The following is a 143,369-nucleotide window of genomic DNA, read 5'->3' on the forward strand; positions in this document are numbered from 1 at the left end:
ATGTTACAATATGTTTAATTTTTATTTTGCATTCTATTTATAAATAGAATTACAGTAGTTTTTTTGCTAAGGACTATTTTACTAATTCATAATTTTTATTCTGTAAATTTTTTTCTTTGGAGAATTATTGTTTAAAAAATGAAGACAAAATCTGCCCAAAAGGGATCATCAGATCACCATTTATTTCAGTGTTTCTCAACCTCTAACGAATCGTCGCCCCCTTCACTTCAAAATTCCGATGCCCAGGGCAACTAACGCCAAATTCGTACTGCATTGAATAGACTAGTGACTAGTATAATGTTATTTGTTTAATTATTGTACGATATAATGAATAAAACATCTAATTATTTTTAATATAATGTTTTACTATATCACCCAGAAAGTTGTTTTTTGTCCCCCAAAATATAAATTGTTACTAATAGCCCCCTCAACATGGAAAAATGCCCACATGGGGGCAATATCGCCCCCATTGAGAAACACTGATTTATTTTCTCTGTGTTCCAAGACTACACTCTTAATAATTTTTAGCTTTAATTTTCACATCTTATTCATAACAAAAACATTCTGCCATCAGAAGTTAAGGCTACTTTCCAATTTACGAGAAAATGTGAAGTGAAGCAATATATTTCTATTAATTCTCTCTTCTCTATAAGTTTTTAAAAATTTATGTCCTACTGTATGATATAATAAATTATAAACACAGTCTAACCTTAATTTAGTGCCAGTATTTCTTTACCTCTGAAGTTAGTTGTAAACTATATAGCAGTAAGCTGAAGTATTACAAATAATGAGAACTGTGTATAGTAGTCTCTCTCTACATACAAGTTTGAGAGCTGAAAAGTTGTGATTTGATGATAATGCTGTTTGCAAAACAAAACCATATGTTTTGTACTTCAAATTTACTGAAAGGTTCTCTATTTAACATTTATGAGATTGGTCCATAAGTATTTGTAGGCAGATTTTGAAGATGGAACTATTTTGGACACAATTCAGGTTTGACTATATTATAAATTATTTAGTTGTTTTAAAACTCCTAGCAAAATTATCAGTATATTATATTCATTGCCTTCTTTATAGCAGAAAACTGCAAACGGAATTTCATTGTATTGTGTTCTTGTACATCCATTTACAAAAATTCAAAGAAAACTGATGACAAAAAGTCAAATTTCTTAAATCATTTGGTAAATACCAACATTATTCCTAATTAGAATTTATTTAAATCAAAGACAAATATTTCAAAATCTTTTCAAAAAATAAGTTTGAATTATCATTTCATTCTCTTCTCAATAGGCTTGGCCATTTTTATTATATTAAGTAGGTTCAGATTGCCAGGAAGTAAATTTCGTAACATTCATTGAAGCCTGTACCCTAATTGGTCAAAATAAAATAAAATTGCAGAACAAAACCTGTAATATTTTTCTACTAAGTTTTTGTTCATGTTCTGGCAAACAAAAAATATTTTCACACTGTTTTCCTGTTTCCCCATCTCAAAATATTTTTTGTTAATGTAAAAATTATCCTTTATATCCTTTTATTAAAAGTCAAATATCAATTTTATAATGCTTCTTAACATTTCTAATAAGTAAAATAAATCTCAAAATAGGATTACAGAATCATAATTATTTTACTTCATATTGATGGATAATTTCAGAAATGCCAATATTTGACTAATTATTTAAAAAATGCCATGTATCATATATCCAAACAAGAAATTACTTTGAGGAAGTTAACTTTGTTCAAATTAATCTGATCAGAGTTACACCCAGAATTTGAAAATATCCTTCAGATGAAACTTTATCTATCACTCAAAGAAATTAAAAGAAAAAATAAAAAACATTCAATGTAATAAGTTTCATATTATTTAAGTAATAGAAATGAATTATACAATTAAAATTTTTTGTCTGAATTGGAAAAAGGAACTGCTTCAAAACTTTTAGTATGAAAAAATAATTAAAACAACGCAGCTGCTTTCTTAAGGAGATAGAGTGTATATTAGTTTAGTGTAACTATATATATATATTAGAATATATTAGTATTAGTAAAAAACTGGAGCTTACTGTTTTTGTTCTGCTTCCATTAGACTCAACATCACTAGAAAATCGGGTGCAACATAATGATCTTCTTCCAACAATAAAACGGGTCCCGAATGATTTCTTGTTATAAATAAAACATCCATTACATGATTCATCTGAAGTTATTAAAAGAAATTTGTTATTAGTATTAAAGATACTAAACTCAAACATAATATTAACTGTATATATAATCAATATCAAGAAATACTGATTGCATACACAATGTTGGTTGTCCATGCTGTGTAAAGACGTTTACAGGAATTATTTAGAGGATGGTTTATAAGATACAGTAGAGCGTCAATTATCTGAAAGTCAATTATCCGAAAGAATTCCAGTCGCAAATTTAAATTTTTGCCAATGCTGTGGCACTGCAATCTTTGGCTATGTCTTGGGCTACTCAAATATTTTACGTTTTTGATACTAAATTAACTTCTGAAGTATAATTTTTTATTGTTTTTATATTTTTCAATATATTTATTTTGTTTGTACAAAATAAAAAAATAATTTTTAACGATACAATAGTCTTTGTTAGGCTTAACATCAACGAAAATTCAACGCGAAGCGACATGCAATGGAGAAAAATTTCAACATGGGATAGGTTAATATATTTTTTTGTACATAATCGGTTATCTGAAATATCAATTTTCCGAACAACCCCAGTCCCCAATTGATTTGGATAATCAACGCTCTACTGTACTTACCAACTTAAAATGCAATTTAAATACTTTAGTGTGTCAGAAAATTATGTGTCAGAAAATTATAAAAGTGTGCTTATTATGGAGAAAATTGCATTGAAAATTGATAAGTAGCTTTTGAATACACTAACTCAGAAAATTCCAATAAATAAGTGTTACTAGTAAGCATACCAGAAATTATACGAATAAAATAGAAATTATAGAATTTTAGTAATTAAACTAGTCAGTGACAAATTCATTGCATGCAGACATTTTAATGTTGTTAAGGATTGCCATCATAATATATCCAAAATCTAGGCCAGAAAAGTCCTACCATATATGGATTTTTTTGATATTGAACTACTAATGTTTATATGATATCATTTTGTGAGAAGAAAAAAAATGTCACAAAGAATGAATGATATCTGCATAACAAAAAAGGGTTAAAGTGAAAGTCATATTATGCTAGTCTCTCTTTTGTTTCTGGCCATTTATTTATTTATTGGTTTATTGGAATATATCATATATCAAATTAAACCAAAATTAGTGAATTGTGAATTATATAGACATTGTATCATTTACTTTCAACATTTTGTGTTTATTTTATTTAGTCTGTGCTAAATTTTAAGGTTTGGATTAAAAATACTATATATGTATAAACAATAAATCCACTAATTCAATATTTAAATAATGCCGCCGAACAATAGCCTAATAATCTGGCAGATTGTTTGGCATCAAAAATAATATGTTCAAAGTATTAATGCATTTCTAATAAAATTCACAAATTCTGCATCCAATTGTATAATATGATCATAGAAATTTTGCGAACATTCAATACGTGATATAGCAATAAGTATATTTGATTTTCAAATTTGGTGCACCAACTTTAGTGCAACCTAGTAAATTGATTAACATAAAGTTAATCAATTTACTAGGTTGAGGCAATGATCCCAAGATTTCAATTCACAGACTAGTGCTGTTATTAAATAAAGGAACAGAAGGTAAAAACATATTATAGAAAATAAATTCATAACTTTATTACATAAAAGTAATTACAGTATATGTTTAGTATAATATTAAATGCAAACTATTAAAATTATAATCTATAATCTTTTTGACTAAATATATTCAAATTAATGAAAAAGAAAATTGGTTTTTAATTATAATAATTAAATTTTCTAACTAAAAAAACAATACATACCTTCCACCACCAATGATGCTTAGTTTGAGTGAATTTTGCTTCTCTGTAATGTCCATACAGATCAGGATATTTGGCATTGTTACAGTTTTTTTTTAAAGCTCTAAAAGTTTGTAAAAAAAACAAAGTTTGAAAATTTTATTAAATGATGATCATATATATCATATAATAGTAACATTTCAAATAATTTTACTGAATTAATATAGGCCTATACTATTGAATCACATTGAAAATACAGTACTTGTTTAGTTTTGCAGTCTTTGTAACATTTGTTCTATGATGATTTTTAATCAGAATAAAATGAATAAATGCTTGCAACAATGCATGACTATAAAGTTTAATTTTTCAAATGTTCCAAAACAATGCTTCCGGAGGGCAGAAATAGGAGAGTCTGGATGTCTATTTAACAAAGTCTTGGTATCTTATTGATTCTTAAAGGAAATTCTTAACTTGAAATGAATGGATCTTGATGATCTTGTATAGAAACTTTCAAAATTAACTGATGCATTATAATTCAAAGAATTAATATATCACACAGCATTACAAAGTAAATTTCTACAATTATATTATTATTTTTAAAAATAATTTAATCTATATGCCACTACATTATATTTTTAAGATTTATATTGAGGTATATCTGGTAATCAGATAATTGATTCATTCCAATGTCAGTTATTCAATTCCAACTATTTATTCTAATGAATACTTATTATGTTTCTTACATGTAAACAGAAGTGTGTAGAATTAGTTTATTAGTAAATCTTGTTTTATTTTATTAGGTAATTATTACTCAAAATTACAGCACTGACATATCATCCATTAAAGAAAAATTCTACACTTCAAACTTTCTTTTATACAAGTAATTTCTTCAGAAGCTTCATTTAAGTAGAATTTTTCTTTTTTAATGTCTTCAGCACTAAATCTTTAGTCATTCTACTTTTTCATTTAAGTTTTTTAAGTACTTTTTGGATACTGAAGTTATGTTACTTACTAATTTGTCAATACAGTATGATCTTGACAATCCAGCCATTCACTAGTTTAACACATCCAGTAATCTAACACTAGTTGACTTTGTTAAGTTAATGGCCAAGTCTTACAACCTTCCCATTAGTTCAAACTCCTTACTAAATTTGAATGCTTTCCCACTAAATGCCGTATGATATCAAGCCCAAGCTTAAATGCTCGAGCTTCGGCACAATATTAAAGATTGTTAGGCTTGCCATCTTAGAATGCTTGAAAGAGGTACAGTTTCCCAAAATTTTCCACCAAAAATACTGTACTGTACAGTACATCTCACTAAATTTGGTAGAAATCCACCCAACTTGGAAAAATTGATTACTTGTGCTTGATTATTTTGATCAGTAGTCTAACTTGTGTTTTGCTGCATCGTTAACATTTTACTCTAGGCTGGCAACTCCTTTACGTTTCATTGAAATCGCCTTACTTCCAATAGTCCAGCAATCTCTTTAAGCTGACATGGTCAAGTCCCATATATACTGGATTACTAAGATCATACTGTGGTTTAACTGACACAAAATGTTTTTTCTTAGTTATTTCATATAAATACAGCTGTGTGGTGTAAATACACCATGTATATGTAAAATATTGAAATATAATTTAATCAAATATCAATCTGTTTTAGAATTTTAGTGGTCCCAATCAAGTTTCCGTAGGCATAAAAACAAATAAATAGACAGTTTTTTAGTTATTGAGCATCCAAGATGCAAAAAGAAAACATAATTCACACATGTCGTGAAATCCTAAATATTTTTTATTTCAAAATAAAGTGGTATGTGTGAGAGTCGAATGTGATGAAGGGCCCTTTTGTTTGACGTTTGTTCTAGGAAAATTTTAGAGAGACAAAATGAAAAAAATTTATCAATCTATCAAAAAAAAAAAACAAGTCTGTGGGAAACAGTTTTAATTGTCAAAGACAATTAAAACTGTTTCCCACAGACTTGTTTCCTTGTAGGAGGTAACACATTCAATTTGTCACCCAGAACCCACGAGCGAAATTTTGACTATTGGTCTCGATGTACTAAAAATTCTAGCAAAGTCATGGGAAAAACCCAAGAAAAGCCCCCTAATAAAAAGAAAGAGGGGAGGACAAGCGAAGCAGTTGTCATCAACTCGATTTCTAAGGTGTGTGGGTTCTGAACCATTGTAAAAAGTTGTCACCAGTTTCTCTAGTGAGTTATCCAGCATCTCCCTGAGCTTCAATCATCAGATACCAGTGGATTATACAGATTCATCATTCTTTTACATTATCAATTCATCCTTATGGATTTTGTTCTACAGATGGCTGAAAATCTATTGTGCACTTGGAGTAAGAACTGCCCTCAAGAACCTTCTCCCATTTGACCCAGTTGGCTTGCACCATGTCAAGATTCTCGACAAGGTATTTATCGAGGTGCGTATCTCACGTAAACTCTCTCTCTCACAACCACTAGATTAATAGGCTAAATATACATATATATATCAGGATAGATATATGTATATCAGGACATATCAGGATATATATATATCCTGATATGTCTATTGTAGTGTATCATGTACTCCTTTCTGTTGAAATTAAATTGTTATTGATTGTTAATCTGGTATCTGAGTGATTCACTTCTGATACACTGTCTCTCAATCCTCCTCCATCTTGAATCCGATCGCCTGCACATGTGACCGCTCGCATGAATTCCGAATTTGAGGTCGTTAAGGTTTCTGTGTCTTTCTGTGTCTATACTAGAAGACACAGTAGTGTCAGTCCTGACGAGGCACTAAAGAAGTGCCGACCCTCTGGTCACGTTTTCAAGCATTATTGATGTTCTGCAATAGATGACTGCAAGTTATGAATATTCTAACCAGATATATTACAAGAGTGATCTTAAAAATCCTTCACATATTTGAACAGTGATAAGTTTGTCAGAATTTTCATCTCCATTTATTCAAGCCATTTTCTGTGAAAAAAATTCATTGCAAACAGTTTCTGAAAGCTGTATCAATCTATTTTAGAATTATGGAAGTTAATAACAAAGAATTATCAATTATTTTCTCATTTGTTCTACCTCAATATAAATTCCTTTTATATTAAGATATTAGACAATACAAAAGCAAAGAAAAAACAATAATATGGGGATTTACCAACAAAGAACAAAAAAAAAAAAAAACAAATACCTATTTATTCAATAATTTATCATCCCAAAATGTTCTAACAGACTTTTCAACCATTATTAAGTCTTGGTTAGTGAAGTGAATCTCTTGCCAGAAGAGCTCCCATGCATTGTACAGTGCAGCATTGTACAAAAACAAATGGTGTAAGAATCAAACTCATGTGGAAAGATAAAGTGGTGGACATCAATAACATTTGAAAACATATTGCCTTATATTTGGAAATGATAAGGATTTAAGGATTCACAACATATGCACAGATTACCATATATTTCCGCAGATAAGACAAGGTATAAATTTTTGTCAAAGTTTTATAGTTTTAACATATATCTGTCCTATAAGACGACCCCAAACTATCAATGGCCTATGAATTTAGTTTAGATCAGCAATCATCTGGACAATAATACTGTATAGCATATATAGAATTATGTCCTATTTGTAATTTTTCGAGTGAACAAATTTTATTTTCTTGCATCTGGCAGTACTGCCTTGCTATTGTTGCAAACATTCACACTGATTCAGGCATTTGGGTAATAACCTTGACTATTCACAAAAAGTCATATGGGCTATTCTATTTTGTGGACATACTCTACTCTCTACCAGTAAATAATTGCAGTTTGTCGGTTTTTTATAATGGTTTTAAATTTATATAAATTTCAATCTATTTTTTTTTGTATCTGCCCTATAAGATGACCCCGGATTTTGGGGACCATTTTTTATGATTCAACTATCATGTTATCTGCGGGAAAAATATACGGTATGCCATTTTTGCATCTCAGATGCTCAATAATTCAAAACCTTTCATTTTTTAACTTCATGTCTATTGAGATTTTTGATCATGCCACTAGAACTACAAAATATCAAAAAGATTAGTCCAAATCCACTGGCACCCTTAAGGTTTGTGTAGGGTTCTTTCCTTGAAAGAACAAATTATTTAAAAATTAGAGAATTAACTCTAATGATAAAAATAGGTAATTGACTAACAATTAAAATGCCATGATTTCTGATTTTTTAAAATTTTCTGCCTCATGTCTCTTCTTTTTTCAATTATAAGTTATTCAGTATTTATTTATTGAATGCAAAAAAAAAAAAAAAAAAAGTTTCATCAAAAATCAGTTTGTAATGGAGTTACTAATCCAAAAACCCAATATTTTACCTTTATAGTAACTTTTCATCTAAATCATTAAATGTCTGTGTAGTAAACCACATCACAAATAAAACAAATGCACTTATTTTCCTATTTTGTTGTTAATCCATATTTATATTCATGATATTAACATACTGTTGTAAATTTAGTATTATTACTGTATTTTCACAGAATGACTGGCATACCGATCTATCCAGAGAAAACATGAAATCAGATATATCTGTATGATAAAAACTGGCATACTGGTTTATCCCAGGGAAATACCAGCATGCCAGTTTAAGTGAGATTATACATTCCTCTCTAGAGGGCCTATTAAAAAAAAAAACAAGTTACGTCACATAAAAACAAACAAGTTTTTATTCTAAAACTGTAAAACTGTCAGCATTACGTCAAAAACTACGATTATACATTTAATTTCATTTTGTCTTCTTTCTAATTATGTAAAATACTCTTGGAATTCAGAAAGTGCTTTTTTTTATGTATATTTTATTGTTATTTGATTCGAAAATGCAAAAATACACATATTAAATTTAAGAAACTCACTGTAAATTATCTTAGCTTACACTTTTTAACATCAGTTTTTTGTGAAATTTGAGAGGAAGGTATTATTTTTAAGGTAGATAGTCAGTATAGCCTACACTAACTATTACTACTACTTTTAATGTCAATAAGTCATTAATTGTTTTATTGTCTTGTGAACAAAAACTCTTCCTGATTTTTAAGTCAGTCAAATTACAATGTTATTATTTTATTGTACTACGAAGAATGTTTATTTAATGTTTAATTAACAACTAGTTTTGTTAGATATGATTAATTTTATATTTTAGTCACAGTTTAACCGGAATGGTCTCCCCCTTTTATGTGGCATAGTCTATTATAAGAATCTTGTGTGTCAAACCATAATTTTTTATCTCAAATTAATGTGTATTTCATGAAAAATATAAGGGTTCAAATATATTTTAAATGTTTACATTTATAAAAACATTTACATTTTGTTACATGACTATTATCACATGCTTCACTTTAACATTATTATTTGTAAGAAAAACATTAAAAATATTGCATTTTTTACATGTTTTATTTTATTTATTAAAATTTATTTTATGTTCAATAAAGTTTAGCTATTGAATAAAGCATTAGAGATATGAAGTGTCTACCAGCAAACATGGTCTACATTGTTGTGGCAATGTGGCCATCCATATGGTTTAGTGCTTTATGAAATATGTATTTTAAATTTAAAGTTAGCAAGTTATTACTTCTTTGCTGAACATAATTGTTGGAAGTAAATCCAACAATTACGTTCAGCAGACATCCAAAAAATGTTGTTGCTGCTATTATCTTTCTTCTACATTAAGTTGCCATACTTTGAACAAGTCATTAACAAAACTATTCAATACAGTGTCTTTAAGTTAAATCAAGTATAACCAGTAATGATTTTCATGAAAGTAAAAATGATACATCTACCAAAAAAACCCCTGAATTTTTTGCATTTCTTAATGTTTCAAGCTGCCTCGAGTCTAAAACTGTAAAAATATGGGGTCATTTTTTGATCAATCATCATACTTTCCCTCTGTTACAAATAACAAGCCAGGAAAGTAATACTGGGTCTTCCAAAATGAATACTACTATTTTAAATTATTTTAATTATGTTAATTATTATCTGAGAAGTATATGACACATACCATTTGGTAAAGTAACCATATCATTTTCTTCTGAACATTGATACTATGCAGATCATTCAATCTAACAGAACTAAATGTGTTGTGTTTTTAGGTCTGCAACTTTTATTATGAAACAATTTTTGATAAAAATATTTTCAATTTTTCTGACATAACTTTCTAATGTAGTCACAACCAAGAACCAAATTAGATTTTAATCAATTATTATTCACTTTACTTTTAATATGTCAATGCTTATTGATTAACTTATGGCTCTAACTTTTGATCCTTGGTTTTGAAAACAGACACTAAACTATTATTCTTATTCCACTTTGTGCTAGGTATTTACAGAATTATCATGATATATCACTGCTAAATATGTAAATCTTTTTGGAAAGCAATTTTAAAAATAAAATTGAACAAATGAAAAACTCCAAAAAACATTCCACTTTTTTTTTACTGGATTTAAGGTTTTCTTTAGTATTAATCTTAAATTAAATAACTGCCAAATAAACTGGCCCAAAGCAAGCACCATTATTGTAATTTTGAATGTAAATTATATATATATATATATATATTAAATTTATACAGTGATACATTGTACTTCAAATGTTCCAGAGTTTAAATGCTAAATTTGAGAAAAATTCAACAGAGTTCAAATGATGTTTTCTATGTTTGAATTACAAATGCAATGAAAAAATGCACTCACAGTGTAAATGCTGTCTGTTGTGCACCCAGTCATCTTTTGTTGTGGAAGCAACAAAGTCTAAGAGAAAGATTGCAGTACTGATGATTAGGTATAAAGGAACTTATCACAAAGCATGAAAGCAATACACATGCGGCAGATCTGGCAGTCATGTTTAAGATGCCACATGTCAACAGTGTGCAACATTATTAAAAACAAGGAAGCAATAAAAGCAGCAAATGTGGCTAAAGGTATGATGATGTTGACCTCTGGGAGATTGCATGTTATCAAGGAGACAGAAAAACTCCTCCAAATAATCCTTTAGGATATAATATCAGAAGCAATTGGCTTTTGATATTATCTCCTAAAGGATTATTTGTGAAAAAGCCAAGCAGCTGCATTGTGACCTTAAGAAATGGGACATCACCACTCCTAACTAAGTTTGTACAGTAAATGCAATTTTCACTTTATTATACAGTATAGTAGAGCATCGATTATTTGAATATCGATCAACTGAAACGTCAATTAACCAAAAGCTTTCCAGTTGGCAAATTTAAATTTCCGCTGGTGCTGTGGCACTGCAATCTTTGGTAATGTCTTGGGCTACCCCAATATTATTTTTGTTGGTGTCTGTGTTTTAGTTGGCAGCACTGGCGTGACCATGAGAGGGTACTTAAGGATGTGCCAGGATTTGAACAAATTTCAACATGGGATAGGTTAATATAATTTTTCATACATAATCAGTTATCCGAAAAATAGATTTTCCGAACAACCCCAGTCCCCAATTGATTTGGATAATTGATGCTCTACTGTATTTATATATTTTTATTTATTGTTTTCATGCTTCAATTTATTATTTGAGGCATTTAATTGTGTTACTTTACCTTAAATTCTGTGTATTTGTTGTTTATTGGAATGAGTATTGTTTAGGGTCTGGAGAACATTAATTCACTTTACATTATTTGTAATGGGGAAAACTGATTTGGACTTCAGACAATTCATAGTTTGAATAGTCTCCTGTAACAAATTAAATTTGAAGTACAAGGCACCACTATATATTTAAAATGATATATAATTATTATATTAGATAAAAAAAAAACAAAGTAATTAATTTACAATATTGATTTATTTTTAGTGAAAAATTAATATATCTGAAACTTTAAGGATAGCTGGCCTCACTTGATCACCAATAAAAAAAATGTTCAAGCAGAAACTAACTTGTTATAGGAAACAACAGTATTGTCAAAAGAGGATGACATATGCATTACCAAAAATAGGCAAAATTTCAAAATAATATAGAAGTTTAAGCAAACAAACATCAAAGTTTAGTCTAAACACCAATCGTATGCTGAAAATCTATCGGGCTAGTTTAAGGCTAATTACTAAATCAATTACGTAACCAATTTGGCTCTAGAGGTAAGCGTTAGGCGCCATCTCTTATTAACATTAATAATTATAAAGAAATAAATTAATTTTAATAATTTAGAACCGCTGAGAGAAAAAAAAAGTGCTGTGTGGGACGTGGGCACTGAATGTGTCCCCAGCTGGCGTTGTAACAACCGTCAATGGTTATATAGTTAGCTTATATACGCTGGAAGAGGAGATTGGACTGGAGGTCCGGATAGCGTAACTGGCAACGCATCTGCACGGTAAGCAGGAGTTGTGGGTTCGAGTCCTGCTCCGGGCCGATTTTTTCTCCCAGCGATTCTAAATTATTTAAATTAATTAATTTATTTATAATTATTAATGTTAATAAGAGATGGCGCCTAACGCTTACCTCTAGAGCCAAATTGGTTACGTAATTGATTTAGTAATTAGCCTTAAACTAGCCCGATAGATTTTCGACATACGGTTGATGTTTAGTTATGTTATATATCAGGTTTAGCAATGTTTGTACAATGTCATGAATGTGCTAAGCATCATAAAATAATGTATTCTATTTAACTATTATTCATTTCATATAAGTAGAAATGCAATCTTTATTAAGAGAATAAATGCTAGTTTTATCAATTTTATTGTCATTATTTTGCCAACTGTAAAGACAGTAAATGTGCAGAACAGAATAAAACTCATTAAAACAGCCTCACAATTATAATTATTAAAATACGTGGGGGCTTCAAAAAGTTTGTGGAAAAAGTCCATAACTAACAATTGTTTGGAAGGATTTTGATTTCAATGCACCTGAATATTCTTGTACCAACGTGTTATAACATGTTCAAACAGGAACCCTTAAATGCAGGTGAGAACACAGCATCATCAGTTGAAAGTCAGGCACCATTCAAGCAACATAGAATCCACCAAAATCAAAACCAGAACAAACATAAAGTTTATGGTGAAACTTGGTTGGGAGAATAGGCAAATCATTGATGCTCTAGAACAAGTTTATGGTGATAATGCTCCAAAGAAGTCAACAACCTATGTAAAGTACTATATTATTTTTCCGACTTTCCAACGATTATCGACACTAATGTGTGCCGGAAATAGCCGTTCCCTAACGGGTACTTTACGCGGATTCGCGTTAGTGTGCCAGGCCTGGACTTTAAGCGTGCACTGAATTAAATAATGACAAAGTTTGTCAATAACAAAATCAAATATTTAATTAAACTTCTAGTAATAAACTATATACAGTATTTAGTAAAAATCAAACAATAATTTATTCAATGAAATTCAACAAGAATCAATCCAACAAACTCAAATCAATCTATTTCTAACTTAATTCTATTCCCCTTTGGATTTGACAAAATCAAAGAATTAACTTATAAACAATAATTCTTATAATTTAAAGATCCTAATCGTCACCTCAATATACTAGGAACCTATTTCCTCAAACTCTCAAGACTTTCTATAATCGNAATATTTGATTTTGTTATTGACAAACTTTGTCATTATTTAATTCGGTGCACGCTTAAAGTCCAGGCCTGGCACACTAACGCGAATCCGCGTAAAGTACCCGTTAGGGAACGGCTATTTCCGGCACACAGTAGTGTCGATAATCGTTGGAAAGTCGGAAAAATAATATAGTACTTTACAATACTACTATTTTAAATTATTTTAATTATGTTAATTATTATCTGATAAGTATATGACACATACCATTTGGTAAAGTAACCATATCATTTTCTTCTGAACATTGATACTATGCAGATCATTCAATCTAACAGAACTAAATGTGTTGTGTTTTTAGGTCTGCAACTTTTATTATGAAACAATTTTTGATAAAAATATTTTCAATTTTTCTGACATAACTTTCTAATGTAGTCACAACCAAGAACCAAATTAGATTTTAATCAATTATTATTCACTTTACTTTTAATATGTCAATGCTTATTGATTAACTTATGGCTCTAACTTTTGATCCTTGGTTTTGAAAACAGACACTAAACTATTATTCTTATTCCACTTTGTGCTAGGTATTTACAGAATTATCATGATATATCACTGCTAAATATGTAAATCTTTTTGGAAAGCAATTTTAAAAATAAAATTGAACAAATGAAAAACTCCAAAAAACATTCCACTTTTTTTTTACTGGATTTAAGGTTTTCTTTAGTATTAATCTTAAATTAAATAACTGCCAAATAAACTGGCCCAAAGCAAGCACCATTATTGTAATTTTGAATGTAAATTATATATATATATATATATATATATATTGTATACATATATTAATTCATCACCATATGATCTACATAGTTGTAAAGAACCAGCTATATAGAGTTCATACAACTGATCTTTATGTCAAGTTAATCATTAATATATCTCACGACCTACTCTATAAGAGGATAAACTCTATGAACTCTGAAAACAATTGCATTATATAGAGTTCACCTTATAGCAATTGTAATCTACTTCACCTCCTATAGAAGTTTCTCTCACTGTGTCAAAAGCTAAATGGTTATAAGTAATCAAAAATATATTCTTGAAAAATGTATCAAATGATAGATCAAAATAACTTTAAAACTCCTAAACAATATAAGAACACATTGAGAAATAATTTTAAATACAAAATTCAACAAAAACAAAATCAATTTTAGTATAGAAAAAATTACTTTTTATTATTAAAAATATAAACTAATTTAGCCTTTAAAAAGGACATCATAAAATGTTTTTAATAGGATAAAAATTTTTAAAACTATAAATTGCTTCGTCATCAAAAACTTTCAATTATCGTACTTTAATAGATTAGAATGCTAGATGTTAAGAGTTTACAATGCTTTAATTATGAAATAAAAAAATAACTTAAAATTAAATTGAAAGAAATATTTTTAAATTGAATTAAAAACTGATTTTTTTTCCCCTCAAATTAAAACTTCTGGATTTTTATATTTTTCAAAAGCACTAAACAGGAAAATTTCTTATTTCCAAATTCATGAACAACTCTTAGCATTAAAAATAGTGACTTAACTTTTTAAATTAAATATGACATTAATTTTTCTATAATGTAATTTTACTTCTCGTTTATTTCTATGTTTTCATGCCAAAATGAAAAAATCCCTAATGTTCTAACCTACTCTGCACTTATGTACCATCAATTCACAATGGTTATCACATATTTAAAAAAAAATTTGCATTTTTAGAATTTATTTTAGTTGTTAAAACTTTAATTGGAATATATATTTAAGTCATCATCAAATTTACTTATTATCATTAGTAATTTTATATTATATAGAAATTTGTATATAATACTTACCTTACAAAAATCGATCTGTTGAATTAAAGCATTGATCTCGGGATCGAATAAATCGTGACTAAATATTAATAAAGTCTGTCCGATTCCTTCGGCCTGTCGTAACGATTCGATAAGAGCATACAGATACTGTCCTCTATTATGAACTTGAACAACGATAACAACATCTTTATACAGCAAAGGTCCAAATTTCTGTATATTTAAAACTTTTTGTTCTTTATTTATTTCTTGTATTATTTTTTTTAATTCATATAATGAGGATGGCATAGTATGATTAACAGAGTTTATGATTGCACTAAAATTCGCAAAGAAAGCACTATCCAATTCTCCGTATTTTGCATTGCGGTACAAGAAATCTGGTTTGTAACTAACTATTCGTAGCTGCAGCCATAAGAAAGAGACTATAAATAAAAGAAGCGCAGTCTTCACAACCTGAGTTAGATGTCGGCGCAATAATGCAGTACACAACCGCGCCGTGGCCATTCTTTCATCTCATCTGCAAAAAAGAAAACGATTATTGGGTAAGATAAAATAATTACTTAGAAAGAAAAAGTTACTTCAATATAACTTTAATTATCATTTTATGAAAGTAGTCTTCCTTAATTTAGATTGGAGAACAAGCACTACTCATATAATAAATAACAGCTGTTTATATAATTATCTTAACTATTGAATCTATTAACGTTGATAAATAAAGTACATGTTTAAAAAGATTAAACAGCTGCAGCTTTTCTTGATTAAATTACATACCAAATGCTTTAAAATATTCTATAAATATTCCATGTTAATTGAATTTATTATGTATAAAATGAACAAAAGTATTACTTTAAAATTACATTACATTAATTTAATCAATATTTATGATAAATTATTAATAACTAACTTAAATAAATTTACAGCAAATTACAATTTTCCATAAATTTATTCAAGTTAATTATTAAACATACTTAACACAGAATAAGTGCCAACCGTACCATATTATTTAATAAAATATTAATTTCAATTATCGGAAAACTATGTTTAATGAATACAAAACAATAGGCTATATAGTTGGACCGCATATAGTAATTACGTATTTAAACAATTAATAAATACATATATAAAACTATTTTTATAATATAAATGATATTAGAACACCATTAAAATCATCAATCTAGTTAATATAATAATTTAGAAAATAATAAATCATCATAAAAATTACATTATTACATCTAATTTTTATGATAACACAATCTTAAATATTAATAAAGATATAAAAGTTTATATATTCACGGCCTGCTCATCCATCCGTTCATCTGGAAGATTTCTGAGAAACTACAAGAATTAGACCCAAGATTTTTAGGAATTAAAGAATTGTATTAGATGTAATCTCCTTGTAGAACTTTGTATTGAATTACACACCCATTTACACAACCTCTAGTATTATGTTACAACAATTTCTAACTGCATTGCATCACGCATGTTTAGTATCACCGGTATACCCTACATTCTCAAAAGTAAAAGTCATAGTGTATTGAGTCAGAATTTTCTATTTTACATAAATATTCATAAAATAACTTTATACATGTATAAAGCTGCATTTATACTGTATGTAAAATGTAAAAAGATATCATTACAGCTAATATTTTTTAAAAATTATATCAAACTTTTACATAATGCTACATACAATTTTTAACTACCGTTAGTCAGATTTGATAGGCTCTTTGCAGCAATTTATTCACTTTTATTATACAGTTACATTAAAAGTTTGGTTTAAATCTTCTGCTTTAAGTTACATTAAATAAAGCAATTCACATAAGATGGATCGAAAACTAAGAAAAAAAAAAAAATGTATTTAGAACATAAATCCTAATTCATAAATAATGTGTCTGTTTAGAGCCATAGAAAACGTTTCCTTTTAATATGATTTTGTCATTTCACCTGAGATTTTGGATGAAATTTTTAATAAAAGCTGGATTCAAATAGTTTGTATTTAACTTTTAACAGTTAATCGAAAAAATATAATATAAATATAATAAATTTACTTCTTAAAATGATTAATCTTAGTCCTTGTAAGTTGAAACTTAGTAAATATCCATTTTACATAGTTTATACCTTGGATGCTGTTTGCTTCTTCACTTGCTGATGTATTTGAATAAAAGGAAATTCAAACTGCTTGTCAACAAAGCCAAAAATAAGAATGAATATACTATTATTTAAATATGGTGCCAAGTTTTTTCTTTTTTCTGTTTTCAAGTGACGTATCAGCTTTTAACTACTTAGTTCACAAAACATATAAACTCTACGATAGAAATACAAACTTATCCATTATTTTGGTTAAAAATAGACTCCAAAGTAAAAAGTTTCTCATATGATGGCAAAATAACTGTTTACTGATTACAAAATGATTGAAGCATATTGACAGAATTCTTAGAATTTGGTTAAGTTGTCGCTTGAGATCAATATCTGGTCTCGATTTCTTTTGTCGAATGGATTACACTTAGATTCAATGTTATTTCCTTATTAAAAATAAATCAGCCACTTAATTATCCTTATTTTGTGAAGAGATTAAATAATTCATTTACGATAATATGAGTTACGTTTCTATCTCCCTAAGTGTCTTTGACAAAAATAAAGAAATTGACTTCTCAATAATGTAACCCTCCAAGTAATAAGTTTTTAAAAATTTACATATCAGATAAAAATAATTTATGATTTAAAAATTATTATTTCAATTTGATTTTGGAAAGATTTCACCTCCTGTTTTCATAATTTTGCTTAACTGTTTACAATCACTTAATTAAATAGAGTGAGAAGCAATCAAAATTGAAGGAGTTTATTCCTAAAATAATTTTTTCCATATGTCTTCATTATAAAATAAAAAGTATCTATTCTGTTTTTGTCTTAAAACTCTGGATTATAAAAATAGAAAATCGAAAAATTGAAATTACTTTCATTTCAATCCATAAGAATGACAAAAATAAAACTTCTATTTTTCCTCCTTAGCAATCGATCAAACATATCTTCGGAAGAATAAACTTTGTTTGGAAACAAATTAAACTTTCCTAGCCAATTCATTTTAAACTATATTTAAAATTTAGCTATAAATTTGAAATTTCAAACAGAACAGTCTAAATTTAACCTGACCTTATTTGTCATTTGCTAGTAACATATACATATATTTCATTTTGTTAAAAATAGCAGACACTGTAAGAAATTACAAAGAACTTTTAAAATTGAAAATAAAACTATAAACTTTTTGTCATTTCTTTTTAATCATAATTATCTACTTCACTTGTCAAACTTGGCATTAAACCAAAGTGACCTTACATTGTAATTTACGTAATATTCTATCAATTTCAATAAAATTACACGTAAATATATAATTATAATCATTGAACTTGAGAAACCCGATTTTGCTCGCCTCAAACTTGTTCATTTTTAAATTAATACTCGCCCTATTAGTGTATTAAATGAATTAAAATATAGATCGGAGAAGCAATGAGATGCCAATAATTAAATTAATCTTAGTGGTAATAATTAAAGTAATGGAAAATGAACTCCAGTCTCAGATAAATGTGATTTAACATATACTTACTTAAATAGTAAATTTATACTAAATAAATATGTAAAGTGTGATTTCTAACTGGTAGTTAACTAGTTTAATAACTATAAATAAATAATATCTTTAGGTTTTAATATAAACTAATATCTTTGTCTAGTTAGGCAGCCATCTTTAGGTTTTGGAATATAATATTTAAATGTGAACAGTAATATAAGTTACATATTAAATAAAAATAAATCTTCACAAGTATATAAATATTTTACAAATCAATTAATATTCAGTTAACACTATACACTTACACGCAGGCAACTTGTATATATTTGATAGTTAGAATGCAAATTCGTATTTAATTTTTACAAAGAAATTTCGATTCATCACAAAAAAATATAAAATAGCTATTCAAAAGCAAACGTAAGAAGAGTTATAAAAATAATCAGCAGGGGATACATTCAATTTATTTACTAATAGTCCACGATTCTTAAACAATATAATTGCTTATTCATCCCTCGATTTTGTTGAAAAGAACTCTTTCTACGCAGGATATTTAAATCTCGTGCAGTCGGAAGACCACTTTGATACGAGAAATCCTCTACCAATCTATCGACATCAAGAACTCGCACCAATTCTCATAAATGCATATCGTAACACGTTCCTTCGGCATTATGAACTTCAGACACAATGCATTTTTATAATGTTTTTTTATATTCTCGTTCGACTAGTTTATCTTCTCGTCTCCGAAAGTTCATAACACTGCAAGACGACTTACAATACACATTAGTAATTCCTCAACTACCAAAATATACATTTTTAGATCTTAAACGAGTTAACAATTTAAATCTGCAACATCAGCTTAAACACTATGTAACTGATATTAAGCAATGCTAAATCTAATACAAACCTAGGTTAACATATAAATGACGCCCACTTTCGGTTAATAAAATAAAATAACATTAAACATCTAACGTAGACCTCAAAATTGTAATATTCCGCCCATACCACACTGCCCCAGAAGGGGTCTAAACTTTAAAATATCTGGTCATAAATTATTCGACTGACATTCTTAGAATAAAATAATATTTTCATTGTGCAATCATTTATTTGTCATTGCCTGTAGATAATGATTAATCGAAAGAGGAGCTATTTTAGTTCGGAAATCGATAAAATAATGGACTTTAAAGTGGTTTAAACTGTATTTTTTGCCGATCAACATCGACTAAACTACACATAAACGAAAAAAATCAAGTTATGTAATTGAATACGTAAGTACGAAAGGTCAAAGAACGTTCGTTTCCAGTTACGAGCCTGTATTAGAATTTTTATATATGTATTTAATTATTTATAACTTTAGCTGGAAGCGAATAACTAGTAGCCTAAAACGGAAACTATTTAAAAAAAAAACAATCATTAAAGTTCGATAAATAAAAACACGAATAAAAAAAACAGAACGTATATGTACCGGTTCCAGTCGCCATGTTGTGTAATCAAAAGTAACAGTAGACGTCATTCTCGCGGTAGTTCCGCGCAAGCTTTTTTCGCGGGTAATAATAATAATATTTTTTCAAAAATTTAGATCAGTGACACGTTCTACAACGAACAACAAACCGAATCCTCACGTTTTAATATATAATGCGCATTTTTCTAAGTTTTACAGTAATGGGCAACGAAGCGCGGCAACGTACAATACGATTACAACGTAATGCACGCACTTAACAACGTTTCGCGTGCGTTTGGCTTAGGAAAAAACACATAAAATATGTTTTTAATGGAAATAAGATAACGAATCATTCATAATTCAGGATACACGCGACAAAGCAGTAAAAGTAATATTTATATTATGCAATCGATATATAAACATGAAGCGACGAGCGAAGCGACGTCGCCTCTATCGGTCGCGACTCTACACGAAATTTAGCAGGTTTATTAATCGTAATTTAATTTGTCGACTGTTCGGAATAAACAAATGTTTTATTTCTGTTATAATTTCGTAATTAGATTTTGAAGTTCGGGTAAATTAACAAGGGAAACGGAGAGGGACGTCTCGAAAACAAGATGGCTGCGGCCCACGGTGCAATTTGTTTACTTTTGCCGTTTCGTTATTTTAAATGGATAAACTTTCGTAACATCTTATCGTAGTGACTTTATTATAACGATTCGGTCGAAATTAGCGATCGCATATTTAAAATCGTTTATAAACTCGTATAACGAGAAGAAATTTCGATATAAAGACTATTTTCTCGAATCTAATACATTCTAAATGAGAAAATCGAAAGTTAAAACTTACTAGAGAATGAATAAACGATAAAAAGTCCATTTTCTTCTTGTAAACGTCTTTAAGAACAGCTGTTTAAAGTCAATAGTGACCTTTTTTTTTTATTATTATTTAGCCGTGGCCTAACCGGACGACGAAAGCAACATCCTCTCCACCGCTTCCATTTCCCTAAAACCGCGCCCTCTTACATCCATTGATGAAATCGAGATGGCAACTTCTCCCTCTTTCGACATTCGCTCGAGTTCCGTCAAGCGTTCATAAGATAGAAATTTGCCTTTATTAATAACTTTCGACCGTTTTAAATAATTTTAAAACACTCGACTGGAAAAAATAGTTACGTAACTAGGCGAAATTTATTTTATATCGTAGCGTGGGAATGCCTTATCTGTGGTTAACTCGTTCGGTGTATTTTAATATGGAAACGTCATCTATTAAATTGCTATTTATTCCGTAAACTTGTTTCTGACTTTAAATTTTTTAAAAATGCAAACCGTAGAAGATGAAAAATTCGTGGATGTTTTAAACATTTCTTTTTGTGTGTGTGTGTGTGTGTAAATTATATAAAAATAATGTCTGAAGAATCGAATGTTTTGATTCTCCATGCATTCGATGAGGCGAAAAATGTGAAATTTTACCACATTGCAATAATTAAAATTTTCTTTTAATGTATACTAAATAATGATAAATGTGATTATTTAAACTTTAATTACATTTAGAACTGTATAAATTTACATCACCGATTTGTAGACAATTACATTCGACCCCCTATAACCGTTTTATATGAATTCCATGTTATACGAGTCACTTAGATTTTACAAATACGTGTGCCGGGCTGTGAACGGCTCACGTATTTGTAAAATCTAAGTGACTCGTACAATATGGAATTCATATAAAACGGAATAATCAACAGTGTTATGGGAGGTCGACTGTATAAAGATGCGGTCCCGGCCGTCTCATTGTGGGTTTGTGTCCTCTTAGTGTTCACAATACAAAAAGGATTTTTTAAAAAAATCCATCTTAATGCCCATAGGAAAAAGGCTTTTAAAAAGTTATAAAGATGTAGCATGCTTTCTTTAATGGGAGAGATCGTTCATTTCTGAACGAAGATCTCTCCCACTAGTCTGAAAATGGCCGAACTTGTTTGTATGCTTTGTTCAATAAACTGCATAAGTAAGTATAAAAATTTTAGTAGCTTTCACGTCTGAAACCGGAATTGACCACATATATTATAGTTTTTACAACTAGTAAGAAATTTCGTGAAATTTGTTGTCGTATGACCTAGAAAATCAATAGCTTGAGAACTATAGATTGTACATTCTTGTATATGCCTCGCTGAATTGAAGCTTAATATTAAGGCATGTTCTAAAATTCAAAACTGTTTACCAATGATTGAGAAGATCTAAATTGTCTTCAAATTCAGTAATGAGTGATTCGGGTAATTCTTTCTGAGAACTGATCGGAACAATTATATTTTTGATTTGGATTGCGAAATGATAGAGTCAGCATCTTCAGAAGCAAATATTCTATCCATATAAAAGAATTATTATATATATATTACAATTTTGGATTGTTTCACGGTCGAAGAGTTAGAAATCATTATATAAAATAACAAATAAGAATATACATCGGCAGTAATGAATAGGTAAATATGAATTATTTTAAATTGTATACTGAGAAATGGTAGATTTGTGCATTAAATACACCTACGAATCTATCGTTTGTTCTTAACTAAATAAATAAAATAAAAACCTAATGAATTTTTTCTCGAAGGTGAGAGATTGTGTTTTAAAAATTTATGGCGGGTTAACAGCTTAGATTATAAACGTCAAGAAAGCTCACTTGAGAAATAGAAAATAATTTTTCAGACATTCACATTTAGCGATTCCATTGGCGGCTAACTAATGTTGTAATAAGCACGTGGTGAGGGTTGATTTTACACAAAAAGACAGGTATATAAAATAAATAAGACGTGCTTTATTTTTGTGAACTTATACAGGAAAGGTTCTTGTTGATTCCGACCTCCTGATTCCTTACTTCAAACAAAAGAACAAACAACACCTATTTCGATTCACAGTCGAGCAAGAACTTTCGCGATACAAAGAGATACTTAATTTCTAACTTAAACCTACTTATATCTAAAAAAGAAAAGGAAAAAGAAAAAGAAAGTTTAGATTAGAAGAGAAAAACAGATATATATTTTTAGGAAGGAGCGGGTACCCGAGTTGGTGATTGAGGTGGCGGCTGCTGGATGACTTCGTCTTGGGATTTTTCCTTTTGGGGACGGATCGCATGCGAGAATCGATAAAAATGTCTTTTATATTTGGCTTACCAATGTCCTTATCAAAGCTACTTCTTTCTTACGTGCTCTTCGTGACTCTTTCAGTCGAAGCAACACCGACCTGGAGACCTCTCTCTGACGGTCTTCCCTCTTCTAGGTCCAAAGTACTCACTTAGTCTCTCACTTGCCCTCTGGGCTATTTCTAATCCTTTGTCTCCTAATTAGGTCACCGACCACCCACACTTGGACCAAAGTTCCAGAAAGTATAGACAAAGGAACACAGAACAAAGAAAGAAGGAAAGATAGAAAATCATATATATACATATATATATAAATATATATATATATATATTTTCTCCCACACTGGATAGGAATTAGGTTGGACATTTACAATTGTGACTCGCATACAAAATGCCACTAACNATTTTTTGATCAATCATCATACTTTCCCTCTGTTATGTATTAACAGCTGGGAAAGCAAAGATACAAATGATATTTTTTTATTATTACGAAATGATTTACATTTTTTAAATTCTTTTGAATATCATCTTTCCGTGTCAAAAAAGCAGATTTCTTTTGTTGTTAACCTTTAAGTTAATGACACAGTGACCTTGACTTACACGGCTATGCTTGTTTATATACTGAAAAGAAGGTAAACAATAGAAATTCATAATTATCTTAGGAATTTTTTTTTAAATTTAGTTTAATTTTCTTTGAAAATTCTCTCTAAAAGATTATGGATAATAAAATTTTGCTTTTTATAAAAATAAAATCATCATCCAGAAATTCAACTAAATTAATTTGTTTTAATTGCTGTAAACTAAATATATTAAAAAGATTAAGTAAAGATTCATAGTTGAGCTGTTATAAGTAGGGTCTATCATATAATTCTCCATTAAAAAATCAAACTGAGCTTTAATATATTTTGTAATTAATAAATTCAGGAAAAATAAATATTAGAGACAATTTTGTAAAATACATATATATATATATATATATACTGTATACATATATTAATTCATCACCATATGATCTACATAGTTGTAAAGAACCAGCTATATAGAGTTCATACAACTGATCTTTATGTCAAGTTAATCATTAATATATCTCACGACCTACTCTATAAGAGGATAAACTCTATGAACTCTGAAAACAATTGCATTATATAGAGTTCACCTTATAGCAATTGTAATCTACTTCACCTCCTATAGAAGTTTCTCTCACTGTGTCAAAAGCTAAATGGTTATAAGTAATCAAAAATATATTCTTGAAAAATGTATCAAATGATAGATCAAAATAACTTTAAAACTCCTAAACAATATAAGAACACATTGAGAAATAATTTTAAATACAAAATTCAACAAAAACAAAATCAATTTTAGTATAGAAAAAATTACTTTTTATTATTAAAAATATAAACTAATTTAGCCTTTAAAAAGGACATCATAAAATGTTTTTAATAGGATAAAAATTTTTAAAACTATAAATTGCTTCGTCATCAAAAACTTTCAATTATCGTACTTTAATAGATTAGAATGCTAGATGTTAAGAGTTTACAATGCTTTAATTATGAAATAAAAAAATAACTTAAAATTAAATTGAAAGAAATATTTTTAAATTGAATTAAAAACTGATTTTTTTTCCCCTCAAATTAAAACTTCTGGATTTTTATATTTTTCAAAAGCACTAAACAGGAAAATTTCTTATTTCCAAATTCATGAACAACTCTTAGCATTAAAAATAGTGACTTAACTTTTTAAATTAAATATGACATTAATTTTTCTATAATGTAATTTTACTTCTCGTTTATTTCTATGTTTTCATGCCAAAATGAAAAAATCCCTAATGTTCTAACCTACTCTGCACTTACGTACCATCAATTCACAATGGTTATCACATATTTAAAAAAAAATTTGCATTTTTAGAATTTATTTTAGTTGTTAAAACTTTAATTGGAATATATATTTAAGTCATCATCAAATTTACTTATTATCATTAGTAATTTTATATTATATAGAAATTTGTATATAATACTTACCTTACAAAAATCGATCTGTTGAATTAAAGCATTGATCTCGGGATCGAATAAATCGTGACTAAATATTAATAAAGTCTGTCCGATTCCTTCGGCCTGTCGTAACGATTCGATAAGAGCATACAGATACTGTCCTCTATTATGAACTTGAACAACGATAACAACATCTTTATACAGCAAAGGTCCAAATTTCTGTATATTTAAAACTTTTTGTTCTTTATTTATTTCTTGTATTATTTTTTTTAATTCATATAATGAGGATGGCATAGTATGATTAACAGAGTTTATGATTGCACTAAAATTCGCAAAGAAAGCACTATCCAATTCTCCGTATTTTGCATTGCGGTACAAGAAATCTGGTTTGTAACTAACTATTCGTAGCTGCAGCCATAAGAAAGAGACTATAAATAAAAGAAGCGCAGTCTTCACAACCTGAGTTAGATGTCGGCGCAATAATGCAGTACACAACCGCGCCGTGGCCATTCTTTCATCTCATCTGCAAAAAAGAAAACGATTATTGGGTAAGATAAAATAATTACTTAGAAAGAAAAAGTTACTTCAATATAACTTTAATTATCATTTTATGAAAGTAGTCTTCCTTAATTTAGATTGGAGAACAAGCACTACTCATATAATAAATAACAGCTGTTTATATAATTATCTTAACTATTGAATCTATTAACGTTGATAAATAAAGTACATGTTTAAAAAGATTAAACAGCTGCAGCTTTTCTTGATTAAATTACATACCAAATGCTTTAAAATATTCTATAAATATTCCATGTTAATTGAATTTATTATGTATAAAATGAACAAAAGTATTACTTTAAAATTACATTACATTAATTTAATCAATATTTATGATAAATTATTAATAACTAACTTAAATAAATTTACAGCAAATTACAATTTTCCATAAATTTATTCAAGTTAATTATTAAACATACTTAACACAGAATAAGTGCCAACCGTACCATATTATTTAATAAAATATTAATTTCAATTATCGGAAAACTATGTTTAATGAATACAAAACAATAGGCTATATAGTTGGACCGCATATAGTAATTACGTATTTAAACAATTAATAAATACATATATAAAACTATTTTTATAATATAAATGATATTAGAACACCATTAAAATCATCAATCTAGTTAATATAATAATTTAGAAAATAATAAATCATCATAAAAATTACATTATTACATCTAATTTTTATGATAACACAATCTTAAATATTAATAAAGATATAAAAGTTTATATATTCACGGCCTGCTCATCCATCCGTTCATCTGGAAGATTTCTGAGAAACTACAAGAATTAGACCCAAGATTTTTAGGAATTAAAGAATTGTATTAGATGTAATCTCCTTGTAGAACTTTGTATTGAATTACACACCCATTTACACAACCTCTAGTATTATGTTACAACAATTTCTAACTGCATTGCATCACGCATGTTTAGTATCACCGGTATACCCTACATTCTCAAAAGTAAAAGTCATAGTGTATTGAGTCAGAATTTTCTATTTTACATAAATATTCATAAAATAACTTTATACATGTATAAAGCTGCATTTATACTGTATGTAAAATGTAAAAAGATATCATTACAGCTAATATTTTTTAAAAATTATATCAAACTTTTACATAATGCTACATACAATTTTTAACTACCGTTAGTCAGATTTGATAGGCTCTTTGCAGCAATTTATTCACTTTTATTATACAGTTACATTAAAAGTTTGGTTTAAATCTTCTGCTTTAAGTTACATTAAATAAAGCAATTCACATAAGATGGATCGAAAACTAAGAAAAAAAAAAAAAATGTATTTAGAACATAAATCCTAATTCATAAATAATGTGTCTGTTTAGAGCCATAGAAAACGTTTCCTTTTAATATGATTTTGTCATTTCACCTGAGATTTTGGATGAAATTTTTAATAAAAGCTGGATTCAAATAGTTTGTATTTAACTTTTAACAGTTAATCGAAAAAATATAATATAAATATAATAAATTTACTTCTTAAAATGATTAATCTTAGTCCTTGTAAGTTGAAACTTAGTAAATATCCATTTTACATAGTTTATACCTTGGATGCTGTTTGCTTCTTCACTTGCTGATGTATTTGAATAAAAGGAAATTCAAACTGCTTGTCAACAAAGCCAAAAATAAGAATGAATATACTATTATTTAAATATGGTGCCAAGTTTTTTCTTTTTTCTGTTTTCAAGTGACGTATCAGCTTTTAACTACTTAGTTCACAAAACATATAAACTCTACGATAGAAATACAAACTTATCCATTATTTTGGTTAAAAATAGACTCCAAAGTAAAAAGTTTCTCATATGATGGCAAAATAACTGTTTACTGATTACAAAATGATTGAAGCATATTGACAGAATTCTTAGAATTTGGTTAAGTTGTCGCTTGAGATCAATATCTGGTCTCGATTTCTTTTGTCGAATGGATTACACTTAGATTCAATGTTATTTCCTTATTAAAAATAAATCAGCCACTTAATTATCCTTATTTTGTGAAGAGATTAAATAATTCATTTACGATAATATGAGTTACGTTTCTATCTCCCTAAGTGTCTTTGACAAAAATAAAGAAATTGACTTCTCAATAATGTAACCCTCCAAGTAATAAGTTTTTAAAAATTTACATATCAGATAAAAATAATTTATGATTTAAAAATTATTATTTCAATTTGATTTTGGAAAGATTTCACCTCCTGTTTTCATAATTTTGCTTAACTGTTTACAATCACTTAATTAAATAGAGTGAGAAGCAATCAAAATTGAAGGAGTTTATTCCTAAAATAATTTTTTCCATATGTCTTCATTATAAAATAAAAAGTATCTATTCTGTTTTTGTCTTAAAACTCTGGATTATAAAAATAGAAAATCGAAAAATTGAAATTACTTTCATTTCAATCCATAAGAATGACAAAAATAAAACTTCTATTTTTCCTCCTTAGCAATCGATCAAACATATCTTCGGAAGAATAAACTTTGTTTGGAAACAAATTAAACTTTCCTAGCCAATTCATTTTAAACTATATTTAAAATTTAGCTATAAATTTGAAATTTCAAACAGAACAGTCTAAATTTAACCTGACCTTATTTGTCATTTGCTAGTAACATATACATATATTTCATTTTGTTAAAAATAGCAGACACTGTAAGAAATTACAAAGAACTTTTAAAATTGAAAATAAAACTATAAACTTTTTGTCATTTCTTTTTAATCATAATTATCTACTTCACTTGTCAAACTTGGCATTAAACCAAAGTGACCTTACATTGTAATTTACGTAATATTCTATCAATTTCAATAAAATTACACGTAAATATATAATTATAATCATTGAACTTGAGAAACCCGATTTTGCTCGCCTCAAACTTGTTCATTTTTAAATTAATACTCGCCCTATTAGTGTATTAAATGAATTAAAATATAGATCGGAGAAGCAATGAGATGCCAATAATTAAATTAATCTTAGTGGTAATAATTAAAGTAATGGAAAATGAACTCCAGTCTCAGATAAATGTGATTTAACATATACTTACTTAAATAGTAAATTTATACTAAATAAATATGTAAAGTGTGATTTCTAACTGGTAGTTAACTAGTTTAATAACTATAAATAAATAATATCTTTAGGTTTTAATATAAACTAATATCTTTGTCTAGTTAGGCAGCCATCTTTAGGTTTTGGAATATAATATTTAAATGTGAACAGTAATATAAGTTACATATTAAATAAAAATAAATCTTCACAAGTATATAAATATTTTACAAATCAATTAATATTCAGTTAACACTATACACTTACACGCAGGCAACTTGTATATATTTGATAGTTAGAATGCAAATTCGTATTTAATTTTTACAAAGAAATTTCGATTCATCACAAAAAAATATAAAATAGCTATTCAAAAGCAAACGTAAGAAGAGTTATAAAAATAATCAGCAGGGGATACATTCAATTTATTTACTAATAGTCCACGATTCTTAAACAATATAATTGCTTATTCATCCCTCGATTTTGTTGAAAAGAACTCTTTCTACGCAGGATATTTAAATCTCGTGCAGTCGGAAGACCACTTTGATACGAGAAATCCTCTACCAATCTATCGACATCAAGAACTCGCACCAATTCTCATAAATGCATATCGTAACACGTTCCTTCGGCATTATGAACTTCAGACACAATGCATTTTTATAATGTTTTTTTATATTCTCGTTCGACTAGTTTATCTTCTCGTCTCCGAAAGTTCATAACACTGCAAGACGACTTACAATACACATTAGTAATTCCTCAACTACCAAAATATACATTTTTAGATCTTAAACGAGTTAACAATTTAAATCTGCAACATCAGCTTAAACACTATGTAACTGATATTAAGCAATGCTAAATCTAATACAAACCTAGGTTAACATATAAATGACGCCCACTTTCGGTTAATAAAATAAAATAACATTAAACATCTAACGTAGACCTCAAAATTGTAATATTCCGCCCATACCACACTGCCCCAGAAGGGGTCTAAACTTTAAAATATCTGGTCATAAATTATTCGACTGACATTCTTAGAATAAAATAATATTTTCATTGTGCAATCATTTATTTGTCATTGCCTGTAGATAATGATTAATCGAAAGAGGAGCTATTTTAGTTCGGAAATCGATAAAATAATGGACTTTAAAGTGGTTTAAACTGTATTTTTTGCCGATCAACATCGACTAAACTACACATAAACGAAAAAAATCAAGTTATGTAATTGAATACGTAAGTACGAAAGGTCAAAGAACGTTCGTTTCCAGTTACGAGCCTGTATTAGAATTTTTATATATGTATTTAATTATTTATAACTTTAGCTGGAAGCGAATAACTAGTAGCCTAAAACGGAAACTATTTAAAAAAAAAACAATCATTAAAGTTCGATAAATAAAAACACGAATAAAAAAAACAGAACGTATATGTACCGGTTCCAGTCGCCATGTTGTGTAATCAAAAGTAACAGTAGACGTCATTCTCGCGGTAGTTCCGCGCAAGCTTTTTTCGCGGGTAATAATAATAATATTTTTTCAAAAATTTAGATCAGTGACACGTTCTACAACGAACAACAAACCGAATCCTCACGTTTTAATATATAATGCGCATTTTTCTAAGTTTTACAGTAATGGGCAACGAAGCGCGGCAACGTACAATACGATTACAACGTAATGCACGCACTTAACAACGTTTCGCGTGCGTTTGGCTTAGGAAAAAACACATAAAATATGTTTTTAATGGAAATAAGATAACGAATCATTCATAATTCAGGATACACGCGACAAAGCAGTAAAAGTAATATTTATATTATGCAATCGATATATAAACATGAAGCGACGAGCGAAGCGACGTCGCCTCTATCGGTCGCGACTCTACACGAAATTTAGCAGGTTTATTAATCGTAATTTAATTTGTCGACTGTTCGGAATAAACAAATGTTTTATTTCTGTTATAATTTCGTAATTAGATTTTGAAGTTCGGGTAAATTAACAAGGGAAACGGAGAGGGACGTCTCGAAAACAAGATGGCTGCGGCCCACGGTGCAATTTGTTTACTTTTGCCGTTTCGTTANCATATCGGGGCACTTCAAGTGCCCCGATATGTGGGCGCCCAAAGACCTAAACAACAGAAAATTCGTAACTTCTAGCATATTCTGCAAATATGAAAGAAACTAATGAACGATATTTGTCCAATGATCCGTGCAATTTCGTCGTATGTTGACCAAAACCCCATTCCTTGACGGCCGGATGGTTGAGCGGTTAAGGTGGCAGCCTACCGCTCTGGGGAATCCGGGTTCGAATCCGGACGGGTCGAAAAAATCCCCAGGAATTTTTCGGGGGTGGTCCGTCCGGATATATCGGGCTCCGTAACCTCACCGCTAGGCCACTCCATTGTGGGCCTGGCCGAACTCAAAATGGGTTTACTAGAAAGATGCCCACAGGGCGGAAAAAGTTTAAAAACAAACCTAAACGTAATTGCCAAAATTGAAGCCAACCATAGAATACTTACGCACTGTGCTACATAAATTAATATTATCGAAAAATAATTAATACTCATTAATTTTTATTACTCTCTTATAAAAATTCATTATTTAATTTAAAAATAATTACTACTATTTTTAAATATTTAATTTAGGATTTTGGGCTATTTTTTGGAAATTCCTTTATGGCAATTCTTCGATGTAAATTTTGAAAGATGGCGCACGAAGCTCAAACTCGTGTTCAAACGGCGTTAAACAATCTTCTTCAGGATTTAGATAAGTCTCATCTTAGAAAAATGCAAGTAAGTAAACTTTTCGTAAAGTTTATATACTTAGGAATTAATTTAAATTTGTCTATTTTTATTTAAAATATAAATACTCTGATAAAAGTTGTAAAGTACGAACCACGTGTACAGATAATATACAATAAATATATAAGATACTGATAATTTAATACTGATTCGTGTAAATAAATGAAACTTGTTCCGATCTACAGGCATTCTGTTATTTTAATTTTAAAATATAGTAATATTCGAAAACGATAGATGGCGCAAGTGGTACTTTCGTATCTTTTGAACGTTAACACTGGAAACAGGTGATTGCACGTGTTTCACTGTTTATCACCTTCTTATTTTTTAAATGGGTAAGATTGCAGATGTGAATCTTCGCTGCTGGGATCTTAATAGGTAAGATTCAAGCTCCTAATGAGGGGTTTTTGAACCTCTCGAATGCAGACCCTCTTGTATAGTAGAAAAGTCAAAGGAATCATACCTGTAGTCTTCACGAGATATTTGCCTTCAAAGGTTAGTTGTTAACACGTATCAGTATACTGCCTATTTTCCATGCTCCGCATCGTCAAGGCTTGCTATCGCTCGCCTTGACTGAGGCTCCTCATGTAGTTGTGCACTTTGGTCTTCACTATTGCTGTACTTCGGCACTTGGGTGGGGCGAGTCCCACACCTCCTAAACCTATATAACGTCGAGTACTCCACAAACAGTCACGTGGGCTACTCGATGTTGGCTAAATAGTTAAATGACACAGTCTTAACAGAGCGATGTGACCCAATTTTGGGGGCTGTATCTTATGAAGGATTGCTTTGACATTTTTGATCCTATAGGTCTAATGTCTACAACCATGATAAGATCCCAAATGTTTCATTCAGAGCTCAAATTGAGCCCCTTAACAGAGCTGTAGAGCATGCCCATAGGAGCAAAAAAGTCAAACCGTCAGACTCATCTGCTAGTTTTAATATATTTTTCTTGATAGTTATTGGTTAAATATAGAGCCCTACTGCATGTAGCATTATGTTGTATAGAGTGGTGCTACTCAAACTGTGTCTGCAGACCAGTGCTGGTCGGCAAAAAGTTTACCCGGCCATGATTTGATTTTACTTAAAATTTTATAATTTTATGTATTATGTTGATAAACTATTTAAGAACATATTTTATGACTTTTATTTTTCTTTATTATTTAAACACAATATATTTAGCAATAAAAATTACCCAGAAATTACTTAAAATGGCCCACAAACCCATTTTGAAAAAATTATTAGGACTAAACTTTTGTTACTATATTTTTTCTTTTAACTAATTTATCCTAAAAATCAAAATGGAAAAAAAAAATGCATATGTACTATTCTGTCTATTTTATAATTATTTTTATTTAATTTTACAAAAATACTGGTCTGCAAGGAATTGGAATAAAAAAAAGCTGATCCATGAACATAAAGTTTGTGAAGCACTGATATAGAGAACAAGGCTGTATAAACCATCCCTACAATTATGCAGCATGGAAGAGCCACATTGTGTGGCGTGGCTTTTACGTGAATACATGTCCAGAAGCTATGCAAGAATGTTTCTTGATAATAGGGGAATGGTATGAGACGGTGTTCCGCAATCTTTTTAGACAGAAATTTGATACGATCCAAATTATATTTTAGTTCTAATTACCAATTAGTTGGTTTGTTTCCTTTTTTTTCTGTTTTTATATCACATTTTATTATTTTTGAAATTTTTTATGTGGTTGACAAAATGCTCCTTGCAACACTGTTGGGGTCACGATCTACAGTTTGTATATCACTGATATAGAATTTTATATAATTTTGAGGGAAAGCAAAGGGGATTAGTAGGAAATTTTCAAGCATGTTTGTATATATTAAACTGTTGTAAACTAATATGTCACTGTGATGCTTTCATGATGATTTTTGAACATATTATTTTTAAAATATTTATATTCATCTAGAGTTTTGAGGATTGAGTTTCAAATATTCTTAATTTATATTTGTCAAAAATTATTATTTTTTTAATAATATAATAAAAACACATTTTTATAGTATAATTTTAATTTGTTCACACAGTTCTTCATTTCAGATAATTTATTTTTATGTAATATCTTAAGATAGAAATTTTCAATAAAAATTTACATTGATTGATTAACTTTATTTTTATAGGGTGACATGCATAGATGTGCTGCAAAGTGTTGCGATTTAAATACGGCAAGTATGGAGGAAGTTCATCAATGCATCCAAAACTGTTCTAAAAATGTATCGGTTGCACAAAGTTACGTTGAAAACGAGTTAACAAATTATCAGGTAATTATGTTATTCGCCAGTAAAACTCACACAATCAATCAAAATAATGCTATTTTCAAAAGAATATATATTTAGTAAATGCTCCTATTTATTAAACTTTATGATTCCGTTAATTATTTACATATGCTACAAATGAACTCTTACAGCTAAAAGTACTACCGAATAATATTTATAGTGTGGTTAGAAAGTTGCTTATCAAATAGGGACTCACTTGCACTTTATTCAAACACCTGTGTGAAAATCTTCATTTGTTACTGACTAGTGCATCCAGGATACTGAATATTTTTTTAAACTTTGCTAGGATATTGCCAGCAGCTTGATGTAAAGGTTCTGGAAAATGATAATGGAATTCCTGTGCAGTTTCCCGTATTGTTCTGTCAACACTGGGAAGTTCCACTCAGCGTTCAGGGGTCAGCATGATTACTTCCAGTCGTTACTGTGCCTGAAACAATAAGAACATCGATTACCCCCATTTGGGAAGCAACTTTTTGGCCATACTGTATAAAAGAATTTTTAGTATATTTTAAGCAGAATTTCTAACTTACAGTTTCCACTTAGAGTACAGTCTACTGTTGTTTTGACTGTACAGTGCTATCAGTCATGGCAAGTTAATGATTTAATTGCAAAAAAATTTAAGTTGCATACAATAATAGTTGAAGAAATTCATACACGATAATTTTTTAATCGGGTCTTGCCCTTCACCACCCGGCTGTCTAATTATGGGCCTGATAAAATATCCCTCTTAGTTCCACAGGGCAGAAAGAGTCAAAACAGAAAATTAATAAAGTATATCCTGTGCTTACTTGTAATATTCATAATATAAATGGTAGATATTCTGTTGTTATAACTCTTACAATATGAAATATTTCAAAATTATTTCAATTGAATCATTCCAATGAAATAAATGCTATATAAATTATATAACTATTACACAATTTAATTTCATTCATATTTAGTTTTTCATTCAGTTTCTGAATATAATTTCATTGTATTCAGGTTTTTCATTCTGATTTTATATTCAATTCATTTCAGTTTTTTAAATTCTAATTAAAATATATTCATTTCTTTCTTTAAAATAGTTGTTAGAATGCTAAAGCTTTGGTGCCTACAAGTCTTTTTACATGCAATTTTACAAATTGATGTATGGATTTGCCACCCCAGTTTTAGTCAGATGAGCAGCAATTTTGAGAAAAGTAAGAACTGTTCATCACAGACAATTTTCTACTTAGAGAACATGACTTCGTTGTCATCATCTATATTTCTGAATGTGTCTCTTTGTCTGCTATAGAGAGAGGAACTGTTTATAGGACCAGAAAATAGTCTTAATAAATGTAACTTTTTACATGAAATCTAATGATGTTATTTAAAATTACTCAAATGACACTTCTGCTTGATTATTAAAATTATTGATATACAATTGGCCAGATTTCTCTGTTTCCACTCCAATGTAGGTACACCTTGGGTCTAATAATCTGGTCAATTTGTTTACAAAATAGGAATCAAAGTTTTGATTCAATATTTCTACAATTATTGCATCTTACTGTAGAATTGGACAAATTGAATAATTATTTCAGAGGAATATTAATGAATTAATTTAATTCAAACTATCTTACATCGTGTTACATGTTTTGTTTAAAAAAAAAAAGTGTTTCTTTTAAATTACTCATCTCATAATCTCATTTTATTGCAATTTTGTTTTTGTTTTACATCTTATGTAGATGATACTTATGTTAAGTTTTAATTAAATGGTTTTGATTGTTATTTATATTTAAAAAATACAGTGGTACCTTGGTATACATCTGCTTTAGAATATGTCCAATTCAGAATATGTCCTGTTTGGACGAAACAAATTTTGCTCGGTATACGACTTTTGTTTGATATATGACTTAATTCAATTATACACGCCATCTATGAACAAGTAGTACTATTAGTATACTAGATCAGATTAGATGTTTGTGGTGCCACAGTTTATAACTTTGTTAAATTTCTTCTGATTTTAATTTGTAAAGAGTTTATTTTTATTAATCATGAATTGCAAAAAGGCAAATGAGAAGCAACAGAAAACTAAAAAAATGACTAGAATCACAATGGAACTGAAAAAAAAGATTGTTGAGAAATATGAAGGTGGCATGCGTGTTCAAGATTTAACTGTTGCATACTGTATTCCGAGAACGATGATATCGACGTTTGTGAAAAATTAAGATGACATTAAATCTGCTAACATTGCGAAAGGGGTTAAATCAATTTCTAAACAGGATCAAAGACATTAGATCATGTTGAGAAATTGCTTTTGCTTTGGATAACTGAAAAACAGTGTGCTGGCGACAGAGTATCGGAAGCAATTATTTGCGAGAAAGCTAAAAAGATACATGCTGATCTCATGAAAAATCAAGCAGGAACTAGCCAGGAAAGCGAGATCTTTAAAACCAGCCATTTTTTTTATTACATGAGAACGGATTAATCATTTTTACATTACTTCTTATGGGAAAGGTTGGTTTGGTATACATCCTATTCGGTATAAGTCCAAACATCAGGAATGGATTAAGGTCGTATACCGAGGTTCCACTGTAGTTATTTTAATATGACCCTTGTGAAAATCAAGGAATGCTATAATTCAAGTTAACTTCTATTTCATTGTAATTTTAATTAAGAAAGTTCTTTCAATGAAGTTCAAATCAAGATTAGTAAATACAAAAATAAATGTCAAAAAGTAATTGTCTGAATAGATATTGTCACATTATGCCGACCATTTCATACACACACAAACTGGTAAGTCTTCAACCACTTCTGATCTTCCTTTGTAGGCTTATAGAAAGATGACGTAGCTGTCTCGCTGGATATGCTTGTTGTAGCACAATGTGCGTATCCGACGGGTTTCAAATTTAATTTTAATTTGTAATTTATTTGTTAGAACATTTTCCAAATTCAAACATTATAATTTCTGATGATGGTCTATGAATGGGCAAAAATGTTTTAGAGTTTTTGTGTTATTTTGCTGGCACTGGAGTGGAATTTTATATTTTGCTAATTAAAGCAATTGTTTAGACTTTAGACTAAAATTATTTATAAATGATTTATTCCTATTTGTTAGCAAACTAATTAATATATTAATTGTTGATCTATTTCAGGGAAGAATAGAACGTTGCGTACTACAATGTAGGGACAACATTCAAGACAAAATGAGCACTTCGCCCTCCGAGAAAGACATGAAAGCATTCGAGTCTCAGTTTCACGACTGCATCGGAAAGTGTGCCGACACACACGTCGAATTGTTACCTACTCTACTCAAAAAGATGAGAGAGATGTTAAGTAAAGGAAATTATTCTTCGGAGACCAGCTAACACAGAGAGAATATTTAGAAATTAATTTTTTTTTTTTTTTAATAGAAATCTTTAATAAATTTTCTGTTATAAAATATAAGAATATTTAGTTTTAAACCTAAAATTTAGTTGTTGTTTAATTAAATGACAATTTTTCTTATCAGATTTGTTAGTTTGTTAATAAATTACATAGATTTTGGTAATATAATAGTCCCATACTACTAAACAGGCTTTTTTTTACATTTGTAACACCTAAATAGGGCCAATTTCCCATAGAAAATCTTCCTGAGAGGTATCTTGGCAGATTGTCCACATGTTGCTTTTCTGTATACAAACAAAACAATGGCGTTTTCTGGGTTTACTTCACATGTCTAAACACAGTTCACTATACTTCCTGATAAAAAAAAGTAATTTTAAAGGAAAAATTTGCAGAATTTTTGGAGACATTTTGAGCATAAAATGTAGTATAAACTTATAATTCTTAATAGTATCAGAATTTTTTCTAAAAACTCTTATACATCACTGAGATGGCCCAGATCATCTAATCACCTAACATTTTTTATATTTAAACAATTTTATTTACATGACAAAGTGTAAAAATAATTGAGTGTTAAAAATTCCACAGTACTTATCAGGGATGGCTACATCAAAATTAGAAATGTAATGTACGGTACATGGTTTACACATGCCAAAGGCATTGTCCGAGAAGAATATAAGAAACTGGTGCCTATTCAAGTGTTAAAGGCAATTAAATGATTTTTTTCATTTTGAGAATTTTACATGAATCTTTCCAATGATATTAAATTTATCTGTAATGAATTTAAGACATATCAGAAATTATTTAATGTATATTGGATAATCATAATGCTATTTTATTTGGGTAAACTAGACAAATATAGCAGAAATCTTGCTTCTGATTTAATAATTTACTTAATAATAAATATCCAGCAAGAAACTACAAAAATCTTTATAAAAACAAACATTTCACTTGCATTGAATGGTCATTGTCAGGCTAAAGAATCTTTGCAGTTCAAATGCAGCCATTAAAACAAATGATTTAAACAGAAGAATTATTCAGGATAGGTGGTTGCCATTCATGTGCTAAAAGGACAGAGGGAGACTAAACTTTATAGANAAATGCAACGACACACAACAAATCTTTCAGTTTACGAAAATAACAGCCAGCAACTACAATTCATTTTCGTTAGAGCCGTATGTATCCGGTAGAGGAGCCACCGTCTACGCGATAAATCTATAAGATAAAAATGGCGTCTAACGTTTGTTGAAAGGTCTTTGTCGGGCTAAAGAATCTTTGCAGTTCAAATGCAGCCATTAAAACAAATGATTTAAACAGAAGAATTATTCAGGATAGGTGGTTGCCATTCATGTGCTAAAAGGACAGAGGGAGACTAAACTTTATAGAACAACTTTCACGTAGAGGGGAAGGAGACTACTTCTCTTAAGTTGATAGCTGCATTTTTTATCATGGCTTTGTAAACTTCTAACTGTTGTAAACATCTAATCCATTCTTTGTGGGAGGTGCTATGTAGGAGGTGTGTTGGTCAAAATGTACCATACCTTGATGTGGGGGTCGGTGGCAAAGGTTGCTAATGCCGTGGTGGCAAGCTCTTTAATGACGGGAGAGTGATGTTCTTTGAGGCGGATGCTCATTTACTTATACCCAGTTTGAGTTGAATTTACCTGTTAAATCAGAAAGGTAGCATTATCTTAAAACTTTTTAATGAACATGCAACTTACTTAAAAAGATAAAATATGATTGAAGATATTTGTTGTTGTTTATTGTTTTGATGGTAGGATAAACATGTTGAAAATTCAGGAAACAACAATTTATTTCACAGTTTAAAGATAGGTATATAGCACATCTGGGAAGTCCATATACTCTTATTGGATGTGGCTCCCCAACATCTCCAATACCACTCCCAAGGTCGCCACATAGCCCCCATCTCGGAACACCAAATAACTCGTGGGATATTATTGAGGAAGATTGCTCTGCATTGCTACAGAACCAACAGTAAAACAGAACACATAAGGAATTCACTGGCTGCTGTCTAATCCATCACTCCTATTATAATCGTGTCTCCAATGGCTCTATTGTATTAGTAGTATGGTATTAGTTGTCACCGCGTGCTCCCATTGTAAACTCATACTGTTGTCATCACATGCTACTGTGTTATATATATATATATATATATACATTTTACCCCAAAATGAATAATCCAAGGAAAACACAACGAACCTCTGATTTTAACAAGGATTGGGAAGAAGACTACTTTGTTATTGAAAGTAAAGAGAAATGTATTTGCTTAATATACAACAGTATTGTGTCAGTGGCAAAAAAAAAAACATCATCAAACGTCATTGCGAAACCAATCACAGTTCTTTTAAAGTTAGTTGTCTGCTTAAATCCAAGTTTGAAAAAAGAAAATTTAGTCAACTAAAATCGGGATTATCTACCCAGCAAGAATTTTTTACCAGCCATGTAAATAAAAATAAAAATGCCACTATTGCTCCTATAAGATTTCTCAATTGTTGGCAAAAAAAAAAAAAACATTTTTAGAAAGTGAATTAATTAAGGGGGGCATTTCTCATTGGAGCCAATTCATTATTTAAAGGATTTTCTAATAAGTGAGAAATTATTTCATCAATACAAGATTTGCCATTATCAAACAATACAAGTACAGTACAAGAAGAATCCGGTCAATTTCAACAGATTTACAATGTCAAAAGTTGAAAAATGATTTGGAAGAATGTATTTCTAAACACACTCAAGAATACCTTTAAATATGCAGCCGTATTTATTAAATTCTAACGTTTTCGGTCATATTCAATGACCTTTCTCAAGAAAAAATCGAACTCCGAACTTGAATTAACGATACAAGCGTTTTGGAACGTTTAGTTTGTAAGAAATTGCAGTCTAGGATGAGTTGTGAGTATTTCTTATTACAATTAGATGAGACAACATATATATCAGATACAGTGCAATTGGCAGTAATGATAAGAATGGTGTTCAGTGATTTTAGTGTGAAAGAACTATAAAAGTTACTATCAATGCAAGAGCAAACAAGGGGTGAAGATATTTATAATATCTTTAAAAATTACTCAACAGAAATCAATATACCTTTACACAAGTTATCAGTAATAATTACTGATGGTGCACCAGCAACGGTGGGCTGCAATAACGGATTCATTTCCTATTGTAAGAAAGATGAATTTTTTCGGAATATTATGCATTATCACTGCATCATACACCAAGAATCATCATATGCCAAAATATTATATACAGTCAACACACCTTAATACTGAGAACGCACATTTAATCAGCTAAACAAACGTTTTCAACCCATTTCATGGGCCATCATCAGGTTAAAGACGTTCGAATNTTTTAAATTTATAAACAAACTGTTTAAACTTTTCTAGAAAAACTAAAATTTATTGTTGTGTATTAAATATTTTTTATTACAGTAATAAAAATTTAAGATTTGTTTTAGTTTTTCACATTATTTAGTTTTGTTTTATTTATTGTTTTATATTTTTTGTGTGCTCTATTGCTTGTGAGCGAGGGGGCCCGATAAGAAGAAAACGTCTAGGGCCCTAAACATGGGCGTAGCCAGAGTTTTGTTATGGGGGGCCTAGTGGAGGCCAACCTGACACAAAATTGAATTATTTCAAATTATTGTTCATTATTGGGCACCGAGCAAGCCGTTCACCTTTTTTTTAGTATTCAAAACTTTTATTTTAGCTTTAGGTNTTCACATTATTTAGTTTTGTTTTATTTATTGTTTTATATTTTTTGTGTGCTCTATTTCTTGTGAGCGAGGGGGCCCGATAAGAAGAAAATGTCTAGGGCCCTAAAGTGGGTTAATCCGGCCCTGATTATACGTCACTCGCACCGGTCGCTTCCATTGACCAATGAGTGAGGTCGTGTCGGAAAAAGAGCCTACACGTCTAACATCTCCATATTAACCTATTAAAAGAAGAAAAAAGAGTTAGTTCACTTCGTTAAGGAAATGGCGGCCGACGATATTGATGTTTCTAAATCTACTCGAGTGTTTAAATTGTTAATTAAAAAGTGAAATGATAGAAATATCTGTCCACCCGAAGCAATCTAAGAAAAATATTTCGGATAAGGCTGAACTAGCAACATTTATATCTTCGATTTTAGAACCAGCCATTTAGTTATAATAAACGAATCGGTCGAAAAGTCTAACAAAATAATAATAACGATGACGTCATTCTCGTTTAACTCGTTCGACTTTACGAACGTACCCTATGATACATCGGCTGGATAACAGTAGTCGATTTGAAATCGTACGCAAGAAGATATTGAACAACAGTCTCATTCGACATAAAATTTTCAAGATAAGTCATTGTATAAAATTTACTCCTATCGAGATATGTATACAAAGTATGATCATATTTTTCACCGTATACAAGCGAACTTATAAATACTGAGAAAAATGTAACTTCCGCTACCTTTCATCAGGGTTGACACTCGAGATATATGAAAAAACTTGGGTCTGGATGGGAAAAACCCAGATGGGGACTTTAAAAACCCAGATTATTTACCCAGAAAAATTCATGATTAAAATGTAATTATAAATACTTTATCATAGTACTGTACATTCATGCTGTTATAATTACAGACACTATAATACTAATTTAAAAAGTCATTTATTACCTAATTTACAGTAGTTAATGTTATTTTACAGTACTCTGTTCTTCTTTTTTCCATTAACAGTACTGCACAATCTTTATGCTCTTGTCGCTTCTTATACCTTTGGTGGCAAACTTCTAGTACCGCATCTCTAATTAGTTCAGGTTCGGGTTCATATAGCGAACAGCTAAGATTTTTCCTACTGACCGCTTGTTTAGCAAGCAACCTGTTCTTTGATGATTCAATAGTTAATTAGCTGGAGTTAAGATGTTGCTGTTTGTATCGCGATAGCAAATCATTGCGGAGTATGATTTTATAGCTTGAGCAGGTGTTTANATACTTCAGATGTTAATTTAGTATCAAAAACGTAAAATATTTGAGTAACCCAAGAAATAGCCGAAGATTGCAGCGCCACAGCACTAGCGAAAATTTAAATTTGCCGACTGGAATGCTTTCGGATAAACGACGCTCTACTGTATTTGACTTTGCATTCATCCTCCTGAAAGGATCATTCCGGATTTTGGAGTGACTCTTACCCTCGCGCCTTAACTTCGGGTTTAGACTGAATCGGCGGTGTGTCCGATAAAACACACCTAGTGGCAGGACCCTACCCTAATCTAACGTAAACTAACATTTGACGGCCTCTGGTCCCCACATTTGGAAGAGAGAAAAATTTCTCGTTTCAAAAGATCAAACGTTGAACGGTTAGATAACAAAGAATGGTTGATAGACTTGGCTTTTTTAACTGACATATGTTAAAAATTGGACAGTTTAATCCTGAATCTCCAGGGAAAAAAACAAACATTTAGCTGAAATGATTAGCTCTATAAAAGCATTCAGAGCCAAAATACAGTTTTGGATAAATAATAGAGAGGTTGCGGCCGACGTTTGCAACGCGAAAACGGCGTACGTCTGACATTCAGCGCCGCCATCCAGTAAGCCTAGAAGTTTGACAATGACGTTTGGAACATTGAACATGAACATTGTCAAATTTCTAGGCTTACTGGATGGCGGTGCTGAACGTCCGACGTACACGTTTTCGCATTGAAAATGTCAGTCGCAACCTCTCTATTGTCCCCTCCGCGGATGCCCTTGATGTGAACTCTGTTGTCACCAAGCCCCGAAAACAATGGATTACTCCCTGCATGTGTGACTGGCATTATACGCCTATCATTCGTTTCTTGCCCCTCTTCATACGCCTTCTACATTATATATAACCTACTGTATATACATATCTATCGAATTCATTCTTCTCTCTTCACAATTCATTACAATATAATATATAGAAGAATAATTATTAAAGAATGAGAAAAAAATCAATTATCGTTTAGCAGTTTCAAGAACGTGGTTTGAAGTTGAGTAAGTATTATGGTCGGCTGGGGTTTCATAATAAACCTTACGCAGTTACCGGACGGATGGCCGAGTCGGTAAAGGTCTGTGGGTCCAGAAAGTTTCGGGGGATGATCCGTCGGGTCCCATCCCTCATCACTCGGCAGAACCCACACGATGAGCTCGATAAAAAGCCCCTCTTAGGCCATTGTCTTGGTCATCCCATCAGCGTTTTCTTTGTTTTTTTTTTTATTTAGGAAAATGCAACGACACACAACAAATCTTTCAGTTTACGAAAATAACAGCCAGCAACTACAATTCATTTTCGTTAGAGCCGTATGTATCCGGTAGAGGAGCCACCGTCTACGCGATAAATCTATAAGATAAAAATGGCGTCTAACGTTTAGAATTACCTTCGATAGTGTTTAGTGTTTGTAAATAAAGTAGAACAAAAACTCAGATTCCCTTTTCTCTATGATTTATATACATAACATGGGATCGCAATTCAGTACAGCTAATCTGAATCGCACTGGTGAGTATTTTTAATTGTTTTTTTTTAAATATTTAACATTACGTAAATAAATTCGAAATTCGAATCGCATTTTAATGGATTTATGTAATCATTACGATTAGTTTTAACCATAATGCCAGTCTGGTAACGTTATTAATTCATAGTGGTTGTAAATTAATAGAAAATATAAAACTTTTGTAATTTTTGGGTGTGGGTAAGGATCATTGGACCACAGAAATTTGACCCCACTGAGCTTACCTCCCATAAATAAAAGCATTGCTGAGTTAATTTGAAGTAGCACTGATATGAAACTCCCAAGATATAAAGCCTCCTAACTACTAATTATTATTCTTTAAGAATTATTATCCATAATTTACCAATTTATCTGAAATTTTGATTTTTCTATATTCAAAACGACTTCCAACAACTTAACACTTCATTGAGTAATAATAATCCACGAAAACCTTTCTGTACAAGTGTTATGTACAATGTACAAGTGTTTTCTATATTGAATGCTGCTTTCAAAATTATATGGAGTGTATATAAACACACAATTATGATCCTTTCATTAGCTATTAAAATTTAAATGTGAATTTCATGGTTTATAAGTGAAGCATTTCGAGTGATTCTGAAATGTCGTCGATGTGGAACTGTCAATATATTATAGCTCTTAACTAAGTTTTTGGTAGAACTTTCTTTTCGAACATCATTTTTTTCTATAATTTCATGATATTTTAGATATATATTTCGCAAGTTTCGTGTCAAATCAAATTCCTTATTGGATTCGCATACTTATGATTATGGTTGCTTAATAGTTATAAAAGATTAAGTTTAAATTGCATGACTACTTATCTGTATCAGTTTGAGATTTCAGATACAAATTTTATGAAATTAATCACTCTTTAATCTAAATATTTAATTAATAAAGTGTTTAATTTTACATTAAATTATTTTACAATTGCAGTTTTAATCCTGCTTATTGGCTTCGAATAATAATGTAATTACTTGATAATATAAAATTAAGTATGTTGATGTAAAGTTTTCCTGAAAGCAATAACGGATCACAAAAGTACAAATAAATGCTTGGCAATTATATCAACGTATTAATTCAAAGTTTTAGTTTGTATGATTCGGTTTTGAGTAAATGGCTTGGTCTAAAAATACTGTTCAAGTATCGAATTAAAGCCTTTATCCTGTAGATGATGCAGCCGAAGAGAGATTTGAGAAAGATGCAACGATTCAGGTGTGGCAAAGTGGCAAAGGTACAATGTTAAGTCTATGGGACAAGCATGTTGGGACCCCACCCCCGTTAACTTTAACCCAAGCAATGTTTTGTGTTTTGTAGTTTTGTTATTGTAAATACTTAATAAATTTACATTTTAATTATGAAGATTATTGTTTTTATTACCCTCTCTCACCAATCTCCCATCCCCTCAAAAGCCCAAACAATAACTGCGTATGCAGCTGGTTACTGCTAAATGATCATAAATCTTGATGCAATAAATTTATGAAATTCAGTTTTTTATATATTAAATTTTGTTAAAAAGTTCTCTAGAATAGAAGATACACTAAAAACATTAAGAGCATCTTTACAATTAGGCCTTTTCATACATCTCACAGACATAGTCAGTGAATGGAGTCGATCTTTATCCTGACCTTAAAGGTCGACTCTGCCATTTGATAGTGTTAAGTTCCTAAGGTGTGTGAAGGTGCTGTTTTAATGTTTTCAGAGTTCTTCTATCTTAGAAAACTTTTTAAATATATTCATCCTGACTTTTTTACCAATTGATATTTTTTATATTGATATTTTCAATTGACCAATTGAACAAACTTTATATAGTGAGTGGATCAGAAAGATGTCTTAAAATAAAGGCTGACTTTATTGTGCTCCCAAGATGTCTGAGAAATGACAAATAATGCTCTTTTAATTTCTTTAGTGTTTATTCTGTTTTAGAGAACTTTTTAGTAGTAATATTGTTGAAATATAGATGATTTGTGTAAACTTATAACATATTGCCTTGGCAGATTTCATTTTATTGTGTTATCTATTATGAAAATCACTAAAAATCAGTAAATGATATTGACATTATCATTAGGGAATCGATAATTTTCTATTTATAATGTCAATATTTGACATTAGTATTATCATTTTTTGTTGATATAATTCATAACATATATAACGGTTGCACAATATCCTATTCTTTGAATGTAATTTATAATTGAGCAATTATACATTCATTTTTTGGTACTTTTTAGATTATTTTTGTTATTGATCATCTTTTTATGACAAATTTCAAATCTGGAGGGTAAAAACATTTTTTTTTTTTTAAGATTTTCTAATTGTTATGTGGCCACTGGTGAATTTAGGCATAGATAAGCTAAAGTTTTTTCTAAGATTTTATGCTTTTAAGGACCTCTGAAATGAAGAAATTTGTTTGCCAATTTGCAATTTTGTCTACTTTTACAACATGCAGTACTAACTAGGATACTAGATATTGTACAGTAGAAAGTATCTTGTGATGTAGGCTTTGTTATATAAATTTTATACAAGATAGTATTCTTGGTCCTTATTTGCCGAGGGTCCTGCACGTTTTAAAATTGCTACAGTATATGGCATATATAATTGATTGTTCCAAAACTTGTAGCTGTTAAATTTTTAATGTTAAATTGTTACTTTCACTTTATTTTTTTTTCGGTGTACTGCACTGTAGCCATGATAATGCTGCTATTCAATCAAATTTTGTTGTTGCTTTTTGGCTATTTACTAATTCTAATTAGCTTTTATACTTATTTTCTTCTTATACTTCAATTGACTATTTTTGAATCTACATTTTTCAGTGACAAGACCATGTGAAACTCACTCTCTCTCTGCATTACTATCTCTGTTCTGATTATTATAAAGTGGTAAATAATGATGCCATGCGACAAATCATTTAAATAAATCAAAGATACTGTCTTCTAGTGTTAAAATTTTAATGGTGAATTAGAAATGGTGAATTAGAAATATAGGAAAATTCACAATTACTTTCTTTAATTTAGAAGATAATTTGGTTATGGAATCATGGAATGATGATTCTTTCACAGAAATTCTCCAATTGTGTAAAGCTTAATAAATATAAGAAACTTTCATAGCACATTACTTAAACAGAATTATAATACTAAGTCTTAGAATTTTAAAGTGGATGAGTCATTCTTTGCCTTTCATTCGTGCATTACCTTCCAAACTTTACTTATGTATATGGTTATCAAATATTTCTGAATTAACTTGGTGGTGTCAACATCATGAGAAAGAAAGTTAAAAAACTATTCTCTGTCAGGATATTAATTTTTCACAAAATTTTCATGTTTCTAAATATAGTTTAACCTTTTAATCAATATCTTGATGCTTATTGAACTTGGCCATTTATCAGAACCATCTAACTTCTTTTGAAACTAAAGAATGTTTATTGCAAGGACTGTCATTGAAAAGTATTTTTCCTTCACTACCTATATTTTAAAGATTTTAAAGTGAAGATTTTACTATGCGGCTATACTTTTTACAATGATACAGTAGAGTCCTGCTAGTCCGAACTAATTGGGACCAAGCTCTGTTCGGATTAGCCGAATAATTGAAATAATGCAGAAGCAAGCAGTAAAACAGGTCTGGTTTATATAGATCCAACATCATCAATGACTTTTGTTTCTGTTTTTGTGTGTAAGTACTGTATGGATCTGCTGTTTTAACAGGCCATGTCAAACACTGATTTATTAATTTTGTAAAGTATTAATACTTTACTACATTAAAATACAATATTTTTTTGTTGTGGGATTCTAAATCTTTTTGTACCATTAATACTATTTAAATTCAACTGGAAAATACAAAAAATGTATGTTTTGCGAGCTAAAAAATTTCCTCTCCACTGAACTGAAGCATGTTTGGATTAGAGGTTTGGACTAGCAGGACTCTACTGATGTTGTATTGCTATTTTTTAATGGGTTGCTATGTTTTAGCAATTGGAGAATCTCTTGATGATTTTTGGATATTGCTAAGCTTTCTTTTCTGATCAGTTTACTGCATTAATATTTATAATGCTAGATAAAATGTTAATAAAGCATAAAGCTTAATAATATATGTTAAGATAGACTATTCAAAAACTCTACATCATATTGCTGGTAACATAAGTGAATGATTGTTGCTATGTTAACTCATGCATATTGATTTTCGGGTATATTGAATAAATTTATTTTATGTTATAAAAAGTGAGTTATTACATTAATTGAAATACAGATTATAAGATCTGCAAATCTCAATCAATCCAGTAGGAACCAAATATCACTTTTCGAATGTTTTTGGCCTATCCTGAAGGCCTTCCTTGGAAACATTAGAATGAAATGGAATGTTCAATAAATCTGGGAACAGGAAATTTAATTTCAGATTGAATACCAATTTAAACTGATTGTGTCATGCAAAGTAAGTGTAGTGATTGGATTACAAGCCTTATAAGGTATAATCAATGCAGCTTGCAACATTTTAGAGCAGCGGTCACCAAACTTTTTTCACTGTGGGCCAGATAACTGGGAGAAATGACAAGCACGGGCCGCATAACCATTTTGTTCAATACAGTACAGTGAATACACAAAAAATAAAGACAACAACATATTTATTTACCAATACACAAATACAATCGCTGCAACAAGCTCGTAATCTCTTTTCTTAGAAACTTCATTGCAGGTATTTACATAAAAAGCACTCTGATATCCAAAGTCACAAAAAGTCGGCAAATTTTTTATTTCACTAATTTTCCCTAAAAAATATATTATTGTCAGATGCAAAAATCAGATTGAATCACTTCTGGCATTTTTACTTACACTTATTTGTATTTTTTATACTTAGTAAGTTCATCTACAATTTATAATATTTCCATATAAATAATTACGTGTTACCTCATTTGTGGCACAGTGCAGCGGCAGGCTGGATAAACTGACCTTGTGGGTCTTACTTGTTAGTTTTGTGACCCCCGTTTTAGAGGATTGTCCTTTTATTTTTGTTGTATTGCAGTTGCCTCCTCTAAATTGCCATAAAAAATTTCAAGGGCTTCAAGAACTCTAATATGTTCTCCATGTATAAATGTTTTTAACAAATATTTATGGTAAGCAAATATACACCCACAACTGCTGTAAATGATTGGGCTATAATTTGGATAAAATGATTTCATCCAAATTATAGCCCAATCGTTTATGGCAGTTGTGAGTGTATATTTGTTTAGTATTGGGTTTCTGTTGGTGTTTAAATTTGTATTTATGATAAAGTTTTACATAAGAAGCAATTGTAGAATCCTGAAAACTATATTCCAAGAACCATAGCATGATAATCCTCAAAGAAACTATGGATAGACATTGAAGTATGTTGGCACAAAGTCTTTGTTCTTAATGCACCATTTAGTGCATTATGATAACCAAGGAACTCTTGATAGCATTATCAGGATGTCTATGAGTTAATAAATGGTAAGAGGACCTGCAACTTCTGAGTTCTTCTTCAGCTGCAAATGTCGCACCTGAAGAAGAACTCAGAAGAAGTTGGAAAATGTTTGTGTAGTGTTCATTTTTTGTATTATATCCACCAGATATTGGTTGTGTGTCTTGTTATTATATACCCCACTTCACATTAGGATATATGTATGTGAAATTAATTTATGAAGAAATCTGAAAATTCCAAAAATCTCTAGATACTGCTTCAAATCTTTAATGTAGAAATTTTGAATTAATGTAAAATAATTTGGCAGAAGGTACAAATGGGTAAACTTTTGAAATGCAATGATTTGGAACATTACTTTGATAAGGCAGATTTTGAAAGATATTTGGAAATAAGTAATACAGTAATTGTCATAAAAGCTTTTAATAGAACAATTGATTTTTTTTTTTTTTTGAAAAATTAACTTTACATTAAAAATATAGAATATTTATAGAATGTATTTTGATATAAATAAATGGACCAAGTAATCCACAGTAAATTTTTATATCTAGCAATTATTATTTTCTGGCTGTTACAGAATGTAACATAGGAAAAGTATGCTGATTGGTTAGATTTTTATCTTCCTGCCTTGTATATTACATGTCTTGGTATTTTGACACTCCATGAGTCCAAAAAGTAAAAAAAAAAAATCCAGTAACATTTAAAACTGCTTGTGGTGCTGTCTGTTATGATATTTTATTAAAAACTTTGTACTTTTTTAATTATTATAAAATGACAAAAACCTTAATTTTGAGGTTAGGGATGAGTTTTATAAAAAGTTGTAAATGCTGATAACAAGTAGTTATTGTTATGTCCTCTACTTGAGATATGACACACACCCCTTTATCTCCCCACCATCTTGACCTTTAACCACCAAAATTTAATAATGTCAATCCCCCTAACACACAAACCTCCCTGCAAAATTTCAGAAACTTTTTGTCGAAAAGCATAGGAGTTGTTAAGTATCAAAGAGGGTGAACGAAACTGCCACAAACACATCAACATCCATCCATACATACAGAAAAAACTCCAAATTTTTTTTTGTTTTGCATTTTTTGATGTTTCAATGTCCCCTGATCCAAAAAAATTAAAAATTTTGGGGTCATTTTTTGTACCAGTTTCCATACTTTTCCTCTGTTATATGTAAACAGCCAGGAAAGTAAAAGTATTTACTAGATTTTGTGTTTGTGTGTTGGCATCTATTTTTTGTTACACTTGAGACTGTATGAACCAAAAATTTTGAAATTTCACAAAGTTATTACTATATATGTGGCATTGATGCTATTAAATTTCGGTGGTTAAAGGTCAGAGAGGTGGGAAGTAGAGGGGGTCATGGGTGATATCTCGAGTAGGTCAGACTTAATGAAAATTTTAATTATTATTGGCATTTACAATATTTTCAAAAACTACGTCATACCTCTAAAAGTAATGCTTTTGACTTTTCACAATGATTAATAATGTAAAAACTATTTTTAAATAAAATCTTGAAACAGATGGTGATACATACAAAATTTTAATTTAAACTTAAATACAATAGAACTTTGATTATCTGAAGTAATGTAGACTGATGTTATAACCGGATAAAACCATCAGTCAATAACTGATAAACTGAAACCTCGGATAACTGGAAACCCGGATAAAATGGACTGCTACAGCCATTTTGGATTAAAAAATATAAATATTTATGTAATTATTTAGGTAGTTTCATTTTGATGCTTCTTTTTGAATTTTAGTGAATTTAATCATATATAAAAATTGTAATTTATAATCATTTATTATAAGTTTATGTAAGTACAATAGTTTTAAGAGTAAAAATATACATCATTATAGTTGCATTTTATGAATGATTTGCCTCTCATTGAAACTAAATGATGAAAGGAAATAGATCATTTTGTAATGTGTGTCGTTTTTAATCGGACTGCCTTCCTTGCCCCTTAACTTTGTTTCAAGTGCCGAGAAAGTTAAGCACAAGCCCTTGCCTGCTTTTTAAATCATAAAATTATGAATTAATGATAAAAATATCATCAGCACATTCTGCAATTCATATCCATAAAATTCTGAGCATGGTTGTCATTTTCATTTATGCGCTAAGATGCCTGATTTATGTATGCCTGTGAATAGAGGGAAAATAAAATTTTAGTAACATTATAACAGCTCTTTAGAAATTGTTTTTTCACTTAAGATGATACAATAAAATGTATAAAGGTAAGATGTGTGGAATGACATTTACTATTATTTGTTATATATATTTGATGAATCATCGATTTTGTTTGGGTGTGTACGTCTGGATTTACATATTTCTTATTTGTAAATGTTTACAGTTATAAATTTTGCATGTATTTTTAAAATCTTATTAATGATACAATAATATTAAAAAGATTATTGTATAAGTAGGCATATTAGTTGATTTTTTTAAAGCCTGAATAGATCTTTACAGAATTACACATTTTCATGCCACTTTGGTTATTTTGTATATTAATCTGATGTTGATTGTTATTTTCTGAAAGTTTATTTAATAAACCATGTTTCCAAAATTGGAAAAATGGTTCATTAATATTAGATTTATACACTATCATATGATGATAGAAACTTTTTTATAATGCAAGTACATTCAGCAATACAAAATTGTTGTTGTCAGGCTAATGAATGTAGAATAGAATGTTGCTCTGTGCAGTATAACATTCTCTGTGTCCTATAACAGTGGTCCCCAACCCCCGGGCCATGGACCGGTACCGGTCCGTGGATCAAACGGTACCGGACCGCCCAAGGAACATTAAATTACTGGTATTTCCATTTTATTTACTATGGTAACTATATCGGGTTTGTGCGACTTTTAATGGACGACGGAACAACGGAATAAACTGGACATAAGAAACACACTTCGGGTGTCATTGTTTCCTATTACCCCCAGACGGAACCATCTTGTTGCAAAGAAACAAGCTCAGGATTCTCATTGATTTAACGTTCTAGTGAGTTAAAATGTTAAATCACATTATATTCATTTTTTGGTGTAACTTTTATTTTGAAAACATGTTTAAATACAATTAAATTAAAATTATTAAATTAAATCAATCTAAAATATAAACAATCGATGATGTCCCCCCTCAGTGGGCCGCGGTAAAATATCAAACGTTGACCGGTCTGTGGCGATAAAAAGGTTGGGGACCACTGTCCTGTAACATTCTCAAAATTTAAATATTCTAAGCATTTAAATTTTACAAGGAGATTCAAGGCTTGCAAGTACAAGAAAGAACAGAATTTAAAATAAAACACAAACAAAAATGAAAAATGCAATGAAACTCAATTTTTATGACATTAGTTTGTAGTGCGTTATAACATGGGACGACTAGGATACTGTTGTGTCATGTTTGAAAATTTTAAAAAGTGCGATCCACAGTCGTATCATTGAAAGTACAATACTTGCATTATAAAAAAAAGATTTTAATGCCTGACAGTGTATACATCTAGTATTATATCTAATTTGGCATTGACTTTGGAATACTATTTGTCTGTGATTTATTAAATAAGCTTATATATTAATACCAACTAGATTTATTATATAAATTTTGAGCTTTCAAATTTGAAGAGACTCGAATGGTGTAGGTTATCAACTTAGTATGCTGGAAATATTGTAGATTTATCCAAAATTTGGTATAAATACACTGTATAACTGAGGTTAAAATTCAACTTACATATCATTCTAACAAAATGAGCAACTAAAATTATTGTGTTTTTTTTGGTTTGTTGAGAGAGAGTTTTTCAAACTGTAAATAAGTCTAAAGCAGATAAGTAATTAGAAAATCCTTACAAAAGTAATTCCCTACAAAATAGTCAATTTATTAATCAACAGATGGCAGCATATAGTATGTTATTTTTCCATTCTTTGGTTATTTAGAATATAAATGCATGCTTCAAAATTTTAGTTTATTTGATTTAATTTAAAATTCTAAATTAATTTTTTTTCATAAAATGAAATATTGCAGCTTTGTTATTTTCATTTATTTATTATTATTATTTGTAATAGTATATTATTTTCTTTAGTAATATTAGTAACTGTTAAATTGTTTCAAATGATTTAGTTTTTCAGTTCACTCGCAATTAATGTTTGGTGGAGATTTGTGTGTAATAAATACATAATATTTAGCCATTAAAAATTTTATAGCATCATAACTCAAAATCTGTATGTTTGTTACGTATTTTTATAGAAGATTTTGAGAGAAAAATATGAATAGAAACCTTTGGAGAGTTTAAATTTTATATTTTCTATAAAAGTATGTTACTTGGCATGTTATAATACTTTATACAATAACATATTATGCCTTAATATGGTTTAATAGGAGTATTGTATGATTTCAGGTTACTAGATGGTAATTTTTATGATGATGTAAAAATCTTATTCTGATTTCAACAGATTATAAACAGTAGACTCAGTTGGCTATAAAATGGGTCATATTGTGAGTTAATTTAGATTAACTAAGGACAAATGTTCATCTAATTAATTTATTCTAGAGTTTTGTAAATAAATCTCAGCAAGGTATTAATTTAACAGGTGTCTTCTAGCTGTTTTATTATTATTTTTTTTTTGTGCACCTGCTCGTTCCGGCAGAACTCATCTACCTTCTATGCTGCATATAAATGATTATACTTTGAGATAGTCCTGTTGTTATACTGATATACTCAATTATAAATTCTAATAAATATGATTTAAGTGGTCAAAATTATTATTTTTTATTGTTATGAATTAATTTTCATGCCAGAGAACTTAATGCTGTAATATAAAATTTTAGTTTTTTTTAGAAAAATACTGATGATTGAAATTTCAGAAAATTTTGATAAGAATAACTTTGATAAAGCTATCAAAATGTTTATTTCAAATAAGAATATTTACCATTGATTTTTAGGAATTACTTTAGCATAAGGTCACAATTTTTCTTTTAATTTAAATAATAATGGATAGTTGGAAAGAATATGCAATAATAAATGCAAATACAGTGGTACCTCAGGATACGAAATTAATCCGTTCCGAAACTGAGATCGTATCATGAAAATGTCGTAAGGTGGATCATCTTTTCCCATACGATTACATGTAAAACCAAATAATTCGTTCCAACGCGAAAAACATACTCAAATTAAAGCCAAGTAATACATTAAAAAAACAACTGTAGTAAGAAAAACAAATGAAAAATGCGAACTAATGTAATGTCGTATGGTGAGTTTTTGTTCGTATCGTGGAGCAAAAATATGTTCGAATTTCATGTCGTATCCTGAAAATTTCGTATGCTGGGGCGTTTGTAACCTGAGGTATCACTGTATATGAAATTCTACTTAGCTTGCCATTAGATTAATATGTACAAAGCATGACATTCAAATAGAATTTAGGCGAAGATTGTTTTAAGGCAAAATATGTTATTTTCTGTATAAAAAAATTAATAACCTGTTTTATCCCTGTTTTAAAATATACTTAAATTTGGATTGATTGTACTTGCATCGCAGTGTCTGCATTAAGAATGTGTATTGATGTATCAAAAACACCCGTTCAGATTCAGATAGTTACCAAATACTATAAAAATTTTTACTCAAAACTCACTTTCTTATATCACAAATAACTGAATCAAGTGTTGTTATTGAACAAATCGTGCTGTCTAGTTCAGCTGTTGTCGACTTCTATTTCTCGACATCCATTGTCACGACAAGCTTTTAAGAGCTTGGTTAGATCCCGGATACCAAAATATTTATTTAAAGTTTAAATAAATTACTATATATTGTGTATCACATGCATTAAAATAAGCTGGTTAAACTCCCAGCTTCAATAAAGGTCAGAAACCATTGACCTAGATAACAGCTGATAATGGTAGTAAAAAAATAAACTGTTTACTAAGATTGAAGTGTTTATTAAAATTATTATTACAATAAGATAAATGTTTAAATAATCAATCAGTTTTGTTAATTCATCCTACAGATGATGACTATAAATATATTTGATTCAAAATTTCAAAAATTTAACAAAGTTTTTCATAGCATCTGAAAGTGAAAATTGATTGTTTCATTGATAAAATCAGTACAAAATATTTAATTGTTTTTAAAAAGCAATATTATATTTAAAAATGTGTTAATAAAAATTGAATGTTAAAAATTTATTATTCATTAGGTTATTTCAAAGTTTTTAAAAATGAACAATTGTATTTTTCTTCAGCTTATTGACATAGTTTTGAGATTGTTCTTGAAAAGAAATGTCTTTAGAAATTCCATTTTTTCAATCGGGTCATAAATCAGGAATCAGCTAGGTCATAACAGCAGATATTTACTATATTTAAATAAGCAAAATATATAATGTTTAATCTTAAAAAACAATCATTTTATAACTTAAGATTATATTTCCAGAAATTCGACTCTCGATAACTCGATGTTCTATAAAACTTGCTGTGTGGTTTGAAAATATATGTGTAATCTAATATTTATCTCTGTAACATTACACTGGAATCAAATAAGTTAATAGCATCAATTCCACATATAACAAAGAATATAACCCTTTATCCAATATGCCACCGCAAAATGCCACCATGCATATCTTTAACTCAAAAGTAATCACCAACTAGTCAATAGTTTTTTTTTTAAATTAAAATTTAACTAGAAATAGAAACATTGGTATGTAATTAATATATGCACAGATTTGCACATATAATACCTTTACAAAAGTTCTGCTGTTTAGACTATCAAATTTGCTATCTGTAAAACTTGTCATTTTCGGTAACTCTTCACCTTCTCAGTCTACATTAAGTCAAGTTTGTGGGACTGCTATATTTTGATATAATTTACAGCATTAAACATTTACTGTTATATACATATATAGTGAAAATTCATAACTGACAGCTCTCTAAAATGAATCCTCCTCCAAAATATAGATTTTGTGGTCTGGTATAAAAAAATTATATAACTACAATTGACCTCTTTTAGCAGACGTACTTCATTATGGACACAAAATGCAGTTGTTGTGTAGACTTCTCTTAATTAATGAATCCAGTAGATTCTCACCAAATCAACTTCTTTGTTTGGAGTTTTGAGGTTGCAGTTAAATCAATTCCAAAGAATTTAATACTGTATTCCCCATCAAGTTCTTAATTAACTCTGGCTTCGTCAACTGAACAGGGGCATCAGTTGACAAAGCAACCGAATGTCTTCCAAGCCACTTCATGGATTTCGAGTGCTGGAGACAGACTCTACCATCAGAAATTTGGAGTTTCTTCAAATTGGCAACAAGAATGCTTGCGGCAGTTATTACTAATGATTTGGATACAACACCGTCATAAATGCATAGGAAATACCATCACCGCAAACTGTTACGCAGATATAATTCAGAGATCTCGATTGAATGCACAAACCAGGATATAAAATAATTTTTTAGTCACTTTCCGAGATTTGGGAAACGTAGAATAATAATGACAAGGAAATTGCGTGTGAAATGACATCTGCTATAGAATTACCAGTAGTCATACAGAAAGCAGATAGTACTATATGAACAAACTCAAATGAATTTTACATTTAAAAAAAGATGCAGGTAGCAAAAAGCTAGCAAAAGATTTAATTATGCATAGTGAGAAATGGATTGCTACTATCAGTTGTAAAATATAAATATAACTGAAGTTTTAAAAAATAATGCTAACTATCATCACTTACTGTAATGTGCCTCATTTCTATTTTTACTTTCCTGGTTGTTATATATAACAGAGGAAAAGTATGGCGAGCGGTCAAAAAAATGATTCCTCCCAAGATTTTATATTTTTGGACTTAGGATACCTTGAAACGTGGAGAAATCAAAACAATTCGGGGGGTAATTTCTGTATCTATGGGTGTATGTGTTAGGCACCATTTTGTTCACCCTGTCTGAAGCTTAATAACTCTCGTTTTGTCGAAAATCTCTGAAATTTTGCAGGAAGGTCTGTTTATTAGGGGGATTGGTGCTATGAAATTTTGGTGGTTAAAAGTCGAGGGGGTAGGGAAATAATGGGGGTCGTCTGCATCTCCAGTCGGGTTGGACTTAATGACAGTTTTACTTGTTATTAGCAATAACAGTTTTTTTTACATAAAATTCATCCCTACCTGAAAATTAAGGTCATTGCCATTTTATAATAGTTAAAAATATAAAAAGTTTTTCAATATAATATAAAAGATGGCGCCACCAACATTTAAAATTCTGGGAAAGTTAAGAAACCTGCTTCTGGTTTATTTCGTATGTTACGTGTATTACATGTTCATAAATTAAAATAGTGCAAGCTACATTTAAAGATAATTTTCAGAAAATTTTTTACGTACAGTACAGACACTTCTATAAAGACGAAGTGTCCGTTATAGAAGGATTCTCCTATACTCACACACACATTTTTTCTCTCATACAGACAGACTGATACAGGTTTAATGTGATCTAGAAACGTGTGTGCACGCGTGCTATATATAGTTACTATACTACTATCATCATTATTTTTATTTCTTGTATTGAATTATACGAAAAGAATTTATTATTATTTGGTTGGGAAGCGGTAATAATGTCAAGCTCGATCTTCTGGAAGCTGTTATCAGCGTTGACAACCTTGGGGGAGGAAATTATCGTACAGCCATCTTAATTAATTAATCTTTTTGAGTCTCCATTTTACAATTATGACGTTTTCACGAATCCTCTTATAATATATGGCGCAAAACAAACCTCCGAATGGGCATAATGTAAAAAATTTTCGTGAAGGGAAAACCCTTCATATAATTTCAACACGCGATTCGGCTTTTGGAATATTTAATTGGACTGTTTCAACAATTAACTTATTTTGGCACTAAGGCGTATTTCTGAAATTACTGTACTGTACATTACATCGTACGGCGACCGAAATTATCGTACTGATAGCAACACTGGCTACTTTGCCAGGAAAGCTGTTGATGCTAGCTATTATCAATTACACTCGAGATATAACTATAATAATGTTGACTCCTACCGAATGTTTATAGACGTAAACACAAACATAGCAAATTAGTAAGATGTTAGAATATCTGAATGAATGACACGAAATTTCGAATACCATCCGCCATATTTAGTCCATTTGCTTATTGTATTACTGTTACATTAAAAAAAAATACCCTGCCGTTGAACGAAAGTGGATAAATATGCAAGTAAATATACAATTCACTCGTATATTTTATCCATTTTAGCCAAAAAAAAAAAAGGAAAAGGTGAATAACGTATACTGTAGTAAGAAAGGATCAAACATGGCGGAAACTTCCTGGAACGATTTTCCAGGAAGGCGCCGCTAACCTTTCGAAACGGGTCTGAGGGAAAATCCACGATGACGGCATTATCTAGCTCTTTACAAATAGGAAAGGTGAATAGTAAAATACTTTCGATATGAATGATAGCGAAAGAACTTTGTTTCTATCAAAACAGTTGCTACCATTATCATTTTCCTCGTTACGTCACGATAACGACTCGTTTACGCGAATTTAAAACGTAATCGTAAGTTTGTGTGTCTGCACGGACTAACTCAACGGGTTTTTAGTAAAATTATAATTCTAAATTATACTTTAAATTCGTGAGTGTCGCGCGATTACGATCAGCATAAAACGTGCATAAAACATTGCTCTTCAGATTTTAAATAGTATAATAATAATAATAATAATAATAATAAAATTTAAAACCGAACCTGAGTAAAATGACTTATCGAGAAATTATTAACGTTTATAAAGAATTTTACCAGGTAGTTTTTATTATAATCTGACTGTTTTGGTACGTATTTTTAGTTTATTACACTTTAATGGCGATTAAAAATAATTATTATATAATTAACTGGTTGGATTATTGCTGTTTAAGCATTATACCAGTTTCCGTTACTAATTTTAACGCAAAATGAACCGGTTCTGATCAGAGATTTTATGTACCGACATAAACTATAGTCAGAATTATGCAGAGAGGAATTTATAAATTTGTTCAAAAATTACTCGATATTCTTTGCACAGACTTCAAAATATTCCGTATAACTTTTGCATGCAGTTATTCACTACTTTTCCAGATTTATCTAGCCAGTGTGCATTTAATTTTTGTATTTTACAAAGATATTTTCCCTGGCTGCTGCAAAATTAAACGTTAAAAATGGGAAAATGAAAGTTTTTTATTATTATTATTTATACCGTGGGTTGTCGGAATTTACTTTTACTTTCGAATTGGCTTGGAAATAATTGCTTGACCCGTCGCCATTTATAATATATGTACATAAGGATATATACGTGGAAAGATTTTCGGAAAAAGTGGATTTGCTTGAAAAGTCATGGATAAAATGGGAAGGAGGCTGAGTTTGGAAAAGAGGGTGGGGGTACGTTGGAAACCCGTGGGAATCCACTTTCTAGCTTCTCGGCTTGGTTGCACGCCGTAGCGTGCACTTCCTTTTTTAAAGCATCTCACACCCATTCGAATGACAAATTTTTCGTTTCGTCCTTTCACCGACGACGTCCGACGTCAATAAGAGCATTCGTCTCGAGATCCGCATTTACTGTCTCCGACAATTATTATTATCATTATTATTCGCTGCCCTTCTTTCATCGTGGCTAAGGGTGGATCTCTCCCGTATTGTTAATCGTTTCGACTCCTACTCTTGTCTTTCTAGTTAAATCGTCTCGTGCGGGGATGTGTAGGGCCGGCACGTGACGCCGGGCGTAAATTGATTTCGTCACTTCGTAAATAACGTCTCATTGAGAAATTGTAATTAAATAAGTTACTTTCGATTTTTACATGTTTCATCATTAGGCTTTTTCCGCTCTTATCTTTTCTAGATATCTAAATCGAATGTTTAGGATTTTTCGTGAACAAAAAATATTACTTTTTTCGTTGATATCTAACGAATAATTCTGTTAAACTTTTATGGGAATTTGGGTGTGTTTCTCGAAACACCTCTCCCTCTTACTCCTAATTAAATGTAATATAATTACAGCCGGCGCCTAACGTTTGTTTATACATATTAAGCCCAATTTATTGATATATTTGCAATAAAATACATTCTTAAAACCACAAATTCAGTTTAGGAATTTCGGTTCACCTGTTCGCAGCAGTGGCGAACTTTTTGCGTTTCCTGAGATAATATCTAAGATGTACAAACAAAATGAAAGAAAGAAAAGAAAAAAAAATGGAGTAGAGAACGGAGTCGATGCAGATAAAAATCAATACTGGACGTACTTGAAAAATAATGTCGTTAGATTTAATTAACTCGAGCATGCAACAAGCTATCGACATGGCTAAAATCTATACCGTATCCTATTTATACAACGTAATGACGTTTAAAAATTCGGATTGTAAACTAGTTAGAAGCGAGAAAAATATTAAAACGGCGATTTAAAATTCTTCTAAAGTACTCGGACCAAGTAATTAATGAGTAGTTCTTTTTTTGCTACGGCATTTCGATTAATATTTCAAGTTAACGCATCCGTAACACTTTATTTTATAACTCCTGATATTTTTCTGACAGTCATTTTTCAGAAGAGTAATGATGCCGTTAAATCCGAGTAAGCGTTAGTACTATATATAACAAGCGAACCTGTTTCTTTCACCCCTTTTTTTCAAATTAATTAAGGAGTTTTGTAGAGAATATCAATTATTGTTTTCTGATTCACCTAATTCCGAAATAATTCCGTACGGGTAGAGATAATCGGTAGAATATTAAGCAATGTTTTTCCGATTTATTTTGTAATAGGCGAATGTACGGGTGGAACGGATAGTGTTTTTTCTCGTCTATTGAATTCCCGATATGCTGGTAATACAATAAACCTGCTTTTAGTCTCGTCTGCAAACATATAATAAACTTATCTTCCACTTTTATGGTCTTTTTTTTTATATAATTCGAAATGTTGATGTCTTCTGTGTTTGATGTAGAATGTGCGGCGATAAAAAAAATGAAGCAAAAAAAAAAAAACAAATGTGTATGTAAATCTTGCAGTTTTGGATAGAAGAAAAGCGACATTTAAAACAAACATCGCTCCTAAAAGTGGAGGAATATTGGTTCTCAGCGGTTCCATTAGTTAGAATTCTTCTAGATTTAAATATACTTTAAGATCGTAAGATTTAACAAGGATTATAAGAAGCGAAATGGCTAAACTAACACGAAATTAATATATTTTTTTCTATTCCAAACCCGTTTAAGACGAACCGATGATGATTGTTTACTTCATCCATGACTTCTCGATTAGATAATTGCAATGTATTTTAGATATAAAATTTTAAAATAATATAAAATCACAATATTAAGCATCACCGTCCGATCGTGATATCTAATGGAGATTTTAATATTGGGTGCCACGAAATTTAAAATTTGGTGACGACATTCTTTCGTGCCTGGCCCACAGAATTGTCTTTTACGGCTCGTGTGGCATTCGGAAAAAGGTTCGAGATCCGTAATTTAAGTTTGGATTATAAAAATCTAACGAATAATCCAGAAATGCTCAGCAGTTCGGAGTAAAATAATTTCAAAAACAGAAAGATGCAGAATTCTATTAGATATATTTTCGTGGAATATATATATATATACTGTACAGTCGACCCCCCCTATAACACTGTTGATAATTCCGTTTTATATGAATTCCATGTTGTACGAGTCACTTAGATTTTACAATTCAGGAAATTCTCTTTCGGATAAAAGATCTTATCGTTACGTGTGTGACCCGTGCCCGTAAAGAAAAACAGGAATGGAATTTGAATATATATGTATATACTGTATATAAAAATCGAGCATTCGGTATATCATCCCTATTGCAGGAAGTAATTTGTAAGTAGTAGCAATCACGAAACAAAACTATTATCGCCAATGCATGGTTCCGCTACAGTTGATAGATGGATCTGGCATTATGCACACACAAATGCATTAGTATGCACCGGACCANTATATATATAAGTTTATCATAAATTCTGCGACGTCATCTTTTTGTTGGCATCGTTTCTACCGTGACCTTTAATACAAGATTTCTTTTTTTAAGATAGAATTTTCCTCTTGACCAATTTTTCCTCCTCTTTCGGACGATTGCAAATTAATTTAACTTTTAATTTTTTGTTTCTTTTTTTTTTTACTTTTCTCTGTAAGAAAATTCGAATATTTTTACAGCATAAACGTAACGAAGTAAACGTAAGTCCTATATATAGTTAGTGATATGTTTGTAGATAATGAAAGGTGGAGGAAATACACCCCTCACTCATTAGCATTTACTTTTTGTTTTTCCCCCCTCCTTATCCGCTAATTTAGACGAAAAAATTGAAATAGTTTCCGAAACTAGTTTCAAATTCGATCGTTTAGATATGGCGAGTTGTGTATAACCGCTTTTAAATGACTGGATAAATTTTCATCCAGGAGGAAAAAAAATCGCTGTAATCGATCTTCGTGAAAGAATTTCTTTAAAAGTTTGCGTGTACTGTTAGATTCGGACCCGGCCGGAATAATTATAATTTCCCTCAAGGGTAAATTGAGAAAAAATAAAGCGAACTGGTTAAAAAAAAAAACCAACGATATCAGATACCCAGCTAAGAAGCTATTTACAGCGGATTGAATTTCGACCTTCGGATATTCAGCAGGATGCAAAGAACACAAGTTTAGTTTCACTTTTGTTTTTTCGTTTCCTCTTCAAACTTGTTGATAAACTTTCGATTTGGATAAACAAACGGGTTTGCAGTATCGTACCGACGACGATAAGAGCTGACGAACTTTAATCGATGGATAGATGTGACCCGTGCGTGCGATTCTTCCTCGTTCGGCGGCACGAAATCTAAAGCCTTTGCACGACGGAATTAAGTGGAAATCGTATTTATACCCCGTGAAAATGATTAGATTTTGACACGATCGGATACACCTGTTTCGATAAAGTAGATCGCGTCGTGGACCACTGACCCGACGTCCTTATCGAGGACACGAAATCAAGGTTGTCAAAACGTCGTTAGTATTCTCTCTCCATCGATCTACTTGTCGCCGGTTCGCTTTCGAAAATACCCGCCACCGTTTTCTATTGTTAAACCAAATACAATTGTTTTATTTTCGTATATTTAGGACGCTCTGCCAAGGACGGATTCGTTCCCCTGCCGTTATCGAACGTTTCTAATCCGAGAACGATTAATAATAATAAAGGATTAAGACGGGTTACCGTATCACAATACCGTAGGCTACTGCATTGGTTCTATTGTTGCGTTTCCTGCGGCGATGTACATGGCTAGAGTTCGGTGCTTCCTGTGCATTACCGGAAGTGACCTCTCACCCGTCACAAATTAACGTTTCGCTCCACTTCCTCTAGTACGGCAATAAGTGGCGAATTGTTTGTCCGTCACACCGTTTCCCGCGACACTCGGTTTACGGCCACGGATTTATCCACGCACGGACCCACCGAATTAGGTCATCGGATTACCGCCGTAGACGAGCGTTATACACGGGTTTCGAATAACTATCGTCTGAAGTGTTCCGGATAAGATAGGAAATTCCGTAGGGGGTTCGGACGACGTGGAAAAGAGGAACGGAATAAGGCGAAAATCTCTTTCACTCTCGTAGTCTGACGTCGTCGAGCCATACACGTAACTTAATACGATAGTAGGCGTCGTCCAATAGGAAGCCGTTTCGTCTGTTATTTCTCCCCACCCTCCGATAGTGGCGAGTTCTCGCGAGGAACTACAGCTGGATTGTCATTGCTCCTTTCGATGCGGAACGTACGCGCGAATTGGCTGCCGGTGTGCTGATCCTTCGTTCTCCCATCGACTTAAACTTGGATCGTTTCCGTTCTCTACACCGAATCCGTATCCCAATCATGTTACCCATGTCCGCTAGCCTTTAAAAAGCACTTGGCAGGATGAAAGTACTGAAGAAAATCAAGTTATTCGGTTAGTAAAAACAGCAGTTTTTTTAACCTATTCGCTTCTTTTATCTTAAATCCTCTTTAAACGGGGACGATTTCTACCCGGAACGTAGGTTACGCAATGTCCCGAATCGCGGATATTTGTAATTCTTAAAACGTCTTTCTTCCCGTTTAAACGGGGGAGTGGATATAATAATACTTTTGGCATTTTGTTCGATACGAAAGTTCGTTGCTCCCGTAAAATAGACGTCAATTTTGCCACAGAGATCTTCGATTTCTTCCACCGTCGATCGATAATCTCGAAATTTTCCGAGACTACGTTTTTGTTAGATGGATGACTCTAGGTCTGTCTGGCAAATCGTTGGCGTTTAGTGGTGAAGCACGTTACAAAATGGGGAATTTCCAGGCATTTCCGTTTTCCGAACGTATCCTTTGCCGGGAGCGACGCCATCGGATCTTTTTTTTTTTTTTTTAATATATATTTAACGGACGAAGAGTTCGACAGCTGGACCGGACCACCTGGACCGGATCGCGAGCAACGGATGTATTTCCGCCCGCCGGCTAGGTAAACATTAGCCATGCCAATTGGATTAGTATGCTCGACGCCGAAATATCTAGGAAGAGAAGTATCCGGTCGCACGAATCCCCCTTTCTCGATATTTTTGACAGGTTCAAATCGTACTTTCTGCCCGATTGTTCGGTTATATTGCCCAGACAGCTGCCCGGGCTTCCGGAACAGCTGGTGGGCAGATGTGTACCACCGAGACGGCATCTCGTCACACTGCGACAAACAAAAGAATTAATGACATCACAAAGGCGGCAGAAGTGCGAATTTTGATGTATTGCCCAAAGTAAAGTGGTCTGTAGCTAAGGTAACGGCGTTTTGTTGGTGTTGCGTGTAGGAGTGTCGAACTGGTGACGACCTCCCGTGTTAGAAATTCAATTGCCACTAATGTGTGAAATGCGATAAAAACAGTTTTAGGAAAAATGGTAGTCTTTCGAAATTTGTTTTTGTGGTAAAAATTTCCGCTCTTCTGTCGTCGTCAATTTGTGTCACCGTTAGATTCTCCTTATTTATAACTGTAGCTAGTTCGAGTCTTATCATTTATTCCCAATTTATTTATTTATTTTTTTCTAACTATTTTAAATAAAATTCGTAGAATATAGACGTGAATGTAATGTGAATAAACAGTTAGCATTTTATTGTAACACTTATATATACATTTGATCACTTCATATATGAATAATGATTATTCTAATTGCAAAAAAAAACAACTAAGTCTGACTGTTATGACTGTATTAACAATATACAAAAGTAATTTTTTCTTCTTACAAATGTAAATAAAACTGATCTCAAATCATTGTATGATAAGCAGTTGAGGATAGTTGCCTTTTTACATCTGTCTTTCTAAGGAAAAATATTTTTTTGGGTTGATTTGTAATGTTATCCAATGAAAATACTGTATTAAAATGAAAGATTGTGAACAAACTTATCGATAAATTGACTTATTCTACTGTTGGATTAATCAAAAAATAAGTACATTTAGGTATTATTTTTGCAGCATTTCCCCCACTTCTGACTCGCTATATTTTACATATTTAAGTATTACAGAATTAAGTTATATGATAAATTTAGACCAAAATATTTACTTGTCTAGACCGGTGGTGCCCAAACTATGGCCCCCCGATCAAATCTGGCCTGCGAACATATTTCGTACGTCGCTTGTAAATGATAGAAATGGGCTACTTTTCCTTCGCACAGAATATACAAAATATTTGTGGCCCGTCTAGTTAAGTTTTACATGAAATTTGGCCCACCAGTCAAAAAGTTTGGGCGTCGCTCGTTTCCAAATTTTATAGTTTCGAGCTATTAGCACAACAATTTATTAAAATATGACTATTAATCAGTATTAGCATATTAAATACTTCATATAAGAAATTAAAATATAAATATTTTTGAATAGCTAATAGATAAAAATAATTCATTCTTCTTTGTTATTATCTTATATAAATTATTTGTAGCTTATTTTCAATTTGTCATAAGTGGTTTTACAAAACCTCTAGCTAATTGGAAGAAGCAGATTTATGTTTCGAAAACAAATCAATTAGTAAATCTTTTAGCCTTCTTCCTGTTTATAAATAACTTGAGGAGCTGTTGGAATTTTGGTACTGTTACAGTAAAAAAAAACATCGTAACTCGACTCATATTTTAGGAATTAAATAACCAGATACGTAATAGTTAAAAAAAATATAAAGAATAGATTTTGAATTAATAATAGACTGACTTTGCGTTAAAGTTTTATATAATACAATTTGATCAGTTTTTTTTTTTTATATATATATATATATATAATTGTAAGGGATAATTATTCAATTTTAATCTTAATATTATTTATAACAGATTATATTCAGCAGCTGTGATTTCCAACAGTGCTTTTGAGGCCTTTATTGGGTGTGTTATGCACACAGTTGGAAGTCACTTAGGAGCACAGTTGGGAACCATAAGACACAAAATGGTGGAAAAAAAAATTGATTTAACGGAGTAAGAGTTCATAATAAGCATTTGTTTGTTCAACTGAATCTTAGCTTTAGTTGCTTTCAATGTTTATAATCTGTTATAATAATACAGAAAGGATAGTGAAAGCTAATTTAATGTTTTATTATATCAGATTATTCCTTGTAGAAATCCTGAATATTATGTAAATTATAAGAAAAATTTCATTTTTAATTGCACAAATTTGGAATAGAAAGTATATCAGATTCGCATTTCCAGGAAAAGTGCAATTACATGTTATGAAGGAAGTCGAAGCTTCGATGTGTGAAGGGTGTAACTTGGACGGGAAAGGGATTGGAAACAGACTTTTTATTTCTATTATATGTCACCATTCTAGAATATAAGGGAAAAAATCAGCATAAGAATGGAGACTGATCAAAAGAGAGGGGAAAAGATTGATAATTCTATCAATGGAAACCGAACAAGTAGATCAGAAGAAAACTAAAATATTCAAAAGCATAGAAACTTTATACTATAAATAATTATAATTAACTTTTTATTAATAAAGTGTTAAGTAAATATTATAGATTTTTTTTTATTTACTATGAATTTTATATAATACTATATTACCAAATAAGATAAGCAAAATATACTTTGTTAAAAAATATTTTAGCAAACTTAACTGAATAATCTGTCTTGTCTAATTTAATTTTTTCTTTATTTAAATGTGGTATTGCTTGTATGTCCCAATCTCTATGAAAATTGTTAAATCAGTTGCATATTCTTTTATGGCATTTTACATAATTTAGGTATCTGTTTCTTAAAATGAAACTTTGATTATTATTAGTTATAAAAATGTTAGTAACAAGGACTTAGTATAAAATAATTATTTAATCAGCAAATCAACAGTAAATGTTGCAGTATAGATGAATTCAAGTTACTTGAATGTCTGTGCTTTTAAGATTCTGCATAATAGTTTACGGGTATCCCTTGATTAACGCGGTTAATTAATTCCCCGACACTACCGCACATACCAGAATTGTATTAAGTAAATACGATATCTACGTTAAGTAAGTATGGCCGGTAAAGCCGCATTAATTAAAACTTCTGCCAAGTATATAAAGGGATTGCCGCAATTAATTTCTCGTGTTAATCAAATCCCGTGGTAAGCAAGGGATACCTGTATATTGAATGAAGACAAAGTTTGATTGCTTTAATTATTGTATAATAGATTTATGATGATATCTTTGAAATTATTGAGAAAGTGTTCAACAAACATTTGAATTAATAAATATGTAATCTGAAAATATTTGGATTGGGTCATAAATCAAAAACTTTTTTTGTTTTAGTAATTGTATATCATCAAATCTTCCTTAAGTCAAATATTGATAAAATTATGAAAAAATTTTGTAATTATGAATGTGCTAGATTTCAACTTTTTAAATTTAGTAGATGATGATATAAGAAGAGAAGCTTATATTTTTGTCTAGAAATACATCTGTTGTCTGTCCTATCAAATTTAAAAGAATTCAACGTATAATCCGGTTACTAAGTTGTTTTATTCTGTTATATAGAGTAGAGAATATTCTTTGTCCATCAAACACTAACCTCCGGTTTTAAAATGTAAATTTAATAAAAAACAAGTAAAACGGCAAAACCATATTTGGAACAAGACTGTCTTGGAGACTCATTACTAAGCGGAATCACTTTTACGATCAATGTGGGCTTCGTTCTCATTCTCCAATCTTCTTTGGTATCGCTTCTTTTGGGTGTGATCGTTCAAACTTCGCTGGCCACAACCGTGAGGTTGTCCACGATACATTTTTGATGAAATTAACCTATCCAGTTTCAAAATTTCTCTCAGTTGCATGTTGGCTCGTGTTGAATTTTTGTCGATGCGTAACAAAAGTTTTCCAGTTTTAAAAAAATAATCGTTGCTATTGTATCATCCAAAATTATTTTTTATTTTGCACAAACAATATATCGATTATAACGTCATTAGATGTAACAACANGTTAAAGTTTTATATAATACAATTTGATCAGTTTTTTTTTTTTATATATATATATATATATAATTGTAAGGGATAATTATTCAATTTTAATCTTAATATTATTTATAACAGATTATATTCAGCAGCTGTGATTTCCAACAGTGCTTTTGAGGCCTTTATTGGGTGTGTTATGCACACAGTTGGAAGTCACTTAGGAGCACAGTTGGGAACCATAAGACACAAAATGGTGGAAAAAAAAATTGATTTAACGGAGTAAGAGTTCATAATAAGCATTTGTTTGTTCAACTGAATCTTAGCTTTAGTTGCTTTCAATGTTTATAATCTGTTATAATAATACAGAAAGGATAGTGAAAGCTAATTTAATGTTTTATTATATCAGATTATTCCTTGTAGAAATCCTGAATATTATGTAAATTATAAGAAAAATTTCATTTTTAATTGCACAAATTTGGAATAGAAAGTATATCAGATTCGCATTTCCAGGAAAAGTGCAATTACATGTTATGAAGGAAGTCGAAGCTTCGATGTGTGAAGGGTGTAACTTGGACGGGAAAGGGATTGGAAACAGACTTTTTATTTCTATTATATGTCACCATTCTAGAATATAAGGGAAAAAATCAGCATAAGAATGGAGACTGATCAAAAGAGAGGGGAAAAGATTGATAATTCTATCAATGGAAACCGAACAAGTAGATCAGAAGAAAACTAAAATATTCAAAAGCATAGAAACTTTATACTATAAATAATTATAATTAACTTTTTATTAATAAAGTGTTAAGTAAATATTATAGATTTTTTTTTATTTACTATGAATTTTATATAATACTATATTACCAAATAAGATAAGCAAAATATACTTTGTTAAAAAATATTTTAGCAAACTTAACTGAATAATCTGTCTTGTCTAATTTAATTTTTTCTTTATTTAAATGTGGTATTGCTTGTATGTCCCAATCTCTATGAAAATTGTTAAATCAGTTGCATATTCTTTTATGGCATTTTACATAATTTAGGTATCTGTTTCTTAAAATGAAACTTTGATTATTATTAGTTATAAAAATGTTAGTAACAAGGACTTAGTATAAAATAATTATTTAATCAGCAAATCAACAGTAAATGTTGCAGTATAGATGAATTCAAGTTACTTGAATGTCTGTGCTTTTAAGATTCTGCATAATAGTTTACGGGTATCCCTTGATTAACGCGGTTAATTAATTCCCCGACACTACCGCACATACCAGAATTGTATTAAGTAAATACGATATCTACGTTAAGTAAGTATGGCCGGTAAAGCCGCATTAATTAAAACTTCTGCCAAGTATATAAAGGGATTGCCACAATTAATTTCTCGTGTTAATCAAATCCCGCGGTAAGCAAGGGATACCTGTATATTGAATGAAGACAAAGTTTGATTGCTTTAATTATTGTATAATAGATTTATGATGATATCTTTGAAATTATTGAGAAAGTGTTCAACAAACATTTGAATTAATAAATATGTAATCTGAAAATATTTGGATTGGGTCATAAATCAAAAACTTTTTTTGTTTTAGTAATTGTATATCATCAAATCTTCCTTAAGTCAAATATTGATAAAATTATGAAAAAATTTTGTAATTATGAATGTGCTAGATTTCAACTTTTTAAATTTAGTAGATGATGATATAAGAAGAGAAGCTTATATTTTTGTCTAGAAATACATCTGTTGTCTGTCCTATCAAATTTAAAAGAATTCAACGTATAATCCGGTTACTAAGTTGTTTTATTCTGTTATATAGAGTAGAGAATATTCTTTGTCCATCAAACACTAACCTCCGGTTTTAAAATGTAAATTTAATAAAAAACAAGTAAAACGGCAAAACCATATTTGGAACAAGACTGTCTTGGAGACTCATTACTAAGCGGAATCACTTTTACGATCAATGTGGGCTTCGTTCTCATTCTCCAATCTTCTTTGGTATCGCTTCTTTTGGGTGTGATCGTTCAAACTTCGCTGGCCACAACCGTGAGGTTGTCCACGATACATTTTTGATGAAATTAACCTATCCAGTTTCAAAATTTCTCTCAGTTGCATGTTGGCTCGTGTTGAATTTTTGTCGATGCGTAACGAAAGTTTTCCAGTTTTAAAAAAATAATCGTGGCTATTGTATCATCCAAAATTATTTTTTATTTTGCACAAACAATATATCGATTATAACGTCATTAGATGTAACAACAACCCTAATATAATGTAAAATTTTTATTGGTCCCACGATTTTACTGTACTAGATAATGTTAAAAACCTACTTGTAACGACACCCTGTTTTAATGTCATATTTGAAGCACTCCCAAATTTACAAAATTAGATTACAAATTTTATTTAACAAAGAAAATACTACAATTTCAGTCCTAGGGTCAGAGTCCACTTCCTAGAACGACCATGAGTGGTACTCTCACCACCTGACTTCGGTTTGCTTGTTTGTAGAGAGAGTCGCCATTTTGTATTTTATTTTGACTTGGTCTCAGTCCCCTGAGTATCTACAAGTCTGGTTTTTTTTAATACATGCATGATTTGGGCACCTAATACTCTGTGCCAAATTGCAACTCCTGACATGTACTCCTTCATACCTCTTAGTTGGTAACACAGCAAGCAGTACGATTTTATAAACAAGACATAGTCTTGTCAAAAAAAAAAACAGTTTTCAATTGTTTAAATTTAATGCCAAACGTCAAATGATTGCCAGATGAGATCGGGTCATATTCCTGCTACTATCTGCAATCGTTTGGCTATAATATAACTATTGGACTTACAAAGGTTTATATTTGCCTAAATTTAATATTACAAACGGAGTTTCGGCATTTGGTGGACATTCTCTATATTTTTAAAAATATTTTTTCATAAATGTGTGGGAAAATTTATAAAATGTAAATTGTAAGAACTACTTCTTTATATTTTTAAATCATGCTAACTGAAGTATTCCAAGCAAATGTGCTGAATATTATTGGAGAAGCAATATTACATATCAAGAAATGTAATATGATGATGATTTTTTATTCTATGTACAGTATAACATCTGTATATTGTGAATGTTTCATTTGCTCTCAAATAACTTTTAAATTTAAGCAATGTTTGTATTTTAATATAAAAAAAGTTTAAAAAAGAGTTTGTTTTATTAGAGGAAATATGTTGAATAATAATGTATAATAAACACTAAGTCAAACTTCCTTAATTTGAAATTCTTACTAACTTGCATTTTACTTCCGTTCCGGCTTGACTGCCATAGGCTCGATTTGTTCTGGGCTTCTATAAGTTGAAGTAGTTTCAGATTATATTTTGCTAACTTAAATTTTAAAATCTAGTGTCTTTATTTCTTGTCTAATTCTGCGTGTGATCTTCTGCACTTTCAAACAGATAACGATATCATTAAGTTGAAAATTAGTATTGTATAGAATTACTCCTCGTACAGCAGAATATAAAATTCAAAATTTTAATGCCCCTTTCGTATCTAAAGAAATGCTCTTATTTTTAAGTGTAAAGGACCAGTCGGTTCTTACACTTCAAAATTGTTTTCAAAATGCAAATTGACATCTTACTGAGTTACTATCCAATCAAATTTGAGTTCCTTATTTGGAACTAAATATTGATAGTGTGAAAAGATTAAACTGTGTGTTGACATTTTCATTCCAAAGTAAGAATTACTAACAAGAGAAAACGAAAGATTTTGTTGTTAGCAGACAAAATGTCACAAACAGTTTGGAGGAAAACAAGAAAAAATTAGAAATTGCAAAAGAATTTGACATTTCATTGAGTATTCTTCTTATATGTATGAAAAACAAGAGGAGGATATTTGGAAAATTTTATTGAATAACAGAATCAAACAGAAAAAGAAACCACAAATGTGAGAATCCAGATGCTGAAAATTGCATGCCAAAGTGATTTGTACATTGTAGAGAAAAGAATATTTCTGTTGATTGAAAACTTACAGAAAAAGCTGAACAATTCAGACAATTGGGATTGGATTGATAGAATAAGGGAGTGCAACAAATGGATGATATGCCAAGGGAAAAATCCTGTCTTCTGGGAGGACATTCTATGAGGAAACTGGTCCTATTTAGATGTTAGACACGTGAAGGAAATCCAGAAAACTCCACAGCTTCAGCACCTTAGAAAAGAATATTTTATTCTAAATAATTTATCTAAGGAAAGCTGTAAAGCACTGTCTAAAGTGCTTGCTTTTATATATTTTGTGTTAATTAAAAAAGTTTTTATGCCGACAGATAGTTATCTGTTGCTACCTACAAAATTGGCATCAAGCGTTCTTTTGATTTTAGTAGTACTGTATATTTAAATCTATTGATAATGCTATTACGAGTCGATAAATCTGTGAATAGACAGTGCTGAACTTTTTGGCAAGGAAAAGTGCTTATTTTCTTTTAATTACTATTGTTTGCAATCATTTGATTGACAGGAATGGAAGGTGATAGCTAAGAAACACTATATTAAATTGACAGCACAAAGCATTTGTCACTATACTACAAAAAGTGATAGCTCTCAAATTATTACACATATCACAATATTTAATCATTTGATTAAATAATCTATTGGCAATTAGTAAAATGTAAACCAAGTAATTGGATTTTAATCATTTGTATTTATAATATATAGGAGAGAGCTAATTCTTGTCCAGTAATTTAAAGGTTCGGTATTGATATCGAAGCAATTAACTAAACATTTCTAGGTTCTATTGAAAGTATTTATCAAATGATAGTAATTTTAATTCAAAATTTAATGTAGAGGAAAGTGGAATTGCCATCTGTTTGAGTTTTTAATAATTAGGTTAGTTTTTAATTAATTTTAAACATTAAAAGAAAAATCAAATGTAGAATTGGATTTAAAAATTCAAATCCCTGTAGATGTTACCAAGGTACATTCATAATGAAGCTGCTTAAAGATTTATAGACTATAATTTGGTAACAACTTTTCTCAGTTTGTGTAATTGTTTTTGAATTCTCTGAATAAATATTTTCTCCTGATATTAATTCTAATTATTAAAATTCTTTAGAGATAATGATTTCATTTATTTCAAAACCAAATTTTGAAAAAATGAAATTTTAGCCTATGAATAATCTGACATTGTTTTGGATTTTTCGGTTTCTTGATGATTGTTTTTAAAAGTTTACAATTTATTTGAAATTTATGATTGATATTGATTATAAAATCTATAACTTCTAGCAAATTTTGCTAATATCAAATTTTTAAATATTAATAATGGAAAAAATTTGTTTTTTAGCGTCATCTCACACCAGAAGTTCAAGTGTTCCAACAAATAACCTTCCGCCAATTGTCTTCCACGGAGTTCACGGAGAAAATATTCGCCTTTCTCGTAGCGGTGCTGTTGCTCGAAGAGCTGAAAGTTTCTGCAAGGGCATTACGTTCAGCGATCGACCCGTGTGCATCAACGAGAGAGTTTATTTGAAATTTGTAGAAACCTCCAGCAGTTGGAGTGGTGCTCTACGTTTTGGCTTTACGAACAATGATCCTATAAATTTTCGTTCTAGTCTGCCAAAGTACGCCTGCCCCGATTTGACTAATAAACCGGGTAATTGGGCAAAAGCACTCGGTGAACGATACGCCCAACCTGAAACAGTTGTTTTTTATTACGTAACTGAAAATGGAGATGTATATTTTGGAATTGATGGGGAAGAAAATGGATTATTTTTTAGTGGTGTAAATACATCTGGCCCACTATGGGCTCTTATTGATATTTATGGTAATACCGTGGGAGTCGAATTTGTAGGTAAGCATTTTTTTCATTATTATTTAGATATAATTAGTTTATGTATACATAATATGCATTTTTACATCATGAAATATGCATAAATTTTTTCTTGCTCATTCCAAAATTTAAACATACAGCTGTTTTTAATGTATCGAAAATTAATCAACAGAATATCAGTGACACAAATTCAAGTAATGTATAAATAGTTTTATATATTATTCAAAACTATCAAATAATGTTTTAACTGATGATCTGTTTAAATTTTACTGTAGTTTGATTGTGGAAATGTATTATTAATTGACATGATAATTGATCATTACTTAAGTGTACAAGAGAGAGATTAGATATATTTTTAAAGATTATTTAATATTCTTAACATTTGCCAAATACAAAAAGCAAAACAGTGAATTTTATTTTGAAAAAAGCTAAGTTTATTTGCAAATTACTTATTAAAATACTATGCAGATACCCTTCTGAGAATTTGGAAAGTAACAGTTTTAAAAATTGATACCTAACGGGAGATAAAGAAACATTACAGAAAAATCTATCTTGGTACATTTGCCACATTGGTATAAAAAGTGTATTTTCATAAACAAAAAACAGATGTAATACATTTGGTACTCAAACTGTATTTAAAATTTATAAGCTGAATTCTAACAAAATATCTGAAATTATACACATTTAAGAACTGTCAATTCTGTTAGTTATAATAATAATAATAATAATTATTATTATTATTATAAGTCAGCATTGCTATTACAACAGCCATAGTGTTGATACATGGCAATGACTGTGTAGTTAATAGTGCTTGTAAACAGTTTCCTACACCCTGCAGTTGGATATTTTACTCAGTTGACCATTTCATCCATTGTTGCTTCTACCAANATTTAGATGAGTTGGAAAATATTTACAATGGTTATTATATAACTACTTATTTATAATTTCAATATAGTAATAAGTAGTTTATTATTATTATTATTATAAGTCAGCATTGCTATTACAACAGCCATAGTGTTGATACATGGCAATGACTGTGTAGTTAATAGTGCTTGTAAACAGTTTCCTACACCCTGCAGTTGGATATTTTACTCAGTTGACCATTTCATCCATTGTTGCTTCTACCAAGTGTAAAGTTTGCACTGTAATTAAATTTTTCCAATTCAGCTTTGAGTTGATCTGTCTGCTGATTTACATCGGATTTTATGATTGGTTTTGTCCAATGTTATGACTGAAAAACTAGGCTACCACAAGCTTTGTGCTGGGTACCCAAGATAGCAGCCATTCACAAGGCTCAACAAATGGAGTCTGCCTTAATTTTTTTGCAGCATTATCACAAGGAGGGAAATTTTTTGGCTGAGGTTGTAATGGACGATAACACATGGATCCAATTTGGAAATGTCAAGACACAAGAAATCTAAACAAAATGTATACACAATTTGTTGCCATACAAACTAAAAATGTTCAAAAAACCTTATCTAACAGAAAGCTTAAGACTACTGTATTTTGGGACCATATGTTTGGTCCATTTGGACCATTTGGGAGTTTATGGAGTCTGGTACAATCAACACTTCAGTAACATACTGCATGACTCTTAAACATCTATGGAGGGAAATACACAACAATTGAAGAGGTGTGTTGTGATCAGGTGTTGTTAGCATATCACAGCAAGAAGACAGGAGCTTCATCAAATGTTCATATGTGATTTCTCAAACAACTTCCATCTGAATTTTGCAACTAGAGATCACCCACCATACATCCTGAACTTCAGTGATTTTTATCTGTTAACCAAATGAAAGTGTGGTTGAGCAAGTGATGGTTCACGACTAATGAGGGGTTGAACACTAATATGATGCATTGACTATGCACCCAGGCAACTGTGTGAGGAAGGTATACAAAGACTGGTGCTACATTATGAAATTTGCTTCAATTCAGATGTCAATACAACTATTTAGAGAAATAGCATTATCATGTATTTAACTTTTATGTATATTATAAGTTTTTTTACTGCTCCTGTTTCTTTCTTCTAATTTATCAGGGGTTGGAAAAAACTACCCTTGTATAAAATAGTGGATATATGGCAAAGAGTGAGTTACATTTGAATGATTATATTGTAGCTGCGACTTGACTTTGTGGTGATTATTAGCATATGTTCTAGATTAAATTTAATAAATGTGTAGTATTTATTAAATTTTACTAAAGAATAATTTTTTTTATATATAAGTGATCTGGAGAGATTTGAAATTGCAAGTAATTTTGCAGTGTACAGTAGACCCCCCTATAACGTGGTAGATACGTTCCACTTTATAAGAATTTTACATTGCAGGAATCCTTAAATACATAAGCCAATCACAGCCCGACACGTGTGAAGTTTACAGACTACGGCTGTTTGAAAGTTTTTCTTCCATAAAATTAATCGATTCTAGACTAATTTGACTCAACATTTCCAAAACATGTATAATTTTTTGAGAATAATCAGTATAAACAATGCTATAAACAAAAAATTGTAGGATTACTTACCGAGTGTGCACCGTTCGACATCGCCATTGCTTAAGCTTGTTTTCGTCGCGGAGCAGCACACCAAACGGCGGCTGCGATTTCTGATAAGTTATTTTTCTGCGAAAAATTCGTTGACCTTTGGATACATCATTAATATACAGTCGATCCCCCCCCATATAACGTGGGTTCCTATAACGGAAATTCCTATAACGTAGCAAAAAAATTGCGGCAGTATTCGTATAAAGGGACTCGTAAAACATCGTTGCTGACTCGTGTTGCAACAAGATTGGTTGAATCTGGACCAATAGTGGATGAGCAGCTGAACTACTTTCTGCCGTCCAGCGCCACACTACGGAAAGTTTAGGTGGGTAAATTGAGTTTGCTATCGTCTATACAGTATTATATATAAACTAGGTACTCTACATATAATTATATATTGATTATATATAAATTAGGNGGCCGTTTAATAAGAAATGTTTCTTTCACAAGAAATGTATAAAATTACAGTACTGTATTAGACTTACGGTACCTAATTTACATATTGTACAGACGATAGTAAACTCAACTTACTCACCTAAACTCTCTGTAGCGTGTAAGTAGTTTGGCTGCTCGTCTACTATTGGTCCAGATTCGACCAATCCTGTCGCGACACGAGTCGGCGACGACATTTTACTAGTCTTTTTTAGTATCTTTATACGAATACTGTCACAATTTTTTTGCCACATTATAGGAATCTGTTATAGGAATCCACGTTATAGGGGGGTCTACTGTACTTGTTTTCCTAATAAATAAGGAGACAATTTGAAAAGGTCATTCATCAAATTAAATTTTATCAAGCTATAAATATTACTTAATTTAGTTGAATAATTCATGCACTTTTTTCCAATAAATTATGACAGAAAGTCTGAATGCACAGTTTATTTACAACAAATTTGGTGATGCAACCCATAGTCCAGGGTACTTCCTGTTACTAAGTGTTTTGCTTACTTTGTTAGTGATAAATTTTGCTTTGCAATTGGATGATTTTCTTAATATAACGCTGCAATAATATTAAATGTTTTTGTGCAACTAATTTCACGAAAATTTGGTTAAATGAAGTAAGTTAAATATACAACTTAGATCAACAGTAAATAATCTTTTTCATCTATTTGGTTTAAGCTGTTGATCAGTTAGTTTTTCGTTTTGAATTTGAAGCAAACAATGTAAAGAAGTGTTACTTTCCTTTTATTAGTAAATTAATTTATCATAAAATAGATTACTGCAAATTGCAGATAATTTATCACTATTGGATATACAAATAATTTTTCCCCCTTTGTATTTTTATCTTTTAATACTATGTGGCCTTGTAAACTAAGTACCACCATATTGAATGTTAAAATAGTGAGAGTGACGGTTGCTATTGCGTTACAACTATAAATTAATAAAATTTACTAAATATATAATAAATTAAATTGATCAATTTTTTAAAACCAGTATCTCCAGAAATGGGATGCACGAATTACTCAAAGGCACGTAATCTGTACATCCTGAAACTATTCAAGTAAATACAGTAATTTGCTTGAAGTTAAAATTGAATTTGTTGTAATCTTTCAAACCAATTTTTGAAAGTTGACGATAGCCATCTTATATCAATATTTAACATAGTAAAAAATGTTTTAATTTATATTCAAAGTTGTTTGTTGGAGAAAAGAATGATGCCAACAACGTTAAAAAAGAAAAAAAGCAAAAAATGTATAGCATTTGTTTTGGGACCGAACCTGACACGTAAGGAAAATCTTTCATGGTAGTTAATTGGAAAAATCTGCTAATTCTTAATGTTTCTAAAATTGCCAAGACATCACCTATAAAATATACTGCAAATAAAGCAAGGATAACATCAGAATTTTTTTCTAACTAGCTGAAAAAAATGAGTAGCTGAAGTAATTAATAGATGAGAAACACGTGAAGTAATAAATTCTACCGTATAAGTCACACATTCTCCAAAGAAACAGATGGACAGATGTAACATGACTGAGTGAGACAGATGTATGTATGAATTCCATTTGAAGCCAAATATTTTTTCTTCAGATCTTGATATCTTACTTTAAGGCATATAATTTACTGTTTCTTGTTTATTATTGACTCTATAAAAGTATTGACATCTATAAATCAAATAATACTAGATACTAATATATTGAAAATTATATTTACATAAGGCAGACAAAAGTAAAAATTGAAATCTTAGTATATTTAGTGTAGTAAGAAAATTGAATACAATAAGATAGATTGGAAAATGCATGCATTGTTAGATTTTGCGGTTCATTTTAGTCGGACTACATGAAGTAGATTAAATGTTGAGCCACCTTATCGGCATTGTAATTCTGTTTATTTATATTAGAATACTACATCAATTAATACCGTACCAACAGAGACAATTTGTTCATGCCAATTCTGAATATATTCTGAGGATTTAGATGAGTTGGAAAATATTTACAATGGTTATTATATAACTACTTATTTATAATTTCAATATAGTAATAAGTAGTTTATTATTATTATTATTCTAGAATTTAAAATATAAATTCTATATTAAAATCACAAAATAATGCTACAATATCATGTGTTATAGAAAAACAAAGAGGAAGAAAAAACTTTTGATGTTACTGCTGTGATCAATATTTCTCTGAATTTCTAGTCATAGGTTTAAAATTATTTAAATAAGTTTCAAGTATACTAAACTGGCTTATATTAAAAGTTTTAAATTGATTTTGAACTTAAATTTGAATAATGTTTTAAGAGAAGTTTTTTGTGGAAACATTGCGTGTTCAGTTCATTAAAAATATGAAAAACTAGAGCCATTAGATATCTAAGAATAAGAGAGGGTTTTTTATCATATCTTAGAACTGTTTAGACAAACAACAAACAGTTTTTAAGTAGAAAGTTTAAGTTTCTTTTTAAGAATAGTTCTGTAGATTGGAGAAACTGCATGCTGATTGATAATGCTACTTAAAATATATAGCATTTTTGTACTTAAAACACACCCAATGTTCACATTTTATCTTTTAACAATTTTATTTGAAAAGAGAGATAAGCAGGGTTTAGTTCTTTAACACTAAACTGACAGTGAAATTCCATTTTTTTGACAACTTTTTGATATTTTAATATTACTCTGAGATGCAAGTTACATTGCATTGTTAGTTACAAAATATTTAGTGAAAGGTGTGTGTAGTTTTCCACACTTCTTATTCAACTGATGTACCTTTTAATCTCTCTAAAAATCTTGATTCCTATATACTGTATGTTTTGGTATCTTTTCAAATATTGAAATATATGAATATATTTAAGATTTTTTTTCTGATTTATATTATATTTGTCTTCTCCATTCTATACAATTATATTTCAAAAGAAAAAAGGATAAAAATGTTAATTTGTTTTTTATGTAATGTAATGGGGTTTTGTATCTGAAATTAGCAGAAAGCAAAATCTATATTTTGCAAAAAGAAAAATATAGATTTTGCTAAAAATATAAAATATGGAGGAAACTAAAAAGGTGTCTTCATTTCTGTCCTGTCCAATCAACAGGAACTAAAACAGTCTTCTTTTACAGAGACAACCTTTTATTAGAGGCTATGTCTGCACAATATTATATAAAAGTTTGAGCTGATGATTAGCCAGAACTTGTAAAAATATATACATAATTTCAATTAAAAAGGCAAATGGTATATTCACAAAATATAAAATATTTTCTTCAGTATTTTATATCTTGTGAATATACAATTTGCCTTTATAATTGAAATTATGTATATATTTTGCATTTTGCAAAATTTATGTTTAATAAAAGTTTTTCTAATCAATTTTATACAAATTTCAATTCATTTCTATTGCTTTAAAAATCTGCATAACTTGGCATATAAGATAATATCTTTTCTCCTAACTACAGTTTCTTCTTTTTAATGTTTCTAATGTGCAAATTTGTTCATATTTGACAGAGAAATAAAAGCATGAAAATGTGAAACTGTTTGCTTATAAATTATGTGATTCCTTTTATAAGATTACTCTATTTTGCACTACCAAGTAACTATTACCTAATTGCATTCTATTTAATATGCAGATTTTATTTTTATTATTATTATTATTTTATCCTGATGATATAGTGATGAAAATTATAAGAATTAAAAATAATTTTTTTGCTAATTTAGAGATTTTGTAATAATGGAAGCAATATCTAAGATGATGATTTGGATTTGTTTACGTTAAATTTTTTGAATCCTTAAAATGGATGTCTTATTTTTATAAAATTACTTTAACAAAGTTGTTTGTAATTGTTAAATTAGCCTGTTTTTTTTCTTAATTTGATAAAAAAAAAACATTTTTTATTTGCCGTATAATAATCATAATTTTTTTTTAGATCCTAGACATCAGTTAAATAATAACCGTCATCACGTAACGGCTCCGTTACCCATTGAAGACGAAAGCTATATTCCGTCAGTAGCTGCTCTTAATTTAGAAAATGAAGATACGGAACTTCAGTCACATCAAAGTCATTTCTACAATCCCTTGCCATTTCATAAAACAACAGGGATAAATATCATTTTGTCTCCTGATAGGTATGTTTTCTTTTATTAAAAAAATATTTACTAGACTATTCATATTGGTTCAGGGTTCTTATGCACCTGGAAAATCAGGGATTTTCATTAGTGTTTGGAAAAAGTCATAGAAAGTGAGGGAATTTGCCTCCTTAGCTGCCTTGTTGATTTTTTTGCTCACAATAAGGTAGCCATCTGCAGGCGGAAAGAAGTAATGTGGTACAATGCAACTTATGAAAAGGCATGCAGAATATTTTCAGGACCCCAAGATTTCTCCCAAAAATTATTGCATGCAAAATAAAACCATAATTTATGAACTAATTAATAATAATTATTATTACATAGTTTGGAAAATTTTAATTAAATCATACATATAAGTAAGTAGACCTACCATACAATTTTCCATGCAACACTAAACTCATAACTTAACATAAATATTTTAAATTAAAAGAATGTTTTAATTTAAGTACATGTTTTCATCATTATAGGATAGTATATACAATTATTAACTAGATGCAATATGTTTATTAATAGAAATAAAATTGAATTCAGTGCCATAAATGATTATTTTTATCTTTTATTAATGGACTTTTTGACATCCAAAAATACAAAAATTTTTTATGACAATGACCTCAGAATGATTTTTTATGACTCAAAAATTTTATTTAAGGATGAACTTCAAGTAATGAACACCAAAAACTATTGTAAAAAGGGAAATTTTCATATTGAAATTATTTTCCCACCATGGCTTACTTCTAAAACACTCATTTAGTTAAAATTAATTTAACTTAAATAATGCAAAGTTAATAGAAATATTACATACATTTAAAATTTAAATAATTTCATTAAAACATTATAATTTTTTGAATTTACTGGAAATTTTAAAGTAACACAAGTTTGGGTTTGGGCCATGGTAATTAATATTGGCTTCCTTATGTCTTAGTGGATAAAACACTGGTAGTTGGTTGCAGGTTTGCATCTGAACAATGGGCTGGCCACATAGTTTTTTAGATTTCCTTCACAAAGCTAACATCTAAATCAGTGTTTCTCAATGGGGTGATATCACCACCATGTGGGCGTTTATCCATGTTCAGGGGGCAGTTAGCAACAATTTATATTTTGGGGGGTGAAAAACAGTTTTCTGGGCGATATAGTAAAACATTATATTAAGAATAATTAGATATTTTATTCGTTATATCATACAATGATTAAACAAATAACATTATACTAGTCACTAGTCTATTCAGTGCAGTACAAATTTGGCATTAGCATTGTCCCTCGGCATCAGAATTTTGTAGTGAAGGGGGCGATAGTACGTAACGGTTTTATTGAAGGGGCAATACTACGTAATGGTTTTATTGAAGGGGGCGACGATTCGTTAGAGGTTGAGAAACACTGATCTAAATAGTCGGTTTCTTTTAGAAAGTTTTTCTGGGAGGCATCTTTCCTGGCAAGATTTCCAGATGTTGCATTGTTTTTTCTCATAATTCTACCCATTCTGAGATATTCTTGAAAGCATCATCTGAAAACACTGAAAATGTTTGCATAGTGTGTAGTGCTGAATAGTAGAAATTTTCATATCCAGGTGGTTGAGATGAATTCATATGACAGATTTCTCAACAGTGTATGGTCCATAAATTTCTGTGGGTCTGGGCAAATATGTTGACAGCAAACTATGCAAATTAGGTAAATGATACATCAAAATTTATTAAACAAGTCTACCATAAGGTGAAGTTTGAGAAACACTAGGTTAATGCATGTCATTGGGGTATTTTGTAGTTTTATATATATTTGTAGTAGTTTCAGTTTTTCAAAAATTGTATTAAGTTTTTCTTTTACAATTTAAATAAAGATGCACTGTTGATAATAAGAATATTAAAACTATTATAATGAAATGTTGACTTAATGTAATGGTGTGTGTGTGTAATAAAAATGTAGAGTGTTATTTATTTATCAATTTTTATTTTTGATTTTTTGATACTATACCTAAAGACCAAGTTCATAATCAGTTCTTTAAACTTTGCAAACTATATCAATTGAGTTAATTTTAATTTTTAAATCAAAATATAAATAAATAAAATATATCAAAGCTAGAAAATTGTCTTCATGTTCAGTCTTTAAATGGACAAAAAGACTTGGGAGCTTTGATATATTTTATTTTATATATATATTTTGATGTAAATACTGTCGACCAAATTTTAATTTTTACATTTTTTTTTCACAATTTTAGATTTAATAAGTAAGTCTTATTATACATAAGACTTACAATCCTACAATGCAATAGAATAATATTTTAAAATCACTCAAAATTAGACCTTATAAATTGCAATCACTTTGTGTATTTTTTTCATTTTGTTTAATGTTTATATAATTATTACAAATGCTTACTTTTTTTACCTAGTGCAGATTAATTTTAAAAACTAATATTGATTGTTTATGCGAAGAATTATAAAATGCAACAAGGAGGAGAGCATTGCAAAATACCAGGGGATCAAACTAAGTTCTCAATATAATATATGGCGATATCAATTACCATTTGTAAATTTTAACACAGCTGTATTAATTATTCAGTATTATGAATTTTAGAGAAAAGTCTGTGATACTCCTAATAATCTAACATTGATTAAAATTTTTTTGAAACATTTTAACACTACAAATCTCTCACAATTACCATTTACACTCTGTTTGATGGCAGACATTAATGAACTGATTAAAAAAATGATAACAAAGTACAAAAAATGATAAATGATATATAATACCATTTAAATTAAAATTATTTTTTATTTTAATAATATTGATTGTATAACAAAACAATTTCTGATTTTTTTTCCCCAGTTTATTAATATTTTATAAAATTCAGGAAATTTATTAAGAGGAATTTAATAAATATATACTTTTCTACATAGATTATACATGATTTGTTAAAGAATAATAATGGCTTTTTATATATATTTTTTCCAAATCATATAAATTTATGGTTGTGGATTAATAACAGGATAAACTATTTTAAGGTGGATATACCATTGTGAGGGTGAGGCTGCCTTGAACAAGACCACAAACATACAGTTCATTTCCTGGACCTCCAGCTTTCCTCATCCAAAGGATGCATATCAACTCAGGTTTACAGAAAACTTACACGCCACCCAACATTCATCCCTGCTTCTTCCTGCCTCTTCAAGATGGCTGGCTCAGGGCCTTGATTCGAAGCGCCTTCACCCATTCCTCGGACACACAAGATAGAGATAAATATCTCCTTACAATTGCCCTATATGCAACTCGGCACAACTACTCCCCTCGTACTGTTAAAGGCCTTATATGTTGTCTTTCCTCCACCACTTTTGCCTCACAGATAAATCACACCCAGGACACAGGTTATAGGACTGTCACTTATGACAGAAAGCTAGCCACCCTTTACAAGGAAATATCCAGGAGAAATAACTTTTGTTTAGCATTCTGTAGAAGTCCCTTAATTTTCTCCCTCCTCTGCAATACTAAAGACCATCTGGACATGTGCCTTCAACTAGGCAGCTACACAATCCCTGTCATCAATCCTAGATCCACTTAGAATACCTAAATGTTACAACCCTTTAAACACCTGCCTCAAGGAACATCAGATGTCCATCATGAAAGAATTAGCCAACATAGAGTTGGCTATCTATGCCTCTGACTCCAACATGTGGAATTTCGCAAAGCATGCCTCTTACATAACTCTTCCAGGCAATATTTTCTCAAACATCTTGAGCAGATTGAAATATATAAGGTCACCCACAAAAAATTGCTATTAATTTTCATGATGTTGACTCTCCCTACAGCATGGAAGTTGTTTTATGAACTATAAATCTTACTATCCTCCCCCTCCTCATTTCTCTTATCTTATATCATCTCCCTTTGCACACATATTCCACAATTCCCTTGTTGTTTTGGCATTTAGTGATTAGTTTGCCTGATGATGGCTGTTCAACACAGGAGAAAACGTTTGCATTTGTTATAAAAATTTGCTGGTTTATGGGTTTAGTGTTTTTTAATTTTAATACAGTCATTAATCAATTTGCTGTAATAAAATTTATTGAAAAGACCTTTTATGTAAGATGGGAAACAATAGTTACTTGCAGTTTAAAACTTATAGGTGGGTTAATATTAATCATTAAATAATATATAAGGATATTTCATTGGAGAAAGATTGACTCTCCCATGTATATTTTAATTAGAGAACTCATTTTGAATATTGCAAAGATAAAGTCTTGATTACTTTGAACATCCTGATCAAGTGTACCCAAATATTTTAATATTTAACATCTGGGTACCTGCTGCTGATAGACTGAGGCTTGAAAGCATGTCTTGATTTTTAATGTTTTAGTGACAGTGTTCTCCAAAAAAGTATTTCGAGATAAGATGCTTAGAAATAATCTCTGGTATGTGGTTATTATATATGTGAAAAGGTAAAAAAAGAATAGTTTGTGAAGTAATTTAAATGTAATTCCAATTTAAGTTGTTCACAATAAGATTAAAATATTTATTTATTTCAGATGTATTGCAGTTAGAAATGACATGGAATTCTGTTGTGGCTATGTGTTTACTTCACGTCCTCTTCAAGTTAGAGAAAAACTTGTAGTAAAAGTATTAGAAACTGATAGATCTGAGAGAATTAGATATGAAGGAGCATTAGCTTTTGGTGTAACTTCTTGTAATCCAGCATCGATCAATGGTAGAGAATTACCTGTAGAAGCCGATAATCTTCTAGATCGTAGAGAATATTGGGTAGTTCAGAAAAATGTTGCAGATTCTCCACAGAGTGGTGATGAATTGTCTTTCACAATAACTGAAACAGGTAAGATATTTCTGGGTTTTATTATAATTTTGTGCTGTCATTGCATGATTATTAAAGAATGAAGAAATAAAATAATTACAAGTTAAATCAAACTTTACTGACTGAAACATGAACATAACTTATATGAGACATTCTGATTTGTCATAGATCAAGTTATATTTTACATTGTTATTCAAATGTCACTGTGTAATCATGAGTTATTGAACAAAGTCAGTATTCATTTCCAAGTGGATCACACTGTATAATAGGAAGTTCAGCACTTGCCTCAAGCGCTGCACTTCTTGTTGAAAATAGGGTTCTGTAAAGCCACATCTGTCATTCATGATGCAGTAATATTTCAACTAATGTGATTTACTTGTTTGCATAAATATCTGCCCCAAACATTTTATATTTATTACACTTGGACATCTTATATATTCACTCATTTTATTTCTTTATTTTAAAGTATAATTATATGTAGAATAATTGCAGTCTGACTCCAGGCAGAATGTTAAAAAATGTTAGTAAAAATTTTAAATTAGTAAGCAGATGTTTTTTACTTGGAATCTACTCCCTGAAGGCTTTGATGAATAGAAGAAATTTATGAAACACTTCAACTCTACGACAGAACTAGGGAAGTTTTTGTTTCAAGCAAAAACATCTGTTTAATTTAAATTTACAAAAACTTGTAATATCCAGTTCTAGCTCATAACATTACTCTGTAGTACCTTGAGCCAACTTAATTGTTGGTATCTTGTACTATTACAGGATTCTCTTGGCCCTTAGAAATTCCTAAAAGTTCTTAATAGTCCTTTGTTTATAATTGATACTTATAAGCACCCATACAAGAAAAGTTAAAATTGTTATTTGTTGAACAATTCAAAAACCAGACAGTGGAACAACCTAATTGTTATTGCTTCAATAGTTTATTTTCTCCACAGAAGTAGGTAAGATACACTGAGAAATTGCAGAAAACATCTTACAAAAAATTTTCAACTTCTTAGAAATTGAAAATTTATGTTGAGACTTCATGCCAAGGATTCATTATTGATTATATAAGAAAAAATGGTAAAATTAGTATATTTGGCATGAAAGTTGTTAAACAGCCATGGCTAGCTAATCTTTGAGCCAGGCAGAAATGTCATTTATCTTTCAAAGAAGACAGATATAAAGAAAAATGAAAGTAAAGAAAAAAAGAAATTTATTTTTGAAGAAATCAAAACTTTGCAGTTCAAAAAACAAGATTTCTGGCTGCAATTAATGACTTACAAACATCTGCAGACAACCTTGAGGATGAAACACAAAAACCAACATTACAACACATGCATCAAATATAAAGAATACCACGAAACTATTGAGAAACTATGCTATTAGTTAAAAAAGAAACTTAGATATTAATCCATCCATTATAAAAATCATAAAATATCATAAAAATCTAATAAATTTTATTTTTAATTTAAAACTATTTAAATGAATTTATTCATATTCTATGTATCATATGTGATCTTTGAGAAGGTCTCAAATTATGGCTTGATTCATCTTTTGATGTTAAAAATACTTGATAAAAATAACTCATCATTTAAGATGCACTTAATAAGACAAAGCAGGTGAAATTTCATGTTTATTAGCATTGGCTTGAGTTATGAGGAAAGACTGTTTTTGAATAGTGACAGGTGCAGTAATATGTATTTATATAGTATTAAAGTTTTTTATCTGCTGGATCACTGTCAGGTCTTAGAAGTTTTAATGATTTACAAAAATGACAGTCCAGCTGTTTTAATGAAATTATAAAATAATTTTGAGTCGCTAGTAATAAAAAATACGTTTATCATATGTGACATTGTAATTGTAAATACAACTTGTGTTGAACTTTAGAAACTGATATGCAAATTATATTTAGAAAAATATTTAATACATCTGTTAAAGCTGTTTAATTTTATTTTTGATTTTATTTTAAGCTCTTTTTTTTTAGTTGAAGACTAAAATTTGCATACAAAAGAAATCTTACCAGGGACTTACTAAAACAGATGAAATGGATAAAATTTCTGTATCCATTTTAATATAATAATAAGTTTATTCTAATAAAAAATTACATGTAATAGTAAGGGGCCCTTAATAAATTGTGCAGTTACAAAATGGGAAAGTTACAGACAGCATATTGTTTCTTAGAATATATATCAGATGCCATACTTTATTTCATTATAAACTACTAATCTGTTTTCATTTACAGGTGCAGTATGTTTCACTAAAAATAATCTACCAGCACAAGTACTTATGTATGTTGATCAAACACAACAGTTATGGGCATTTTTTGATATTTATGGACATACATTAAAATTGCAAAGTTTAGGTAAGTAAAAGTTATTCCAGTTTTAAAGGTTGTCAAAATATAAACTTATTTAAATGTAACTTTCTGTCATACAAAAAATCTTTTCATTTATTTTTATCATTGTAAATTTTTATAGTAGAAAAGAGAGAGTAAAAGATACAAAATAGTACAAAAGATGAATTAAAAATATAAATTGTTTAAAAGAAACATTCTTGCAAAAAAATTAGGTCAGTATAATTTGAATATAGTTAGTTGCAGATGATGATTCTCCTTGAATGGAAAAATAATAAAGAACACCTACGTGAAACTTTTTGAAAGATTTTTGAGAAATACTTAAAACTGTGTGCTTTATATATAAAATTGTAGCTAATTTTAGATTTTAGCTTGATTAATCTATGAAGTTTGTCATCTAAAAAAAAGAAAATAAAACTTCTTTACATATTATATTAAAATATTAAAACTCGATTCATATTTTATCGCTAGCTGATGTATCTGACAGGCAGGGTCCCTGTGTGAATGGAGAGCTGTCGCTGCAAAGATGATTTTGGGCACCCTTTTGGAGACCCTGCTTATACAAATAACGTAATGATATTGAAGTAGAAAAATAATCTTCTATAAATGTCAGCCCATGGCCAAAGTTATTTCGTTATTTGGAAAATTGGCAGTTTCTTAACATTTTTCTTTGATGGTGCTCTCAAAAGTTCATGGGCGGCCTTGGAGCAGCACCCTGGCTGCACTCTCTCTTGTAGGGCCTGCCGACAATGCTAGGATTACCTTATGAAAATGTCAGATAGACCAAAACACTACATGTACTTTTGTTGGTTTATGTATCCTTGCATAGATTTGTTCTATTTTTATTGTACAGAATATTCACAAAAGTTAAATAAAATTTCTCTTAAATAATGAAGAAAGTAATTAATTCTTAGTACATCAGTCTAAACAAAACAATTTAAAGTCAGTGCTGTCTAACTGGCGGCCCGCAGGCCGTATACGGCCCGCCAAATAATTTTTACGGCCCGCGAGCACATTTTACTATGAATAAATTTATTTTACTAAATTATTATTATTAATAAAATTATTTTACTACCGTGTTTCCCCGAAAATAAGACAGTGTCTTATATTAATTTTTGCTCTTAAAAATGCGCTTAGTCTTATTTTCAGGGAATGTCTTATTTTTCCAGGAAGAAGAATTCACATTTATTATTGAACAAAAAAATTCCCAAGTCGAACTTAGACGAGAGTGACGTATATCCGGTGTGTCGAACTGTCACCTTTTTATAGCGTCAACATCGGACTCGCTGACCAATTAGTGCTTACTGAACCGTAGCACTATGCAAATGTCATGTGGTTTATAAACCTTCTTGGCCCCCGAAATGTTTGGTGAAGAAAATATGGCCCGCGGGCTATGATAAGTTGGACAGCGCTGATTTAAAGTGATATAGTTTGAAAAGCAATAAGTATATTGCAAAGAAACATAGAAAGTAGATGGAAAATAATATGAACTTTTAAACACTTTTAAAAAATAGTCAAGTATCACTAGTATTTGTTAGAAGTGATAAACCACATTGCTGGTGTTTGGATGAAGGGACACCAATTAAATGGTTGTAACACCATGGCCAATTTTTCAGTTGCACATCATTATTTAGATTTCATATTTTTAAGTAGTTGTTAACTTATGACTGACTTCGCAGCCATGAGCATGACTGCTGACTGGTATGTCTGGCACTGCAAGCTGTGCCCAGTTGGGTGTATGATAATTTGCAATGATGATTAATATTTGTTTTGTATGAGTTTTAGTTCTTACGAATTTATGACAATAGCAAATATGCCAACTGTTTGCCTTTTCCTCCTCTGTTTGTCCTTATCACTTTTGAGTTTTAATAATGTCCATGACTTTCTTTTAATTTTCCTATTTTAAACAAGAGCTATTTCCCATCATTTTTAAAAACTACATTGTCTGGTTAGTTGTATAAACAGAAATTTTAACCCATATGGGACAATGGTAAAACTTGGTTAAGATGTTCCTGCATGAAATTTTTTCCTTCTAAGTTATTCAAATTCTGTGATTCCATCATTTTGTCCATAAGGCACATGTTAAAATTTTTGCATAAGATTGACGAGCATAAAAATAAGAAAACAATATTTAGAGAGACGATATTAGAATGGCATAAGATGTAAAAGCCGACTTATGACAAAATTGATTTGTCTTGCAGGACCAGTTACGGTCATAAGTTGACTACCTGTAATTAAATTATTTAATTTACTTCCATTTTGGAAATTGTAAATTATCAAATGTGAAGTTAAATGTGGTGATGTTTCTGGTAGTGAATTTGTCCATAGGCAACGATATTAGATTTGTTTGCCAAAAACAAACTTTTATGGTCATTTGATGGAAATTTGTGAGCTTTTTTGTGAAATTTTTCTATAAAATACAATAGACTAGGTTTGCAAGAAAGAATATAGATAAAAAGGTTTTGTATAAAGGAAACAGACTTAAATTTTCTTTCAGCTTATTAAATTGATTACTGTTGCATAATCCATGTTGCATAATCCATGTATGTATATATGTGTATATATNATTCGCACTTGTTCGAAGAAAGTCCATTGTTCGTCTCACGTAACTGCCGAACGGAAAGTACGTTGTTCGCAGCAAGTCCGTTGCTCGAGTCACGTAACGGTCAAACAGAAAGTCCGTTATTCGCAGCGTCCGTTATTCGAGGCGTACGTTATACGAGGCACCACTGTATATAGAATGTGATAGTATCAATGCATAAATACTAAGTAAAGGTACATAATTAAAACCAAATTTGAATTTTTACTTTGTAATTAATTAGAAATAAATGGAAAAAAGTTGAGTTTTCAAGTATAATTTTGTTGGCCATTACATAGATAATCTGTGTGTTTTTTTAAAATAAATTTATCTGTTTTGTTTAAAATAGTTTAAAAAATATTGTAAAATTTTGGAAAAATATGAGGATTACTTCACTAAACATCTTTGAGGATAATGAAAAATATGTATATTTTTTACAGTTCAATTTACTCATTAATTATGTATATATCAAATACATAAGAATTTAAATATCTTTAGACAATGATAAAATTTTTATTTCAAAAATAGGAACAATAGAAAGTTCAAGTTTTCCTAGAATACCATATAGAGATGGAAATAACAGTTCAAACATAAATGGAGAGAGGCATTTAAATATGGGCACATCATCCCCTTCTATCTCTGGACTACAAGTTTGTCTGCCACCAGCCACTGTTCATTCTCCTCACAACAAAGAAGGTAATAAATTGATAGCTAATGCTAATTATTAATAATATTTTATGAAGAGATGTTTTCTTACAAAACTGGAAAAAACTTTTTTTTCAGATTCGTTGATTGGTAGAGAATGTGTCGTCTGTTACGATCAGCACGTCGACAGCGTGCTCTACAGCTGCGGTCACTTGTGTATGTGTTACACCTGTGCGGTGCAGCAGTGGAAGGGTGAAGGCGGCGGACAGTGTCCCATCTGTCGGGCGGTCATCAGGGACGTCATTCGTATATTCAGAAGTTGATTAAAATATAATAGAAGAGTAAATTTAAAAAATTTGTCAATTCAAGTAACCAGTGTAAATTGTGGCGTGGATTAAATATAATACAGATGTTGCAATTATTGTATATATATATATATATATATATATTATAGTATATATATATAATATGTACTATTGTGAAATGTATAGATATGAATTACTGGAGATGGAGCACATAAGAATGCAGATTTACCTCTACAAAAAAAAAAAATTCGTAACTGTCATTGCTTTCAAAATTTGAGCGCATTAGAAAATACTTCTGGCAGCTAGTTAGGCAATTACTAACTGATGACCAAGAGATCATCCTTTTTCATTGCAATGCTCTGATTTTATCTATTATTTTAGTAAAACTATCCAATAAAGAGAACACATATATGTATATTTTTATAAATTTAAAAACCATTTGCAACTGATAATGTTTTTTTCTTTATTTCAGTTAAGTTTCTTCTCGGAATAGTTTAGTTATATTTTCGTATTGCTCGTCATAAATTAATTCCCAGAAAACAATGATATTCGTGTAAGTAAAGCTTTTCTATTTGCCAGTTGTATCTATTTACATAATTCAGACCAAAACAAAACAATTTTCAAACTGTATTTATAAATAAAACAAAACAAACAAAAACAAATATACAAAATATTCTTTGATTTAACAATTTTTTTTTTTAATGTGGCAAACTCAGTTGAACTTATATTTTAATATTAAAATTTGTATATATGGTAACATTTTATTTATAATAAAGCCTATTTAAAAATCTTTACAAATATATATACTCTTTTTCTTTGTTGTTAAAATGTAACAAATTTGATTTAAGTGTTTACTGTAATTATAATTTTAACATCAGTATTTATTCTCAGATGGAATATGTTATATAAAAAAAAAGTAACTAAAACTGCCTGCAAATCTTTTCAAACTAGCAACGTTGCTGGTTCTTGTGATAGCGTCGACTTTACTATTATCCGAACACCAATCGATTTTGTACGTCGCCAGAAACTAGTCAGTAGCCTTAAATATTTTAAAAAATGTAATTTAAATTAGTGAGAGAAGAGTAGAAATATTTGGCAGAACAAAAAGATTGTGTAATTTTATTAAAATTTGATAGTTCAATAATTATGTGAATATTTTTCGTGGCTGGAAGTTTTTGAAATTTACAGTGTTATTGCAATGTATATATATATATATAAACAAAATGTTTTATATTTCTACTAAATTTATTCTATTGAACATTTTCTTTAGATTTTATCATAATGTATGTAAATTGCACGACAACTTAGTTTGATAATCTATTGAAAATGTGATCTTACCGAGAAGAAAATTTCAACAAATTCTATAGTAAAAGGTAGCAAAGTTAAATATAATTATCGAAGGCTTTGCTTTATTAAATAAATTTAATTTTAATTATTTGTATATTATTTTTCATTACTCATTATAAATTGTATTTCGAATTTCTTTTCATTTTGGAATATTAATTTTTCAATTTGATTAAAATTTTTGAAATTGTTTACCTAAAATTGCTTATTAATTAATAAATCTAAAAAGGAATTAATGTTTTAATATATTAAGTACACATTTTATTAAAAAGTAATTTTTTATATTTATTATAAAACACAAATTGTACTGTAAATACTGTACATCACCAATGTACAGTATTTACCAATAGCGAGTTGTGATTAAAGCTCATCTGTAGTCTGTCTATTGAAAGAATCCACTTGCTTTATGTGATTTTTTTTAGTGCTTGTATGCCCTAGCTTTACGATCAAGTGTGATTAGACATTTGTTCCGTGTACGCGTGCTTTTAGACTTCTCTTTAAGTTAAATTGCAATTAATGTGCAAAATATCCCATTAAATAAAATTAAACCATTTCTAAATTATTGTAGTCAATGATTTAGTCTGGTGGTTCCCAAAGTGTCAAGGTGTTGGTAGTAGCCTTAGGTCAATTGAGAAGCGTGAAATGCTTGGTTTCAGAATTTTAAAGGTGTGTGTATGACACTCTTTGCATCACCTTACAATGGTTGTCAGGATATCTGAGTTATTAACGGTCTCAAGTGATTCACTCCATGTCCAGGTACTGATAAAACATGGTTTTCTATGTACTGTACTCAAATCAGGAGCCAGTTGTATTTACTTTAAAATACATAACCGCTTGCTCCTGATTTGAGTATATTGCTATTTCACAATTTTGATTCGATTCTAAAGATAATTGAAAACAGTAGAGCCTCGATTATCTGACCCCCGATTAACCGACCGGCCTAGTCCGCAAATTTGAAATGTTTGCTAGTGATGTGGCGCTACAATATTTGGCTATGTCTTGGCTACTTTAATAGTATTTTTACGTGTTTTAGTGGCAACACTCATTCGACCATGAAAGGGAGCCAGTATTTAAACGTGGCTTAATTTTCTAATTTTTAACGATACAGTAGCGACGATTATTATTTTAAAAACAAATTTGATAGGCTTAACATGAAAATTCAACGCGAAGTAGGTTAATAGCGATATACTAATTACATGGGATATAATAATATACTACACTAATAATGGATTTTTTTCATACTTTTCGGTTATCCGTCTTTTCAATTATCCAACCAACCCCAGTCCCCAATTAGGACGGATAATCGAGGCTCTACTGTATGTCTGAAAGTAAACAATTTTCTTTCAAAAATATAAGCAGATGGTCTATTAATTCTATTTATAAACTCTATTCCTTTATAAAATATTCGTGACTAAAACTAACGAATCCAAAGATGATGTAATATAATAATTACAGCACAAGAATAAAATTAATAAAGAGCCGTTAACCTGCCGGATTACCGCATTACAGAATACAGAACCAATCCCAACGGGTTGAAAAACATTAGAGATGTTTATGGGCTGTCCGCCAGTAGGTGCCGGTCCCAGTCCTACATCAGACCTCCCAATCCACGATGGGCTCGAATAAAAGTCTCTCTTAGTACCCACTAGATGGAAAAAAATCCAGCAACGAGTTGTGTAACTTTCTCGACTATTATGAATTTTTATTTAAAAAAAATAACTTTTATATTACTGTATTAAGAAAAACAAATAAAATTGCGTGTGGCGCCATCTGTTACGAGGTTTTATAAATTTTTATTTTTAATTACTATAAAATGACAAAACGCTTCGTTATTAACATTGTCCTACCCCTTGAAATACACGAAAGTTTTCTATCTCCTCACCTTCTCGATCTTTTACCATTAATTTAAGCGAATTAGCCACAAATACAAGCGTACATACTTAACCATTAATATCAATTAGCCTTTCACTTAAAGTATTAATCGAACGTGTGAATTATCTCACGAGTTTACATTAATATTAGTCGTGTTTTTGAAATCTTGGAAGGTATATTATGTGGTATGACCGATTTACCAGTTCAAACGTCACTCGTACACGGTTTACGTTTAACTCCAAGAAAAAATCGTTGCGGCGCACGTTTACAACATCACGTGACTCGGTGAACGTCGCGCATTGACTCACGGGAAATTTGTTGAAAAAAAAAAAAATGGCGGATACGTTCAACATCGAGTGTTACCGGCGAAGGTAAATAAACTATTTCGAAGTATTTATAGGATGTTTAATAACACTAAATAATTATTTTTAAATTAGCGTGGTGTCTCCTACCGTATCTATAGGACTACCTCGTACCTTTGTCGAGGGAAGTACTGTAGTAACTTATGTAAATTCGAAAGCGGCTCGGAAAATTAATTTTTAGAAAATTTACAAACGAGATGATGCCGTGGAAGAACAAAAACCTACCTTAAGATAAGCTATTATCAAGGAAAATATATGTAAATTCAAGTGGGGTGCCGTGACATTTGACGATAGGGAAGCCGTGTTTCTATAAGAAGCCGACTTCCAGGGGCGATCGGTTAATTCTTTCTTTAAATGTACAGTCGACCCCCCCATAACATTGTTGATAATTCCGCTTTATATGAATTCCATGTTGTACGAGTCACTTAGATTTTACATATACGTCAGCCCTCCACAGCCCGGCACACGTATTTGTAAAATCTAAGTGACTCGTACAACATGGAATTCACAGTGTTATAGAGGGGTCGACTGTATTTTTAATAGATTATTTATCTGACGTACTTAATAAATAAGCGAGTTCAATATAATTATCCCCGTTATTAGATCCAATATATTCCATACGCCATAATCCAATTCTGGCTTTGATAAAAACACATAACATCTATTTATTTACATATAATATATCTGTTAGCCGTAACTATCTCGTTATAATTTTCAATATATATTTTATATTATTTACTAATGTTAAATTCTATTCCGCTTCGATTTCTAAATAGTTTCAAATACGAAACAATCGACGAGTTTTCGTGTCTTTTACCCGCTAAATTGTCAATGCCATTCTTATTCCACACGCTAATTTCATTCGAAAATAATAGGCAAGGCCGACAAAACAATTCGTATGCATGGCTTTATGAAGACAAAATGGCTTTGTGGATGCATTCGTATGCATCCACAAAGCCATTTTGTCTTCATAAAGCCATGCATACGAATTGTTTTGTCGGCCTTGCCTATTATTTTCGAATGAAATTAGCGTGTGGAATAAGAATGGCATTGACAATTTAGCGGGTAAAAGACACGAAAACTCGTCGATTGTTTCGTATTTGAAACTATTTAGAAATCGAAGCGGAATAGAATTTAACATTAGTAAATAATATAAAATATATATTGAAAATTATAACGAGATAGTTACGGCTAACAGATATATTATATGTAAATAAATAGATGTTATGTGTTTTTATCAAAGCCAGAATTGGATTATGGCGTATGGAATATATTGGATCTAATAACGGGGATAATTATATTGAACTCGCTTATTTATTAAGTACGTCAGATAAATAATCTATTAAAAATACAGTCGACCCCTCTATAACACTGTGAATTCCATGTTGTACGAGTCACTTAGATTTTACAAATACGTGTGCCGGGCTGTGGAGGGCTGACGTATATGTAAAATCTAAGTGACTCGTACAACATGGAATTCATATAAAGCGGAATTATCAACAATGTTATGGGGGGTCGACTGTACATTTAAAGAAAGAATTAACCGATCGCCCCTGGAAGTCGGCTTCTTATAGAAACACGGCTTCCCTATCGTCAAATGTCACGGCACCCCACTTGAATTTACATATATTTTCCTTGATAATAGCTTATCTTAAGGTAGGTTTTTGTTCTTCCACGGCATCATCTCGTTTGTAAATTTTCTAAAAATTAATTTTCCGAGCCGCTTTCGAATNTTTTTTTACAAAATACGAGGGAAGCGGCGCATCCACCGCTTCTAATGACGGCACGCCACTGGTAAATTCTATAGGCACTTCGCATCACTTGCTAAAAAATTGAATAATTAAATAATTTCTAGATTAAAATCGTCTGTTTTTTTACAGCATTATTCGTAAATGCTTAAATAATCATTATTCTAATAAAATGGGTCATAATTTTAACCCCGAAACAAAAAAAATGAAAAGTTTAAACCGATCTTCTATTGTCCATGTTAGACGTAGCGACCGCCATTATCGACCATCTAGAATTGCAAGATGTCGACGCTCGACCGTCCGCCCTTCACGTTTTGTGCTGAATACGATTGCCGCAACTTCTCTAATATACCGCGTTCTGCTGCCGCTAAAGCCCGTGTGAAAGCACACCTTAAAGATACAAGGATTACAAAGGGACATCAATGGATAAGACAGTAGCGCGTAACCGAGTGGCTTTTCGGAAACTGGCCTTATCCGATGTCTTTTACATTTAAAGAACTGATTTCATAATGAAATATCTCCTTACATTTTCTTTTATATTTATAACGTTTTGCATTTTTTCCACAGATTCGATATTTCACGAAATAATTCGGCAACGTTTCATTGTGTATTACGATTTGGTGGATTCCTCGTCGTCAATACGAAAATCCCTCTTAAGGTAACTATTTCTGGATTCTTGTAAATAATTCTCAAATTTTATTTATTTTAATGGTTCCGTAAGAAAGAAAGTTTTAGTGTTTAAAGAAAAATAAAATAAATGACTAAAGAATATATATTCCGTAACACAGGGCAGTTTTCTGCTGCAATAGAATGGATAAATACAGGAATTATTTCCGAAAGTATTGTCCATGTTATTGTTATTATTGACACTTTGCTCGTTTGCGGTAAGCCATAAAATTTGGTGTAATGTATAAATATAATGTCCAGTATCAGAATCTTAATAACTGTAATTGTTAGTGGTTCGCTTTACAATGCGAATCAAAATTGAAAATAATATAACTATTTTTCAAAATAGATGACTAAAAACACTGCGTTAATTACTGGTTTAAATGTTTCTTCGTTGTAAACTAGTGTTCTCGTACACGTACAATGACGAACTAGTTAACTGAAGTAAGGCCCCTCGAAATTAATTGGCATAATGTAATGTACAGTACTGTACGCTGTATCGGCACGCTTCATTAGATTACGTTCATTCTAAACTACGTCATCGTACCGCCATATTGGATTATCGCCCTTATCCTTGGCGACGAAACTTAAATTCTTTCCTCCCTATGGACACTAAGAGGGCCATTTTTATCAACCTAACTGCGCTGGCTGCTGTGCATTACACTGGAATCACAATGGCTGCGTCATTGTGATTCAGGCCAGATCCACAATGACGCAGCCAGATGAGGGACCGGGTCATACCCGAAAAAATGTAATACAGTAGAGCCTCGAAAACTCGGCACTCGATAACCCGGCACTCCGGATAACTCGGCCACACCCTGGCAGGGNTTCTTACCATGCCAAATTTCACAGACATCATGCCCTTGAATTCCTCCTTTTTAATATTTTCACTAATGATGCTGTTCTGGTTGTAGATCAGTATTGGTACTAAGAGGGCCATTTTTATCAACCTAACTGCGCTGGCTGCTGTGCATTACACTGGAATTACAATGGCTGCGTCATTGTGATTCAGGCCAGATCCACAATGACGCAGCCAGATGAGGGACCGGGTCATACCCGAAAAAATGTAATACAGTAGAGCCTCGAAAACTCGGCACTCGATAACCCGGCACTCCAGATAACTCGGCCACACCCTGGCAGGGCAAAAAAATCCTTAGTTAATTAATTTTCATGATAAAGACAGCTTTATGCCTCATAAAGTATTTTTCCGGGGTCTGTCTTATCAGGTAAATTACTGTACATGGTGTATTCATTAATTTTCATTTTCGTATAGTAAAGGCTCTATGCCTTCATAAAGGACGTACTTTTCCTTTGTTTAAGGGTATTTGGGCAGTTTCTTCTCTGTTGTATTCTCAAGTAAACAATACATACAAGTACAGTACAGTATTTTCTGAGGAAACACTCATACTTATTTTTTTTAACCCCATTTCGATAACCCGGCATTTTCACAAACTCGGCCACCCTTCGGTCCACATTAGGCCGAGTTTTCAAGGCTCTACTGTATAGCATTTGTTATAGGTTTGTAATCATAGCAAATAAGTCCCGATATCTTTACAAATACACGATGGATTTAATGTATTTAATTTTTAGACACTAATCACTCGTGGCCGGATGGCACGGCGGTTAAGGTGGAAGCCCACCTCTTCGGTGACCCGGGATCGATCCGGACGGGTCGAGAAAATCAGGAGTTTTGGGGGATTGGTCCTCAAATTCCGGATACGTCCGGAATTTTCTGAAGCATAATCTTTCTATATACGTTGGGCCCCGTCCATCAACACCCGGATGACCCATTGTGGTCCTGGCTCAACCCGTAACGGGCTGGCTAGAAAGGCCCTGCTAGTACCCACAGGGCGGAAAGATCTGTAAAAAGTCAATAACCTGCCAAAACGGTACTTTCAAAAACGCAATAACAATAATAATAAATCAGACAGTTCATAAATTCGTTTATAAAGCTGACATTCGCAACCGGCAGCGAAATGATATATGGACTAGACTGCCATTCTGCGCTATCGTAATATATGGTTCATCGTTTTTAATTTTAATAAAAATAAATTGACCTTTAAAAAGCCATCAATAACTTCTCCGAATCGATTAGATCAATGTTATCCAATAGAAACCGCTGTTATTCTTTTAAGAGTTTTCGGGTAACGTTGTTGTAAGGGGGGAAATCTCAGAATGAAATTTTATAATAACTAGATAAAAGCGTGTAAATGTACTATTAATAAGGTGATAATAGGGGAAATTTTATTGGATAGTTTCTAGGAAGAAAATTTAATTCGGGGATGCTAGAGACGGGACAATCGCGCGCAAGAGTAATTGTATCGCTAAATCGTTTCGGAAGCGAAGATTTTCAATTTGCTCCTTATAAGTAAATAGAATTAATGAACTGGTGTATAATAATAATGAAAGCTTTCGAAGCGGTTGCAAGAAAATTAATGTAATTTAAGTAAAGTTCTCTTTGAAGTGAGGAGGAGAATATTCTTTCCAACAACAGAAGACCGATCGATTTCCTATTCCTCGCGCAATCGCTTTTCAAAAGTTGGTTCTTTTATATAGTGTACACAGTAAATTTCATTCTATGAGATACAGTAAATTTGTTGTGAATTACGCCGAAGTCAGTTCAATATTTTCTTAGTTCCGTACGATGACTTTTAATTCTCCGCTCTGCTCTGTGGGCATTAAGAGGGTCTTCTCTTACTCGGCCTACTGTGGGTTCGGCCTGGCCTGTATTGGAGTGGTCGGGTGTTGAGGGAAGGGCCCGATGAACTACATTTCAGAAACTTCCAAGGTATGGGCACTTAGTGCGCTTTGTTCGTGCACTGCATATTTTGCGTTGCTGTTCGTGTATTTTTCTGTGGGAATGATTCGATTTGAATCCTTTCTATTTCGAGAACGATCGTGTTGAAAAAGGCATTACTTTCAATAACACTAATTTCCATTAAAATTACTTTCAATACAGGAATCCATCTCGACACACGATGCGTCAAGATTGATTCCCTTATTGAAAGTAGTTTTAATTAAATCTAGAGTAGGATTTAAATCGCCAGTTCAGTTGAAGCCGTCATTTGCCATGCATTAATTGTAGACTTAACTCTTAAATATGAATCGTGATTTAACTTGTCGCTAGCGAGTTACAAAGACACGCGTTATTTGAATTGTTTCGGACATATTCGGTTTTTATGACGACTTTAAGCGCTTTCAACTTGAAAATCGGCAAAGATAACCGTAAATGATTTTCGTAAACCATCACAGGATTTCTCAGTTTAAAAAATTCCACCCTTTTAGGCTATTGTTTGAAACTAAGGAGACCTGTCATTTCGATAATAAGAGATCCATTCTTCAGTGGTTTTATCCACCGAATAATGGATAAAACCACTGAAACTGATAGTGTTGGTAGTTTCTTCACGTCAATAACGCCTAAATAGGGGCCAGTTTCCCTATAAAAAGACCTCCCGGGAGGCGACCCCCTCGGCAGATGGCCCATGCCCTTAAAATTAAATTACACTTGAAAATGATCGATTTTAAAAGCTTATTTTAATTAATTAAATCAAAGGTATTTAAATACAGTACCTCAAATATCCTTTTATATTAGGTTTATATTAAAATTATTTATTTATTTTCGTATTAAAAATGTAATAATTGTTCTCATTATAAAATTAAATGGGAAATTTAAATCGAAATTAAAATTTAATTCCTCATAAATTAGGTAATTTCAATTTATTTTAAATATTCTTGAAATTGTTTGTTAAAAAAAAAAAACTCTTTATAAAAACGCAAAATGATTAAAGTTTTTATGGCTAAAAATTTAATATTTCATTCGATTAAAGATTATAATTACAAATAACTTCGAAATAATTAAATGTAACGAAATTACACAAGTTAACAATTATACGTTAAGCTTTTTCAATATAATGAAGCAAGATAATTATCGGTGTTAATGAATTCTCAATATGCAATTAATATTTCTTTACTAGATGCATAATGGTCGTACATAACTGCAATTAGTGCGTAACTATACGTGTAATTTGAATACGTGTGTAACTATGAAATGCGACTCTGTAACCGAGTTGTAATTGCAACATATACGTAACAATAACTTACTGCAATATGCAAGGAATCGTCCGTAAATTACGTAACCCTACACTGTTTAAATGCCATTTCCCTGTCGCGTACCCACTCGAAATTACGTAACGTATATCCTCGATCGACACCCCTTAAGTGTAACTAATAATACACGGTATGGGGTTACATTATTTCATTAATTACACGCGTAATCTGTAGAAAAACAAAAACGTATTGTTGTTATCGAAGAGACGAGAGACTCGGTAGCGCATTATAGCTACGTGAGGCCCATGCAAATTTAAATTAAGGAACCCCGTGTAGAGTGTTAATTAATTTAATAAGGAGTGGACCTATGGGAAATAGCCGAGCGAGCAATCGCGGGAAATCTGGGGGAAGTTGGTCGGGATACACCGGGCCCCGTCTCTCGCCATCCGACTACCCCCGTTGTGGGCCCGATCGGAAACCACGACGGGCACGAATGAAAAGGCCCTTTCGGTTCCCATATTGTGGAAAAAGTTAAAGTTGGAAAAGGAAACTTGGTTACATAATACTGTACATATTTATTTGAAATTATGTTATTACAGATGCCCAAATCGATGGTTCTCTCATCGAAGAGTTCGGTACAAAGTACTGTACATTATCATCCATCAGAACTGTAAATAGCGTGTTTGAATCCATTATGATTAAATAATATAATGAATATAAACACGCTATTCGTAGTTTTGGCGAACGAATGTGTTTATGAAAAAACCATTTGTGGTTGCTAATAAAAGATGGCATCCAATTTGTATCAAATATATAATTTGGTTCGATATAATGATTTTTTAAAGTGTTGCTGCCACGCATATTTTTTTAAATTTTTGACACTTCTCCGTAGATACCCAGGTCCAACTCATTAAGGGGTTCTTGAATGATCGACAGAGCAACAAACAGAAAAATACTTTTCCCCCTCCCCGTTTGTTACGCAGCGAGTTGAATAACTTTTCCGGCCAAAGAATTTTAAATTGCATGTGGCGCCATCTGTTACGAGATTTTGTTAAAAAAGAGATTTTTTATGTTATTAATTATTGTAAAATGGCAAAAAGCTTAATTGTAAGGGTAGTGATTAATTTCGTAAAAATGCTAATGACGAAATTTATTCGTCATTAAATCCGACCCCACTCGAGATGAGACACGCGACCTCCTATAGGGCTCCATCCTCTCGGTCTTTAACCACGAAAATTCAATAGGATCGATGACCCTTATATATAAACTTCCTCGAAAGGTTTCAGAAATTTTCGACAAAAGACACGGGAGTTATTAAGCTGGGAAGTGGGTTTATAAAAATCCTGCCCTCCCTACACACACCGACTTCTATACATACAGAAAACCCCCAACTTTTTTGTATTCAAGGACCACGAGTCCAAAAATATAAAAACTTCAGAAAGGGGGTTCTTTTCCAACCGATAGCCGTACTTTCCCTCTGTTATATACTGTATAATAGAGCCGGGAAAGTAAAGAAGTAAAGTAAATGCAAAAATTTAGTGCGTTTTTGTCCCCCAAAAAAACAGAAATTAAAAAAAGGGAATTATTTTTAACGCATTAGTTACTACCTCTCTGCTAATAATGAGTTTTTGAATAGTTATCGATCAAGAAATCTTCTCGAGAAGCGATTTCTTGATAAAACTTTTTTCTAGAAACTCTCTTTCAGACACGTTCTAATTGATCTCTTAGAACTGCACACCGAGTATCCTCACCCTCTCCTACTTCGTGGGCCTTCCCCGGCCTCGACGGGGTAATCGGGACCTCGAAGAACATTAAAATATGCCAAAGAATTGTATAAGAGGCATTACTTTTCTTTCTGGGAGTCCCACGAAGTAAATCCCCATTAAAAATTATTGTCGTAAGACAGAAAGATATATAAGACAAAGGAATAATTCGTATTTAGTTTCGTCAGACGATAAAAGAAGACAAATCTCCGTTTAATACTTTAATGTAAACCGCGACGACAAACAGTCCAGACAGACTACTTAACGAAATTACTTGCTCTGCACTTTGCCAAGTCGTTGTTGTTTATGTCTTCCGTGTTCTACCGACGATATTTATAATTAAATTCACAAAAGTACGCGAATAATAAACGTTTTCTAAAGTATATTTACAATTAAAAATTAACATATTTCAAGGCGACTTCACTTATCATCTCGAAATGACTTCGTTAAGATAAGGAAAATTTCCGTTGTAATTTCCAGAAAAATTCCGGGGGGCGTAATGAAACAATGAAATATTTTACTTTAATCAAGTCTTATTCATACATTAATGCGTTTACATTAATGTATTTGCATTTTTAAGTCGCCTCCTGAGGATAAAACTACGGAAAAGACTGGTCGCGGGTTCGCACCCCACCGATTAACTGGCAAAGTGGAGATTTTGAGATTCTTCGCGTGTCTAACACCTAAATAGGGCTCGGTTTCTCCGTAGAGATTTTAGGATTCTTCACACGTATATTAACTAAATAGGGCCCAGTTTTCCATAGAGATTTTGGGGTTCTTCACGCCTCTAACACCCAGTTTCCACATAGAAAATCCGCCCGAGAGGCACCCTCTTGGCGGATAGCCCACGTGTTGCGTTGCCTCATTTTATCAATTCGATGAACCCATTTTTTTTTTTTTTTTACGTCTTCGACGTTTCCATCTTCGACAACCGCTCTTTAACATTTTTAATGCTGTGGCACTTACGGTAAATAATTAAATTGCCCGTAAATTATTCAGCGTATGAAAATTTAAGATTTCAAAAATGAAATTTAGACGGGAAGGAGGAGATTATTTTATTCCCGAGAGATGTAAAATATTCAAAAGAAATTGTCTTTATATTCTCACAATGGCCGTTTCGTGTTTCATCCATGGTTCTTAATTAGAGCTAGTGAGTAACGTGATACTCATTCGTGCTGATTTAGTATATATTATAAAGAATATATTTATGGTAAATTTGTGGTAAATGAGACAATATAACACGTGGGCCATCTGTCAAGAGGGTCGTATATCGAGAGGAATTTCTATGAGGAAATTGGTTCCTATTTAAGCGTTAGAGACGTGAAGAACCCCCAAAATGCCCATGAGGAAATTGGTTCCTATTTAAGCGTTAGAGGCGTGAAGAACCCCTAAAATGCCCATGGAGAAATTGGTTTTTATTTAGGTGTTAGAGGCGTGAAGAGAACCCCGTTTGTGATAAAAAAATGAAAATTATGTGACACGAGAGGTTATAGAAAATAGATTATTTAATTTTAAAAGATAGTCCAAGAATCTCATAATTCACCTTATTTTCTAATTATTTAACTTTAATTAAGTACGAACGATCTCCGTGTCGATGGTCTACCTTTATGGCATTCTACAAGGAAATACCTGAACGTCCTCTTACCATTGATTATAAATATCCATAATAAGATAATTAGAGAAATTCCTTTTAATTCTTCATTCCGGCTGTATTATTACGTATTTGTCTCACGTTTGTAGAGCGGGTGACGTCTCTAAACACCTGGAATATGTATCGGCTGCTAGAAGTTTTGGATAGAAAAATCATTCTTTCGGGCACGAACCGCTAAATATGGTTATACATATATAATTATTATTCCCATGCTATTTTTCATCTTTGTAAGCTCGATTCATTGATCTCTACACGTCATAGATCTTAAGAAATGTCTCTGTTACTCGGAACCCGTTCCTTTCTGTTGATTGTTCTACTTCCTTCCACTTAATACATTTCATTTTCCGGACGTTTCCCCATTCAAATATACAAAATAAATTACATTTCATCGACAGAAATGAATTATTTTAGCCCATTAAACAGATTAAAAAAGCCCAGAAAATACGTGCATACAAAACAATGCGGAATACCTAAGCTATACGAGCTACGCATTAGGGCCTGGCGTTATTAATCTATAGCTCGGGGCCTCACATTTTCGTATGTATCGTTATCGGTTAGAGAGAAAGAACCTCTTACGCCTCACAGCTTAGGCCCACAAGTTCGGGTACACAAATACAGGAGCATAGTACACCTCTGGCTGTATGAAAACAGGAGGAAAAAATACACCAAAATTTAATCGAAGTGTTTCGAAACTCGCTCATCTTAATTAAACTAAATTAAATTTTAGAAAGTTCATCTTTTTTGGGGGGGGAGGGGAAGATTTCGCGCCGGGATATTTATTCAGACGAGCGCCTTCCTCGTTTTAATGGAGACGGACGGAGAAAGCGGGAAATTATAACGTTTTATAGAGGTTGTGTTTACACGAAGGTATAGTTGTCTGGCAGATAAAGATATAATTTAACGGATAAAGGCCTACATCTTGGAAATGTGCTCTTCACCATTTATCACAGCTGTCGGCAAAACTTCGTTCAATAAGATTGATTTTAGATCCAGCGAGTAAAGGTTCTCGCTTCGTATTGTTATCTTAGCCAAGCCAAACTCTTTATTTGCTTAACTGCAGATCGAAAGAGCGTTGATAACTTTTTCCTTCTTTTTTTTTCTTCCTTCCCCTTCTTCCCCACCTCCTTTCTTATTTATCAAACTTTAATACTTTATAAATTGAATCGATGCCATTCAAACCGTTCAATTAATTTAGATACTTGGCAAACGAAGAACACCAGAGAGTCAATAATAAGAATAACTTGCATCCATCTAAATCCGGATTAAAATAAACTCAGATAAGAAAGTTTAATTTCACCTGAGGGAATACGACACAAAGAAAAAAAGGAAAGTCGATGACGTATCTCGGAAAATTTCTCCTTCTTTTCCTCCTCCTCTTCCTCTTCCTTTCCCCCTTTTTTTTAATTTCACTTTCGTCAATGAATTCATTATATTTCTTTTTAAAAAAGGAGTGAAAAAACCTGGAATAAATAGAGAAATTTCTGTTTATTTATTATGTTTTTTTTAGTGTTTAAAGTGTGGGTTTATCGCCGATACTTGAATAGTCACGCGACTCGTGATGTTGGGGTTGATTGATAAACGAGGCCTGAATTTTTCATTAGGCATTAAATAAAATAATAAAAAGAATAAGGTAAAAGGGATAAAAAAGTTTTTATTAATTAAAAATTCGAAGTAACTTAATTAACGGAATAACTTTTAAAGTTTGTTTTTAAACAGAATCACGAATTTCTAAGTTGGTAAAATGCAAATCTTCACGTGCGAAAGGAAGTGAAATTTGTTAAGAGGGATGTTGACACTTCCCTTTTTACTTAATTTTTGATCGCGGTTTTATTCTTTTACAGTTTTTTAAAGTGTAATTTTGCATAGTCGAGCCTCCTATAGCGGCCGTCTCACCTCTTAACGTCGTCCAACCTCCAAACAATAGACCCTCTAAACGTTAATCGTCTCTTCCCCTCCTCCCGAATTAACCTCCGAACAACGGCCACGTTATAAGCTCTCTTCAGTGTCCGTCGTTTACAGATTCGACCGTATTGGAAAAGAGAAAAATCACGCGAAACAATTCGCCTCACCTTCACTAAGAACAGAAATTTAAACACGGGTGTAACAATATATATATATATATTTTACACAAACGTTTTTGCACAAAATCCTACTCCACCCCCGAAAAACGGCCAAAAATATAATTTTTCTTCGTTATTTTTTAAAGTAGGAACCGTAAAAACTTTGTACTTAAACCAGTCTAAATGCCGCATTGATTTCCTCGTTTTTTTTAAATATTCGAACGAACAATTCGTTGGTACTTAAGGAACAAATGCAATCTAAAGTCTGGTATTTAATTTTTCTGTTTAAAAAATTAATGTTTCCCCCCCTCCTTTGAGGCATTTTAATAATCTCGCAGAGAAGTTCTGCGACTTGGGAATGGCGGATACACTACAAAAAAAATAGAAAAAACAACCGCACGCACGTCCATCAAAGGGACTAAACAAAATGCATTTTAGTCCTTCTGGGGATGATGATGCATTAATACTTTCTTTTTGATTAAATTTCTTATATAAATATTACTTAAACACTTGTAAATATTTATAAAAACACTTCAAATAAATGTCTTCCGTGTAAATAAACAAATGTTATCGCGCTCGAGTCCAGTAGTGTTTTATCTGGCTGTAGATTAAAACACGAGGACCGAACCCACCCCTTTCGGGTTCGTATACCAGAGCTCGGATTTAATGCGAGAACTTTTGCTTTTACGCGCAAATCCGGTAAGCGTGTTACGCGCAGTTACGCGTAACACGAAAGGCGCGGGATCGGTTCTCGTATATTTTAAACGGTAGAGACGAGGGTTGGGCGTTTTTTTTTTATTTCGGGGTTTTTCACGCTAAACGACAGATATTTATCATGCAAAATACGAAAAAAAACGAGGTTAAGAGTTCATAAATCACAGCTCGGCTCTCTCTTTTTACCTCCTGTACTTTATTCCCCCCTCTTGTAAAGTTTGGCATTTGGTATAACACGAGAGATAAGATGACGTGTTAGCCTTATTTACCGGTTTAAACCCGAATAAGTCGGAAATTATTTTAATATTAAAGCTTGTTTCGCCGGATCGGCAAGATTGATAATTTAACAAATTGATCGTTTCCCATCCGGTAACGGAGTTGACATTTTACTATGATCAAGCGAATGGTGTGTTTCCGTGTTACGAAAAATTCCACCTCGCCGGCAAAGTTTGCGCGCGAGATTGGGCCTAATCGACTTTCCCGTTACACGCACCAGATGGCGGAAAGGGGCCCCTTTTCGCTTCGGAAACACGTGATTCAACACGAGAAGTTAGCCGCGGGGGGGATAAAGATAAGAGGAGAATAAGACTTAATACAAGAAAAAATAAGAGGGAAAAAGTTTCAGCTCGTTACCTTTTTCTTTCCTCCGAGGATCATTAAAGTTACTTTATCATTTTTCATGTGTTTACTTTTTAATCGTTTCGGGTTAATGATACACGACGATTTGTATTGTTAGAATTCCCTGTGTTTTCCAGATTGTGACGTGATAGTTAATAACTTAAAGAATGATCCTTTGGTAAGAAACAATATTAAACATTTGTGTTTTCACAAAAGGAACAATCGGTTTATGAATATTCATTAGGTGAGCCGGGGATGATTAATGTCCGTTTTACTTCCCTTCTCTCCCGTATTATAATGTAAATATTAAAGTGGAAAGACATATTTTACATTAACCGAGTAAATAGGGAAATTATCCTTTGTTTTTTTCTTCTTAAATTATATTCCATGCCGACGAAATAATATTTAAATTATTAAAATAAAGAAAGGGGGATTAAAACGTGGTACGTCGTCTCAAAATGGCCGCTTAATTGAGTCTTTACCAGAGTTATATTTGCATTTTTTTTTAATTGTTTGTTGTGTTTATGGACAAAAAAAAATTCGGGAGGAAGATTAAAATAAACATTATATTATCGGTTTGTGCAGAAATGTAGAATAGAAATGCGAAAGCCGAAAAAAAAATAATAAAAAAAGAGATCTTCCTCCTGACGTCTCCATTGTTATTGCAGAGGGAGGGAGAGAGAAGGAAAAAATTAAATCGTGTTTTCGGTATAAACGAAAAAGGGTAGAATTAATTAAAAAATAAACTTTTAAATTCACATGCCCGAAGGTTTCTAACACGTGTTAATTAAGTTAGAAGGCCGAAAGAATTAGAAAAAAAATAGAGTCGTGTACTGCAAGGATTCGTAATAATACGGATCAATAGGGCTCGTTTGTACTTAGTATCTACGAACTTTCCGTGACTAACCATACGTAACGGGACCGAAAAATCTTATAATGCAAATGACAATACCGAGTAAGAATTTTAATACAGATAAATTCGATAAATCCAATTGTTCGGAGTACACTACAGTTTACAGAAGTTAGTTTTGCGGTAGACACTACTTCGCTCGCAAGTAATCGACATTGACGTATTAGAGCAATGAATAACTAAATGACGTTGCTAAATATAGTGTGTCGGTCGAGTGTATCGTAACATCCTTTCTGGTGTTTAATGTAACGCATTGATTCCCTTAAAAATTGTAGTTAAGCACGCCTCCGTATTCGTTTACACACGTATAGACTACGCCACGGCTTGTATACGAAGGTAGTCGCGTAACGCGCCGTAAATAAGTTATACAACGCGCAAACTTGCGTATATAAGCGTACTTTAATAGAGGTAAGGACGGATACACGCCTACACACACACACACACACGTGATTAGGTTATTTTAATTGTAATAAACACGAGAAGTTTAATGTGTGTTAATAGTAATATAATTAATTGTTTACGTTGGTTTTTTTATACGGGGGCGAGAAGGAGGGGGCCACATTTTATTTATTTATTTATTTGCGCGTGAAAAAAAGGGAAGGCAGAGTCGAAAAGTTCACGTGCGAATATATATATTTGGCTCCAATAGCGTAATGCCTGTGGCCGCGAACGGTCGGGAGCCAATCAGATAAAGGGAGAGTGAAGTGCTTCCGAGAGCCAAGATGGCAGAGAATGCGTCGTGCGAGTTGCTGGTCGTGACGTTAACGTTCGACGTAGGACTAATATACTTTATCTGAGATCGTCCGTGATGTATCTGTTTCGTAACACCTGATAAGATATCCGAGTGTGAAGTGGATAATGTCGGACAATAGACTGGGAGCCAACTATCAGCCAACAAACGATGTAACACACAAACAAAAAATTCTTTTCTGCAAGGTTAAGAACCTTTGTTGACAAAACGACGGCGGGCCATGGCAAGAAACTTTTTGCACCGACGTTTCTGAACACCGGCTTCCTTTTTTCTCCTCCGACGTCATACAGGTTTGTGTGTGTATGTGTGTTTTATTTTGAATAATTGATTCGGACCAGATTTTCAACCTTGACACCGTGAACTCACCGGCGAGTCTTTTGTTTGCGTGCGTCGATTAACGGGAAACCGTGTGCGCCCGAAATCCATGTTTAATACCTGACCCCTCTACGCGTTCGACGTGAATATGGGCGCCTTCTACGCGTTGGCATACGCCGTTTTTGTGTCTACGCTGTCGTACGAGGTGGTGGCTTGCCCCTCCGTTTGCAAATGTGGACCCATCAAGTCGCGGACTCCGGACAGGATCAAATTGGGACAACGCATCACTTGTGCCATGACCGACGTCACTTCCGTCGGGGATTTTCTTTTAGAAGAAATGCCACGGGATACCATTTATCTGTAAGTAACGCCCTTTATTCTTCTTCTTCTTTTTATTCTTTTTTCTTTTAAGATTAAAATATTTGTAATTAGACCCCGTTCGGGATCGTTCGAGAACTCATCTCCTTGACCCACATATCCACGAGTTGCCATAGATGTGAGGGGGATTTATAGTTCTAATTACGTTAGAGCTCCGCCGTTTCGGCTTATTTTTGTCTGGGGACCATTAACTTTAGGATAATTGCCCATTAGCCAAGATTATGGGCTAAAATAGTTGAGGAATTATGTTCGGTGAAGGTTGAAAGGACGTGTTTTTCTTACCCCCCGCCTGGAAACGGAAGTGGAAACCGGGTTTTAAAACTGTGGGTGGAGATCTGACCAACCTCTTTCGGGATTGCCAATCTCTAAAGAGGGTCGTACATAAAACTGTACATAAAAATCGCCGGTTCGTGATCCGAATGTCACTTCGCCCCAACTGATAAATGCCCCCCGAGTTTTAGTGGATTTAATTCGAAGCGGATCAATTTTTCGAACCAACCGGGCCGTTAACCATAACGAAATCAATACCCGCGCCCCTTCGAATGTAGGGTTTTGGGGGGATGGAAGTTGGAGAACGTCCCCCCCTTTTTATTTTACGGACTTATAAAGAGGTGGAGTCGACAACGAATTTAAATTTCGTCACACAAGTTTTAAAACCATCGACTCTCGAGATTCGTCACTCGAAAGCCGAGGGTGGTGGACGGCGTTAAAAATCGAACTTCTTTAAACGAAACTTGACGGCACACGTGTTTTTTTTTTTTTAAATAAATTTTACTTAATAAAATTCCGTGTGACGTGATAATTTTTTTTAAATAATTAATTACCCACGGCGCGGGCCATAAATTTATTTTATGACAAAGGAATCGAGTGAATGGCTTCCAGAAATATTAGTTTATCCATTGATTTATTCTAGCAGCGTTTTTCTAGATTTCCTTTCCTTAATTTTCAATCAGGATTTTTACCGACAACTCCAAGAGGTAGAAACAGAGAAATCGAATGGGGGGGTGGTCGAGATTTGTTCCTTTCTTTATTTAAAATTTATTCCGTTTCGTGACTTGTATAAAATATATTTTAATTGTAATAGTATAAGAGGCCACCTGGACCGACTTTGCACGCGCATCACGGTTTATTTCGACATATTCGGACATTTTCTTTTTAGTCAAAGGAGTGCCATCTTCTAACCTGTTTTAAATATTTAATAATAATAATAATTAATTTGTAAACGGTTTACTTGTGGCACGTCGAATAAAAAATAATATAAACGAAATTATAATTTATTATTTTTTCCTGGTATTTATATTATGCCGGAAAGTAATTTTAGTCGCTTCGGGAGAGTTTATAAATAGGATTATTTCGGTTGACGAAACGAGGAATGTAGAGTGTTCCAATATGTGTTTTGTCAGAGTTGGTGTCGTTTAATGCGTGTATATTATATTTTCTGTTAATTTCTTTACTTTTTCACGTAATTTCCCTACTACTGCGTGTTGTAACGGGTAGTATAGTAGTGTACGCTGGCTCATATTGTGTTTTTTATGCGTGCGAAATCACGTGTTGGATTCGAAGTGTGCGTAACCAGAACATTTCTACGTTACCTACAATAATAATTGTTCCACTTATCGAACGTGGAAAACTCGATACACCGGATACAATAAATATTTCCTGCCTAGATAATACTAGAGGAAAAAAAAAAAATGGAAGAAAGAGAGGAGGGGGGACGAAATGTCATCTCGATTTTCTCCCATTCTCGAGATCGTCCCATTATGATTTTACGGCCAGCAGAAAAATTCTTCACGGTCGACAGACGGAAAGCGAGCGAAAAATTGATCGGAATATCTTACTTCATTCTTTTTACCTAGGCATAAAAGTGCCTTTAGTGTTTGCAGGCAAGAGAGAACAACGGATTGAATTTCGTCAGAAAAGAGAGAGTGTGTGTGTGTGTCTCTCCCTTCCCCCTCTCGAGGTTTCCTTAACGGTTAGAAACGGGCAGGTCGACGGACGAACTCCGAAAAAATCTTTTAAAACAATAAAGTAATTATGACGCGGGGCACCACCGAAAGTAATGGTAATCGTGCGGCCTTGAGGGTGCAATTAAAATTTTTTTTTTTTTTATTAAATGGGTTAAATGTAGTACTGACGACTTTTTTGGGGGGGAGAATTATTATTATTATTATAATATATATTTTTTCTGCCCCCCCGTAAATTGGAATTCCTGAGGCGTTTCTTTCCATTCTTTAAGTGAGTATGAAATTAAATTTATCATTTCTTCTCGATTCTATTCCCGGGGTCTTGCGGTTAAAATTTCGATTTTGATTTTCTTTTTTATTTATTTTTTTTCCCAGAATGAATGTATCCGATGTTGGTGGGTTATTTATTATTATTTACTTATTTAGTAAATGTAGCGTTTCCGGTCGATACGAAGACAGAAATAAATCAAAATGCAAAACGTTTCTTTCTTTTTTTCTCCTCCCCCCTTCCTCTGTGTTTTTCTAATGCGAAATTCCTTCGGAGAGCGCTTAAAATTGTCATTTCCGTGAAAGAAATTTTAAGCGATCGCTTAAAAATTTTAAAATTTCTTCCCTGTCTAATGTATTTTTCTTTCTCTCTCTCTCTCTCTCCGCATTTAATCGCCCGTCTGTGAGTAAAGTGACATTTCTTTATCTATATATTACTGTCAGAATTCTCTTGTGTCCGCCTTTGTACAGTACGAATTCCCGTACACCGTCGGAATAATCTGGCATTTCTGTGTCCGTGTACGGAGGAAACTCCACCCGCGGACTGTTTTTTTATATGATCACCGCGGCCAGTTGGTAACCTCCGAATAACCTCCGAATAGCGGCCAGTTGACCGACCTCCCCCCGACCCGTATGCACAATACATATAGCTGGAATTCCCAAACATACTTCTAACAGAATTCTTGTGTATTTTCTGTATACCATCTTGTGTATATTTCCGCGCGTTTTCTGTATTCTCTTGTGCTCCAACTTTAGAAGGGACGGTGCTTTCTTCTTCTTCTTCTTCTTTTTTTTAATGCCTGGACGTAGACAAAAATAGTCGAAGAATGTTTTATGTGGCTCAGCACCGAAAACATCTTAAACAGAAAAAGCAGAAAGATATTTACACTTAAGATGTTTTGCGTGTTTCTGCTATCCAGTCGTTGGTCGGTCGATCGAACTCTAGGGGACGATCGGCTCCACCCTACCGATATACACCGATGTGTGTTTACTGTGTTTCCATTTATGCCCCCGTCTAACGGGTAAAACGTAAAGAATACGAAACCGGCGGATTACCCAGTAGGCTCGGTTTAGTGGTCCTAATGGAGGTAACTCTGCCGGAGGTGCTAAGATTCAAAGTGATAACAGTAACAATGAAATAACTCTGTGTATAAACAATTAATAAAGGGATTTTTCGTGTTTTCGACGTCAGCGCACTTTTTCCCCTTTCGATACGTAAAAATATACATTTATTACTGAATAGTCGTTCGGTTCAAAAGTGGCCTTATTTGGGGGGTTGCCTTGGTATCGTGGACACGGGGCGCCACATTTCTAAATGCGCCTCTTCCTAAGAAATTTAGGGGTGGTTCCATTCCAGTTTCGATTTCTAAGTTCCGACGTCCCGGCGTTATTAACGAGGTCAAACAATTACAACTTGAGAAATTCCTGAGAAATTCCGCTTCTGAAGAAGAATTTCTGGCCAGTTATTAATTGTCATTGGAAAGTATGGAAGAAACCGAAATTCTCGCCACCATTCTAACCCGAATTTTTTATAAAAAGGATGGTTTTTAATTGCAATCTTTCCGACATACAGACGGCCATCGGATAGGTTTATATTTTTCTGTTTATATCGATTACCTTTCTCACAATGAATCGATCGATAAACGGCATGGACAGATGTAACAAATATTTTATTTTAATTTATTTTTGTTGTTTAACTCGTCTCCATCGCATTTTGTAATCCCACTTTCGTCGCCGCCATTTTTAAAATAATGATGAAAAAAAACTCCGCTTAAAACAGTGTACGGATGTGGAATATAAAAATTTTTAAATTTAAACGCCGATAAAGTATAGAATATATAATGTAACCCCTTATAAATTCTCTTTTAAAACGGTAAAACTATAATTTTCTTTGTGTAACCCCTAAGGATTTCTGCAAAACTCTGTGTGTAGCCTTGTGTAGTTAAAGGAAATAGTCGAGACTGGACTGGAAACAAAGATATCACGTGGCCAAATCCTGTGCACACCTGTCACGTGCACGGTCTCGCCGTACAGTAGGCAGTTCAGGATTTATACGGCTGTCCGGGATTTTGTCCGGGATTTCAAAATTATTAACAGTAAGTTATATACAGGTCAACCGTGTACAGATTTTCGAGACTGTGGACCGAAAAATGTATTACGTGGCCAAATCCTATGCACACCTGGCTCACCGCAAGCCGCGATTTATATACGGTGTCCGGATTTTTGTCCGGGATTAATAGTATTCTACTTACAGGTCAACCGCGTAAAGATTTCTATAAAAAACCCTTTGTAATTCTTGTAATTCGGCCCTCCGTACGTATGTGGGGGGGCCAGGTTTCGACCCAGTAAAGCGTAAATTTTGTAAGTAAACTTCCAAGGCCCGACTGGCACACGTTATTCTAAAAGGGTAGATTGTAGCGCAGTTGTTTGTAATCTAATTTTATGTTGTAAGTCGTATAATATTAGGTTTATTTAATGTTTACGTAGGCAATTACGTTAAGATAAGTCGAAAATACCGCAAGAACATTTAAAGTAGGGTATACATCTGTGATTTTATTACTCTGTTTGTAATTTAGTGTAAAGATATTTATCGAGCAAACTCACCGAAGTACTAAAGATTAGATTAAACGAAGGAAGGGAGATTTATTCCAAACGAATCTTTAACACGTTCCGAATCTTCCGTATGAGCTACGTTTTGCAGTTTATTACGTCACTCCGTAATACCCCCCTTCTCCACCGGTTAATGGCATAAATAAACGTCTTGCAGTTTATAAATTATTTACGTGTCTAATAAGATTAATATTGAGAGAAAACCGCGAGTGTTCTTGCCGGAAACTCTTGTGTTTTCTTGGTAATTTATGCATTAAATTTGGTAATGTTAGGGTAATTTGTCTGCGGGGTTAACTTTCGGGCGCATTTTCCTAGCTCCGGTTCTTTCCTTACGAAAATTTCGGGAGGAATTAATGAAATTCTCATGCTTTGTTCCCTATAGGGTGCTGCAGAAAGCTTTAACACTCGTGTGACTGGGTGTGCCGTCATTGCTACAGGGGTTATTTTATTTTTTTTAAACTCTACGTCCCGTGAAAAGATAGCTCTTTTCGGGCCCAACCGAAAAATTCTTGAGTTTTTGACCCTTCCAGATTGAGCAGAACAGTGGGCTACAGGGGTATTAGGGCCTTACGTTTCGTTTTTGATAACTACAATTGGGTCGTGACCTCGTGCACAGGATATACTTCCATATTAGCGTTGACGTCATATTTTTAAAGCACCCTGTAGGGACAGTATTACTTCTAGCTGTACAAAACTAGAGAAGTTTGGTGTATATTACTAAGGGTCACGCTACCTACATATACATACGGAATTATCTACCTATCGTGGGAATTACAGGATATTTATGCCCTGTAATTCCCACGACAGGCAGACATTTTTTTTGCCATTTTTACGGACTAATTACGTCAGCGCAGAAATATTTACTTTTATTTTATTTTTTTCTGTTAATGCGAAACAGGTGCTTTTCTCGCAATTGTTAGGTTAAATTCTTTAGATTGTGGGGCAAATAAATAAGTAAATTATAATTAGAAAAATGCATTTTCTCGCTCTTTCTTTGTAATAAAAATTTCATTGCTCCCCCCTTTCGCTATTGTTTCTAATTGATCACGTGAGGGGAAAATGAGGAAAGAAACGTGGAATTTGTCATTATTACCTCGGCATAAGATAATATATTTTTTTTAATTCTGAAATTTTCTGTCGGCGAATTCCTCATTAAAGATTTATTAAGAGGTTTCAATTTGGCTAATTTACTTAAATTTAGTAATTAATCACGTGGCCTTGTATACTAAAGAATAAACTGGGAATGTAGTAGATACCACGTGGACCGTGCCACTGTCCGGAATTGTGTCCGGGTTTCTACTGTGACTCACTCTGTCTATATATTCATGTACTGTACACATATAATACACAATATTCATATACAATACTGTATACACTCATAAATACACGGACAGGATTTGCTTGCGAAATTTACGAATAGTCTGCCCATTAGTGTATATACTATACTGTACTTCACCGTACAGACAATTAAGGGTAATTTATGGCAGCAATTTACCACGTTCTTAGTTTTCCAAGTTAATTTATGCGGGCGATTTATTCGTCGTCTTACCCCTTTCATACTTCGCCCACTTTTTACGTTATGACCTAAAACGTAAGAAAGGCACGCGACAATAATTGTCATCATTTAAAGGGATAAATCCCGGATTAAAATAAAGGAATTAAGGAGGAAGATGGTAGATAACGGAGGTTTTCCACGAATAAATAAATCTCCATTATCTCACGTTTAGAGGAGAGTAAGAAAATAAGATTTTCCGAGAGAATTTTATTGCCGTACTTGAATTTCCTCACGAAATTTCTATACCAGCATTGGGTTTACGTCACGTGCCGACAGCCTATTGGGAAACCAAAGTATTAGTCACCACAGTGGTACCCCTGGCTTCATTCGTATGCGTAAATTGATCCAAGTTAACATTTGCAAAGGTTAGAAAATTTGCTGGAGCTTAGCTTATCAACATACAGAGAATAAAAATGTTTAATCCGGATCAAAATGGCGCCATGGAAATCACCCCCCCCCGAAATGACAAGTAGAAGCTTTAAGCACCCTTTGGAAACGTCTTCATCGATTGAAATTTAATAATTTTCCAGCATTTTCCGCGAGAAATTCTCCAAGAGGCATAATAAAAAGGCATTAAGAATACTTATTTAATCCGCTTAAACCCCGACCCCACGTCATTCATCCCCACTTAGAAGGGGGATTAATTCCATTATAGAGAAGTCGTGTTTGGCCTTTGTTTTTTTTTTTTTCCTGGTGTCGATCGACTTGGCTCTTCTCTGAGTAGAAGACAAAAGTTGACTCTACTTAAATTAACTGAGGATAGAACTGGAAAACGCTTGAATTATCGGGCATCGATCGTCCCCCCCAAACCGCATTAATTAAATATCTCGCGCAATTTATACGAATTTCTAGACCTACTCCACTTTTCCGCGCCTATTTTAACCGGGTTTCTCCACCCACGCTTCGAATTAAAGAAAGATTATTTATCATTCTTCACCGGACTCCGGCAATTTCTAGTTAATGAAGATTTAGAAAGGAGCCTAAAGAGACTTTTATCCCCCGTGTGACGTAAACACGAGCGATTGCTCATAAATCCCCATTCGAATGGCGATAAATCCCTAATCATTTTTCTCGATATTTCATCTCTGGATGTTGTCTAACTTCCCTTTCAATTGATGCGGCGTAGTCGGGGGGGTGTGCATCGACTTTTTTTTTTTGCCTCTGACTTAATTCATTGTGACGTCACTCGCCGTTTATGCCAGGGTGTGGTTCGGATGCGAACGTGTTACGTACCCCGAATGAGATAACCTTAAAGCGAATGACCGGTTAATGTACTGTCGAAACGTGGCGTAGAAACGGTAATTGAAAGTAGTGTGAGTCACACAAACACACACACACACACACAAAAAACACAGAATTATTTTTAAGATTCCACGAAATTCGATCGAAAAAAAAAATCGTTGCGATGCTTACGTAACTCGATAATTATTTTCTGTTACGATTGATTACTTTGTTTTCTCTTCTGGGATTGGTTAATGTATTCTTTATTCGTTCTGAGATTGGTCACTAGTTTCTCTCCCCCCTTCTTTTACGATTGGGTAACTTTTTTTTTCTCTTTTGTGATTGGATATTGATTTGTTCATCCATTTTGATTGGTGGTCGACATCGTTTTCTTATTTTGTTCGTTAATTACCGGCATTTTTTCTTCTTCTCTACGATTGGTTAACGGATGCTTATCTCTACGCTAATTGGCTGGCTTGTGTTACTTTTCCTATATCACAATACTGTTTTAATTCCTTGTAATAATTAATTTTAATAAATACGTAGCGGCAATTGTTGTGGCTAAGAAGAACTTCAATGATAAATTGGGGAAAATATCAGGGATTTTAGTCTAAATCCCTTTATAGAATGCTTATTTTTTTCTTTATTTTTTAACCCTCTAACAATGTTTTCAGACCGACAAAATGCCACATAAATATTAGTGAACGATGCCGACAATAACCTCTTACAAACAATGTGTGTTGTCCATTGTCTGGTGGGGTTTGTGAAGGGCCGTCTGCCAACAGATCCAACATCTGCCCGGGTTGCTTTTGTGTGTACACAGAGAGGGAGGCATGTTTGTCGTCATTTGACAAACTAGTACGGTTCGTTGTGTAACTTGGCGCAATTGGAAGCACACAACGTCGTAATGAGGAGAGTTTGCCACCGAGGCGAAGAAGGCCTCGGGGACCGTCCCCCCCTCCTGCACCGTTCCAAAATTAAAAAAGGAGGAGGAGGAGGAAGAGTAGTTCAGTAAATTTAATTGTACTTTCATAATTCGTTTAATGTTACGGTCCGGTGTTAAATTTTAATTAGATTCCGACAGATAAGCGGGTTCTAATTCTCTTATGGATTGTTTTATTCCAAAGCCCCGTTTTCTGCTTCTTATAACCCAACTTTCTTTTTGAGGGAGAGTAACGAGATCCGCGTTTTAACGCATTTTGCAGATTGGTCTGTAAAACACGTGCTGCTGGAAGACCCCGCGGGGTGGTGTTTAAGCTCCTCTCGGTCACGTGATGACAATGCCATCAGCAGTGGTGTCTTAAAGTCTGGCTGTTGCGGATAAAAGAGTCTGTCGTCCTTCGATGAACCGCTACGATTGGATGCAATTACTAGTCTTTGTGAACTTCCTACGGCGAGAATTGCCGTAAATAAGGGCAATTCTCGCCGTAGAGACAAATTAAATCGATATATACAGATCTAGAGATCATTTAGGATCCGAATCTTTCTTATCGAAGAAAGGACCCTTACGCTATATACTATACGAACAAAGGGTCTTTTTAGGAAACAAATATCCCCCTTTTTACAATTAAGAGTACATTTTATTGAATGAAACTTAATACGTAGTTAGACCAAGTGTTTTCGATTAAAAAACTATTTAAATTCGCCATTTAAGCTGTAGATTGTTGATTTTTCTGTTTTTTTTTTCATAAAATGTAGAAAATCGGGCACTTCCATGTTTTATATACCAGTCGACCCCCCTATAACACTGTTGACTATTCCGTTTTATATGAATTCCATGTTGTACGAGTCACTTAGATTTTACAAATATGTGTGCCGGGCTGTGAACGGTTCACGTATTTGTAAAATCTAAGTGACTCGTACAACATGGAATTCATATAAAACGGAATAGTCAACAGTGTTATAGGGGGGTCGACTGTATTCTTTATTTATTATTTACAATTGTTTATTAAATTTGTTTTTAAAACCCAACAACCTATCGACAATGGAAAAACCAATGTAATTTGCAAATGTTTATTTAACTACTTGACACGCACAAAAAAGTCAGTGGGAAACATCTATAGGGAACAATCTATAGGAAACATCAATGGGAGACATATATAGGGAACGTTGTGGGGAATATCAAAAGGAGACGTCTATGGGGAATGTCAATAGAAGAAATCTAGTAGAGAATATCAATAGGAAATATATCTACAGAGAAGAATGTAGGGGAAACATCAACAGGGAACACTATAAAGGGTAAAATCTACAGGGAAGATATCTGTAGGGAAACATTTGATAAGAAACAATCTACAAGAGAGCATCTGTATTCCAAACAGCGATGCTCGTTTATATTACACCATATTATATAAATTTATTACTTTCACAATTTTACGAGGAACAAAAGAATATTTATCAATAGACGGCAAAGTGTGGAGAAGTGTTTTTGTAGACGTTAGTCGTTCGAATTTGATCGGCCAAGTGAAGTGCATCGGAAGACAGTTCACAAACAAAGCACTTAGAGTGCTTGCAGCGCAACACTCTCGAGACTCTTTTATACTCTTATATCGTAAAAGGAACAATGGACGGTTACGGGCTCAATTGGGCAAAGGATCATTCGCGTGGGATTTTCGAATCGAGATACTTATCTCCATTCTTCCATCCACCTTTTTCTTCTTCTTCTTCCTCCTCTTTCACTTCTGTATTTCCCTGTTAGAAACAACAACGGCCTCCATTTTGCCCATTTAATTACGATTAAAGTGCCAAATAAATTTAGTCGATACCGAAAATTTTCGTGTAAAACCCAACTTATAATCAAGTTATTATTAGCGTTTTAAAAGAAAAACCGAATTAGAAAGAGATAAATTGAGCCACTCCGCAGCACTTTCTATGATTATCTCGAAGGGAAAAAAAACCCCGGTGTTAATTATCGTACTGTTTGTATAATTGGACGTTTTCACACAACTGCACATAGAAAGAATAATTGAATCACTAATTACCCCAATATTATTTGTAATTTTTCATTTTTTCCCACGAGAATTTTTACTTTTAAACGAATTTCCGAATTTACCACTCTCGGAATTTCCTAATTTGTAAGAACTAAGTTGTCTTCTTAATTGTGTTTTACGTCACAATTTATCGCTGCGAAAATAGTTTTTTTTTTTTTCCCCAGAAAGGAAACGTCACAATAAAAAAGAATGTAGGCCAGAAATTCGATGTAATTTCCAATTGATTCATCTTTTAGAAGCTCGATCTTTTCATAAAATCCCATTTGGAGAAGTTCAAGAAAGGGAATTTATCGATTATCGTCCTGTACAGACGTGTCGTAACTTAAGAATTCGATTATTACTGTTATAAAAAGCTCATCGATCATTATTTTGATATTGTTCGGTAGTAATTGTAGTCATATTGTTCTTTTCTCGTTAACCGAGGCATTATCAAAAGGCAAACAAACGTAACATTGTAACTAACAATGGTTAAGTCTGCACCAATCTGGTCGTAATTAACACGGGCACGACCATAGAAAGGTTAAAAAAAAATGGCGACTTGTATCTTTTAGCGTGTTACACACCTCACACAAAACCCAAGGGGTCGAGCTCGAATTTGGAAGATTTCGTTATTCTTTATACGTGTTTTAAAAAACACCATCCCGTGTTTCCTTTCGAGTTCAGAAAGTCGTTACGTCACATCGCAGCATCCAATAAGTTGTAACGTTCTTCGGGGGCCTAGAGCAAACGAGATAGATGTGTCTGGCAATCAGGAATAGTGTCGTATCCAGTTAGTGTCAACTTATACCTTTAAGGGAAGTCGAGATCTCGAGGGACACATAGCTATTTGTGGGACGAGATTATTTGTGTAACGAGGAATCTCCCGCATTCTGCTTCAGACTATTATGTGGGGAAGTTTTTTTTCCCCTTCTTCTTCTTCTTCTTCTTCCTCTTCCTCCTTCCTTCTCTCCCTCCCTCTCATTCTAGAGAAATTAGAAAAGTGAGCAAAACGAATTATCTGTAAGCGTGGATGGCGAGCCTTTTTTTTCTTTTGTATTTTTCCACGCGTTGCAAGCGAAAGGGGGGTGAGGAACTTTGCCGAATTATACGATTATCAGATAAATGAATCATATCGGGCCATTACCAGATAATCCCATTGAGAAATGGGTTACAGATTGTAGTTTTTTTCTTTTTTATGAAGGTCTGCAACACCCCTCCTGAAGTCCCCGATAAGAATACGGTTATCGTTAATGCTTTTATTGTAGGTGCTCAAATAAAGTTAATTTAAACATTGTTACGATAGGAACTATCTTCACTTATCTAACTCACTTTTATAGCAGAAGATCGGTTTACTCCAGAGAATTTTTCTTTCTATCGCTGTCTCTCTCTCTCTCTTTCCTTCCCCTTCTCCAAGAATAGAATCAACTACGGTTTGAAGGTAAAAACTTCTGCTGTTTATCGAAGTAAATCTTGTTCTGTGTCTGTGTTTTATGTTGCCATTAAGAGAATTAATCATTTTTTTTAACGATTCTAAGCCCTTGAATTACGTTTGATAAGCGATTAAAGCGACTGGCGAAGCGTGAAGAGAATCCTCAGAAGTCGAGCCGCGAGCGTTGGTTATTCTAAATTACAAACACCGAACAATACATTACGGATAATGTTAAAAAATTCGCCGAAAAGAATTGTAAATATCAAGAGAATTTGTTTTTTTTTTTCCAGAAAAGTTTGCGTCGCGTCGCGCCGCTTGAGTTTGCGTCAAACTTTTGACGCAAACTCAAGCGGCGCGTCATCGGGAGCGGAAATTGCGCGTGATGTAAACGATTCACTGCTCAGGGCCTCAAATTTTTGCATTTATTACTATATAGAGGAGAGGAAGGGCCTATTATATATCAGGGCCCGAACATTTGGATCCTGATTCGGGACCCAGTAGGGGCCCGAACATTTGGACGAGAAAGCTTAGCAATTGTTTCGATCGTGTTGAGTAATTTAGGGGATTTTTTAGGGGCATTTTGAGGCTCGTTCCATGCGGCGAGACGTTGGTAAGGGGCACGAATTTCGAACCAGAGCCCAGTTAGTGCCACAAGTCCAAGTCTAGTGGTTTTACTTTAGTAAAAAAGACATAAATGACCACGAATTTATTTAAAAAAAGGGGAAAAATTCATTCGATTAAAGAAAAACCGGCGAGTACTAGAAGTACAGTAAAGTTTACGGCCAGGTTTTCTAACATAAAAGGATTGGAGGTTATAAATGTCTTGGCAACTCGAATGGCCGAAAAAATTCCGAACCGCAAACGAATTGTAATGAAATTCGTATTCAACGGAATTTTATTTATTGTTACGATTCATAAAAAATATAATAAATATCTTTCTTCACTTGTAAGCGAGAGTCTTCTTTGTCGCTGGTGTGGAATAGAAAACGGCAGTTTACTGGGTCGTAAAGGACTCCATACAACCTGTGCTTTATAACCATTGGATGAGATTTAGTCTCGAGCAGCATCACGAAAATAAAATTGATCCCCTTCGCCATTTAAAAACACCAATTTTACAAGCTTTTAATTAACAATTATGCGGTGTTTTTTTTATTTAAATTGGTGTGCCACTTGTGTATTTATACGATAAAATCCGTCGAAAACAGGTGCCGCGCGATCCGGCTTACACAGGTTTTACTGTGAGATTTGGTTATAAACGGGAAGCAGTTTGGTGTGTCGAATCTTTTCTCTCGATTGAAATGTGGCAGGGGATGTCGGTTAACCTCGAAATTGTTCGACGCAAGCTGTTACTTCTCTCTTCTTCTTTAACACAATACTTTAACATCGTTTATATGTGCTATGAATTAATCGAAAATTATTAATTGCTGCTCGAAATTAATCGCTCTTTGTAATGTCTACCGCTTTTAATGAACGTTTTGTTCGTTTCCTTTATCGATTTTGCTTATTCTCTATTAATTTTAGGTTAGTTAATTACGCCGTTGGCGATGATAGTATTGTAATTTGTCGTGTGTGTCTTAATACGAGGAACGAAAGGGAAATACTACGTAGAAGCGTGCATAATTGAATGAAAAAATACGATTCGCGTGTGCACAAAACGAGAGACGTTGCTTTATGCGTTACTAACAATTAATCGTGTGTATAAGTCGAGCCGACAATACCCGAGTTTATATCCATCATATTTCCACCGTAATCCGAACATATTTGCACCCTATTTCTACCATATTTCTGTGCTATTTTCTCTACAGTTCCGCTGTATTTTCACCACACTATATATTTATTTATGCTGTATATGCACACGTATACAGCGAGCTTATGTAAAACGGACACTTAAAGGACTGAGCTTCATCATTCTCTATACCAAGAGGTACAGTACGTAAGGAACAGCAGGGACTAACAAAATTGTTCGCTGTATCTAGATAATTATTTGTATAGATATAAACAAAGATAAATCCGCGTATACACGGAAACACATAGGCCCGTAGGTACAAAACATACACAGACGTATAAAGGCACAGAACACGCACAAACACATAAGTCATAGAACACACAAAGAGTTGCAGCGAGCACACAGAAATCGAAAGTTACTACAGTAAAGAATTAGGCAAAGTATAGAGCGAAGAGACAAATACACTTCAATTTTATTCTATCGTCACACACGCAGATAATAGATTGACGATTGTAATTGGTTACATTGTATAATTTAAAAGGGTAATGAGACTGTGCGCGCGCTTTAAGTGAGTTTGGCACGAATATAAATCGCTTTAAAATCGAAATATTAAGGTTAGAAATACGTATATTTGTACGTAAAACCGTGGAGAAGCGATAATTATTTTCGACGGGTTTAGAAACTGGCCGTATTTTAACCCCTTTTCGGCCAATCTAAGAGGGAAGATAAGGTAACGACATTTGCGTCATTTAATTATTAAAAGCGCCAATCCTCGACAAATAAGCCATATCATAATTATGGCGGAATAATTAACTTAATTAGTTGGCAAATAAAACCGTTGTATTGATGTTGGCCCGTGGCCAAATTCGCGTATTGATATTAAACCGAGATTTCGATTTCCAGAAAATTAGTCGACTCCTCCTCCATCCTCTTCTCCCTCTTCCTTCCTAAATTCTTCTTCTTTCTCCACTCTAAAAGGGGGGGGGCCGAACCATCCGTTCTCCTACAAAGCATTAATTCAAAGGTTACCTCGAAAGATGCCATTTTGCCACCCACCTTCTCCTATACTTCCGACATACTTGGTGTTTAACCATATATCTCCTACACTGTGTTACTTGTAATTCACCATATTCCACCATTCTTTTACTACATTCCAGTGACATTTCTACCAAAACCACCCTGTTTTAACCCGTATAAATCGCGTATAAATGAATAATTTACCGGGCATTAATTAAAGCAGTTAATTTCCAATCGATATTTTTCAGGATCCTCCGAGAGAACAAATTGAACTCAATCGAATATGGCGCATTTTCTTCGCTTCCCGGCATCGTTAAGCTGTAAGTAAACAAAAGGAGTGGAAAATTTTAATTTCTTTCCTCTTAGATTAATCATAGATTAATTTAGAGTAAGGCCATCATCATCGACGGGCTCTTTTATAAGAAATTATAACGGCAAACGTGCAGAGAGAGGGGGGGGGGAAGGACGACTAAATTAATAATAACACGTGGTCCGGGGGGAGGAGACGGTAAGGAGTTTTGCATCTCCTTGGAATTCTCGCGTGTGATTCGGTAACGCCATTAATGGACGAAGCCGGATTAGTTAATTCGATGGATGAATTAATGAAGAGAGACAAAGATGATCTTGTCGGACGGCCGAGAATTATAAACGATCCTTAATGATGATGGCGCCCTTCTTCACAACTTCCTCTTCACCTCTAATTGATTTCGCCCGCCGAGGGAACCACGCCGTAAATTATCTTCGAGCCCTTTCTACAATTCTTAATGTTTATATTAAAATCTTGGCCTCCTTTTCTTCGTCTCGAATTAAATTAAGAATTACGCCGTTTCATGTGTGGGGGGATGTATAAACCCCGTTTTAACTAAGGGAATGTGGAAACGTCTGCCTCTTTTTTTTTATACCGTACTGTAGTACGTCGCGTGTTTACTTTGTTGGCATGCGGGACTAACTTTAATGCGTCGACTGTGCTCGTGTGTGTAACTTGTGTGTAGTGTCGTGTGTGCATTTTTATATTTGCTTTCCTATTTATGCCCTTCTATCGTCTTTTTTCTGTCGGCACGTATATTTAATCGTGCGGTTTTAAGTGTTTATCTACCCGCCTATATAAATTCGCGTATGTCTAAATATAGATGTTTAATCTGTGTGTTTTTGTATGTGTAATGCATGCTTGCAATATTTATGGTTTCTTTTTTTGGTGTTAAGTTATTTATTCGTATTATAAGTTATGCTATTTTGTTCACATATAGGCCTTTCTTTCTGTTATTAGCCCGCTATTTTCTTGTGCTCCTGTCTGTTTTGCGTGTATATCTGTTGTTGATGTGTTTATAACTGTTGTTTTCACGTCCTCCTGTCTGTTGTTCGCATGTGTTTATATCTGTTGTTTTCACGTGCTTCTGTCTGTTGTTTGCATGTGTTTATATCTAGGGATCAGTTGAATCTCTTCGTCTCGACAGCCGTTTGTATATGAAGATTTATTTATATCCTGTGTGTTTGTCTGTTCCAATGAAACGTGTTGCTTTATTAAAGATACGAGAAACATTAAATATAAAATATTCACGAATTTCTAGTCTAAGGGAATTCTCTAAAGTTGCTTAGCGCGGACACACACATTTACAGGTCGTCACTCGACGTGAGCGGGAATCTCAAGCACGATGATTAAAAGTTGATATTTTCCATGTGTATGTACTTATGTGCGCGTGGGATTTCATATTAAACTTTCTACCCGACGTGCTCCCGAAATATAGGCCCATATCGGTAACCACGTGACTCGTAAACTCTCATCTTTACAGAAAACCACACACTAAAACGGTGTCATTCTTGTCTTCTTATTAATACCCGTTTATTTACAATCTGCACGTGGTTCTTAAGGTTTTTAGCCTGATGGAACTTTGTGGTTACGGGTGTTTAAAACGTATACACTTAGTTTCATTCAAAACCCAAATTAGTGGATTTATAATTACACGTCCCTTCTCTAAAATCAACATTATTTACCTTATTGAACCCCTAAAATCTATTTTATCTATTCTAATTTCGCTCAAGTACAGTTTCGGAGGGTCCGAATCACTTGTATATAAAATACACGTGAAAATATATGGATCCACATTAACCACCATAAAGCTAAATTACTCTTATTTAAATACCTACACACCCGAAAGAAAAATACAGTCGATCCCCCCTATAACACTGTTGATAATTCCGTTTTATATGAATTCCACGTTGTACGAGTCACTTAGATTTTACAAATACGTCAGCCGTTCACAGCCCTACACACGTATTTGTAAAATCTAAGTGACTCGTACAACATGGAATTCATATAAAACGGAATTATTAACAGTGTTATAGGGGGGATCGACTGTACTACGTATACACACAATACGAACCCGGTTAACCGAATTTTAACCGGTTAACCACCCAATTTATAATTTCATCTTAACGCGCTTTTAAATATATTTCTTACTTGTAGTCGGGGGTGTTGGACCTTAACTACAAAAAAAGAAAACTATGTTGGCGAATTTTGGCATCGTGCCCACGTTACCACTTCCTCCCCCCCGTTCTTTCGAGCCCATATCTCATGGAATTCCGTGACGTCACGTTCCTACTTTTATCGAGATGGTTCTAAACCAGTCAGTTGGAACGTATCTACCTTTAAATGGTGGACCCCGCGGACAAATTATTGTCCCGAATGTCACCCCGAATGATAAACGTACCACGATTGTAGATGCTTTTTCTTCCTTCCAATAGACAATAATAGCTATTTTCTTCCAGGATCGTCTCGTAGGAAAATACGAGAAAGATCATTGTTTATTTTCAAAATGGCAGTTTTATGTCCCCATATTATTTGTGGGCGGGGCACGTGTCAACCCCAATCGTCGAGTCGACGTCATCCGAGTGTTGGAGCGAGTGAGGAAAAAGGAGAGCCGGGAGGAGCATACATTTTAATACCAAGAGATATAAGCTGTCAGTTTTTGTGGTGATGGATCGCCTTCTCACTTCTGCACCATTCCAAGAGATCGCGCGCGCACACACACAGGCTCTTGTTTTCTCGCATTCACCCCCTCCGCGTCTGGATCGAGGAGATTAGGTCTCGGAATCTTTTCCCTCCGCCTCTCTTCTTCATTAACTAACAAAAGTCGGGGAAAAATCCCGATAATAGAATAGAAACACGGCAGATTAATCGTGGGTTCGCTTCGTGAATTAGTCATTCGTCAACTTAATGATTATTAAATACGCCGAGGAGGATCGTTATTGTCGTATTATCGCCAAAATAATAATTTAGCTGCCCTTAAACTACCCCAAATGAGTCATTTTTAATCGAATGTCGTAAGCACTTACCGATAAAATCGAACACCGGAATAATTGCCGGCCACTTCTTAATTCCTCCCCCCTTTTTCTGCAGTTGTTAAAGAAGAAAAGAAAAAAAATGTCTGCCCGTTAATAATTTCCTTCTCGTCGGTGGTATTTATAACAAGTTAAATAGGTATGACGTAACGCGAGAGAGGCCCCGGTAGGTTATAAATACGGAGGGAGGGCCTCATCTCCGACCGAAAACCGTATAAAATACGTCACCGTTTTACACAGAAGACGAAATTTTGCGCTATAAAATACGTTCAGACACACCGACGGACGAATTTTTTGTATTAAAGAAAGGCAAAAGAAGCTGGCGAGTAAAGTAGGGCAGAGATTAAAGTAATAAAAGAAAAATCGAGAGCAGCGGAAAGGGGAGAAGATTCTTTACACTAGTTTGAAAGGTTTGTTATAGATAATCAATGGGAGGAATAAAATCAGATGGATTCTATCCATTACTCTCTCCGATAGCGTGACGGACGTGCGATTCCATCGTCGCGTGATGATCTGCTTGATTATTGATAGCCGAGTGCACCCGAGGATAGAATTATTCTCACGTCCGTTAAATCGTGGGAATAAGCGATTTTTCCTTCGACCACCCCCCCTTACTTTTACGCGAATTTCCGATATTTCGCCCGTTTCTCTGTCCTTAAAATAAACACAAGTTGTAAATTTATACTTCCTCCTTCAATCTTTACCCCTTTTCTCTTCCGAATCTTCGAAATTTTTGGGTGTTCCCATCCCCCCCGAATACAATACCCCGTTACGCTTGTAAATATGGGAGTATTTTTCAATAGAATTTTCCGTTACCATGACGACATGCGGCTCCATAAGTCGAAGGGGGGAACCACCATCGATTGCTGGCAAAAGGGTCTGGATGAATGATCGAACACTGGCAGACTGCAAATAGGCCGCCCCCGACCTTTTTCTCTGTGCCATTTAAATGGCGAAAGTTAATTATTTATGGGGGATGACGCGTTTATCTCGTATAAAACAGTTATTAATATTCAAAAATGGATTTTATTTTATTGATGATGCGATAAAAAACGATTTAGAATGTAAGAAAAAAAGAATTGAAGTAGCGGGTGAGAGGGTTCCGTGACGTAACGAGTGATTGACTGTACGGTGGAGGGTGGTTAATGTTGCAGAATGTGTGCTCGACCGAAAGCTAAAACGAGATCTTGATAGTAAAGTTATGCCTGGGAACGACTTTTCTTCAATAACATAACGTTATTATTGTCTAAGGATCTGTTGTTTGCATGTGTTTATATCTGTTGTTTTCACGTGCTTCTGTCTGTTGTTTGCATGTGTTTATATCTGTTGTTTGCATGTGTTTATATCTGTTGTTTTCACGTGCTCCTGTCTGTTGTTCGCATGTGTTTATATCGATTGTTTGTATATCGATATCGATCGTTTAGGCATTCGCACGGGAGGTAAATAATGTCAGTTATTTACCAATGCGAAATTGGAACACACAAACATTCCGAAACGGGCGCAATTTTCCAAAAGAAGCAAACGAACCTCCCCGGTTGGGGTATGGAAATTTGCTTTTAATAAATTTGGCGGCGTTTACGTCGAATATGCTAATCGCTTTTATCGATCCTCCGAAAAAGGAAAAACGCCGGGAATTTCTTTTTGTTTTCCCTCATTCTCCTTCGGAGGCCCGCATTTCGCCAGTGTCGAACGTTTCCGGCCGTGGCCCGCCGACGACGAAAATCGAATAATTTGGAAATGATTTGGCAAGGAGCCACGCGCCCGGCCGACTTTTTATTAAGAGGAAGAAATGATTAAATTCTTGGCCAAGGTGTATCGAGTCGGAAGGAAGGAAGAAGGCAACGGTCATAATAAAGGAAAAAGGAAAACAAGAAGAAGGGCCAAATCGTAATCTAATTTACAAATAAATTAAGCGAATAAGAGAAGCGGAATAAAAGTCGAGAATCGATTAAATGTAAATCGAAAGGCGATTGGATATTAAAAAGAGGAGGAGGAGGAGGAAGAAAGGGAGAGTTTTCGCCTCTTGACTTTAGGCAAATGCGAAGTTAATTGCCAGCAATCCAACGCCGCGCCACGCTTTGGGGTCTTTTAAGTAAGACGGCGAATTTGCGCGAATTTCGTCCGCCGACTTTTATCAATAAACGGCGTTTATCCCGCACGTAATTTAAAACTTCAATCGACTCCATTCAAAGAAGATAAACGTAATTAAGTTAAAAGCGTTTGCCGGGAGACGGGGGGGGAGGGCGAAAAATTGGCATTTCTTCCATAAAAGAGGAAACGGTCGAGTGGATTGGCGGAACGTCTGCCCTATCGACTCCGCGCCAGAAAGTTTAATGAAGCTTAACCACTTTGTGACCGTCTGTTGTCCTCTCCTTATCGAAAGGTGGAGACCGATGACCGCCGCGCGCCTGCGCTCTGCCCGTTTCCGTCTTCTCTCTCTTCTCGTCACCTCCCTAATCCCGGGAGAGGGGGTGGGAGCGAGCTTTCTTTCGCTCCGGAGAAGACGAGAAAACACCCCGAAACACTTCTAATGACGCATCCGCGACTTTTCCTTTCCACGCTTCCATTGTTGCTCTCCCTTTTCCGTCCGGTTGTATTGTTACGGCTTTCACCCCCTTTTAAATAAATTCCCGTTTTATGACGCGCGGAATGCGTGCTTTAACCCTCCCTCCACCCGTCGCGCGGTGTTAATTTAATCGGGGGCGGGATGCACCCCCTAAATCCGTAGTAAAAACATTTTCCTCTCTGCATTTCCCCCCCGTAGAAATTTCTGATCGGCCGTTTGTGCCGGTGTATCTCCGTGTCTTCTTATTTCCGGTGTTTTGTGTGTTTTTTGTATTATCTCTCGCGCTAACAAATAAACTGTGCACTTTTCCAAATTATCTGCGGTTCTGTACGTCCTCGTGTCGAACGGCGCGAGGTGCTACCCTCATTTCTTTAATCGAATATAACGCGAAGGGGTGGGTAATTTTCACGCTCGTATTCGTATTGTTATAAGGCGCAGAAATGTTACGTTAAGTTTGATCGTAACTAAAGATCGATCGACGATCGATGATCGATCATCGTCGTAATTGGCTCCAGTTTTGAATTTACGAAGCGTTGCGTGGGCAGCGAAACTCCCCTCAACTTTTGCTGTATTAGGGATTTTTACGCGAAATTTCCCGAAAAATACGGCGAAGTGGCGAGTGACGTGGGTGTATTAACCTCGGGTTAATTAAATCCCCTTTTCTAAGAGCCAAAAATAAACACGCCCGGCAAAAAAGAGGAAAACAAATTCGGGAAATTTTGCCGGAGATGGATGGAGCGTTACCCTCTAACAGTCAAACGTGACGTCTCGGCCAACAGGGTACAGATTGGCGGGGCACGTGTCAACCCCAATCGTCGAGTCGACGTCATCCGAGTGTTGGAGCGAGTGAGGAAAAAGGAGAGCCGGGAGGAGCATACATTTTAATACCAAGAGATATAAGCTGTCAGTTTTTGTGGTGATGGATCGCCTTCTCACTTCTGCACCATTCCAAGAGATCGCGCGCGCACACACACAGGCTCTTGTTTTCTCGCATTCACCCCCTCCGCGTCTGGATCGAGGAGATTAGGTCTCGGAATCTTTTCCCTCCGCCTCTCTTCTTCATTAACTAACAAAAGTCGGGGAAAAATCCCGATAATAGAATAGAAACACGGCAGATTAATCGTGGGTTCGCTTCGTGAATTAGTCATTCGTCAACTTAATGATTATTAAATACGCCGAGGAGGATCGTTATTGTCGTATTATCGCCAAAATAATAATTTAGCTGCCCTTAAACTACCCCAAATGAGTCATTTTTAATCGAATGTCGTAAGCACTTACCGATAAAATCGAACACCGGAATAATTGCCGGCCACTTCTTAATTCCTCCCCCCTTTTTCTGCAGTTGTTAAAGAAGAAAAGAAAAAAAATGTCTGCCCGTTAATAATTTCCTTCTCGTCGGTGGTATTTATAACAAGTTAAATAGGTATGACGTAACGCGAGAGAGGCCCCGGTAGGTTATAAATACGGAGGGAGGGCCTCATCTCCGACCGAAAACCGTATAAAATACGTCACCGTTTTACACAGAAGACGAAATTTTGCGCTATAAAATACGTTCAGACACACCGACGGACGAATTTTTTGTATTAAAGAAAGGCAAAAGAAGCTGGCGAGTAAAGTAGGGCAGAGATTAAAGTAATAAAAGAAAAATCGAGAGCAGCGGAAAGGGGAGAAGATTCTTTACACTAGTTTGAAAGGTTTGTTATAGATAATCAATGGGAGGAATAAAATCAGATGGATTCTATCCATTACTCTCTCCGATAGCGTGACGGACGTGCGATTCCATCGTCGCGTGATGATCTGCTTGATTATTGATAGTCGAGTGCACCCGAGGATAGAATTATTCTCACGTCCGTTAAATCGTGGGAATAAGCGATTTTTCCTTCGACCACCCCCCCTTACTTTTACGCGAATTTCCGATATTTCGCCCGTTTCTCTGTCCTTAAAATAAACACAAGTTGTAAATTTATACTTCCTCCTTCAATCTTTACCCCTTTTCTCTTCCGAATCTTCGAAATTTTGGGGTGTTCCTATCCCCCCCGAATACAATACCCCGTTACGCTTGTAAATATGGGAGTATTTTTCAATAGAATTTTCCGTTACCATGACGACATGCGGCTCCATAAGTCGAAGGGGGGAACCACCATCGATTGCTGGCAAAAGGGTCTGGATGAATGATCGAACACTGGCAGACTGCAAATAGGCCGCCCCCGACCTTTTTCTCTGTGCCATTTAAATGGCGAAAGTTAATTATTTATGGGGGATGACGCGTTTATCTCGTATAAAACAGTTATTAATATTCAAAAATGGATTTTATTTTATTGATGATGCGATAAAAAACGATTTAGAATGTAAGAAAAAAAGAATTGAAGTAGCGGGTGAGAGGGTTCCGTGACGTAACGAGTGATTGACTGTACGGTGGAGGGTGGTTAATGTTGCAGAATGTGTGCTCGACCGAAAGCTAAAACGAGATCTTGATAGTAAAGTTATGCCTGGGAACGACTTTTCTTCAATAACATAACGTTATTATTGTCTAAGGAGAGAGTTCTATCCCTATTCGGAGCAATAGAATTGCTATAATGTTTCGAAAGGAACCGAACCCACTCCTTCGACAGCACGAGATAACAGTAGAGAAGAGCGGTTCTGGGATCAGTTGAATCTCTTCGTCTCGACAGCCGTTTGTATATGAAGATTTATTTATATCCTGTGTGTTTGTCTGTTCCAATGAAACGTGTTGCTTTATTAAAGATACGAGAAACATTAAATATAAAATATTCACGAATTTCTAGTCTAAGGGAATTCTCTAAAGTTGCTTAGCGCGGACACACACATTTACAGGTCGTCACTCGACGTGAGCGGGAATCTCAAGCATGATGATTAAAAGTTGATATTTTCCATGTGTATGTACTTATGTGCGCGTGGGATTTCATATTAAACTTTCTACCCGACGTGCTCCCGAAATATAGGCCCATATCGGTAACCACGTGACTCGTAAACTCTCATCTTTACAGAAAACCACACACTAAAACGGTGTCATTCTTGTCTTCTTATTAATACCCGTTTATTTACAATCTGCACGTGGTTCTTAAGGTTTTTAGCCTGATGGAACTTTGTGGTTACGGGTGTTTAAAACGTATACACTTAGTTTCATTCAAAACCCAAATTAGTGGATTTATAATTACACGTCCCTTCTCTAAAATCAACATTATTTACCTTATTGAACCCCTAAAATCTATTTTATCTATTCTAATTTCGCTCAAGTACAGTTTCGGAGGGTCCGAATCACTTGTATATAAAATACACGTGAAAATATATGGATCCACATTAACCACCATAAAGCTAAATTACTCTTATTTAAATACCTACACACCCGAAAGAAAAATACAGTCGATCCCCCCTATAACACTGTTGATAATTCCGTTTTATATGAATTCCACGTTGTACGAGTCACTTAGATTTTACAAATACGTCAGCCGTTCACAGCCCTACACACGTATTTGTAAAATCTAAGTGACTCGTACAACGTGGAATTCATATAAAACGGAATTATTAACAGTGTTATAGGGGGGATCGACTGTATTTTTCTTTCGGGTGTGTAGGTATTTAAATAAGAGTAATTTAGCTTTATGGTGGTTAATGTGGATCCATATATTTTCACGTGTATTTTATATACAAGTGATTCGGACCCTCCGAAACTGTACTTGAGCGAAATTAGAATAGATAAAATAGATTTTAGGGGTTCAATAAGGTAAATAATGTTGATTTTAGAGAAGGGACGTGTAATTATAAATCCACTAATTTGGGTTTTGAATGAAACTAAGTGTATACGTTTTAAACACCCGTAACCACAAAGTTCCATCAGGCTAAAAACCTTAAGAACCACGTGCAGATTGTAAATAAACGGGTATTAATAAGAAGACAAGAATGACACCGTTTTAGTGTGTGGTTTTCTGTAAAGATGAGAGTTTACGAGTCACGTGGTTACCGATATGGGCCTATATTTCGGGAGCACGTCGGGTAGAAAGTTTAATATGAAATCCCACGCGCACATAAGTACATACACATGGAAAATATCAACTTTTAATCATCATGCTTGAGATTCCCGCTCACGTCGAGTGACGACCTGTAAATGTGTGTGTCCGCGCTAAGCAACTTTAGAGAATTCCCTTAGACTAGAAATTCGTGAATATTTTATATTTAATGTTTCTCGTATCTTTAATAAAGCAACACGTTTCATTGGAACAGACAAACACACAGGATATAAATAAATCTTCATATACAAACGGCTGTCGAGACGAAGAGATTCAACTGATCCCAGAACCGCTCTTCTCTACTGTTATCTCGTGCTGTCGAAGGAGTGGGTTCGGTTCCTTTCGAAACATTATAGCAATTCTATTGCTCCGAATAGGGATAGAACTCTCTCCTTAGACAATAATAACGTTATGTTATTGAAGAAAAGTCGTTCCCAGGCATAACTTTACTATCAAGATCTCGTTTTAGCTTTCGGTCGAGCACACATTCTGCAACATTAACCACCCTCCACCGTACAGTCAATCACTCGTTACGTCACGGAACCCTCTCACCCGCTACTTCAATTCTTTTTTTCTTACATTCTAAATCGTTTTTTATCGCATCATCAATAAAATAAAATCCATTTTTGAATATTAATANTGGTTTTGCATTTTCAGAAAAAATTTTGTCTTTTGATTTAACAAATAAAAAGCATCAAAAGTGACAAGCAAAATAATAAACAATATCTCTCAAAATTTCAGTTTTTACTTCTGATTACAGTTAAATCAGGCAACGTCTTTTTAATCTTTAGAACCGCATTTCCAATTATGTAACACACACTTTAAAAAATCATATCTCACTGACCAGTTACTTTATTTTAAAGCTTACAAATACAATTGCTTTACAATGCAAGGTTTATTTACAGGTGTCGGCAAGAAGAATCTAGAGAATGCGACAGAGTTTCGACAAAAGAAAGAAGAGTCAAAAGGGTTAACGAATTGAAGTTTCGGTCGAAAACTGGAGGGAACCAAGGAGGCAATACTGCAGGAATTGCACAAAATTCCAATCAACTTCCCGGTCCGCAGAACCGCAGAGAGCCGCGGGAGCAACATCCATCTTCGAGGGAAGAGAGATGCCGCCCGAGTATCGGTGGCATTTTAAACGTCTCACTTAAGTTTAATTCATTATAAATAAATTTGTATTTCATTCAACCATAAAAAAAAACAAGATACAGTTTATAAAAACAGTACTGGTGATTCTGGAGTTATAAATTTTTAAAGCGCGGTCATATAATATGGAATTATGCAGCACATAAGACTATTTGTCACTATTATTTCTGGTTTTATAGTCAAATGTTTACTTTACATCCTCAGATTCATGCAGTTTAGTCTACAAGTTTTTAGTGCCCAGTAAAAAATTTATCCAAACAAACAATAAATATGTGCACTCAAGTCTCTAACCTTCAAGTTTGAGAATTCTTTATCAAAGTATTATGAAAGTAATACTGTAATAAAAGTAATAAAATGGAAAAAATAAATATTTACAATTAATTAGAAGGGTCACTCAGCTCTTAATTAGCTTTCAACAAACAGAAAAAAAAAAAGTTAATTTATATCATAAAGATTCTATTGTTTGTACAACGAAAAGTATGAAGAAATAAAGAAAAACATTTTAAATATTGATCTATAATTTTTTTTCCTTATTTTCATTCGGAATAAATTCAATTATAATGTGGTTTACGAACGACGCGTCGCGTACGTCGCGCCGTACGTCGCGTCGTTCGTACTCTTTGAACTACATCCAAATTTATTTTCAAAAATACATTTTGAAACGAGGAAAGGTTTAAGCAAAAGAACTAGGAAAAAAATACGTATTTAAAGAGTGAAGTCCGGACTAATATTTGACGACGTACAGTATTGTACTATACAACACATCCGGCGAGCGCGTAACGGCGTAGCGTACGCGACACGCAAACCCACGTGCGGTTTTTCTACTCGCATCTTATTTTTGCACTGGATGTAAGATCCAGCACATAATAAAAAAAAATTGAATACTAGAAATAATCATTTTAACGGCAGCAATATAAATTCGGCGCGTCTACGCGACGCCAAGCGCGCTTGGCGTCGCGTAGACGCGCCGAATTTATATTGCTGCCGTTAAAATGATTATTTCTAGTATTCAATTTTTTTTTATTATGTGCCGGATCTTACATCCAGTGCAAAAATAAGATGCGAGTAGAAAAACCGCACGTGGGTTTGCGTGTCGCGTACGCTACGCCGTTACGCGCTCGCCGGATGTGTTGTATAGTACAATACTGTACGTCGTCAAATATTAGTCCGGACTTCACTCTTTAAATACGTATTTTTTTCCTAGTTCTTTTGCTTAAACCTTTCCTCGTTTCAAAATGTATTTTTGAAAATAAATTTGGATGTAGTTCAAAGAGTACGAACGACGCGACGTACGGCGCGACGTACGCGACGCGTCGTTCGTAAACCACATTATAATTGAATTTATTCCGAATGAAAATAAGGAAAAAAAATTATAGATCAATATTTAAAATGTTTTTCTTTATTTCTTCATACTTTTCGTTGTACAAACAATAGAATCTTTATGATATAAATTAACTTTTTTTTTTCTGTTTGTTGAAAGCTAATTAAGAGCTGAGTGACCCTTCTAATTAATTGTAAATATTTATTTTTTCCATTTTATTACTTTTATTACAGTATTACTTTCATAATACTTTGATAAAGAATTCTCAAACTTGAAGGTTAGAGACTTGAGTGCACATATTTATTGTTTGTTTGGATAAATTTTTTACTGGGCACTAAAAACTTGTAGACTAAACTGCATGAATCTGAGGATGTAAAGTAAACATTTGACTATAAAACCAGAAATAATAGTGACAAATAGTCTTATGTGCTGCATAATTCCATATTATATGACCGCGCTTTAAAAATTTATAACTCCAGAATCACCAGTACTGTTTTTATAAACTGTATCTTGTTTTTTTTTATGGTTGAATGAAATACAAATTTATTTATAATGAATTAAACTTAAGTGAGACGTTTAAAATGCCACCGATACTCGGGCGGCATCTCTCTTCCCTCGAAGATGGATGTTGCTCCCGCGGCTCTCTGCGGTTCTGCGGACCGGGAAGTTGATTGGAATTTTGTGCAATTCCTGCAGTATTGCCTCCTTGGTTCCCTCCAGTTTTCGACCGAAACTTCAATTCGTTAACCCTTTTGACTCTTCTTTCTTTTGTCGAAACTCTGTCGCATTCTCTAGATTCTTCTTGCCGACACCTGTAAATAAACCTTGCATTGTAAAGCAATTGTATTTGTAAGCTTTAAAATAAAGTAACTGGTCAGTGAGATATGATTTTTTAAAGTGTGTGTTACATAATTGGAAATGCGGTTCTAAAGATTAAAAAGACGTTGCCTGATTTAACTGTAATCAGAAGTAAAAACTGAAATTTTGAGAGATATTGTTTATTATTTTGCTTGTCACTTTTGATGCTTTTTATTTGTTAAATCAAAAGACAAAATTTTTTCTGAAAATGCAAAACCAGAATGTAGATAAGGCTCCTTGCTGTAACTTAAGCTGCGACCTAACCAAAGTAAGCTCTAGCCTGAGCTATGCCTCAGGTTAACTCTAGCCTGAACTATGCACTTTCCACCTCGTTATTATTCGGTAGAGGGAAAGCTACTTTTATGTTACAACTCTGTGCCGTAAGCGGTATAATACTAGATCTGCGGATTCTACAATGCAACAAAAACTTCTGTCGTAGCATAATTGCATTGTAATTTGAAAAAAAAAACTCAATAAAAGCATAAAAATGTTAATGTTTTCTATACTTAATACATGAAAATTACTTTGATAACACTGAAGCTCAGTTTTGTAATCAATTTAAATGGAAAGTTTGTAAAAAAAGAAACAAGAAAACAAATTCTAGAGTTAAATTGCTTTAAAGATTTTAAAATAAATTATTTTTTAATCTTGTAAATTTATTTAATTTTTAGGAAAATTAGAATATTTAAATGATTAACTGTATATTAAAATCAAGTCTGAATTATTATTACATATTTATTGTAGAATATAGATACATTGAGTGTAAGAGTTTATTTTCAGAGGAATATTTATCCATTTATCCGGTACTTGAAATGTGGAGAAATTTCACAAGATTTTAATTCAGATACCATTAAAATTAGGTGTAAAAAGAATATTTAATACTCCTAATATTCTTTTTGAAATACTGGCCAGTCAACAAATTCAGTTTAATGGCATTAATGTTCGAAAAATTAAATGGTTTTCTTAATAGGCTCGAATGTTTTTGACGTATATAAAATGCCATCCTCAGAAAACTCCTTTCCAAATAAATAAAAAAAATATTATGGATTTTTATGCTATAATTATATTTTATTATTAATGAAATTATGAACGCAGGCCTATTAAATTCTTTTACCTTTTTCCTAAATAAAATATAGCTTAAATCTCAATTTTATCTGTTAAATTATAAAAAATGTTTTTAAAAAAAAAATATTAAAGCATCAAAGATAAATTTATTTTAATTTTATCTTTCTAATGGTAGCATTTATTGGATTTAATAATAACTCTCTTTCAAATATGCCAGAGTATTTGTATACAAGTAATCAGATTCCTTTGGTTGGATCTGGGTTCAGACTAATGCACCGACTTAACAGAAGTTTCTAATGTAATGGAATTAGTTAGTAGAGCCAGAGGAAAGTCATTGTATTTGGGTGCAGATAACTCTGTCCCTATAATTGAACGGATCGTTGTCCTAAGAGGAAAAGGAGAAGAGATCTTTACCTGCTTGTTACCATGACGACCTTCCTACCATCAGACTTTAACATTATCAATCATTGACTCCTACCCACCTCGTCTCTTCCTCCAATATCTGTTCCTTCTCATACATTTGCTATTGCCATGTTGTGTTGTTCTGTCAAAACAAGTGATGAACAACTCTCCATTGTCCTCCGTTAGTCTTCCATAATCAGCAAATGCTCTGATTGAATTGCTCTATGGTGCGTGTCACACTCTTTTGGGATTCGGAATTGTGATAGAATAATGAAACCATTGTTAGTCTTATTAATATTATAATCGTGAATTAGTTGTGGTTTTCTAAAAGTGTTAATTTTATTAATTGTAAATTAATTGTATTAAAGACTTTTATTTAATTAAAAGTAATGTGGATGTCATTTAATAGTATAAAATTAATCATTTTTAAATGTTTTTAATTCATAATTTAATTTAATTTTTTTTTTTTAGTGACCTGTCCAGAAATTTAATCAGTAAAATTCAAGAAGGAGCTTTTCTAAATTTATCAAATGTAGAAAAACTGTAAGCATTTTTCATTTTAATTACTTTTTAATCATTATAAGAATGTATAATATACGTTTGACTTCAATACACATATTTATGTATGCGTGAATGCACGTGTTAAACTTATATTTACATGCAAACACACAGACGTACTGATCCAAATTAAATCTAATAGTTTTCTTTGTGTAGTGTGTACAATTGTGTCTTGTTCATTACTTTATTTTAGTGTGTTTATATTTATTTATTTACCTTTTTTACTTGAACTTTTCTTTCAAAACAACAATAGCTAATGATTTTCTTATTAGTTTACTTAGTTTAATTGGAGTCAAACAAATATACAAATCTAAATCCCAACTTTGTGTTTAAGTATATAAATTAGATATTACTAGAATTTTTCTGAATAATTGAGTTAAACTATAGTTTTAATTAGCGGCAATTGGTTTGCATATTTTAATTATTAGTATAGTTACGTTCATTTATTTAATGTTAACAATTGGCTGATCAGTTCGAGTGTTCAGTTTGCCACGGAATGGAAGTTTCTTTCCAAAAATCAATAAAATATATATAGATACGTAATGTAATTTCTGCAAGTTATTCTCACATAATCTATAATTATTTAAAGATTAAGAATTTGATAAATTGACCTTTTTAAAATTTAATAAAAAAGAAAAATTATGTTANTTTTTTTCGGTTTAGTGAAAAATAACGGAAGTAAAGTCCGTCTTGGATCAAGAACAGATCGGTAATTTTGAAAATTTCGTATTGTTTCGAACGGCCAATAGGATCGTTGGTCTTGCGTAACGTATTTTTCTTCTGTGTTTTACGTCACACGCTGCGTGTTCGGTACTTGTTAAAGTACAATAAAAGATCAATCATGGCGAAAGGTATAATTCGTAAAAATGGAATACTTCCAAAAAAAGAACATCTGTATAATATTAATGTTGTGCGTGTAGAATATTAAAAATAACACTAGGAGTCTCCCCGATAAAAGATGGTTTTCTATTCCCAGATCCATTATTTTCTTTACTTTTTAATAGAAAATAAATGGGTAATACGCATGGGATGTTTCCTACATTAATTTCTGAAGGATTAAAAAAAATAATACTGCGATCGGACGAAGAAAATAATAGATTGATTAACGTGATTGATAAAAGTTTGTGAAACTTTAATTGAAAGTTATTCTCTTCCCTACGCCCGGCTTCCTTCGTACTTACGATCCGCCATTTTGTTTTCATCGTTCTCTACGTTTGTACGGATACTCGTAATAAAATGTTACCTTACAATTTATACTCGTTTACAACACAGAATAATACTTTGTCTCGTTAGTATTGTTGTTCCATACACACTAACGATACTCGTATTTTGTACAGTACAGTTAACGGTGGTCGTAGTGTAAATTCATAATACATAACTAACATTCTGTCTGTATTATGTACTGTACAGTACGTTTAAGATACTACAACACAGCAATACTCAGGTTTGTGTGAGCCGTTAACAATACTCGTTATGTTGAATAATTCTCCATTTTATTTTGTATCCTCTACGTTTGTAGGATCCGTTAAAGACACTATTAATACGGTCTATCCTCCATTTTATTCATATTTTTTACGTTATTCTGACGATCTTTACGGCATAAAACAATACTCTGGTTTGTTAGTATTGTTCTATACGTTCGTACGACACACTAACGATACTCGTAACAGAACAATCATCCAGGTTCATAATACAGAACTATCCTTCATTTTGCCCGTATTATACAGTTGACCCCCCTATAACACTGTTGATAATTCCGTTTTATATGAATTCCGTGTTGTACGAGTAACTTAGATTTTACAAATACGTGAGCCGTTCACAGCCCGGCACACGTATTTGTAAAATCTAAGTGACTCGTACAACATGGAATTCATATAAAACGGAATTATCAACAGTGTTATAGGGGGG

General features: G+C 32.5%; 4 protein-coding genes across 5 annotated transcripts in view; 3 read left to right on the forward strand and 1 right to left on the reverse strand.

The window, feature by feature from the left end:
• Positions 1-2,049: 2,049 nt before the first annotated feature.
• Positions 2,050-21,397, reverse strand: LOC111633246 (alpha-1,6-mannosyl-glycoprotein 2-beta-N-acetylglucosaminyltransferase-like). The gene is made up of 5 exons (XM_023377782.1): positions 21,106-21,397; positions 15,215-15,776; positions 4,186-4,286; positions 3,948-4,047; positions 2,050-2,188 (listed from the first exon to the last, which is right to left on the reverse strand). The coding sequence occupies exons 2-5, from the start codon at positions 15,761-15,763 to the stop codon at positions 2,054-2,056; spliced, it is 885 nt and encodes a 294-aa protein (XP_023233550.1). The 5' UTR covers positions 15,764-15,776; positions 21,106-21,397; the 3' UTR covers positions 2,050-2,053.
• A 10,239-nt stretch (positions 21,398-31,636) lies between these two features.
• On the forward strand, positions 31,637-37,431 carry LOC111633248 (protein FAM136A-like). The gene is made up of 3 exons (XM_023377786.1): positions 31,637-31,758; positions 33,907-34,047; positions 37,176-37,431. Exons 1-3 carry the CDS (start codon positions 31,672-31,674, stop codon positions 37,386-37,388), a joined length of 441 nt encoding a protein of 146 aa, XP_023233554.1. The 5' UTR covers positions 31,637-31,671; the 3' UTR covers positions 37,389-37,431.
• A 6,290-nt stretch (positions 37,432-43,721) lies between these two features.
• LOC111633247 (protein neuralized-like) lies at positions 43,722-92,838 on the forward strand. 2 transcript variants are annotated; one of them, XM_023377784.1, is made up of 7 exons: positions 43,722-43,903; positions 73,996-74,502; positions 81,368-81,566; positions 86,072-86,373; positions 88,583-88,702; positions 91,800-91,967; positions 92,055-92,838. In XM_023377784.1, the coding sequence occupies exons 1-7, from the start codon at positions 43,846-43,848 to the stop codon at positions 92,237-92,239; spliced, it is 1,539 nt and encodes a 512-aa protein (XP_023233552.1). In that variant the 5' UTR covers positions 43,722-43,845; the 3' UTR covers positions 92,240-92,838. The 2 variants fall into 2 exon arrangements, with proteins under 2 accessions (XP_023233552.1, XP_023233553.1); XM_023377785.1 differs by lacking the exon at positions 43,722-43,903 and adding an exon at positions 64,008-64,242.
• A 17,751-nt stretch (positions 92,839-110,589) lies between these two features.
• The window catches only part of LOC111633249 (adhesion G protein-coupled receptor A3-like), an 81,587-nt gene continuing 48,807 nt past the window's right edge, over positions 110,590-143,369 (forward strand). The window contains exons 1-3 of the mRNA XM_023377787.1: positions 110,590-111,402; positions 126,424-126,495; positions 141,375-141,446. Coding sequence (XP_023233555.1) covers positions 111,191-111,402; positions 126,424-126,495; positions 141,375-141,446 — 356 coding nt within the window. The 5' untranslated portion in view covers positions 110,590-111,190. The remainder of the gene's footprint in view (positions 111,403-126,423; positions 126,496-141,374; positions 141,447-143,369) is intronic.

The sequence above is a fragment of the Centruroides sculpturatus genome, unplaced genomic scaffold, assembly GCF_000671375.1.
Source record: "Centruroides sculpturatus isolate CEXI.00-Female unplaced genomic scaffold, Cexi_2.0 scaffold699, whole genome shotgun sequence".
NCBI classification, from domain to species: domain Eukaryota; kingdom Metazoa; phylum Arthropoda; class Arachnida; order Scorpiones; family Buthidae; genus Centruroides; species Centruroides sculpturatus.

Bases quoted from the DNA above. Each gene is read 5' to 3' on its own strand.
- LOC111633248 (XM_023377786.1), top strand. From the start codon at position 31,672: ATGGCGCACGAAGCTCAAACTCGTGTTCAAACGGCGTTAAACAATCTT. The intron at 31,759-33,906 runs GTAAGTAAACTT...TTATTTTTATAG, and splicing joins CTCATCTTAGAAAAATGCAA to GGTGACATGCATAGATGTGC. The intron at 34,048-37,175 runs GTAATTATGTTA...GATCTATTTCAG, and splicing joins ACGAGTTAACAAATTATCAG to GGAAGAATAGAACGTTGCGT.
- LOC111633247 (XM_023377784.1), top strand. From the start codon at position 43,846: ATGATTTATATACATAACATGGGATCGCAATTCAGTACAGCTAATCTG. The intron at 81,567-86,071 runs GTATGTTTTCTT...TATTTATTTCAG, and splicing joins ATCATTTTGTCTCCTGATAG to ATGTATTGCAGTTAGAAATG. The intron at 91,968-92,054 runs GTAATAAATTGA...CTTTTTTTTCAG, and splicing joins TTCTCCTCACAACAAAGAAG to ATTCGTTGATTGGTAGAGAA.
- LOC111633246 (XM_023377782.1), bottom strand. From the start codon at position 15,763: ATGGCCACGGCGCGGTTGTGTACTGCATTATTGCGCCGACATCTAACT. The intron at 4,287-15,214 runs TTAAATATATAT...AACATTTGAAAA, and splicing joins TAAGTAAATTTGATGATGAC to ATTAAACTTTATAGTCATGC. The intron at 4,048-4,185 runs GTACTGTATTTT...ACAAACTTTTAG, and splicing joins AAGACTGCAAAACTAAACAA to AGCTTTAAAAAAAAACTGTA.